This window comes from Drosophila montana, unplaced genomic scaffold (assembly GCF_035044405.1).
Source record: "Drosophila montana isolate Dmon_TW-CO22-7 unplaced genomic scaffold, ASM3504440v1 contig_3319_1, whole genome shotgun sequence".
NCBI classification, from domain to species: Eukaryota; Metazoa; Arthropoda; class Insecta; order Diptera; family Drosophilidae; genus Drosophila; species Drosophila montana.
The window spans coordinates 135,618-251,486 of NW_026998204.1; the positions used below are offsets into that span (position 1 = coordinate 135,618).

The following is a 115,869-nucleotide window of genomic DNA, read 5'->3' on the forward strand; positions in this document are numbered from 1 at the left end:
TATGTGTATATATCCTTAATTCCCCAAACTCCCAAACAGCGTCTTTCGATCTACTTACTCCACAAGCATATTTAATAGCTGCTACTAACCGTTGCACTAAATACCACTGCACGGCATTAACTTCACACGTACATACTAAATAATATTAAAAATACAAATAAAAAATAAAACCCCGCACTCTCTCTCGAGCTCCGTGAGTACAACTAACCCAGCAAAATGCGCTCGTGTCTACCCAATCAACCCGAAAAAATGGCCAAAATCCGAATGGAATTTCTTTATTTTTTTTTTGTGCCCATCCATATTCCTCCTCGCCCGCCCAGCAAGCGTCTTGTGTGTCCTTCGATGTGTGTGGTTTCTGGGTTAAGTGTAGGTACAGCAACAAGAACAGCAGCCGTACAGGTCGTATATCTCAGCATAACTCGTAATCTTTCTCTTCAATATATATATGATAAGTTGTCCAAAACGAGGGTTGCCTTTGCGAAAATTCACGTTAATAATATCTTCTAATTTTATCTATATCTGGGATCTAATGTAATCCGTTTTTGGAATGTAAATATAATCAAGGAATATCACAAAAGAAACTCTTGAGAATCGTCAATTATTTCAAGAGTTATTTAACACCATTCAAACGGAATAGTGCTGGAAAATCTCGAAACGTTCCAATACTGAAGTCAATTCGCAGCTGGTCACATTTAGTACAGCAGCAACAAAGGCAACCCTCGTTGATATTTTGTATTGTCTAGTCGTTTAAACTATATTTAATGCAGGTCTAGTGCTTAAGTTGAGCCTAATGTATGTTTATGTATTTCTAATATGTATCTATACTTTAAATTTCTCCCTCTCTCTCTCTCTTTCTTGCTCTCTCTTAATTTTCTTCTCTATACAACCGACAAACAAATTTCTCCCTGCACTTTAACAGCACCATACAAATCTCGACGGATATCGACTCCACGCTGGAGATCATAACCGAAATGCTGAAATACTTTGAAGAGGTAAGTGGAATGGCAAATGTTATTTGATCTATCTGTAAATGATTTACATTAACTGATTCCTCTCTCTCTCTCTCTCTCTTTCCCTCTCTTTCAACCCGCAGCGCGATGAGGAATTCGATGTGCGCCTTTTAATCCATCAGAGCCTGGCCGGCTGCGTCATTGGCAAGGGTGGCCAGAAGATCAAGGAGATACGCGACGTGAGTAGCTATATCTATCTATCTATCCATATATATATATATCTATCTAAGTGTGGGAAAGATGTAGCTTGTGACCGCTGTCAGGCAGTCAATAGCTGATATGATGCACAAGTCTAATTATAGTCCTGCGAATTGACGCAGGTCCTGGACTGCTTCACTAGACTGCATCATCGGTCACGTTAAGTCGCTGGTAACATGCTGTCAATCGATAGCAGCTACTGTCACATAGTTTACCTCATGTTAGCTTCACTTGTCAACGACAGCAGCAGCACACACACTTACTCACACTCACTTATGTGCAGCATGAATCCTGGCCAGCTCCTGCTGAGAATGTTTCTTTCTTTGCACAGGCTCTCCTTCATAACGCAATTGTCGCCATTACCAACGCAATTCGATTGCAAGCAGAATGTCTGTGAGGGTGTGTTCAGGCTGTTTTCACATGTCAAGCGCTTTTCAATTGCGCAATTGTAAAGCACACCCTTCACACACACACACACACACATACGCACACTCGAGCAAAGTTGTCGATTGGCAGCTCGCAAGTATTTATACGCTGCATCCATTGAAAATGCGTAATAAGTGTTTTTCCAGTTCCGATGCCATACAACATGTACGCATTCCAGAGCTAGCCGTGTTCGTCCGTGTGAAGAGGTCGCCTTTAAATACTTTCTAGAAGGAATAATCGTTCGATTTGAGAAGTATATCATAACCAAGCCTAATGATAACTTTTCCAAGCCCCATTTTATGCATTTCTCGAAGTTTACATAGTTTATTCTAAATACAACATTGGAATATTCCTGATTTCATGCCTCCCTCGTATTTATAGAGATACAGGCTTCAACTTTGGGATGCGCCCACAATTAAATGTCTTCTTTAAGCTCTGAAAGTTTGACAACAATTGGACAGTAAACACCTTAGTTATTTAAGCACACATTCTTCAAGGAGTGCACCCGAAAGCTGCTCAAACTGTGCAGCTAATAGCTGCTCAAACTGTGAGGCTCCTCGCAGCGCGTCTCTATATATATGCATCTACCATAAATTAACACTCATGTGTTTGACTACAGGGCATCTCTTAGTCGATTACACCCGACTGTAGCTCGCCTATTTGTTGACTTTCTTGCTCGTCCTGCTCTACCTTGCGCATTTAAATGTGCGTTTGGCCTGTTTCTTATTAATTAACAATGAGTAGTTGCTGCCAAGTGGCTGCATTTTAATTGGAATGTCTTTGTTTTCGTTACTGCGCACCCCTCCCCCCTCCCCCTCCCCCCTTGGGCTGTGCAATGCTCTGTGCCGCCTGGTGGCCCACCTATAACATTCCCTACCTCCTCCTGCTCGTCTTCCTCCTTCTGCCTTGACTACCGTTGCGCTCAGCTCGAGTCGCACAAAGGCGCGCGTGAATTTATTATTGCATACTTTTGAGCGCACGCAAAAAATGTGTCTGCAAGTCGCATTTGCTTTGTGTGCCGTGACTGCCTGCCTGACTGCTCCTGCTCCTTTCTTGTTCATATTCATATCTGTTGTATACCCTGTAAGCAACTGCTTAACAAGGTTGATATAAGCTTAAAGCTGGCAAGTCTAGATTTAGGTGCTCGCAAGAAAGCCCAATCTTGTCTCTATTTCTAGACCCCTTATGAGTCCTTTATATATATGTATATATATCTATATATATTTAAAAAAAAAGGCACTGGTATGTCCGATTTGCTGACGCTTGCAATTCCCAACTAGTTAACGCCTTGCTGGATAAAAAAGTCATATGCAATCGATAGCAAAGTCTGATGAAGAAAGTCCTAAGAAATATATCAAAATATAAATATATATTTCAGTTATTAAATGAAGCTTTAACATATTTTGCCTTAAAGGGAACTACATTTTCTTGTACTTATGCAAATCAATTACCCAATATCTCCACGGTACAATTACAGGGTATGCTGTAGGCGTTAGATTTCTTGTAGCTCCATGGAGGTCAACAAGTCCAGCACGGCAAAAGGACATAGCTGCGCCTGTGTCCTGTTGCCTTTTGAGCAACTGAAAACGTGGCGTTTACTTTTTTACTTTAGTTTTTTTCTCTCATTTCTTTTATATTTTACTTGGAATTTCTTAGCATGCTGCAATGTGAAAATTGTTTGCCATCATCATCATCATCGTTCGCCCGGCAGCATCCTTCAAGCCGGGGCGCTGCTTTGTAGCATATCCTGGCGGCATCCTTGCAGCTGCCAGCGCCCGCCCATTCAGCTGTTGTCTGATCACCAGTGGAGCAGTTGCCTGTCTTTAGTCCCAGACTCTTGTCTCTGTCTCAGCATGTGTTTTGTGTCTCAGATTGTGTCTTTTGGGTAAGGGGAAGACTTCTCGTCTCAACTCGTCGCGTCCCCGTTTCATTGTCTTGGGCAGCCCAACAACTGGCCAGGCAAGCAGCTGTTTTCATTTCTTGCTCAAAAGGTATTTCGTTTGGCGTGTCCTCGTTCTCCTGATTATCCTGCTATCAGCCTCGCTTTTACCTTGTTTCGTGTTGCGTGTTTTTTTTTCTTCTTTTTCTTTTTTGGTGTCCATTTTGACTTTTTTTGTTTTTGGCCCTCCTCACAGCCGGTTATTTGGTTCTTACTTCTTTTTTATTTTGTGTGTCCTTGATAAAAGGTTATAAGGTTGCCTTGAGGCGTGCGTCCAAGGATATCTGCTATCTTATATAAGGCTAGGATATGGCTGCCACTGAGTGCGAAATATCTATTTTTATTTCTTGTCAGTAAAGTAAAATTGTGGAAAATCAGGAGAGAAGCGCAAATAAATATTCTTTTTCTTACGTTTATTTAAGGTTAAAGTTTTAGAGTATAGAAAAATTAGCCTGAAATAAAGATAGATATATGGGATAGATAGATAGATGAAGATAGTTATATAGATGAACATAGATAGATAGATGTAGATAGATAGGAAGATAGATAGAGATAGATAGATAGATAGATAGAGATAGATAGATAGATAGATGAAGATATATAGACAGATAGATTGATATAGATAGATAGATTGATATAGATGGATAGATGGATATAGATAGAAATAGAAAGATAGATAGATGGATATAGATAGAAATAGAAAGATAGATAGATGGATAGATGTAGATAGATAGATAGGGATAGATAGGTGAAGATAGAAAGATGGAGATAGATAGGTAGATGAAGATAGATCGATAGATAAATATATGAAGATAGATCGATAGATAAATATATGAAAAAATATAGATAAATAGATGAAAGATAGATAGATAGATGAAGATAGATAGATAGATGAAATATAGATAGATAGATGAAGATAGATGACGATAGATAGATAGATGACGATAGATAGATAGATGAAGATAGATAGATGAAGATAGATACATAGATGAAGATAGATACATAGATGAAGATAGATAGATAGATGAAGAAAGATCGATAGATAAATAGATGAACATAGATAGATATATATAATAATCTTGATAGATACATATATGAACTTAGATAGATAGATAGATGAAGATCACCAAAACACATTCCGTATTTATTTGGACCTTGGTTTGATCAATATGTCCCTTTACATTCCGGCCGTATTTCGTTTTAACTCATTTAATATTAAATATAATATAGCACGCGTTTCGAGTTAAATATCCTCTTCATCATATTATATCATATACCGCATTTAAATAAGATCAATTTTTGAAATGAATTGTCGCATTTCTGGGAACCCGCAACACAATTTCCATTGCTTGCGACATTCTCTTTGCTGGGCGCCAAATTTGTCACATTTCTCCAACATGTGTGTGGCTATAAATACTACATATATTCAAAAGGTATATATTCTCTACTCCAAGCTATCAACTTTCCCAACAGGCTGCTCGTCATGTCTCAAGCTGTTGTCCATTAAATGTTGTCCTGTGCCACATCTGATGAGTTGTTCCTTCAAGAGCGGCGGCATCTGCTGTCGCGCAGGCGGCGTCCCTAATAATGAGCAGCAGCAGCTGCTTCTGCCGGTCTCTCTCCCTCTCCCTCCCTCTCTCTCTCTGTCTGTCTGTCTGTCTGATCCATCTACTAAATCCAAATGTCTGCCTATGTGCGGCACAATGGGCATTGAGAATTGAGCAGCGTGCCAATGGCTTTTGTTCGCCCCTTCCCTTCCCTTTCCTCGGCTCAGTTCAGCTCAGTCCGCCCCTGCGGCTTACAATTGTTGCTGCGCTTAGGACTAGGTTGCTTGGTTGCCTGCCTGCCTGTGCGTGTGTGTGTGTGTGTGTCAGCTCTCTTAATGAATGCCTAACAGGTGTTACAAGCACATACGCACACACACACATAAAATACGCGACGAGGCAGCTGAAGACATCCGACTTGAGGCATTGGCATCTGTTCCTTGGCATTTCTTTACAAGCTGTTGTTATACCCTAGACCGATTGTAAATGCATGAGAAGAGGGTATGATTAAGTTGAGCAAAAGTATGCAGGTAGTCATTTCTATAGACATATATATTCCTAAACAGCATTAACAGACTGCATCTATAGATTTCCTTGCTCGTATAATTTTGTTTTCCAAAGCAGCAAAAACGATAAATATCGTTTTCCAGCCTCGATATTTTTTAACCTGCTTTGGATAGAGATTTTAAATAATAGAGAATATTCAAATTAAATTACGTACAAAGCTTAAATGTATTTTATTTGAACGATAACTCGCGCTGTTTCTCCGACATCGATAATTATCGATAACTAGCCCAGTTTCTAATATCACAACTCGGCATATAATTTGCCTTATAGTAAACTCAGCTTAAAACTGTCTAACTATTTGGAGATTGAATTGAAAAACTCAATCGGAGAGGCCCTCAATTTTTGGTATATACGTACTACTAAATTGCGTTTTTAAGATCTGCTAATTTCTATTCTATAAATCATCCGGAAATAAACGAAAGTTATTAATAAACCGGTTTTTATAAAGTCTCCAACCCAGAAGAGTAGCTGCTGAGTCAATGTCTCAAGCGGGCAGTTTGCTGCCTGTTTTTGCAGCTTGTTACAGGGTATCTTCTAGTCAAGCATGCCAAGGCACTCTTCCTGCCTGTGTTTGCTCTCTTTGATCAATTGACGAATAATTCGCTTATGAAACTTTTGCCTGTAACACACGACGCTGTCGCTGACATTGCCTCTGCTCCTGCTCCGCTTCCTTCTTCTCCTCCTGCTGCTGCTCCTGCTGTGCCCCCTCCCCTGCGCTCCAATTCTCCTTCTTTAGTGTGTCGCGCAGTGCAATCTTGTCAATATCCGGTTCAGTTTTGTATGCTTTTGTTGTATGTGGCATCAACTGAAATGTTGTTGAGCTGCTTCCGCTTTGTTTTAAGTGCCGCGCCTGCCTCTTCGGTCTGACAGCTCATTTTGGTGGCAGAGTGTACCCCTCTGCTGGGTGCTCCTCCTCCTACTCCAATTGCTGTTGTTTGGGGCGAAAAAGTTTTCTAATTGCAGCTGCTGTTTGATGATTTTCTCTTTTTTTTTGGATGTCCTTTCGAGAGCAAGTACGCAAAAACTCAATTACAGACAAGCTGCATTATTGGTGGCACACACTCGTGCCACACAGAGGCTGCTGCACAAGTGTTGCAAGCTGTCGCCGCTGCTGCTGCTGCTTTAAGGATATTCGTCAAGGAAGCACTTCAAGAGGCTGCAGCAGCAGCAGCTGCCGCCCGCAAATAGTTTCTTTGCATAAAAAGCCGCTTAGAATTTTTGCGCAACAAAGTCAACAAAAAGAAGAAGAAGCAGCAGAAGTAGAAGCATAAAAATTAATAAGTAGATGGCAGCAATGATTACGTTTCATTTGCCATGGCTACATCTATCAGGATGTGTGCGTAAGTGTGCGCCTATTTTACTGCGCATGCGTCAATACACACGCACACACACACACGGAGAGCCGAAAAAAATGAAGAAAGAGGAAAAAATGCGAGCAAAAGAAGCTGAATAATACACCGGTTCCGACAGCAGCAGCTGCGCCTCGTCGCAGCAGCAGCGCCGCAGCCGTCGCAGCAGCAGCAGCAGCGTCCGCTCTACTGTTATCCTGCCTAACTGACTCGACGGCAGCCTGCCTGCCTGCCTGCCTGCCTGCGTAGCCTTTAAGCCGTCTAACTGACTGCCTATAGCCAGGACACAACAACAAAAACAACAACCACAAGGCAAGGCGCGCACATGCTGCCTGCCTGCTGTGCTCTCTCTCTGCCTGCCTCTGCTCTGCTAAGCGCTCTCTTCGCTGCCTCTCTCTCTCTTCTCTGCCCCGGCTGGCTGCGTCTTCTCCTTACATGGCAACTGGCATTCGTTGAACCCAATTAGTTCGACATTGGCGCTGGTCGCGCACGGTACACACGCGCTGCCTCTTCTGCTGCTGCTGCTGCTGCTACAGGCCATATAAACAGTTATAACAGTGCTACTCAAAAGTATATATACACACAGTTGATAAACAAAATGTGCAAAGGTACAAAAACACAAAAATTAAGAGAAATAACAATTTTTTAAATATGAGTGACCATATTTCATAAGACTAACTTAACTAAAAAGCGTAATTTGTGTGTAGTTTTCGGCTGTGTGTGTGAGTGTGTGTATGTGCAAGCATGCCTGTACACACAACACTCGCAAACACATCCTTTTACATTTTTTCCTTTGCTGCTATTCGCAGTTTCAGTTTTTGTATTTGATTCGTGCGGCCACCAAAAAGTATGCTACACTTTTGAGCCCAGCGCGCTCGTCTCTGTAGATATATATATATATATGTATATCTATAGATTTGTGTGTCATACACTCGCGCGCACACCCTCACACGCACACACACACACTCACACAGCGCGCTGTGTCTCGTTGTTGTGTTTAAATTAAATAATGAATTCAATGAGCGTCCAGTCGCTCGCTCGCTGCCTTTTGATGTTTAATATTGTGACATAAAAGCTTAAAAAAAACCCGACACACACACACACACACACACAGAGAGCTTGTAATAAGTGTGTGTGTGTGAGTCAACATTTGCGCCTGCCATTCATAAGGCTCAACGTGGGGGCACTTGAGCAGTTTTTGATGTGTCGCCATTGTTGTCTGGGGGTCACACGCAACGAGTTGTCGCCAAGGGAGCAGCGGCCAGGGTGCAGGCCAAAAGGCGAGCTGCTTGTGTGTGTGTGCGTGTGTGTGTGTGTGTGTATTAAGCATGACGCAGCCTTTGGTCATTCGAACACAGAGTTAAGCATGGGGTAGCACGCAATTTGCCTGTGGCTGAGAATTTTGGGCTTTAGGAATGATGCAATCATCAGGACACAAAACACGCAGCTGCGCCAGAGGGGCAAACGAGGGGTCGGGGGGGAGGAAACGGAAGCAGGCTCCAATGCACGTAGGCACACAAATCTGTGTTGTGCCCCTATCATCGACACACACACACACACACTCGCACACACTTACAACATGCACTCCTAAGTGGCTATCGAATTTCACATTTACACTTCCGCTGCAGACGACAACGACGAGAGACGCATTTAAAATTTGGTAGCGGGGGCAAAAACAGACGGCAACAACAACTTCCGGTGCAGGAGCTGCTTTATATGCAGCTGTGCCGCCGGCAGGTAACGCAGCTTAACGCCAGCCGTGAAGTGCCTGCACATCCTGCCTGCCGAGAGGATCATGGCTAAAGTGTTTGTTATTGTGCCTCTTGATTAGGGCCATAGTGTCATAAGCCGTGCTACTGCGGATGGGTCACAGTCATGGCCAAAATTGATTTAAACTGTGCAGCTGCCGCGTCGACTTTGACTGCCTGCCTGCCCGCCTGCCAACTCCAGCTCCTGCTCCTGCTCCTGTCAGCCATTTTGAGATGCTTGACTAAACCAGGACGCAGGCACGTTGAGTGTGTGTGCGTGTTTAAGCGAGAAAGTAGTCATATTGTTTACAATAGTTAACATACAGTAAAAGCACGCTATAGTAAACAATTCAAAGAAACAATTCTAAGAGTTCGCTGAATAGATAAAGCTTGGACTTGGACTAATATAATATTTAAAAAAATTAAATAAAAATTAAAATAAATTTAAATAATAATAATATTTTATATATTTATTATTTATAAGTTCCGTTTCATATTAAGAATTCTTCAAAAGGAGCTTTTGATTAGGAAGTATATTATTATATTTTATAATATAACTCTCAAAGGACTTTTAAAACTCAAGAAAATTTAAATTCTTTTGCAACATATTAAAAATACTTTCTACTACTCGATTTTCACTGTATATTAAACTGTACAATCTTTTTAGTTCTTCATAGTCATATTGTTTACAATAGTTACCTACAGTAAAAGCACGCTATAGTAAACAGTTCAAAGAGTTTCTAAGAGTTCGCTGAATGGAAAGAGTTTTGATTTGGGAGATTTCTTCAAATAAGTTTTTGATTATAAATATTTAATATTTGTTATCATATAATTATATTATATTTTATATTATTTGTTTGCCTTGCTCGGTTTTCACTGTATTTTAAACTCTACAATCCTTTTTCGTTCTTCCCTCTAGCGCATTGGCTGTCGCTTCCTGAAGGTCTTCTCCAATGTGGCGCCGCAGAGCACGGATCGTGTCGTGCAAACGGTGGGCAAGCAGAGCCAGGTGATTGATGCCGTGCGCGAGGTCATAACCTTGACGCGTGACACGCCCATCAAGGGGCCCATACATAACTATGATCCGATGAACTTTGACCGCGTCTATGCGGATGAGTATGGCGGCTATGGCACCGGCACCGGCAGCACGCGTCCCAGTCAGCGTGGCGGCAATCGCGGCGGTGGTGGCGGCGGCGGCGGCGGTGCTGGTGGTGGCGGCGGAGGTGGATTCGGTGGTGGTGGTGGTGGCGGCGGCGGCAACGGTGGCCGCGGCAATGATCGCTTTGGTGGCGGCCGCGGCGGCGGCGGTGGCGGCGGTGCTGGTGGTGGCGCCACTGGCCTCGGCGGCATGGGCGGACCACGCGACAATCCCTTCATCAATCCCTGGGCAAATGGCGGCGGCGGCGACGCCGACGGCTTCGGCGTTGGCAACAATGGCGGCGGCTTCGGCGGCAACAACTTTGGCGGTGGCGGTGGCCCCTTCGGCGGCGGCAACTTTGGCAACAATTTCGGCAACGGGCCCAACGACTTTGGCGGCGGCGGCAGTCAGCTCGGCGGCGGTGGCGGCACCAGCAATCTGCCCAGCCTGGGCAACTTTGGCCAGAGCCAGGGCAGCAACAGCGGCGGCGGCGCCGGCTTCGGTGCGGGCAACAACAGTCTGGGCAACGGCCTGGGCGCTGGCTACGGCGCCGGCAACAGCAGTCTGGGCAACGGCCTGGGCGCCGTCAACAATGGCGGCGGCGGCGTCGGCGGACTTGGTGCTAACAACGGCGCTGGCGGCTTCAATGCCGGCGGCGGCGGCAACGGCGGCGGCGGCTCGAACAACAGCGCCAACGCCTCGTCGAATATACCGCAGGGCCATGATCCCAACAACAGCACACAGGTCACCATACCCAAGGATGTGAGTAGCTACCACTCGTTGACCTCAATTTGGATACTAATCTTTTCGCCTTATTCCACAGTTGGCTGGCGCTATAATTGGCAAGGGCGGCGGTCGCATTAGGCGCATTCGCAACGAGTCGAGTGCGTATATAACCATTGATGAGCCGCTGCCCGGCTCGAACGATCGCATCATCACCATCTCGGGCACACCCAAGCAAATACAAATGGCCCAGTATCTGCTGCAACAGAGGTTGGTCTCGCAAACAGACTAAAAGTATGCACAACAACTCCTTTCATATGACTTACTAAAACCCCACACACACACACATCCAATCAATTCCTAACCCAGTGCCTAAATCGAATCGAATCGAATCAATCAATCAGCCAATCAATCATCAACTGCCTCTAACTAACCGTCGTCTCCGAATGGAATGCTTTCCGTATGGAAGACTAGTGATTTTGTTGTTTGGTCTCTGCTAATAACAATAAATCCCTTGTCTTCTTATGGCGCGCATTGTGCTCTTCATTTCAACAATAATAATTTCGGTGGTGCCACAAACAAAAAAATATAACAATAACAAAATCAATTTAACAAAAAAAAATACATTAGTTTAACTTGTACTAAACGTGTCTCGGTCAAACACAGTCCTTTGCCCCTCCCACATTCACATGCATTTACAGTGAAAGCTCGACGAGGACGAACTCTTTTCGTGTCTTACAAAGTAGTAGTAAAAACAAACTCGAAAAGCGTTAAGGAAAATCTTTTAACAAATATTTAAAATCTTTGTAAATATTCGATTTTATTTAAATCTTATGTTTTATCAAAAAAAAATATATAAAAAACAAACTCGAAAAAAAGGAAAATCTCTTAAAAAATTAAATCATTTAATAATAATTCGTTTCAAATATTTTAAAATCTTTGAAAAATATTGCATTTTATTTAAATCGTAAATAATTAGTTAAAACAAACTCGAACAAATTAAAATCTTAACAAATGTATACTTTAAATAATAATAATTTATAATCAAATATTTTAAATTTTTGGAAAAATATTCCATATTATTTAAATCATATGTTTTATAAAGAATATATTAAAAACAAACTCGAAAAGTGTTAAGAAATGAATACATTAAATAATAATTAATTTGTAATATTTTATAATAATTGAAAAATATTTAATTTTATTTAAATCCAGAGATCTGCTGTTCCTTATTAGAGCTTTCACTGTACAACTATGTTATATATTTTTGCTTAACTATCTTAATGCTTCGATGTATCCGCTAATTGGAAAACCTTTTTATTAATGCTTTCGCAACCGTTTGCTTTTCCACCCATCTTTCACTTTCAGTGTGCACGAGAATGGCAGGCGAAACATTTAAGTGGACTCCAACAACAACAATACAGCCGAGGAGGAGGAAGGAGAAGGAGCTGCATCCACGATTAACTTTAAAGTTTACTAAAAAACAAAAAAAAAAAAAAAGAAAGAAAAAAGAAAACATAAGCAACTGATTATAGAGTGTCCCCCCAATATCTAGAAAGTAAATATAATTCTTTTCTAAGTTTAAGTAATTTCTACATACTCCCTACCCCCGGCCCCCAAACCCTCAACCCCCAACCCGCCCGCTACATATATATTACAAATGTGCCCCTAAAACCAACCTAAAATTCTCTATACGAGCATACACATATATATAAATATATACATGATAAGGAGCATGAACAAATAAAGTATAAAATAAAACGAACTCTCCTCCATCTCGTTTCCGGTCTGGCGTTAACCGATTTGTGAGATGGTTGCGCCAGGGGCCTAGCTGGAGGCCGCCGGACGGGTCGCAGGTTGCGGATAGCGAACGGCCTGCCCCGTGTGTTCTACGGGCAGGTTAGCTGTGAATATGCGCGGGTGACTTTTAACCCCGCGCCAATAAGCAGCCCCGGACAGCCAGCGGGTGAGGCGGACCTAAACGCCTTATCGACCAGGCGCTTGTGGGGCCGCCTGTCAAAGCATAGCCCCACACACACGCACACATACACCCCAACTAACACACTAATCCACTAATCCAATCCAATCCAATCCTATTCCACTAATCAATCTCACTCCGGGCCGGACTAAGGTGTCATTCGAACCGTGCCGAGAGTCGGCCAGGCTGGAGGGCCCGGATTACCAAATAGTTCCAGTCGCTAACGGCGGGCTCAGGCATGTGGCGACCGCCTGTTCCAATCAGCCTTACCCGGGCACTGCGGATCTCTGCCCGGGCGGACCGTTTATTTCTCCGCCACTCGTGGGAATCACTAGCAAAATGTATAACAGAAACTTTAATCAAAACAATCCAACAAATCAAAATCAATACCAAAACCGAATGCCGCAGAATTTCAGTGCGCTCGGAGGCGGATATTCCATGCGGAATATGCCGCCAAGACGCGACGATTTTGGCGGGCAGCAGCAGCCCATGCAGCAATTGGGCTTGCAACAGTTCCCGCCGGATCAACAGCGGAACCAAAGCCAACAACTTGGCATGGGACCGGCGCCCATGTTCTTTCAAGATCGCTTCAATAACAACAACAACAACGCTTCCTTTTCGCATTCCATGCAGAGACTGCCGGGCGGACAGCTCAACCTTAACCCTCAAAACCTGGGTTATCTCACCTGGCCAAACAGAGGACCACCAATCTCACAGGGACAGTTCAATCGCGGTCCGATCGCGATCGAGACATCACAGGGCAATGGAGGAAGGCAGTTCAATCGCAGTCCGGATAGGGGGCCGGCACCCCTGCGCGGGCAGCTCAATCGCAGTCCGGAGAGACCTCTAGGAATGCTGCGCGGGCCGATTAACATCAGTCCAGAAAGGGGACCAGGCCCGTTCAACAACAGTCCAGAGGGGGCGGGTAGGCCGGGCGTACTGCGCAGGCAGTTCAACAAAAGTCCGGAGAGAGGACCGGGATTTCTACATGAACCGCAGCCGTCCAATCGCAGTCCGGGCAGAAACCCGGAGCTCTATCGCAGGCAGCACAGTCGCAGTCCAGACTGCGCAAGAGAGTTTAGCGGAGGAGGACGGCGTAGCCGTAGTCCGGTTCGAGGCATGAGGCGACTGATATCTCCGCCGCCCTCACGTAGACACAATAGCCCACATCGCGGCCTGGCTAGAGAGTCGCCGTCGCCGCCGCCGCCCCAACAATTCCGGCGAAATCAGAGCCCGGGGCCAAGACGTAGCCCATTGCCGCCACGTGGCAATGGGAACAATGCCGGGACATGGCGTCCCATGGTGAATCTCAGCAGGCCGCAAAAAAGGGAGCTAAGCCGAAACGAGAATGAATTGAGAAGGCAGCGTCCGAAACGTGAACCGAATATACTGCCGCCGGGTCAGCCCGGTGGCAAGGGTGATCCAAACAGACGAAACCTGAGCGGATCGCGCACCAAGTGGTATGTGCGCTACCTCAAAAAGGGCTTTCCCCCCGACGAAGCCTTGCGCATGGCCAAAGAACCAATTCAGCCAGCGGCCAATTATCTTCGGGGTCCCGGTCCCGGCTTGCCTGTTGACGAACAGTTGCTGTCCTGCGAGAGTTCCCGTGAAGAATTCGTGCACAATTATGAGCGCCAAGCTTCAAGTAGAAGCCCCGAAAGGGACGAAAGAAACGAAAGGAATCCCAACGAAATGACCGTATCGCTAATGCCCGTGGGTTATCCAAATGAGAAGCTCAACCATCAGGAGAAATTGGATCTTGAGGAGGCCATACTGCAGGAGGTGGTCGTGGCTGGGGCCAGTGCGGCAGCTCCCTTGCGTTTCTCCAACATCCATTTCAAGGCGGGATTCCTGAAAGTGGACTGCTCCAATCAGGCAACCGCCGACTGGCTAATGCAAACCGCCGAACACATATACGCGTACAAGGGACGTCCCGTCGTGCCGAAGCTCGGTGATCCCAAGTCCAAGTACTACTACATTACGATTTTCCTGCCACGCAGCGAAGGCAAATCCGATGAGTTTCTGCTGGGTCTGATTAGGTCGCAGAACAAGTACAACACCGATCTCTGGAAGGTAGTCTCACGCAAGAGCCAGGCCGGCGGCACGCTGCTCGTCCTCAGCATAGACAAGGCCAGTGCCACGGATATAGCTGCCAACGATTACTCAGTGTTCTATCGTTACGGCACAGTTCCTGTGCGTGGGCTACGTAAGAGATTTGGCGACAAGTCGCCGCCGCGACCCTCTAATCGTTCCGCTAGACATCCCAAAGCTAAGCCGTCGAAACCTGTTAAGCAAGAAACAAACCCCACCGCCCAGGAGCCCCATCCTGTCGTAAAGGAAGATCCTTTGGAGGAACCAGATGAATCGCCGCTTTGCATTAATCTTGCATCCGATGACGAGGGCGACAACTAAGACCAGTCCTGAAGCTTATTAGCCTTCTATTGGGTGGCTTTAGATCCAGATTGCAGAAATTATTCCAATAAACTTTCCTCTCAAAAGCAATCCTTAAAATCACCCATAGCCCGTTGTCTAATAAATGCATTTCAGTATTCCATTTTAAAATCATCTTTTTTCTCATTTTACCAAAACTAATCACATTTTTCAGATTTGTAAAACTTGCTCCAGGCCAGTTAGTCTTGGAGTAGTAAACCCCACGACGGTGGAGGCTCGGTAATCTTTAACTTTTTTTATTATCTTTTTCGGGTTTTTGAAAAAGGTGCGGTAAGGAATTATATTAAAATTGAAATATCTTGGGTACTATATGTCCGATTTCGGAATGACATACCTCTTTCTACTCGTAAGGATGCCGACTATCGATTGCCATCCAAAAATCCCCATTCTAAGATATGACCCAAATTGACCAAAATGGCAAGGGGTTACATCACGTTTTTTGTGAAAAATGACTTTTTTCTGAAATCAAAAAAACCTTGATGCCAATCTATTCTATGGATCTCCACGAGTTCAACGCGCCCAATATTGCAGGGATCGGGCTTTATTTGGCCGAGATATGGCCATTTGAAGTTTTTCGGAAATTTTCAAATTGAAATATCTCGGGAAAATACAGTCCGATTTCGGAATGACATACCTCTTTCTACTCGTAAGGATGCCGACTATCGATTGCCATCCAAAAATCCCCATTCTAAGAGATGACCCAAATTGACCAAAATGGCAAGGGGTTACATCACGTTTTTTGTGAAAAATGACTTTTTTCTGAAATCAAAAAAACCTTAATGCCAATCTATTCTATGGATCTCCACGAGTTCAACGCGCCCAATCTTGCAGGGATCGGGCTTTATTTGGCCGAGATATGGCCATTTGAAGTTTTTCGAAAATTTTCAAATTGAAATATCTCGGGAAAATACAGTCCGATTTCGGAATGACACACCTCTTTCTACTCGTACGGATGCCGACTATCGATTGCCATCCAAAAATCCGCATTCTAAGAGATAACCCAAATTGACCAAAATGGCAAGGGGTTACATCACGTTTTTTGTGAAAAATGACTTTTTTCTGAAATCAAAAAAAACCTTGATGCCAATCTATTCTATGGATCTCCACGAGTTCAACGCGCCCAATCTTGCAGGGATCGGGCTTTATTTGGCCGAGATATGGCCATTTGAAGTTTTTCGGAAATTTTCCAATTGAAATATCTCGGGAAAATACAGTCCGATTTCGGAATGACACACCTCTTTCTACTCGTAAGGATGCCGACTATCGATTGCCATCCAAAAATCCCCATTCTAAGAGATGACCCAAATTGACCAAAATGGCAAGGGGTTACATCACGTTTTTTGTGAAAAATGACTTTTTTCTGAAATCAAAAAAACCTTGATGCCAATCTATTCTATGGATCTCCACGAGTTCAACGCGCCCAATCTTGCAGGGATCGGGCTTTATTTGGCCGAGATATGGCCATTTGAAGTTTTTCGGAAATTTTCAAATTGAAATATCTCGGGAAAATACAGTCCGATTTCGGAATGACACACCTCTTTCTACTCGTACGGATGCCGACTATCGATTGCCATCCAAAAATCCGCATTCTAAGAGATAACCCAAATTGACCAAAATGGCAAGGGGTTACATCACGTTTTTTGTGAAAAATGACTTTTTTCTGAAATCAAAAAAAACCTTGATGCCAATCTATTCTATGGATCTCCACGAGTTCAACGCGCCCAATCTTGCAGGGATCGGGCTTTATTTGGCCGAGATATGGCCATTTGAAGTTTTTCGGAAATTTTCAAATTGAAATATCTCGGGAAAATACAGTCCGATTTCGGAATGACACACCTCTTTCTACTCGTAAGGATGCCGACTATCGATTGCCATCCAAAAATCCGCATTCTAAGAGATGACCCAAATTGACCAATATGGCAAGGGGTTACATCACGTTTTTTGTGAAAAATGACTTTTTTCTGAAATCAAAAAAACCTTGATGCCAATCTATTCTATGGATCTCCACGAGTTCAACGCGCCCAATCTTGCAGGGATCGGGCTTTATTTGGCCGAGATATGGCCATTTGAAGTTTTTCGGAAATTTTCAAATTGAAATATCTCGGGAAAATACAGTCCGATTTCGGAATGACACACCTCTTTCTACTCGTACGGATGCCGACTATCGATTGCCATCCAAAAATCCGCATTCTAAGAGATAACCCAAATTGACCAAAATGGCAAGGGGTTACATCACGTTTTTTGTGAAAAATGATTTTTTTCTGAAATCAAAAAAAACCTTGATGCCAATCTATTCTATGGATCTCCACGAGTTCAACGCGCCCAATCTTGCAGGGATCGGGCTTTATTTGGCCGAGATATGGCCATTTGAAGTTTTTCGGAAATTTTCCAATTGAAATATCTCGGGAAAATACAGTCCGATTTCGGAATGACACACCTCTTTCTACTCGTAAGGATGCCGACTATCGATTGCCATCCAAAAATCCCCATTCTAAGAGATGACCCAAATTGACCAAAATGGCAAGGGGTTACATCACGTTTTTTGTGAAAAATGACTTTTTTCTGAAATCAAAAAAACCTTGATGCCAATCTATTCTATGGATCTCCACGAGTTCAACGCGCCCAATCTTGCAGGGATCGGGCTTTATTTGGCCGAGATATGGCCATTTGAAGTTTTTCGGAAATTTTCAAATTGAAATATCTCGGGAAAATACAGTCCGATTTCGGAATGACATACCTCTTTCTACTCGTAAGGATGCCGACTATCGATTGCCATCCAAAAATCCGCATTCTAAGAGATGACCCAAATTGACCAAAATGGCAAGGGGTTACATCACGTTTTTTGTGAAAAATGACTTTTTTCTGAAATCAAAAAAACCTTGATGCCAATCTATTCTATGGATCTCCACGAGTTCAACGCGCCCAATCTTGCAGGGATCGGGCTTTATTTGGCCGAGATATGGCCATTTGAAGTTTTTCGGAAATTTTCAAATTGAAATATCTCGGGAAAATACAGTCCGATTTCGGAATGACACACCTCTTTCTACTCGTACGGATGCCGACTATCGATTGCCATCCAAAAATCCGCATTCTAAGAGATAACCCAAATTGACCAAAATGGCAAGGGGTTACATCACGTTTTTTGTGAAAAATGATTTTTTTCTGAAATCAAAAAAAACCTTGATGCCAATCTATTCTATGGATCTCCACGAGTTCAACGCGCCCAATCTTGCAGGGATCGGGCTTTATTTGGCCGAGATATGGCCATTTGAAGTTTTTCGGAAATTTTCCAATTGAAATATCTCGGGAAAATACAGTCCGATTTCGGAATGACACACCTCTTTCTACTCGTAAGGATGCCGACTATCGATTGCCATCCAAAAATCCCCATTCTAAGAGATGACCCAAATTGACCAAAATGGCAAGGGGTTACATCACGTTTTTTGTGAAAAATGACTTTTTTCTGAAATCAAAAAAACCTTGATGCCAATCTATTCTATGGATCTCCACGAGTTCAACGCGCCCAATCTTGCAGGGATCGGGCTTTATTTGGCCGAGATATGGCCATTTGAAGTTTTTCGGAAATTTTCAAATTGAAATATCTCGGGAAAATACAGTCCGATTTCGGAATGACATACCTCTTTCTACTCGTAAGGATGCCGACTATCGATTGCCATCCAAAAATCCGCATTCTAAGAGATGACCCAAATTGACCAAAATGGCAAGGGGTTACATCACGTTTTTTGTGAAAAATGACTTTTTTCTGAAATCAAAAAAACCTTGATGCCAATCTATTCTATGGATCCCCACGAGTTCAACGCGCCCAATCTTGCAGGGATCGGGCTTTATTTGGCCGAGATATGGCCATTTGAAGTTTTTCGGAAATTTTCAAATTGAAATATCTCGGGAAAATACAGTCCGATTTCGGAATGATATACCTCTTTCTACTCGTAAGGATGCCGACTATCGATTGCCATCCAAAAATCCCCATTCTAAGAGATGACCCAAATTGACCAAAATGGCAAGGGGTTACATCACGTTTTTTGTGAAAAATGACTTTTTTCTGAAATCAAAAAAACCTTGATGCCAATCTATTCTATGGATCCCCACGAGTTCAACGCGCCCAATCTTGCAGGGATCGGGCTTTATTTGGCCGAGATATGGCCATTTGAAGTTTTTCGGAAATTTTCAAATTGAAATATCTCGGGAAAATACAGTCCGATTTCGGAATGATATACCTCTTTCAGCTCGTACAGATTCCGACTATCGATTCGGATTTCAAATACCCAAGTTGTAATCATTTAAAATAACATGTATGGAAATTTTGGAACTGGAACCGCAGTAGACAAAGCCAAAATAAGGAGGGTGTTTTTAGTGGGCCGAAAATACATAAGTTTATATATTGGTTCACATTATCAGAGTGTTTAATTACAGGTGATTGTCATACAAAAAAAAAAATCGGAACGCTTAAACGAAACCTAGATCAACACAATATAAGCTGGTGTATTAAGGACAAAACATCGCGACGTTTTTAATTCAATAATAAATTATTAGGCATTAATCATTAAGTACAACACGTATTCAAAAATTGGATTACTCCAGGCATATTGCTAGGTCATTTAAGGTCTAATGATTAGAGTCTAGAGTATTTACATAATTCAATTCGATGCGATTAATATATATGTATATATATATAGCTGCCAATTCGTTAAGATATATAATATGATGTAGCCTGTGTGTGGATTAACAAATGTGTTTGAGCAGGATATATAGATGGGCAGATATTTAAGTGGATGCACTCAGGCATGCATTATCTTTAGCACCTGCACGCACAGTGGTGCATGGTATACATATTTGTATACATATATATATATATAGACTTTTAGTAGCTGCTTATTAACTAGACTATTAATTAATATTGCATTCTGTTTGCGTTTTCAACAAATTCATATAACAAACTTAATTCCGCTTGGAGGAGTTGATTAAATATTTACAGCAGTGCGTCAGCAGATGCTTCTCGCCGGATGAGGAATTATTATTGTTGTTATTGTTATTATTATTGTGATGGTGATGATGCTGCGGCGCGCCCAGCTCACGCGTATATATATCCAGACCATATTGACCCTCCTCCGGAAAGCTGAAAGATTAAAGTTTTCAAATGAATTCGAAGCGTGAAATTTGTTATTCCCATCCAACTGACTTAATGATGAACGTGACAATGTCATCCAGCGTGCTGTGCGTGACATATTTGGCCAGTTTCTTCTCCTCGATGCCGTTCTTGTGCAGCGTGGCCATGAAATCGGTCAGCGGGCGCGACATGCGGAACTGCAGATCCAAGCTGCGGCCGGCAAAGATGAGCGGATCCTGACAAGCAGAACAAGATGAAGTTAGAACCGGCTGCTAGTTCAACGCCAGCTTGTACCCACCTGATGTGTAATGGGTATGAGTCCGAAGAGGCGCGTCGCCTTGGTGGGGCCCCACTCGCCGCTGGCGCAGTCCGGCAGCGGCACCATCACCGTTTGCAGCTCCTCGCAGCAGATCTGGAAGCAGGCCAGGATTTAGAGTGGAGCCAGATAAGATTAATGGGTGTTGCTGCTGCTCACCTTGAACTTGCACACAGACTTGAACTTCATGGGCTCGCCGGTCAGGTATTCCTGCGGCGTCACCGCATTGGCGAATATGTCGAGCAGAAAGGCGCCCGAGCAGGGCGCATGGACGCGGAACGCGACAATGTTGCCAATGACGGACTGCATGACGAAGCGCTTGAGCGAGACGCCATCGTAGGATAGCTCCTCGTCGCTGTCATAGAACTTGAGGTTATAGTGGAATATCAGGCAGCTCTGCATGTCCGTGGGCATGGCGATGCGCACGGTGGCGGCGCCCGTGTCGTCCGTGAAGACAACGGCGCCGTAGCCCTCGTCCGCAAAGTGGAGGCCATAGCGAAAGAACAGCGAACGGACAAAGGGCAGATTCTCGAATTCGCGCAGCGTTATGGGTCGCTTCAGCAGCTGCCACTCCTCCTGCAGCGGATAGAACTCGTAGATGAACTCGCGCGGATCCGTCAGAAAATAATGGTCATCATACTCATAGCTGGAAGGAGGCAGAGAGATTTAGAGAGTGAGTGTGGCGAGTGGGCCAGGACTCACCGCAGGCTGTCGTTCTTGCCGCGTCCCTGTTTGGGCGCCTCCTTGGCATTGACCAGATGGCGTGCGCCCCAATTGCACTGGACAAAACGCCAGGCGCCGGCCACATAGACCGCATTCCAGGAGTTGCGAAAACGTGAATCCTGAAACTTGACGCCCGGCTGATAGCCGGCGCTCTTCGAATAGCCCTTGATGACCACACAGTGGAGGCCCGCATAGCTGCAGAGGCGCTTGAACAGCACATGGTAGCTCTCCGTGCCGTATTTGATGCCGCGCAGCAGGCCCATCGGCGTATCGCCGCGCAGATCGTCATCAAAGTGCATGGCATTCAGATTCTTGACCGTGATCCAGCGGAAGATGGTGCGCGCCTTCTCGATGTCCGTGGTGCAGCGGCCGACGAGCTGCCGCACCAGATCCGTGAACGTCTTCTGATCCTCCTGCGCCACCGAAATGGCAATGCGATCCACATCCTCGAACTCAATGGGATCCGTGTAGATTTGAAATTTGCTAACTGCCGGCGGCGCCGGCACAGGCGCATTCAATGGATACTCAATGGGGACGGCGCCCTCGCTGAACTCATCGTCGAGAAAGATGCTCTCGCTCTGCATGTACTCGGAGCGTCGGGCGCTGATCAGCTCCAGCATTTCGCTGGACTGGCGATCGACCAGGGCGGCCGTCTCGTAGCGCTCGTGCTCGAGCATTTTCCGTGTGATGCTCTCCTTCTTCTTGCTGCGCCGCAGCGTCATGTTCTTCTCGAGGTCCTCCTTTTGCTGTTCGTGGCGCAGCGTCAGGATGTTGGCCTCGTCCCGATTGCGACGCGACGTCGCCAGCTCCTTCTCGAACTTGTGCGTCAGCCGCTGCAGCTCACGTTCCCATTCGTCCTGGAATTCGTTTTGTATCTTGCGATCCTCCTCCTCGCGCTTGCGCGCAAACTTACGATACAGATCGTCCTCCTCCTTGCGATGCTTCATCTCCAGGTGCGCCTGCTCCTCGCGAGCCTGCAAAGAGAGCTGGTGAGAGAAGCTCGAGAGAGAAAGCGCCGCATCTCGTTTCTGGCCATGTTGCAGCAGCAGCAGTTGCATTTGCAATGCTTGGCTTGTTAACTTGGCTAATTATAATGCCACGCTTCAGCTGCGACGCTTGGCTAAATATCTGACATTATCTGCAGTCCACCCCCCCCCCCCCACTCCGCCCCCCCTTCACTCCTTGCCACACAACTGGCGCTGTGGTCACGCATTGCGTGCGCCTTCTCGATAACTAGGCGAATTTTTCTAATGCCCACTCAAAATTTCACCCAACTACAAATTGCGGTAAATTAAATTCTACAAATTACGACGTGAGTGCAAAAAACGGTTTGAGACTGTTTTGCTGATCTTTTTGGACTGAGAGACCAGCTTAAAACAAGGAAGTTTGAAATACAAAAATCCAGAAAATACTAAAAGGATCTTTTAAGTATTTATGAGCATTTTTTTTTTTTATCTAGCTAAGATCTGTAATAATGTGCTGTGGTTATGAGATACTGAAGGAAATTATCCGGCTTCGCCCTGGTCACATTAAGAATGTCAACTTCAGTTAGATGCACATGATATCCAATCAGAGATCAGTACCCAATAAGCTTTAATCATATACACATCGAGTAAAACAAACAAACTTATCGTTTGCCCGAGAGTGTTCCCATGAATTTAACCCTTTTTGAGGCACATAAAATTCAATTAGTTGGCTTTGTCATAATTACAGTCGGCTGCAGGTTGCATGTTGCACTCAATTTCGCATACAACATGTGTGGCAAATAATACGGCATTAAACAAATTAGCCATGGTCCGCATTTAATTAATGCTTCCGCATGGGAATTTCGAAGCATTTAGCGCCACACACACACACGTGCACATTAATAACTACATATAAGCCATAACAATATGCAATTAAAACCAAATTTCAATGTCAAGTTCAAAACAATAACTTTAAAACAAAAACAAACAACAACAACAAAAAATGAGTAATAAGCAGCCGCAGTGGCAACAACAACAACAACAACTAAATGGTTCATAGCCCCGTTGACAATGGACAGTCGAATTGCGTGAGCGTCCAAAAAAATGAAATATAATAAAATTGAGAGCAACAACATTTATGACGCCCACTGTGACAAATCCCAAGCGCAAAAGCAACAACAACAACAACAACGAGAACAATAACAACAGCAGCAGCAGCAGCCGAAATCGAAATGAAAACGAAAGTGCAAAAGCTTCGAAAATTAATTATTGCGCAAGCTACTTATACAAACCAAAAATTCCCCTCGCCACAACAAATTTCCCTCCACAAATAAATATGTATACACGCCTGCATTAACGGTAAATTGGCCAGACTGCGTCTGACAAAAGTGCGCAAAAAGCTTAAAGTTAGGCATGAGGAAGTGTTTGCGGGCCAATAACAATTACATGGCGTGCATTGCATAAGGGCCGCAAATGGACAGAGAGAGAGAGAGAGAGAGAGCGAGGGAGAGCGCAGTGCGTCACGCACACAGTGAGAGAGCGTGCAAGAGAGCGCCAAAGAATGACGCTGCCGACTGCGCTGCTGTTGCTGCTGCCGCCGTGGCTGTCAGCTGAATGATGAAGCAAATGCGGCGACGTTGCCGTTACTTTCACTCTGGTGCGCATAATTTAGATTTTGCAAACGGCGCAGCGTTGACGTCGACGCTGACGTCGCTTTTAGTGCAGCCGGAATAACGAGTGACGGCGACGCACACACAGATATCCGTATATGGTAATCTATGCTGCCAGCACAGCGGCCGCGGCAGAGGCACACTGCTGGCCAAAATGATGTGTACGACTGCGTTAAACCAGCTACAAATGAGCTCGCAGCGTTGTTTTTGCTGTTGGTGGTGGGTGTGTGCGTGTGTATGTGTGTGTCTGTGTGCGTGGCAGTTGTAAAACATGCAAAATTTTTAATGATTGCATGCATGCAATTTTTCACATATTTTCTATTAGACGGCGCTTTTTTGTGGCTTTTGCGGTGTGGCAACAACAAAGCCATCAAACACCTGTTCGAAATTTGTTAAATTGAGCGTTGCAATAATATGCGCCTGCTGCTGTTAAGAGTTGTTGTTGTTGTTGTTGTTGTTGCTGCTGCTGCTGATCACTCGCGTGTGGCATTCTCGAAAGTGAAAGAAAAACTGTTTGTGGTGCCACCAACCAAACGAACAGATCACACACACACACGCACACACAAAAACTTGTGCGATTTTAATTTCGTTTTTTTGAAATCGGTTTTTCTTTTTTTTTACGTAAAATGCGATTATAATGCTTTCACCATCATGCAGATTTGCAGCGTCAAGCGATTACAAGTGCCAAGTCATGCTAAGTCAAAGCTAAAGCTAAAGCAGATCTGCCATAGATATAGATATAGATATAGATATAGATGCATATGCGACTCACTTGCCAATAAATGCTGCAGATAGCCATAAATTGTAATCGAGATGGCAAATGCAAAAGCTTTTGGCCACAATTGCAGCTAGTTGGCAAATGAAATGCATTTTCATATTTGAAAAACGGAAATATACATAAATATAGATATTAACTATGCTGGTCAACTATTTATAGCAATCCTCTTCTTCTTCTTCTTCTTCTTCTTCTTCAGAGAGCAGTCTCTGGTTTAACTGTGTTTCTTTTTGTAGTTAGTCTAATTAATGCAAGTCTTGTTAATTCTTAAGCTGGTTTGGACTGAAGTGGCTCGTGAAAACAAAAGACTTAGGCAACAAACTTGAGCGCACAAGTGCAAATAGCACACTAGCCTACATAATCATGACTCTGCCTGCGATTGCATTAATTAAATACCCCCAACTCAGCTCAACTCAACTAGCTACTCGACTCGGATCAATGCGAGGCGGACATGGCAAAACGTAGACGGAGCTGGAGCTGGAGCTGGAGACGAAGCATTGCACAACCGTTTGTTTACAAGACACAGCTAGGTAGAGTTTAACTGTGTGTGTGTGTGCGTGTGTGTGTGTGTATTGCCAACCCGCTATAAACGACTTTAACAATGATTGCTGGCCAGGCTGGCTGGCTGGCTGGCTGGCTGGCTGGCTGGCAGTTAAATTTCATTAGATGTTCTGCACTAAATAATTTCTTAATTTGCGGCCAGTTAGAATAGATACAAGAGAGGGAGTATATATATATATATAGAGTATACGTACCAGGTAGAAATCAATTGGCTTCTCGCGCGCCTTGTTGTAGGCCTTTTGTACTTCGGTTTGCTTTAGAGCATGCGCAATATGCAAAGCGCTCGCATCGAAGCGTCCATATTTGTAATCGGAATCGTTTTGCGATGGGGAGCTCACCTCCCGCCCGCCGCCTCCAAAGCCATTGGGCGTTGATTGGCGCGAGCCGAGGCCGCCGCCGACGCCAACACCTGCAAGTGTTAAAATTCATAGTATACGGAGCAAGTGCATCCGGCTGCTTGTCGTAGCTCACCATCGATTTCGGTGCGTGTGCCGCGTATTTGCTCGTTCACGAATTTGTTGGTGCGCGGCGCATTCAAGGCCTGCCGAATGCCCACCGCTGTCTGGTCCAGATGGCCGGGTCCGCTCTTTGGTACATGTGAACTGCAATAGACCTGCAATCCAAAACACAAAGAAAAAGCGTTTATCATGATGAAATGCCTCAGCAATTGGCTCGGCCGATTTGTACAAACAGATTAGCCCGAGACAAAATGCTTATTACGCATAAATTGTTGGGCAATCTTGAAGTTGAATCACGGCGCTTCACGCTTTTGTTATGCGTAGATCATATTGACTGAAATCTCTCTATAAAAGGTGTTTGTTTTTTCTATCTTGAAAGATGTGCTGATGCTCTGACCTTATAAAGAACTGCCTGGTAACGCGGCCCAAAATGGACACGGTCTCAGGTGCCAGAATTGGCAGCTTAGTTGACAAATCAAAGACGATTTAAATACAGCTGCAAATAATGAGCATAACTCAAAGATACCCTGTAAACAGGTCTAAAGTGTCGCAATACTTGCTTAAGATATGTGTAAGTGAGCTATAGAAACTTGGCAACCCTGGCTGCAATAGGCTCTGGCAAATGTTTTTAATTTTTATATACTCTTTGAGAATCTGCATACCAAGTTTGGTGTATATAGCGCTTATAATTCTCGAGTTATGCTTAAGAAACCAAAATTGGAGGAGATATCGAGAAAAAAAGTTTGATAAACTCATGAATATATAATTCGAATTTCAAGTCTCATGCTTTTATAGCTTAAGAGATCGTTCAGATAGATTTATACCTATTTAGCCCTTTTTAAAGGGTATACTTTGGATTACAGGGTATATAATTTCAGTTTGATGCTATCTTGACATAGCCTTATATTAAACTAGAATACTTTTGGCTACTTCGAGGCACAACATTTAAATAGAAAATAAGTTGATATCTTGTTGTATTCAATTCAATAAAAAGACAATTGTTATTGCTTTAATCTAAAATCTTGGCAAGTTTCTAGCTAATTGAAAAATAACAACAAGTTATAGGAAAAGGGCAAATAAGTTGAAAACTCAGCGAATATGCATGTTAATTAAATTATATTCTTGTAATTTGTTTAGCGCAGTCATAAATCAAATTTTCAACTGTTTAGTTTCTAAACTGTCAAACAATGTTAGGTGCAAAGCTGCGAGAGACTTTGCGGCAACCGCTTCACCTACTCGCAGCTGGAGGCCGCCTTTAAAGCCATAAATACAGATATGCATATAGATATATATATATAGATATAGATATAGATATATATGTATGTCTGACAGACCGCAGTGACACACATTTGGCTAAGTGCAATAACAAAGTTATTTATTGTTATGCATGCGTCGTCGTAGTATGCAAATATTTCAACTTGTTGCACGTTTGTCGCCTAAGTCTTTCGTTTTTTTTTTCGTTTTTGTTTTTTCAACTTGCCTCTTTGTCGTCCTGCTTGTGCTGATTGTTGAAATATGTCTTGAGCGTCAGCTTGGTGCCGCAATGGACGCACTTGAAGCAACCGGAATGAAAGAATGTGAAATCCTTGAGTGGCCCCACGCGATCCACCTGATAGACGGTCTCGCTGCACCGCAGGCAGGTCGACTCGTAGAAATTTGGCCGATACATAGTTGTTGTTGCTCCTGCTCTTAACTGATTTCCGGTTATCTTCTACGTGTGTGCGTGTTTTGGTTTTTACTTTTATTTTCAAATTTCACTTGCAATTTATATTCTGTTTCGATTGTCTCTCTGTCGATTTGTGGTGCGGCACGTTTATCGGGTTCTACTTGTTGTTGCCGTCGTCGTCGTGACACTTTCGGTTTGGCTTGTTCAGCTCCTCTATGTTAATTTATTGGCCAGCCAATTGGTGCGCCATGTTCCACATCAGCTGCTGCTGCTGCTGTTGCTGCTGCTGCTCAAGCCAGTAGCTGCCCAAAAAAATAAAAAATTAAGAACGAAAAACGCATCAAATAAGTCACAAATGCCAAAAATTCAATAAATTGTGAGTCGACCGACTGGTAAATACCCTGTAACTAGCTGCGAATTGCGGCAATGTACTCGCACACAGTTATATAAAAGCACAGGCAGCTTTATACAAATTATGTTAAACATTTTGCTTAAATAACTTTTCTCTTTATTGTTTAAAGAAGAAGAAGAAGAAGAAGAATGAATATACCGAAGAATTCGAGCTAGGCTAAGAATGAACTGATCTATCTAATCTATCTAACTTTTCTCTTTATTGTTTAATCTTTAATAATTATTTAGGGCTTGAAGAAGGCGCTAAACTACGTGAATATACCAAAAATTTAAGTTATATCTCTTAAAGTCTTCGAGCTATGCTAAGAATGAACTGAACTATCTATCAATCAATCTATCTATCTGTGCATCCATCTAACTATCGTTCTATCTATCTATCTATCAATCTATCTATCTATCCATCTATCAGTCTATCAATCTATCAGTCTATCAATCTATCAATCCAATCTATCAATCTATCAATCTATCTATCTATCTATCTATCTATCCATCTCTCCATCTATCTATCTATCTATCTATCTCTCTATCTATCCATCTATCTATCTATCTATCTATCTATCAGTCTATAAATCTATCAATCTATCAATCTATTAATCTATCTATCTATCTATCTATCTATCTATCTATCTATCTATCCATCTACCTATCTAACTATCCATCTATCTAACTATCCATCTATCTATATATCTTTCTATCTATCTAACTATCCATTTATCTATCTATCTATCTAATTATCTATAAAATCTATCTATAATATCTATCTATCCATCTATCACCTGTCTACAATCGATATTTATCGATTTCGAAAAGACGAACCAAGTTATAAATAAACTAGACTTTAGTTTCTGCTGCCTGTCACAGACAATATGCCCATTTTCAGCTAATAGCTGCAGGGTATATAAATCTGGGTATACAAATCGAAACAACAGATTTCAAGCAGAATCCGCAAGCATCGCTTGTGTGTGGGCATTTGATGATTTCCTTTTAGTAAGCGCTGCCCCTCCCATTTTGGTCATATCAATGGCCAGCCAGCCACGAAAACGGCTACCAAAACTGGCCAAAAGCCGCCGTCGCATGGCTAAAAAGTCAAAGTCAAAGCCAAAGTTGCTTCATTTTTCAGTTTCAGTGTGAAGGCGGCAAAAAAAAACTAAAAAAAAACTTTCATTTTTGTTGGACTGTGGAAAATATAATTAATGAATTTTAATCAAGTGGACGCGATGGACAACGGCCGCAAATAAATATGGTCAGCAGCGGAGCTGGGCCGACTTGACTAATGTGTAGGGTATGAAATGGCATTGCCATTGACCTCGCCGCGGCAAACGTGCAACAGTTGAACTCGTTGCGGCTGTGCAACGTGCAACGTGCAACGCGCAACAACGGAAAAGCCGCGCGCTGCCTGGCACCAGCTGCAATTGTTTTTCTTTTGCTTTTGCCATTTGATTAATTGCAGCGATTGTTGTTGTTGTTGTTGCTGCTGCTTTTCCACAATTAAATCAGAGTTGGTAAACCATAAAACACACACACACACACACACACACACACAAGAGCATGTAATATTAATTGATTGTGTTGCAGTTGCATTTGCACTTGCCTTTGCTTTTGGCCAAAATTAAAACTAATGCGCTTTTATGGCAGGCTTTGCTTTCTTTTCAAGTTTAATGAACGTTAAAACAGAGAGAGAGGGGGAGGGAGGGGGGGAGGCATGCTGTTGTCTTCGTGATTAGCGCATTGAAGGTTGCTGCCCGCTGCTTGTTGCATGCCACTTGCCACTTGCCGCTTGCCGCTTGCCGCTTGCCATGTGGCAATGTAAATGCAGGCAACGTTTTGTAACACCAAATTATTTTGATTGCCTGCAAAACCATTTTTCAAGTTCCGCTTTTGAGGTTTTGCTCTCGATCGAGCGTTACAAATGCTATCAAGTGCAAGAGGGGTGGGCGAGGGTATGGGGGGGGGGGGGGGGCAGTCCCTCTCAAATATGATTAGCATTTAGCTTTTTCTTACATTTCGGACAATGAATGCACACGATTTTAAACAAAATGCTTTAGCTTTTAGTAGGAATAGATACAAAGTTAATTCCAGTTAAATGTGAATTTTAACGATACTTTTCAAACTGTTCCCAAGTATTTATAGATAAATATTCGGTTATTAGTCTATTGGATATGGATATATATAACAAAAACTGTTCTCATTTGTCTTTTACAGATATTTTTGTATTTATTTATATCCACTCTTCCGAGTTATACTTACAAACAAGACATTTCATAAACTGTTCCCATTTATTTACACTTTGCGTTTCTGCATCTGTTCTCACTTTTTCTATTTAATAATTTTTCTACTTACTTATATTTTAGAAGAGCATTTCCCATACAAAAAATTCTCTAGAGTTCTACTTGCAATCAACATATGTCATAAATTTGTTCCCACTTATTTCTCCTTTGGGTTTCTGTACACAATATACTCTGTTCTCACATTTATTTTTTTATATTTTTCATTAACTTATATTTTAGCTTAAACTCTAGACATTTTCCAACTAAAGCCGGGTAATTTAACATATAAAAACTCTCTATACCGAGCTCTAGTTGCCATGAAAATCGGCCACAAACTGTTCCCACTTATTTGGCTTTAAATATCTGCATTCTCCCACACATTTAAAAAGCTCAAGTTTTGTTCAATAATATGTTAAACTGATTTTCTCAATTAATACCAGTTTAAAGTTAACACCAAAATGGTTTTAGATACTTTTTAAGCCGACAGCTCGCAGCATTCCAATCCGCACTCATCACAGCTCAACTAAATAAGTTCCGTGTCAATGGGCTGTCCCATAAGGTGAATGATAGGCCCAGGCTTTGGTTAAATTAATTTGGCGCCGCCGCTGGCAGCCCACAAAGAAATCAATCGACATTTGCGAGCCATGAATGAAACGCCCACACGAAAAGCAGCCGTAACGGAGGGGGCGGGCGGAGGGGGGGCGTATCTGTGATGCGATCACAATCGATGTGATTGAATGGTCTAATTAGACGCTGCTTTTGACATAATTAGCGTGTAATGATAATTGTAATGACAAGCGCACAAAGACTTGGACATGTCTGACAAATCGTCGGCCCCGCCAAGGGGGAGCCGCGCTTACATCACAGTCACAGCCGTAATCACGATTCCCCAGTGCGACCGCGACCGCGACCAGCGAAGTGTGACTAAGAAGCGCTTCTGGCTCTATTTCTATACCCATTCCAATTGCCATCGCATCTCAGGTTGGGGACTTTGTGTGCTTAGTGGGCGTAGAATTTCGCACATGCCAAGCATAAAACTCATCTCATGTATCACTCGACTTAGGATTTGTTTTCCAACTCAATGCATTTTTACAATGCTATGCGGAAAAATGAACAACAAGGCCAGCTGGAAATGCCGAACAAAATAATCAAATCTATATGAAATATTTTAGTTGAAGGATTAAACGAACTTTTGAGAGATAAAATACACAGTAAAAGAATCTAAAAATGAACATATATAAACAAACAAATTTAAGAGAACGTATCCAAGCTCCTAATTAGCATATTTGAACGACGAAGGTCATTTGAAACCTGATTATTACAATATAAATTCTTATTTAGGCGCCACAAATTGTGTTTCGTTTTTAAATATTCAATTTCCTATTACGCAATACCAAAAATTCTCTCAAAAAGTAAGCCAAAGAAATCAGAAATATTCAAATAAACAGTTTGGGAATGATGGCATTATTTCGGAATAGTTTGTACATAAAATCAATTTGGATTCATTCAGAAAATAGACTTAAATCAAGAAAACGAAAGTCGCTCAATCAAAATATTTAAATAGATTAATTTCGAATAAGCTATTTGCATACAGAGAGCGTTGGGTTTTGGTGTGTTTATCAATTTGCTGCGTGACAGTTTTGGTGGCAAGTTTGTGGCTTGAGTCTTTTGTTTGGCGCTGCCAGAGAAACGATAACAATGCCTATCGATATTAATAACAGTAAAAGACGCAATGCAGCCGCAACAACGGCAACAAGGTGAACACTTTAATGAGCTTGTATTGGCATAATTGCCGCTGTCAGGAGGGAGCAACAACAGCAACAATAAACGAAATGAATGTCTATATAAAATACAGCTTGTTTATATCTATAACTGGTTTCCCAGTCATTAGTAATGAAACAATCATAGTTATTTAAACAAAATGCAAATGATTGCGTCACTTTCGACCGCTGCACACGGGCAAAGCAGATAAAGATAAAAACGAAAATGAAAATAGAAAAAATACAAACACAATTTAAAGTGCGCGCTTACGAAACGAAATGAATAGCATTAACGAAAAAAAACGAGAGATAACTGTGGCTGCCGTTATGCCATCTACTTAGTGTGGCAAATGAAATGCGCAAATATTGGAATAATGGAATGTGGAAAGCGGGCGCAAGTCTTGTTAATGGCTTAAGCAAATCGGCTGCTTTTCGTACTTTTGCCTTGTGCTAATTGCAAGTGTGCTAAATTCCGGCTGCTAATTAAAAACGCCGCCCCAACAATGGGCGAGAACTGTCGAAAATAGTTAGAAGCTAAACAACACTAAAACGCAGTGTGCACTAAATTACACAGACGACAGTTATTATTTACGTACGAAACAGACAAAAGGGAAATAACAAACACAAATATGCAGCAGCAACAACAATGAGAGCAGGTGCCTTCTAACTGACGCCTGCTCCTATCCTCTCTCTCTCTCTCTCCCTCTCTCTCGTTAAATGTGCGTGTGTGTGTGTGTAGCTGCGACGTCAGCGGCGCATGCTTGCAATCTTTCACTTTTTTGTGTGGCTGCGCTGGCGCGCTCCACTTTTTGTAAATTATTTCTCGTCTCTTTCCATTATTATTATTATTTTTTGCCTTGATTATACACACGCGATATATACATACATATGTATATGCAAGTGCATGGCTGGAAAGTTCGCTTTAGACGGTATGCACTTTGGAGGCCCTTGGCTCCTCTGTTCTGCCACCAAGCGTTTGACATACTTTGTATTTCAGCATTTCAATTGTTTTCTGTTATTCTTTAGTGTTTCGGTTTTTTTTTTGTTTTTTAGTTTTTGTTTCGTGTGTTGTTTTCTACGCAGCTAAACAACTTTCTTCTCATGCGTTTTGAGGGGCGCGCGTTGTGCAAAAGTATTTATGATAAATTTCACACACACATGCAGACGGCATAAGCATAAGCTGGTATAGCAACAAAACTCGCCACTAAAACACACACACACCTATACAAACACACATACACACTCACGCACACAGTTCAGTGAGCACAGACACAAATGTTTGAGATTCTTTATTATATATTAGATTTTTGGCATTTTTGTAATATTTTCGGTTTGTGTGCGAGTGTGCAAACAACGGCTCAACAATATACCAACACAAGTGCAAACTATAAACGGGAATGTAACAAATTTCATTACCAAACGAACACATACATATAAACACACACAAGTGCAGGGCAAAATAAAACCGACCGCTTCGCACGCTATTTCGTTGACGATCGCTATGGAACTGATCCGAGCTTTGAGACATGTGCAAGCTTTAGGCCGTGCAACGAGCTTTGAGTCAGTGCTGGGCTGTTAACTAACAGAATATGTAAATAAAAAGATGAATAAAAACTTGGCATACCTGTATAAATGGTTTCAAAAAAAATAAGAAATAAACTAGAGCCAATAGTAGGCGATATAAATAAGTGTATTTCAAATTGGATTTATTCACAACAGCTACTACTTTTAGTGTTGTAAAAAGCAATTGCACCTGCTGCGGTTCGCGCTCGAGATAAGGGAAACAGCTGATGACACATTTATCGACGCGCCGCCACTGTCACTTATCGTCCAACGTCCAATCTAACAAACAACTATTGGCAATTGGACTAAATTGCATTTTTGGTTTGGCTTTCACAATAGGATGGGTAATTCTATGGGTATCGTAAGCGAGGACGATGAACCATTTGACATAACCGAGGATGGATTTGGTTACAATGTTATCAATTTCACAGTCAACACCATGGACGTGCATTTTCGTCCCCAAAACAACCACCCGAACAATCTGCCCGTTTGTGAAAAGCCAAATGTAGATAAATTTCGAGTGAGCATGAAATTCAAAACACCTTTGTTTGCACCGATGACTAATACATGGCGCCCATTACAGACCACAGACATGTACAAAGAGGTAAGGGCACGCTGCAGTCTGGCCAGCAAACCCACGGAACAGCGCTGGAATCTGATGCACGCACTGCAACAGCGGGAGAATGGCCTCGCCTCGCCTGGCAGCGACTCTTTCTCACCCAATCAACAGCGCTACTTCTCCAACATGTATATACCCAATCATAGATCGATGCGTCTGATGTCTCTGGACGCCAAAGTGTTTGTGACCAAGTTCAATAAGAGTGGCAGCAAACTCCTGACGGCCTGTCAAAGTTAGAAATGTTCTTAACTGTTTTTGAATGAAGTTAATGCGCAATTATCTTGCAGATGGCTTTGTGCGCATCTATGATGGCTCCAAGGGCACGTATCACTTGTTGAACCGCATCAATGCACGCGATGTACAGTGGAGCATCACGGATGCTGACTTCAGTCCAAATGGACAGCATTTTGCCTACTCCACCTGGTCGCGCTCATGTAAGTGTGATTTGAGGCCTCGAACTTCCATGCTCATTTTTCCCTCTATTTGTAGTCTATATAATGTCACTTAATGGCTCCGACGACGATTGCCAGTGGATCGATGTGAACGAGACATCAAGTAGTCGAGTCGCCATATTCTCGCTTCGCTACTCGCCAACGGGCGACAAGATAATTGGCGGCAGCAACAATGCCACCGTTATAGTTGGCGATGTCCAGACGCGTGCCACACAGATTCTACGCACACATCGCATGCCCCAGACGGACGTGAATGCTGTTTGTTATGTGAACAACAATGATCCGAATGTGATAATCGCTGGTTGTGATGATGGCCTGCTCAAGGTGTACGATTTGCGCACATCGTTTCGCAGCCGCAGTCTGTCCAAGTGTGTGGTATCGTTTATCGGACACTTTGATGGCATTACGTACATTGATTCGCGCAACGATGGCTACCATGTTCTCTCAAATTCCAAGGATCAGAGCATTAAAATCTGGGACATGCGCCAGCCCAGCAATCTGCGTTTTCGCAGCAACGCGCGACAGCATCAGCTGGCGATGACCAATTGGGACTATCGCTGGGACCGCGTGCCGCGCGAATGTAACTAACTACTTAGTTTGGTACTCTATATTTATAATTGCTCTATACATTTCATTTTATATGCACGCAGTTTATAATCCACACAAGGCGCTGGATGGTGATAGCAGCATAATGACATATCGCGGCCATCGTGTGAGCAAAACCCTGCTGCGCGCCAAATTCTCTCCAATGGAGCAAACCGGACAACGTTTCATATACACGGGCTGTGCCACAGGCCGTATTATAGGTAGCTGGTATTTACTTATATATTTTAACACCTGTTAATCTTATCTCATTTTCTGCAGTTTACGACGTGCTGACTGGCAAAATTCAAGAGGCTATTGAGGGACACAAGAATGTAATACGCGACTTGGACTGGCATCCAGTGCGCTCGGAAATTGTCTCCAGTTCGGTAAGGCTGCTAAGGAGTTGCTTTTTGGTTTTGGTTTTGTGCTATGACATTAACCTTTGATTTCTGCAGTGGGACACGCATGTGAATCTGAACAACTACAACCGTAATATGGCCGCACAAAATTTGAAGCGTCGACGCAGCCAAACACAGGACACAAGACCTTTGCGGCGTTCGCGTCGCCTAGCTAACCGTAATAACTTGCCTGACTAGATTAAGCAATTTTTGATTTTAGCGTTGCCTTTTGATATTGCATGTTGTATAGATTACGTTACATATTTAACATTAGTTAATATATATAAGATAATTACGTTCAGATCTTAGGGCTTGCCGAGAATTCATACCACCAACGCTATAAACCAAAACATCACACATAGACATTAAACTCCCTCTTGGTTCTCGCGAACAAGACTGAAGACACAGCGTAGAGCTGCACTAGCAGGCTCTACAATCCCAACATTGCCGTTATCACAAAACTCAGACATACTTTTAATGCATGAGCGTACATTTTCCTGGTACGTATTATAATGTTTATTGCTGTGGCATAGCGTGGAACTGCGCTAGCAGGCTCTGCAATCCGTTATCACAAAACTCAGACATTATTTTAATGTATGAACGTAAACTTTCCTTGTATTTATTATAAAGTATTTTATTGTTACACATTAAAATCGAAACTATGTACAAAATCGAATTATACAAACTAAATGTTTAAGCATTCAGAGTTGAAATAACATTTTGTTTATTGCCTCTGAGCTCTAGATGCCTGAGAAGGCCTTAACTTTAACTATTTTCCTAATATCCGCCTGTTGCAATTTCTTATGTTTTATTTTACTGGCGAGATAGCGTACTTTATTCTTGACACCCATATATTTGTTCTGTTTACCCTCCCATAGGTCTATAATACGCTCCGCATCCATTTTCGCCTCCACAATCTTCAGTTCGATATTGTTGTCGAGCGCGTATCCAGTTATTTCCGCCAGCGTCGCGTTCCTGAACGCATTCATATCTAATATGTGAAATTTTTCTGCACAAAATGAAGAGATTTGGAATACATTGTATGAGTTTTGTTTTTCAATTAATTGCTCCATTGATAAGAGTTCGCCGTTTTCCTCGCTGGAGCATACAATTTCAGATTCTGCTGCACTTACTTCGGATTCGTTCGTCTTGGAAGTTTTCTTCGCTTTGGCAGGTAGAGGCTCTGTGCTGGCTGCTGTCTCTGTGGGAAGTGTATCCACAGCGGCGACTTGTTTTTTTGACTTCTTTTTAGTTTTGGACGTAGTTTCCTCTTCAATGGGCTCTTCCCGGTTTTCGGTTTTACTCTTTTTGCTCTTCTTCTTGGCGGGTTTTTCATTAAGTTCAGTTTCTTCTACAGTGAGTTCTTTGTTTTCTGTTTTACTCTTTTTGCTTTTTTTCTTAGCAGGCTTTTCAGGTTCATTTTCCTCTGTCGTTTCCAACAGCGTTTCTTCAGTTTTCTTTGATTTTTTCTTCTTTTTGTGCTCATCTGTCGCTAGCGATTCCTCTACAACCTCTTGCTTATCCTTCTTTTTCTTTTTGCGCTTTGGAGGGTTGGTTTCCTCTGCGGCCTGGTCTTTTTCTAGCTCAACCGCATCCTCTTCAGCAGCACGCTTTGATTTCTTTTTCTTCTTTTCTTTCTGGACGGTTTCTGGTGGCAGCGCAGTTTCTGGCTGATCCTGCTGATCCTCCTGTTCCTGGCTTTTGTCCTTCTTTTTCTGGACGGTTTCTGCTGGCAGTACAGTTTCTAGCTGATCCTCCTGTTCGTGTCTTTTATCCTTCTTTTTCTTCTTCTTTTTAGGCAATTCATCTTCATTTTTAGTTACCGTCAAAGCAGCTTCTTCGTTGCCCAAGGCATTTGTTTCATCAGTTGAGGCATCATTGGGATTATTATTGGAAGAGAGCCTCTTTTTCATAGCTTCCATTTTCTGCTTAAAGTAATCGTTTACAGAGAGTCCAGTGCTCACCGTCTGCACGCCCGCAAAGTTGGGATTCACGGGCTGCTCTTCTTCCTCCGGCTGTTCCTCAATTTGCACAGGCGTCTCAATATCATCGGTGGCCTTCTTGCCAAATATGTTGGCCAGGTCCTTTTCGCTGTACTGCGACAGATCCTTGCCACGCGTAAATTTCTTGTAATGCACACGAGCTTTGCTGCTCTTCGACTTCTCCTCTAGCGATATGCCGCTGATATTTTCCTTCAGCGTCTTGGGCTTGGACTCTACGGGAGCTGCTGCCTTGAAACCAAAACCCATGGGCCGGGTTTCTTCTTCGGAAGCGGATGCGTTGCCATTTGCTTCATTGTCGACATCTCCATTCAGCGTTTTCAGTAGACCATTAAAACCCTCCTCGTGCGTGGTCCATTGATCGTCGCGCGTCTCGTAGCCCAAGCCCTCGGCATCGTTCTTGAAGCGCACACGCACAAATTCCTGAGAGCCATCCAGCTTCGCACCGAGACCTCTACCCTTCGACCAGCCCATTTTTTCGAGCATTTTCGTGCCAAAACGCGTATCATCTGTTAATTAAATATAAAACATTTTATAACAAACGTAATGCAATGTTAGTTGTAAGCGTTCCATTTTTCTATTCCGCTTCATTCACCTTCGTAGAGCGCCTTTCCGCGCGGACACAAGTTGTACCGTTTGCGGCGACGCGGTTCTGCAAGCATAGCCATTTTTATTGTTAATAGCTCGAATTGTAGCCGTATGCACTTTAATTTTATAGTTTTGTTCACAATTAATATTTATGATAAACTTTTAAATGCAAATTCAAACTCGGCCCATGCTCAACACGTGGAGAATGGCAGTAGAAGAGAATTGAATGAAAACAGCTGTTGAGTCGGGCCGTCATGCATACACAACACTGGTATGACAGCTGTGTAGTGTGTGGGCCACTTCGTTAATGTTAGTAAATGCATAATATATATATTTATTATTGGAATGGCTATTTGCTTTTTTTTATATTTAAATACTACATTTAAGCAATGTTATTGCTTGTCAACTATCAGGGTTTCTTTTAAAAATTAAAATTTCACAAGCACCTTCACTGTTGTCAGTCGTAACGTGTGTGGGTCATATCAAACCTAGTCCCATTGTGCTTGATGGAAAGCGAACACAGCCGCTACTGCGGCAATTTTATTTTTTGTTTGTTTATATACAAAGTATTTATGCAAAAGTAAGGCATTTTTAATATATTTAATATGGATATTAGCGCGGATGTAGCTGCCATTGTCGGGCAGGCGTCGGATTGGAATTTCGCTGGCGATTGTGCGCTGCTGGAGCTAATGAAACGTATCTCTCAGGTGGGCGTGAATTTGCGTGAAAAAAGTTGCCAATTTTTTGTAATCACAAAGTTTTTCAGAATCTTCACGAGCGGGGCGAACAAACTAGTCGTAATTTTAGAGAATTCGAAACGAAAGTAAGACGCGTGGATATTGCGCTGGACAATGCGACGAACAGTTTGCGTTCGCTGCAGTTTGGCCAGCAGTTCGTGGAGTACAGGGTGGAGGAGGTGGACGATGATGACTTTGTCCTGCCCGAGGAGCAGCAAAAGAAGGTGCTGAGGTACATAAACAGTGCTGCCAACTGCCGCTTCAATAAACTAGCTAAATGGCCAAATCAGTGGAAAATTTCACTATTTCCGGCTGATGGGCTCCGAAAATAGCCGGGCTTAGTCTGAAAATGGATTGGCAGCACTGTAAATTGCATTGGAATTGTAGTTGTATTTAAACAACCCCCCAATTACAGCCCGAGTTGCCATTGAAGAGTTCCCAGGAGCTGGCCGCTGAGTTTCTACAGAACAATCTACAAATGTTCAGAAAGAACTTCGAGGCGGTGACCATTGAATTGACCGACTCGGATGAAGAGGACGGCACTGTAAATGCCACGTAAGTACTCCAATTGTAGCATACAGCTTCAATCTTAAGACCTCTTGTTTATTGCAGCACCGTCTATCGCGATAAGAATCCCTACGACAGCATACCACTGCCCTATGTTATAGGCTCCAAGGAGTGGCAGGAGCACAAACACGCCGGACTCTACGACAGCACGGAGAACAGCGAAGATGAACAGCCCGAGCAGTTCTCCTCGAGCTCGTCTGATGAGCTAGAAACAGCTGCGCCAAAGGCCACGCCCGTGCATCAAGCACAGCACTCGGACTCCTCATCGCTGGCATCGCTGCCAAGGGAAATGCCCGCACAAAACCAGGCAACTCCTGTGGCTCAACCTCCGCCTCAGCCTGTGTCCCAGTCTGTGCCTCAGCCTGTTCTGCCACTAGCTCGGCCGCGTCCTATCATAAGCATGCATAGAAATCCACATGAGAGCGACATGTTTGCAGCGCTACGTGCTTCACCGCCCAGCGATGATCCACCTTCCAGCTCAGCTTCCTCGCTCAACTCATCGCCAGCCATTTCGCATGCGAACGCTGCGGCGACGGGCCTCAGTTCGAGCAGCAGCAGCGCCAGCAAGGTGGTCATCCAGGCTGGCAGGCAATCGCCGCCTAAGCTATTCGATGAAGCGATCCCAGTTGCTGCCGCTGCCACGCCCATTGATGTGCCCAGCGCAGTGAGGCCCACGCCAAGTGCTGCCAGTCAAATCAAGCGAAAGCCTGTTAATCTGTTCAACGACGATGAGTTCAATTCCTTTATGTCCGAAATTGTGGACAAGGTGCAGTCCAAGTCGGCCAACGGCCCAACGCCGCCCGCAACTGTGACCAAAGCTAAGAATTCGCCCAAAGAATCGCCGGCGCCTCAGGAAGTTAAGCCTGTTGCTCCCGCACGCAAACCAATTGAGACACCACAGCGTAGCCTAAATCTCTTCGAGGACAGCCCACCGCCGAGTCCCAGTTTGAGGCCAGCGACCAGCACGGCAAATCCTGCCAAGAAGCTGCCAACATCGCTCTTTGATGACAATTTGGATGATGATGTCGATGATTTCCTCAGTTCCTTTACAGCCAAACCAAAGCCACAACAACAAACGCCCAAGACCACATTATTTGATGATGATGATGATCTGGACATTGATGACATCTTTGCCAAGAAAACGCCAACAGTGCAGCCAACTAAATTGGCCAGCAATATAGTAAGCGCAACCTCGCTTTTTGATGATGACGGTGAAGATGTGGAGAATGTGAATGATATATTTGGCACGAGCTCAAGAAAGGCTGCTGAAAAACAACCGCAACAGCAAACCAAGGTTTCACTTGTCCAGCCACCAGCTAGGGAACCGCCAGCTGCACCTCGTAGTCTCTTTGATGATCTGGGTGATGATGATCTGTTTGGCACGCCCAAAGCAAAGAAGCCAAGTCCATATGCTGGCGCCGAAAAGGAGCAGCTGAGCGAAACCAAGAGGCTTGTGGAGGAGGCAACGCCAGCAGACGTGGAGCAGCAGCTGCCTGAGCAGGCAGAACTCTTTGGACAACAAGCCAAAAAGCTCGAGCGGCAGATTCCGCAGGCAAGCCAAGACTCGCCTGATGAGGCGCCGGCAAACTTGAAAGCACAGCTGCCCATTTCCAAAGTGGATCTATTCAGCGATGATTTCAGCGACGAGGAAGTTGTCATAAGTTCCTCATCCCATACGACAAGAGATTCAAAAGAGATTACAACAACTGGGGAACTGCTGCCAGAGCCAACGAACAAAGCAGAAGAGGACCAGGACGAGCCTAAGAACAAGGATGAAGCGGAGCTATCGAGCAATAATGAAGAGCAGCAACAAGTGAAGCCTGCTCTGCTGGGTGATTTATTAAAGAACATCAAAGACAGCTCCGCAAATACAATAGCTGAGGAGGAGGAGGAGGCGGAGGAGGAGCAGCCGCCGCCGGCTGACCAGCAGCAGCTGCAGCAGGATCCCATCATCAGCCTGGTGGCTGGGCAAACCAAAAAGTTAACGCACTCTCAAGCGCCGGCGGATTTGGCAGCTGCTCAGCAGATAATGCAAAACTATTCGAGCCTCTTCTCGGATGAGCCGCCCGACGATAGCGAGTTCTTTCAATCCTTGGGCACCAGCAGCCTGAGCAGCCTGAGTGCCACCAAAATGTTCGACAGCGAACAGGATTTCTTTGAGCCCTCGCTGCCCGATTTGCCGCCCGCAGCTGCAGCGACCGTGGAGCAGGCCAACAATGACTATGGTGGCATGCGTCTGTTCAGCGACGAGCCGCCAGAGGACGATGAGGATGAGGATGAGCAGGAGGAAAAGGAGATAGCTGCAGTATCTGCAAACGCTGCAAAGCAACCGGATGCAGCTGCTCCAAAGCGCATACACACGATCTTCTACGACGACTTCAGCGAAACGGCCCGAGCAGGCTCAGCCGCTCCGCAGGCCAAGTCGGCGATCTTTGCTGAGGAGCCGCCGCCGGCGGATGCGCCCAAACCCAGCTCACCCGTTAAAAAACTGCAAATGCCCAATATAAACATCAATGTGCAGGCGCTGCTGCCCGGCGCCGGCTCCGGCCCCGGCGCCTTGCCTAAGCCGCCCAAGAAGCTGGAGGAGGCAGCGCGCAGTGCTGCTCCAGTTCGCCAAGCGGCGATATCCAGCTCCAGCGAGGCGGACAACATTTTGCAGTGCATCAGCAAGACGCGAGTGCGCGGTCCCGCCCATCGCCGGCCGTCCACGCGCCGAGCACGACAGGCGAACTACGCCAGGAGTTTGCTGGAGGCACCGCCTGAGCCAACTCCTGCCTCGTCTACGTCCCCATCAGCGGCAACATCCACAACTGCTTCGCTCTCCAGCAAATCAGCTGGCCTGCCCAGCTTTGATAGTGATGACAACGAGGCGGCAGCGGATGATGCCTTGTTCAAGGCATTTAGAGCACAGCCAGCCGCTGCTCAAGAATCATCTCAAGCAGCCAAATCGAAGACAGCTTTATTTTTGGACTGCGATCCGGATGATGATGCGCTCTTTGGCAAAACGCTGGATAGAAAAGCTGAAAAGGTGCCCGCAGTTGTTCCTCCAGTCGCTCCGAGAGCAACTTCTCCATTTGCTCCGCCAGCAATTGCTCCCGTTGCTCCCCCAGCAACAACTCCCGTTGCTCCCCTAGCAACAACTCCCGTTGCCATGCTGTCCACACAACCACCCGAGGATGACTTTAAGCCCTTTGCTAAATCGGCTTCCTTTTTGGATAGCGACGAGGATGATGATAGCAACGGTTTCCTCTTTAGCCCATCCACAGCACAAAGACCAGCACAGTATGCCAATATGGGCACATCTAGAGCTCCTACTGGTCCACCCAAATCCTATGTATCCTTCTTGGACAACAACGATGCGGATGAGGATGCCATGTTTGCTGCCGCAGCAACCAGGTCAGCAGCAGCAGCTGCTCCGACTGCCTTGCCCAGCCAGAAACCACCAAAGGATGAGCTCAAATCCACAGCAAAATCTGCTTTCTTGGTTAGCGATGAAGACGACGACGATGATGCACTCTTTCAGACAGGCAAGCTCAAGACTGTGGCTGCAACTAAGAAGCCACAGGTAGTTGAACCTAAATCCAGTAAAGTGCAGGCGCCAGCGCCAGCCTCCGTTGTCTTGGACAAGTCCAAGCCGAAGCCGAAGCCTGTTAAATCCAAACTCTTCGATGACAGCGACGATGATGACGATTTGTTTGGCAGCGCAGCTGCGTCCGTGAGCAAAGCACAGCCAGCTCCCGCTCCCGCTGCAGCCATTAGCCAAGCTCCCCTGTTCGCAAGCAGCAGCGAGGAGGAGCCGGAGCAGAAGCCGCCCAAAGCATTGACCAGCAAAGCAAAGCTGCCCGCCAAGCCCGCCAAGAGTCTGTTCAGTGATGATGATGATGACGACGATCTGTTTGGCGGCGGAGCTGCTGCTGCTGCTCCTGGTGCTAAGCGAGCTGCTCCAAGCAGCCAGGCCAGGCCTGTGCCCAAAAAGGCGGCCAGCAAGACGACGATGGCGACGCCTCTGCAGGCCAGTAAAGTCGATGGAGCCGATAATCCGCTGGCCGATCTGTTGGGCCCATGAGGTACTTTATCTAAAACACATTTTGTTATAATACTACAAGTATGTTTATTTACACTTATCGATTTGTTTATGTTAATTACACAACTCTACAACTGAGCCGTTTTCGTAAATCTCAAGTACAGTGATCGATCGATAGTTACAACTGTCAATAAACTTCAAACTGAAATTCTAAAGGGGTACATAATTTAGAGAACGAGAGACTTTGTTAAGTTTTACAAGAAATCATTTAGGAATTTATTGCAAATTTAAATTATTCACTAGGTTTCATTTCGCGAGTGATCACTGTACAAGCAGTTCAATTTGCAAATTATAATTACTTGAGTAATTAGAACTCTCAGAAGTTAATTACTTGAGTAATAAGAGCTCTCAGATGTTAATTACTTGAGTAATTAGAACTCTCAGATGTTAATTACTTGAGTAATTAGAACTCTTAGAAGTTAACTACTTGAGTAATTAGATCACTCAAGTTACAATTACTTGAGTAATTAGGCGTATTGGCAGGGTAATTAATTTCTAAATGTATCTAAGAGTCTGACTTTAATTGTTGCATTAATTTTAGTAACGGCAATTTAAAGGTAATTACTGAAATTAATAATTATTTTACGGTCCTAATTCGTTGTCGCTGTAAAGTTCGTTTGCAACATGGGGCTCGCTTACATCTAGAATGCTTACAACTGGTTTTTAATCAGATTTAGTGGAACTTTAGAACTAGAACTAACCAGTAGAGGGCGACTATCCGGCTAACTTTACGAACTGTAACGGAAACTGAGTTAGTTTGTGGCTCTTTGGTCGTTATTCCGAGGAATTGCATTTGTGTGGTAGTCGAGCGGGCTACAGCTAATGAGTATGAATACGTATCTATATCTATAAATATATATACATATAAGGGCTCTGCATCGGTGCATATGAACATGAATGAAGCTTACGAGTATCGAGCCAAGCAGTGTTCGATTAAAAGTGTCATCAAACCAAGTTCGACCAGCCTGAGTCAGCAACATGTTCGATCCGACCGACTCGATTTCTAGTATGCAACTCGAACATGTTTGATGCTTGACTCGCTCGAGTGAAATAATTGTTCGAGTATCCAAAGTGCGTTTCGGTTGACTCGATGCGGAGCTCAAATTTAAATATATATTTTTATGTATATATTGTTATGACTGGAGCTTAGTTTTTAGAGAGCCACATCGCGATAACTACCAAAATAGTCGAATTTAAAGCGAGCTCGAACTTATTTGTTCAACTGGACCGAATATTCGTTCGAGTCGACCGATTCAATTATTTGTCTGCAACTCGAACAGCTCGAGCCGAACATATTTGAGGCTTGACTCGCTCGAGTGAAATAATTGTTCGAGTACCCGAAGTGCGATTGACTCGATGCAGAGCTCTAATTTATATATATATATATGTTTAAGTATATATAGTTATGACTGGAGTCTTTAGAGAGCCACATCGCGATACTTGCGATAGTCGTCGGACTCGTTGCCCAGCGACAGCTTGCTATTGGCCGTGATGTACGGATTGGCATAGTTGGCATAGCCGAAGCCGCCGTAGTACTGCATATGCTGCTGCTGCTGATGATGCTGGTGGGAGCCGCGCCGCTGCAGCGGCTGGGCGAGGACCGAGCAGCTGCCCGTCGCGCTGCAGGCGGAGGGACGACGATAGAGGTTGGCAACTGCCGCCGCCGCCGCCTGCTGCTGGAGCGGATTGTTGAGCAGCATGGCCAGATAGTATTGCTGCTGTTGCGTATAGTTCTGCAGCAGATTATTGCCGTAGGCGGCCAGATCGTTCTGCACCTTGTTGATGCCATCCAGATTCTCCAGCGAGATGCAGTTGCGCGCTAGCTTCGTGGGCGGCGACTGCTGCGCCTTGCCGCGCTGCCCCTGCTGCTGCCCCTGCTGATAGTGGCGCAGCTGGGCGGGCGGCGGCGGGGTCAGCTGCTTGGGCTCAATGGAGCAGTAGATGGGATCGTTGTTGGTGGAGCCAATTAGCGACGGCGGCGACGGTCGATGCGAGTCATGCAGATTGTTCTTCAGATCGTCAATGGTTATGTTAAAGTACTTGGCATTTTTGTCCTCCGTGTCCAGCACATGACGCGGATTGTACATGCCCGGCAGCGTGCAGCGCAAATCCATCAGAGATTGGGCACGATGTCCGCCGTTCCCGCCGCTGCTTCGCTGTGCTCCACTGTTGCTGAACTGCTGGGCGAGCGCCGGGGCAAACATGCTCGCATTGAACTCGTTCTGCGAGCCGAACAGCTGGCCGTTATTCGGGTGCAGCTTGGTCTCGTCGCACAGCTGGTAGCCGGCATTCTCGAAGCCGTCGAGCCGCTGGCTGGATCGGCGCGAATCCGCCTTGGTCATGGGCACGCTGGGCGCGGGCGTTTGCAGCGAGAGCCGCGTGGCCAGGCCCTGCAGCTGGCTGAGCACCTGCGTCTCGCGACGCCACTTGATGCCCGTGGGTATCACACAGATGAGCGCCAGACAGTTGATAATCAAGCGTATCAAATAGGACGTCAGCTCCGTCAGCCCATGCACCGACTGCAGGCCCTGCGAATGAAATAGAGCTGGGATTAGCTAAGGTTGAGCAGCTGAGCAAATTTTGGCTACTCACCCAATGCTGCGTGGTCATTAGCATCACCAGCACCAGCTCCGGTATGGACAGCAGACCGATTGCCGCCGACCAGGCGAACAGCGGCCAGCAAAGGCCGCTCACCAGGCCGTGGATCAATATGGTCGTCGCCACGAACATCACAAAGTACAGGGAGCACAGAGCGTAGGCGGCGATGGGCAGCTCGCCGTGCGCCTCCAGCAGCCAAGAGACCTCACACGAAAACGCGCCCAGATAGACAATCTGTGCGAAATGGGTGAAAATTTGTGCGCAGCAAAGAAAAAGCGAAAACAAATAAATCAAAAGCAAAACGGAAATCTCAATAAAGCTGTCGCAGTTGCAGCTGCAACTGGAGCTCGGAGCTGGGAGATGGAGACACATTTGCGCCGCACTCATCCATCAATCAATTAATGAGTCTGTCTTGTCTTGTGTCCGTCCGTCTGTCTGTCCGCCCGTCCGTCCGTCTTTCTGTCACGAATCGTTGCAGCAAAAAAGTTTTAAATTTTTTTCCGTTTTGCGCAAAACGATTTCATTTCATTTTCACTTAATGGCACAAAAAATAAATATATGTTGCCAACTGATAACGGTACCCACAATAGCTTACAAAAATAACAAAGAGTGCTCTGGTCGGGTATGCCCAACTGGCAGATACTCTGCATGCGCTGGCCAGCTGCTGTTACAGGAATTCAAGCTGCCTTCTATGCCTGCTTTTACACCTTCCCACTGCCTGCCTACCTTTGCATTCTTTACTAAGTCGCTTTAAGTCCAAGCTACTTGAAATTAGCTAAGCTTAAATATGGCATGCACACATTTAGCATAAGCTAAAGCGCAAGGCTCTGATATATTTGTATACCCTTGCAGAGGGTATTATAATTTTGTCTCGAAATGTGTAATGTATAAAGGAGACATCTTCGATCTAATAAAGTGTATATATTCTGTCCGTCCGTCCGTTCGTCCGTCTGTTTCTATGCGAACTAGTCTCAGTTTAGAAGCTATCGTCATGAAACTTTACCTTTCTGTTGCATGCAGTACATATGGCGAAACCGGCTGGATCGGACCACAATATCATATAGCTGCCAATGGAACAATCGGTCGAAAAGTAGGTTATTGTATGAAAAACTTGGAAACTACAGAAAACTATGGACCAAACTCGGCATTTTTAAGTTTTACTATGCTCCCTACATGTAAGCAAAATCTTGTATACACCGGACCACTATATCATATAGCTGCCGTAGTAACGATCGTTCGAAAAGCAGGTTCTTGTATGAAAAACTTTTTATTTTTCAAAATACTATAACCATACTCGGCATTAACTATTATATTTTCCCTGAGCTTCTTAAATACGAGCAAAACATTGCGAAAAGGTTCGATCTTCAAGGGTATTAAATCTTTGGCTTGCCGAAGATTGTTATTCGTTCTCGTTACACTTAAGACCTGCGTGGGGGGGGGGGGGGGGGGGTATTCAAAATGTAAAACATGCCTGATCTAAACCTAAGCCTACATAATCAGATTTCTCTAACTAGCTTTTATAATCTTCGGATTATGCTTGAAAAATAATGTCTAGAAAACGTTTTTTATTGATATTATCAAAATCGGATATGATATCGAACTCCATAGATATACTCATGCTGTATATGGGGTATGGGAGAATATATATTTAAAATTTCAATTCTTTCGCTTTTGTAGAGATTCTGAGATTGACATGCTTACTCAGATTGACAAAAAAGACAGACAGACGGACTAGTTAAAATCAGCTCCTGATCAGCTTAATATATATATACCTCTTATGTTAGAAGATGCCCCCTTCTGCCCGTTGGAACACTTGCACAAAGAACATTATACCCATTTGTCGATTCAGGGGCATAAAGAAGGAATATATATAGAGTATACGAGTGTAAATCACGATCGGTTTACTTACCAGCAAGAGGCCCGCCGCCACGCAGCAGATAATGAATAGATTCGCCTTTATGAAGCGCTCCATGATGCGTTCGTTCCAAAAGTTTTGTATGCTGTTCCCGTTCCCGTTGCCGTTGGCTTTGCCGCTGCCGTTGCCCGGCGGCCGTTTCGGCTTCTTGAACGGGGACGGTGAATGCGTTTCACTGGCCTTCTGATAATTCATGATCGTGTTGTTGTTGATGGCCAAAAAAGAAAATAAGCCTTGATTTCGTTGTGTTTTGTGGGCAGTCGGCCTTGGCTTTGGCTTGAACAGCTGCTTTTTGTGTGGGTCAGTGGTGCGAGGCGATGACAGGCTAGTTTTAGTTCTAGTTCTAGTTATGTTCTCGGATGCTTCAAAATGTTTCAATGGGCTATTTCAAGGCGTTCGAATGCGAAAGCGTTAAGCGGCCTAATTGGGGCTTGTCATGGTTTTGGTTGGGTTTGTTAAAGCTGGCGTTGCCCCTGAAATGGAAATGCAGATGAGTGTGAATGCGTGTGTATGTTTATGTGTCTGTGTGTGTGTAGAAGCGAACTTAACAAAAGACTGAGGCAACGAACTTGTTTCGCGGCCAGCTAACGGCATGTGCCGCCGCCATAGAGACTCAGCAATCTGCTGAAGCTATTGACCAATTAAGAAAAGATTTTCACTTTTTTTATATTGTCATGATATCTGTAAGGCCGAGAGGGAGATAAATTATATATATTCTGGAACAGCGGCAACAGGCGAGTCGTCGGTCTGTCTGATTCTCTGTTAGCTAGTCCCTGATCCCAGCTGGATCTGATCACCATATCATATAGCTGCCATAGGCTTGATCAGCCGGAAATAAAGCTTTTTCCCTGTTTTTATATTGTCATGATATCTGTAAGGCATAGAGGTTGACAGGCGAGTCGTTATAGCCAGGTGCGTCTGTCTGTTTGTTTATTAGAAGCCAGAAACAGTCGGATCTGATCACTATATCATATAGCTGCCATAGGATTAATCGGTCGGAAATAAAGTTTATGTATTAAGATCTCATCATTTATTAGCTCTATTATTAGCCTAATCCTATCAAAATCCGACACCTACATCACATACAGTATATCCATATGGAATCCATGGAAATATATTCTTCACCAATCTCAGCAATTTAACGAGCATCACAATTCCTTCTGCCCTCAAGTGTATTTAAGCTTCGACATGTTGTTCCTCTCTTTCTAATTGGTTTGTTGCCTAAGTCTTTTGTTCTAACAACACGAAAATTGTGCGCAAATAATTGACTACTTATGTCATGAAGTTGTGTGCAATACGCAAATAAATTCATCAATTATAGCTAAGCGCTAAATGCTCAGACAGGCAGCCACACACCAAACACACACACACACACACACATACACACATACGCTGACAGTTAATCGTGTAAGCGAACGCCAACGTCAGTTAACGGCTTAGTCAGTCATTTGGTAATCTTTCAATAATAGTCAACAAACTGCGACGTCGTCGTCGTCGTCAGAATTGGAGCCTCAGTCAATGCCGTCAACAGGTGCGCCAGCCGCATAATCATCTTCAGCTTTGCTGTTTGTTGCGTGGGCGTCGCCTCCAGCTGGGCGCGTTTGCCATTGCCATAAGCATAATGCTATTGGCCGGATATGCGCACGCCCAAAAGCGGACGGACGGGTCACCGCCCCTTTGGCCCATTCGGATTGAGACGGACGGTCGGTTTTCCTGTGCCGCTTTCTTTTGGCGCCCGCTCAGAATTGCAAGCGTTTGACCAGCAGCGACTCCTGCTCGTAATTTGTCCGGTTTTTCAATTTTTTTTTCCATTTTTCGGCAGCCATTGAAACGGGTTTAGTTGGCGAGTTGCTCGCCAACAGCCATCCGGCTATTATTAGCAACCGCCACAAATTATTATCTCGCTTTGCGTATTGCTTAAAAATGTGTTAAGTAAAAAAAAGCTAAATGGGAAAACGAACGAGCGCTGCAGCTGTGCCTATCACGCCGCACTCCAACTGCTCTAATCGATCACCTAACGAAATAAACTACTTAAATCTTCTACTTTAATTGAACCCCGAATTTCACTCTATTTAAAACAATTAATCGAACCTTAAAGGGGACTTGCCCCCAGCCGAAGCTAGATCCGCATCAAAATAGTTTTTGAATAAAATTGTGGTTTGCTTTAAAAGAAACAAGTAAGAGGTTCTTGTCGGGAGCTCCCGACTAGGGGATACCCTGAACCCTTTTCTTCCAACAGGCGATAGGTAAAAAATGAAAGATATTTGATAAATATATACTATTCTAGAAACTACGCGTCAAGTTTGGTGACTCTAGCTCATATTATTTTCTGAAATTGCTCAAAAAACATGATTTTTATCGATTACTTGGAAACGGGGCAAGTTATCGAATATCGAAAACAAACTTGATCTGCGCTGGCACTACGAGGACCTACAGCTAAAATTTCAAGTCTCCATACATTTTGACTTTTTGACTTTTTTTTTACCCATTTTCAATGGGTTCAGGGTATAAAAACTTTGGAGAGAGACCCAGTTTTGAAGTGTAGATAATATGGGACCTAAACTTTGTCCATTTTTTTATTTACTTATTTATTATTATTATTATTTTTATAGCTGGTAGCTTTCAGTTTATCTTAAATTAAATAATATTATCTTAAATAACTAACTAACTAAACAGAAAGTGTGGCCTCTATATATACCCTGTCTATAATATACCCTGTAATAAAATAATATGTGACAAATCAATCACGACCTGGATTCTTGGAGGTGCAAAAGCAGGTTTCCAAAACTTGCCTAAGGTCAGGAAATAGATTTCAGCTCCATAAACAGACGATTAGCTGACATAGTATAATATGAAGATTTGTACAATATAGAATATGGCACACACTTCTGAAAAGCATTGGTTCATTGGTTGTCATTGTTAATATATAATATTAATTTATATAATATTATACTTATATATATAATTTTTTATACTTTTTTCCTGTACAAGCCTGTCCATATAAAAGCTCGCCCCCGCCTGCTTACCCCATGATATAACAAATCCAAATTTATAGTTTTTATATTTGTAGAATATTATAAGTATATGGAGTACTAAGTAAGCCTAATGGGCTTCAATTGATTAATTGTTCATATATGACAGCCATATAGGAAATACAAATATGCACCTGGCAAACATTTCATTATTCACCTGTCAATTATTTCAAGATTAGAAAGCTTTTTTCTCTGAATTGCATTCAATTTGTCATAAAGACGCCTGCAAGATTGTGTTTGCCTTTGCGGCTTTAATATGAGCATAAAATTCAGGGCGCCCTTGAGTGCCACGCCTTAAATCTTTTATGTAGTCTGTTGGCAGCTGTAAGACTGTAAAAGGCGTGGATTTGGCATTACAAAATTATGTAGATGCCACACATAATTTGCTGTGAAAAATGCGCCCAACATTTCGAAACGAAAATATAACAACAACAATTTGCATTGTCTCTCCCTCTCTCTCTCTCTCTCTGTCTGTCTGTCTCTTTCGTGTGTTTTGTGAAATTAAATATTAATTTTATTATTATGTATGACGGACTGGAGATTGTTATATATATAAGTGTAAATGGTTGCAGTTGCGTGGCCTGGCGTGTGACTGCGCCGGGTTCAATAGCATCCACAGCAACAACAACAACAACAGCAAAAACAACAACAACAATAATAACAATAACAAATGGCATGATTGGTGCAAATGCATGAATAAACAACAATGCAATGCGGGGTGTTTAACTATTATGCAAATCCTGATTCCAAGCCAAAAGCAAATGGAATTCGAGTTAGTGCGTGAATGCGTTTCAAAATGTTATAAATATATTTTTATTTCTGGCATTTATGTGTTCGATTTGTTAATGTATTTGGTTCGTTTTCGGATGGGCTTACCTTTCACTTTAGTGCAGCATTTAATCCGTCGCAACAGCCACAAAAAGATATATGTATGTCTGTCTGAGGGGAAGAGATAGAAATACGAATTGTAGAAATTATCGCTGAAGCAAGAAATGATTTCACATGCGCCACGGGGCCAGGCCTAAGATACACTCCCAGCGCTGCGGGCAGCACTACGCAAAAAGCACACACACACACACACACAACAACAACAAGATAAAAAAGAATGACAGTTTCAGCACGCCGAAGCTTGAATACCCTTGCAGAGATTTGGCTGTCAGTTATGGGTTTTAGATATGCGAGAAGATTCGTAGATGTTGGACTTGGTGAAGATTCCAATAAAAAAAACTCATTTTTCGACCGACTCCTCCTATATGGTGATAGTTATAATAAGCTATAAGTTTGGTCAACTTACACTTTGTCCATTTGGCTTCTATATTTACCCTACCTGTCCCGTTATAGCCAATATTGTTGGCCGATTCTTGGCAAATGTCAAGATATCTGAAAAAACCATAAGTTTGTCATGCCAGAACAGAATTCTTAATTACTTTTACGATAGATATATGATATAGTGGCCCGATATCTATGTTCTGTCTGCAACAATAAACATATCTATGCCAAGTTCCACTAAAAATAAGAGACTTTTTTATATAGAAACAAAGAGACAAAGCTAGTTATATCTTCCCAGCTCTCAAAGCAGATCAAGTTTATTTATGCCTTTAGCTATCTCCTTCTAGGCTTTACATATTTTATGACAAAATTGTAATACCCGCTGCAAGGGTATAAAAACATCAACGACAAGCGACACAGACAAAAAATTGTTCAGCGTTGAGTCATGCTGCGGGAGAAGTCGTCGTCGTCGTCAACGCGACGTAGTTTTTGTCGTTGTTGTCGCTGCTGTCACATGCAAATGCATGAAGAAGAAAAAAAAAACCGACTTCAATATGTGACATATTTGTGCCAAGAAAATGACAGCGGAAAAGCGCCAGCAGCTTTGAAAGCAAAAAAAAAAAAGCCCGCGCACTTGTTCTAACACTTTTACTCGCTGCGGACCAATTAAAAATGCGTGTGTGTGCGTAAAAAACGTGTTGCTTCTTCTTTTTTATAATTTGTATTTTTAAGCGTTTTTATATTGAGCGCGACACTTGAGCAAAAGCGAAAATGCACTTGAGCAAAATAATAATTTAATTGCGCTTTAATTGTACAACGGTCAAGTCACAACGCAGCGCGGACACAGCTGTGGGTCAAGTCCGTGAGAAGCAGCAGCAGCAGCCGCATGCGTAGTGTGGCCAATGCAGCTAGGCATAAATACGCACACACACACAGACGTACACACACACACAGACGTACACTCGCACACACTTACAGCAAAACCGTAACGGTAACGGTTAAACGCAACGAACGCGCGCGCGCGCGCCTTCGAAAACAGTTAAAAGTGAAAATCAAATGACTTAGGCAACGAACGCGATTCGTCGAACACTTTTTCAACACTCAACGCGTCAGCTGAGCTCAGCGGCTGCCCCACAACTGAATTGTGCGCTAGCCCGTTTGGCTCTGGCTCCAGCTTTGCCTCAGGCAGCGGCGTCGCTGCGGCGGCGACGTCAGCTGTTGATTATTGAAATCATCTTGAGATACCCCTTAGACATGTACAAATGGGGCATGTTAATGTGGAAAGAAAATATATTGTTAAGCTAACAATGTTGATGTCACATATAATTTTTTCAAATTTAGATGCCAAACAGATCAAGAGGCTAAAATAGTTATAACTCGAATTGACTTTGGCCAAATAAATGTGTAAATCTGGAATAAAATGCTTTCCCGTAAATCGCTAAGTTTTGGGAGTTAGCTTAGTTTTCAAATTTAAAGTCCTGTCTAACTTAACCCATTCATGGCTTGAAATTGGGTACACAAATTTAAAAGTCAGCTTTATCTAGTGGCAAAAAGCAGGTAAAAATAGTTCTGGGATTTTGAAAGTATATTAATAGCATTTACAATTGGAGAGGGTATGTTCTAGTCGAGCATGTATGTATGTTCTAGGGCATGCTCTAGTCGAGCATGTATGTATGTATGTATGTTCTAGGGTGTGCTCTAGTCGAGCATGTATGTATGTTCTAGGGTAAGCTCTAGTCGAGCATGTATGTAGGTTCTAGGTTATGCTCTAGTCGAGCATGTATGTATGTTCTAGGGTAAGCTCTAGTCGAGCATGCATGAATGTTCTAGGGTATGCTCTAGCCGAGCATGTATGTATATATGTTCTAGGGTGTGCTCTTGTCGAGCATGTATGTATGTTCTAGGGTGTGCTCTAGTCGAGCATGTATGTAGGTTCTAGGGTATGTGCTAGTCGAGCATGTATGTATGTTCTAGGGTATGTGCTAGTCGAGCATTCTTGCCACGTGTTTTATTTGGCTGCCTCTCTTTGCTCAGCAAGTTCACTCCCATTCGCCCTGCTGCGCTGCCGCCGTCAACGTCATCGTCGACATCGCTGTCGCTGTCGCTGCGAGCCTTAGTTCAAACAATTAAGAAAAAAAAACTTAATTTCTGACTGAGGAGGCCGGCGCGCTGCATTTGCATAATTTGATTGTCAGACAAACCAAAACAATACTCGTTAAGCTTTTTTGTGCCGAATGCGTCGCTCCGCTCCGTCTTTTGGGCTGGCTAACGGGAACGCATTTGTTGTAGTGTCCATTTTTTGACGCCGGACAACAAATGGGCCGAGCTGTCTGTAGGGCCTGAGGTTGTTCTAATTAAAAAAAAAAAGAACAACAACAAACTAATGTAAATCTCTTTTTTAGTATTTATTTAACTTCTTTATATGTAGTTTTGTTGCCTTGGACATTTTGAATTGTAATTCGTATAAATTCATGTTGGGGTTTTCTTTCCAAACGGTTCACAAACGATTGGAAAAACATAATTGATGAAAAATTCTTTTGAGCATAAATCAATTTGTGGGTTAACACAAAAATTACTTTCAGTGATAATTTTCTTTAATGCTTTATAGAAAACTAAAAAAGAAAACTAGTTTTTGTTTTCCATTCAATTTAAAGTGTTTAGTTTTGAACTATTCGAAGAAGCTCATTGGATTTGTGCGTGGCGTGTTTGTGTGTTCTCTAACTAAATCTTATACTAAACTTAAACAGCCTGCTGTGTGTTGGGCTTCAGCCCGCCTCCTCTGCGTCCTGGGCGGCATCTTCGCCAGCATTCTCGTCTCCGACCGGGCAGCCATCATCAAACATGGGTTCCAGCTGACCTATGCGCTTGATCTGCTCCATTAGATCGGCTATTTCCGGGGTACAGTTGCGAAACTTGCGTAGATACAAATAGCCACGGAGCATCTCATTGTCCAGCACACAGCTGTAAGGGATTTGGAGAGTTCGAAATTAAGCCAGAAAAAAAAGAGCGCCAACAAACTCACATAAGTGCCGCCGCTGCATAGCTGCCCGTTTTCTCGAGCTGCTCCAGCCACTTGTTGATAATGGTCTTGATTATGGGATCTGTGGCGGGCAGATGAATGCGCGCATTAACCAATGCCTCCTTGAAGTACTCGTGCTTGAGCAGCAAATCGATGGCCTCGCTCTGCATGTCCACGGCCAACATATAGGTGGCTGCATGCAATATATAGCCCTGCTCTTCCATTTGCGAAGCGTATGCCCTGCAGCACATCTGCCAAAAACTGTCAAGCAGCAAAAATTAATTGAGTTGGTTTAAATGGAGTTGCTTGATGCCAGCTTACACGTAGGACACAGCCGGCGCCACAGACACGTGCCACTCGGTGAGCGTTTTGTTTGCTATGTGCTGCTCCAATTCTTCGCGCACCTTGAACGTGGTTAAGGCCAGGTTGAGAGGCGCAATGTCTTTGTTGTTGGAATGTTTCAGATTGTTAACTAAAAGCAATGTGGAAAGATAAAATTAAAGAGGAGGATCATTTATCCGTCTATCTAACAAATCCAACTTACGCTCGGTGGCAACCAGTTCCTTGGCCATGACTTTGGTGCTAAAGAGCTTGGACATAAGCACGGAATTGTCTATCTTAGCCGGATCCTCAGTGAGAACTATGGCCAGTTTGTCCAGCGCGTACTTGTTCAGCTCCTTTTGGGCCAGGCAGAGGCAGGTGCGGCTATGCTGTAAAGGATTACGAACGTAATTAGGCAAATGGTGGCCATTTCAGGTACATGTCACTTACGGCCAAAAAGCTGTTGGGCAACGGCTGCGTTTCCAATTGCTTGCACTTGCTGCACTCCAACATGGAGCTTGTATTTGTGCTCTTCGTCTCCAGACTAAGAGCGCCCAGCATGGACTCAATAGGCGGCATCTGCTCGACCGGCCCGACAGCAGAGTCCTCAACTGGCTGCTCTGTGGAATTGGAAGGCTGCTCCACAGCAGCGGGCGGCTGAGCTTGAGCTTGGTTGGCCTTGCGCTTGTCGCGGCGCTGGCGCTTCTTTTGTGCGGCGTTCAGCACAGGTCCATGGGGCGGCTGCGTGATTGATTTGCTGGCCCATTTGACCTTGAGCAGCGTATCCATTTTGGAGCATATTTGCTTCTCTTTGCGCTCTAGGGCTTCTTTAATGCTAATCAGCTCCAGCGACAGCGTTTTGCCGCCGCACATGATGATGCTCTCATCGGAGGGCAAAAAGAGGCCGCACCACATGGGACAGTGATAGGTGATGGTCAGTGGCGGCTGCTCCGGCTCCTTGGTGTTCCACATGCACACCTTGCCCTCAATGTGAAAGGTGAGCAGCAAATGTTCATGCAGATTGCTCCACTTGGCCGACGTAATGGATGCCTTCGGATCGCTGGCCTCCAGCTTGTGCAGCTTGGACCAGCTGCGGGTCTGCAGTTGGAACTCCATGACCTGGATCACTCGATCATGGCCAACGACAGCAAAGACTTTGCTATCCAGCGGATTAAATGCAATGTCTGTGACATAACGCGCCAACAAGGACGACTGGCGCAGGCAAGTGTAGCCCAACTCCTGGCCAGGCCTGCGATGATGCAGCTGCAGTAGCCCATCCTCGGTGCCGATAAAGAGAAAAGCGCCGCGCACATACAGATAACTGGGACGCTCCACGTAGCGCAGCAGCAGGGCGTCTGTAAAGAGAGAGAGAGTGGAGGATTAGACTGTCACTCGACTTGTCAGAGCTGTTGCCAGGGGCAACTTGTGATTTGGTTAAAATAACAAAGCACTCGACAACACGCTAGAGAATTTAAATTCCGTTCTATTTATGTTTTATTGTATCCGCAAAAGCAGTGAAAAATTAAACGTTGGAGGACAACATGTCGCATCCGCATCATAAATTACTCGAGGCGATTTGCCAGCGCATTGTGAGCGAGTTGAAAGAGCGCGACATTGAGGTGGATATGGATTTTATGACTTTTGTGGTGCATCTGCTGATGCGGGACATGCGCTACGGCTTGTTGCACACAGATTTAAATAAGCCGAGCTCGTGCCGCATTGACAATTTCATTGAGTATATTGTGCACGGCTATACGAACAATACGGACACCACCATGGCCAATATGCGTCTGTCGTGGATCATGAAAACGGGCCATGGCATCAAGCTGTCCTATGTGCGGGAACAGTACGAGGCGAAGTATCAGCAACAGCTCAAGCTGCTCATCGACGATATTCTGCAGTATCCGGAGACGTGCAGCAAGGTGCAGCTGGATCAGCTGTTTGCCAAAATGCAGGTATTCATTGTGGCCACCTATCATCTGGGCTGTCCCAGCAATCATGTGGTCCTCAAGCTGGCTGCAATGGCGCTCAACAGCGTCATCGGCCGCAGCGATCTGCAGAACTATGTGCTGAAAAAGAAGTACCACAGGCAGGAGTACCTGCAGCGACTGGCGGACACTGTCGCCGGAATTGTCATCTACAACAACGACGGACCCGACGGCGATCACGAAAATGTGCGAAACGGTGAGTCCACTTAGCTACTCCAAAGAACAATATAAATACCGAGTCGTCTCCCTCTCGCACTCAGTGATTGGCGAACTGCAAATGGCGCAGAGCAACACGAGCGCCGCCTTTGATGCCGTGCTGGAGCGGCTCAAGGATCTGAGCGGCAAGTGCCAGGCGACAATCAGCGAACAGCTGCAGTTCAACTGCAAGGAGACGAAATTGTACTATCGCGTGCCACTGGAGCATCTGCAGCGGGTCAATCAATTCACAGTTACGTTCAATTCGCTGATGCGCTGCCTACTCGAACTGCAGCGCAGCTATGAGCATACCGCGTATTTGGTCAGCGTGGAGACGGGTCGCTACGACTGTGTCGTGGCCAAGATCAACGATACGCTCTTCATGCGCACCGCCATTGACTCGGAACTGATCTTTGTAAGTAGTTAGCTGAAAGATCTCGCAACTTCAATCGAGCTAACTCGATTAAACGAGCATCAAACGAGGTTCGACTCGAACATGTTCGATTCGAATGACTCAATTTGTTGTCTGCAACTCGAACACTTCGAGCCGAACATATTTCAGGCTCAATTCGCTCAATCGAAATAATTGTTCGAGTATCCGAAATGCGTTTCCGTTAAGTCGTAGAAGTTACTAAAAATATGCCCCTTGCAGCCGCATTTTGTGTACCTGTCCAAGGTGTGGTGCAATCTGAATCACTACTTCAATCACATTGTGGAGCTGAATCGGCTGCGCGAGCAGCTGGAGAGCCAGGTGCCCAAGGAAATGGAGCAGCGGGCCAAAGACACAATTGTGGAGATACAAGAGCTGGCTAAGCATATCAAGGAAATGCGTGGGTGCAGCTTTAATGAGCGCATGGAACTGCTCAAGGAGTACCAGACCGATGGCAACTTTTGCAGCCTGGCCGAGGCGGACATTAAAGAGTTTTGCGGCCTATCGCTGGCCGTGACGAATGGACTGCTGCTGCCCGCCAAGGTGTTGCGCAAGCTTTGCATGAATCTGGACATTAAGTTTGGATTTCAGGACGAGACATATGCGCGCATAGCCGAACTGTGGTTCGAGCGTTTCATCAGCGCCTTCCGGCAGGCCATCTTCAATAGCGCCAATCTGGCGTTGCTCTTCAATTTGGATCATGCGCTCATCGCCAAGGAACTGCAGCCGGTGCCCGTCGAGCCGCCAAAGACCAAGGATTATGAGGGTCAAACCGAAATGGTGGTCACAAACGATTTGTCTCCCGCCAATTGGATTAATGTCACCTGGAATTCGTGGGACTATCATCGCGAAACCATACACTTGGCTGAGATACGCAAGCGCCAGACGCACGACACACAGACAAAGATCACCTACGGCCAGCGCAATGCTCAGAATCAAACTTACAACACACGCCATAGGAATTGAAGACGCTCACTCACCTTTCTTGGGCTGCGAGACGTCGTAGATGCCCAGCAGACGATTCACTATAAAGTAGATATAGTTCTCCTTCCACATTATCGAATAGATTTCCTTTTTCTGCACCGGGCGAAACGTTGTCTTCACCCTCATGCGCTCCACATCCAGTATGCCCACCTGTAAACAAATTTATATTTATGTAGTTTCGTTTTGGTTTTTGTGCCGCGCCCAACACGAATAAATATCGCCTAAAACAATACCATGCCATCAAAGGTGCCATAGGCCAGCTGCAGACAGTCCGGGCTCCAGGCCAGCGAGTAGACGACGCTGTTCACGTGGACGCTCTCAATGGGTATGCAGCGCGCCGACAGTTTGGATATGTCGAACAGCGCCAGCCGCTTGTCCGAGCAGCCAAGTGCGATTCTAGAAGGGATTAAAGAATATATATAAATATAAGTTAAGCATCAAGAGGATCAAGACTCACTTGTTCATATCATCGGGGCACTCGGCTATGGCGCGCACGCCAAAGGCCAAGCAGCCGTAGACCGCGTCCACTTGTCCGTTAAGGGGATTCAATATGACCACACGGCGATTCCTTAGGCCGAGCCATATTTGTGGGTACGCAGCGCTGACCACGCACGAGATAATGTCCTGCAGTGAGCTCTTGTGCAGCTGATCCTTGTTGATTTTATAGTGACGCGTCTTAGCGTCGTAGGCGACTGCCCAGAAGAACAACTGATGGCGACTCAGGGTGACAATGGTGTGGTCATTGAGCCAGTGCACCTGCTTGGCCTTGGCTGGAATTAGAATATACAGATATATTAAAGAGAGCTCCCTGGTCAGAATTGTTCCTCACGTACCCGCAGAATTGTTTTTGCTGTAGTTCTTTGCGCAATGCTCGCCCGTGAGCGCATTCCAGATCATGATAATATCGTTGTCGTTAATCGATGCCAGCAGTATATCTGGACGTGCCGGCGCTTCCGTTGAGCACAGGCTCCTCGTATCCATGCTGACTTCCTGGGTCAGCTTGGCGCTGGATTCCGGCTGAGCTGGGGCTTTGGCCTGTAGCTGCAGCTGTGGCGATTCGGGTGCATCATGCACCTCGGCCTGGTGGTAAATGTGATGCAATACCTCACGTTTGGGCTTCGGAGCCTCGCCGTCCACGATGACAGCATCATCGCTGGAGGAGCTAAACTGTATGACCTCGAGGCTGCCCTCGCTGGAGCCGCTGACCAGTGTGCCGCTCTGCTGCTTGCCTTGCGAATAGCCGCTGCTGTTTTCGCTGCGCGGACCACATGTGCCCGTTTGCTGGCAGTCTTGTAGGGTAACCTCCACCTGAGGCTGGATATCGGCTGGGCTTTCACGATGGGCTACCAGTTCCGCCTTCATGGCTTCGCAGGCCTCCCTGTAGTCGATGGTCACGCTGTCAGCGTTTGGCTTCTCGAGACCCACAAAATCGCCACACTCATCGGAGGATTTGCTGGTCAGACGCGGTCGCACGATAGTGGGTACACCAAACTCCGACTCCAGATGATCAAAATTGTAAATATCGAAAAGATCGTCGGCCTCAGCTGCCGCTTGGGACTTCAATAGCGGGGCTTTGGCAGCGGCTGCAGGTGGACTACTGCGCCACTGCTCGGGTTTGCTGTCGAGTTCTGCTTTATCGGGTTGCGAATCTTCGTGCCGGATGGACATTTGCCGCCAGGCCAGACCAGAAATGCTGGCATTCTGGCCATGTGCGTTCAGCTTGTGCATAATGCACATTTTGCGCAAATCACACACCAAAATCGCGCCCGCCGATGTGCCAACAGCAAAGAGATGCTCATTGTATGGCGAGCAGCGGAGCACTGTCAAGTTGTGGTTACGCTGCGACAGGAAAGTGGGACGCCGGCAGTAGCTGTTCGATGCGACGCAATAGATGACCAAGTCGCTGGCGTCAATGGATAGTATATTACCATTTGATATATAGCTCATGAGCACGTTTAGCAGTGGATACATGCGTGCATCGCGCGCCTCGTGCTGATGGGCCTTGTGGCCGATAATGGCCTCACCCAGGGCGCAATCCCAAACTTGCACGCTCAAATCCTCTGCGACAATGGCAAAGTGTTTGCCGTGTATTGACAATAGTTCAGTGTGCTGTTGCTTGCCCCACATGGGGCTGACATCGAGTCCGTTTATGGTTATGCGCGTCGACATGGTTTTTACTTCGGCCGCGTCCTTGTCGTTGGCGGCCATTGCCGGTATGTAATTGATGCATTTAAAGCCGGTATACAGTAGGCCGCCGTCTGGTGTGGCGACCGAAAGCGGCGTTTGCATGCAACTTGGTGTGGGTACATTATTGTAAATTACTGCCGAAGACATGGCGCCGTTCAATTAGTCAAGAATTGAAAAAGAAAATGGAGAACTTTGCACTAGAATTGACATCTGCAATTGGATGCTGAGTTCTTCCTCCTTCCTCCGTTTGTCCTTACCAATTTTCCAGCACTTGTTATCAGCGTGACCGAACGCGGTATTTTTAAATCGTGCGAAAGGATTGCACTCAATTAGTATTTTTCTATTCTATTGTGGTTATTTTAGTGTTTACTGCTGTCTGGTCACACTGTTTTTAATACCTGTTTTTACTGCGAATGGTAATACGCAAAAACATATACAAATTGAAAACTATTAAAAAACTACTTATTATAGTAGATTAAAAACGTTGTGCAATTAGCTATGGAAAAGCGTGAGAGAAAGTCTTCTTTGGTAAGTATACATATGAGTTGACAACAGTTGGCAATAGTGTGCTTTCTGGTATAACAAAGTGCTCCATTGTTGGCAGGCTCCACTTTCGCCATGTCCGATACCAGATATCACGGATGATGAGCTCGTAACGATTTCTGTGCGTGATCTGAACCGAACGCTGAAGATGCGTGGACTGAACCGGGAGGAAATTGTGCGCATGAAGCAACGGCGTCGCACACTCAAGAATCGGGGCTATGCGGCCAGTTGTCGAATCAAGCGCATAGAACAAAAGGACGAATTGGAAACGAAAAAATCGTACGAATGGACGGAGCTGGAACAGATGCACGATGACAACGAACAGATACGCTTGGATGTTGGCAACTGGAAAAACAAATACAAAGCATTGCTTCAGTTTGCCATACAAAACGATATACCCATTCCAAGCGAGCTGGAGGGCTGCTGACTGCAACCATTTGCAGTCCTATCACATTCCAGTTTCCGTTTCGAAAATTAAATCAAAAAAACACCTGTAACCATAGTACAATAGCTGGAATTTGATTTGTAATATCACACAAACTCAATTTAAATATTATAATAAACATTGTATACGACGAAGCGAGACACCCTGTTTGAAAATTCAAGCGAACGGCAGCGCATGATTGTGAATGTCAGAAATTGTACGGAAACAGCTGTGTACGTATGTATTATTGTTATGTATTCATTTGCAAAGCGCACCAAAAACTGATCGTATATATGTATGTGCATACATATACATGTGCTAGCGGTGCAATATTTAACTCAATACATACAATCGCAAATCTTCACAAACGGCCAGCGGCATCGGTTGAAGGAACGCCGAAAGTAACGCCTGAACTAGACACTAAGCCATGCCGTCATGGCATTTCGTCGCTTTGGTAAATCGTTACTCTATGGTTTTCCGCTAGGCATTACGTTTCTGGACTGTGTGGGCTATGTGGCCAGAGTTGACGGTAATTGTACTCAAATTTCCCATAAAGAAAAGAGAAATATTCCATTCAGCTTTTCCCCCCGAAATGCAGGCACCTCTATGCAACCCGCTCTCAATCCAGTCGCCGAGGAGCGTGACTATGTGTTCCTGCTGCGCTGGGGCATACACAGCAGTGCCGTAGAGCGGGGCGATATCATCTCATTAATCTCGCCCAAGGATCCAGCGCAAAAGATCATCAAACGTGTGGTGGGCATGCAAGGCGATGTCGTCTCCACGCTGGGCTACAAGCACGAAATAGTCCGTGTACCCGACGGCCACTGTTGGGTCGAGGGCGATCATACTGGTCACTCTCTGGACAGCAACACGTTCGGCCCGGTGGCCCTGGGCCTGATGTCGGCCCGAGCGGTGGCCATTGTTTGGCCGCCGGAACGTTGGAGACTGCTGAAAAACGAAGTACCCCGACGACGGCGACCCGTGCAGGTGGCAAAAGCCAGTTACTACAACTAGACCAAAGAGACTGAGTCCCGTATGCTGTTGGTACCATTTAGTAGTCACACTGTTTGTACATATACATATATATATATATTTTATTATCAGTTTTGTGTTCATAGGTACGTCTGCTGAATCATGTTCAAAATTGTAAAAATGCCGGTAAAAAGAATACAAAGTAGAAGCATTGTTGTATTAAACTATAACTACATTGTGTCCAGATCCTGTTTGACGTATCCAAAGTCGTGCAACACCGCCAGCGTCTGCTTGAGCGCCACACCGGCACGCACAATATTATAGGAGCCCGACTTGGCCAGGTCAATCACTGTCGAGGCCAGGCGCCGCTCCTCCGTCTGTCCAATGCGTCCGGCATCGAACACAGCGCCTAGCTGGGGCCACAACGATTGAAACTCGCTGACCTGCAGGCTGCTGGGCGCACTAGAGCGATTGGCACTGGTCAGAGCCAGCGGCTGCTCATGCCACGTCGCGCACAGATCGCGCATGAACTTGTAGTCGGGTATGCGTATACCAATTTTGGTGGTGCTGGGATTCAGGAAGCGATTGCTCAGCTGCGGCGACCGCTCAACGATGATGGTCAGTGGCCCCGGAAGCAAGCGAGTTAGCAGCTCGTCACTCAAGTGGCTAGCCTGACCATAGCGACGCAACGCAGCAATATTGTTCACACAAATGGCAACTGGCTTGTGTTCGTCCCGTCCCTTGATCTCGTACAGGCGCTGTATGGCCTCCTCGTTGTTGGCATCGCATGCCAAACCATACACTGTATCTGTGGGCAAGGCTATAACCTGGCCAAGATGCAGGCACTGCTCGGCCAGTTTCAGAGCATCCAGCGATGCCACAGCACAGACTGGAGTCGGCTGGTTCTGCTGCTTTGTCTGCATGTTGTTGCTGCTGCTGCAGCTGGACTGTAAATGTGGGCGGGTACCGTGGAGGCGTCTGAGCAGTAGTGTCTGTAGGTAGCGCATGAGTCTAGTCGCGCCAGGTGTGACCGCACTGGTGATTGCAGCACTTGTAGAATGTGGTCATGGGCTCATCCGCTGAGCGTGTTTGTATTTGCATAAAGTATGCGCGCTTATGTGAGCAGGCCGGGCACTCGGCATCCGTGGAGTCCACGTTCTCCCACGCAGCTACACCGCCCAAAACGTGATCCACCTCCTGCGTTTGAAAATGGCAAATGAGAAAAGTGCACACAAATATTGCATCATTCTGTGGTTGGACTTACCTTGAGTCGCGGGTAGGTTTTTGTGGATATCTTGCGCTTGATTTTCGAAATGAATGGGCACGTGTTGCACGTGAATCTGTGGCTGGAGGTGTCCTCTTCAATAATTAATATATTGCCGCAAGACGGGCAGAAAAACAACATCGCGAATTGCGAGCACGTTTGAGAACCAACTGTTAACTTAACAGAGTTTGTGCTCAGCACTTTACAGAGCTCACAATACTGAGAAGCCTAACAGAGTTTGCTCTCTTGCGCTAACAGTGCTATCGATTAGTCTTTGTCCAACGTTAACCAGCACTAGTCGACAGCCGCATACGAAACAAGCAAATTTCTTACATATTTTATTTAATTGTAAAATTAACGCAATATGTCGGCTGATGTGCGTGATATTTTAGACATTGAGCGTGCGAATACGCCTGAAATCACCAGAGACTCTTTTCTTGCCACCAAGAAGCGCAATTTCGAGCGGTAAGTACCATAGCACACCACAATTTAATCCCGTACAACAATTTTTTTTTATGCAGTACCAAACATGCTTCCCGGCGTCCGGAGGGTATGCATCGCGAAGTGTTTGCGCTGTTGTACACAGACAAGAAGGATGCACCGCCTTTGCTGCCCACAGACACTGCACTGGGCATTGGTGCGGGCTACAAACAGAACAAGGCCCGGCTGGGCATGAAGAAGGTGCGCAAATGGGAGTGGGCGCCATTCTCGAATCCGGCGCGCAACGATGCGGCCGTTTTTCATCATTGGAAACGCGTCAGCGACGACTCCACAGACTACCCGTTCGCCAAATTCAATAAGCAACTGGAGATACCCAGCTACACAATGACCGAGTATAATGCACACCTGCGCAACAACATACAAAACTGGAGCAAGGTGCAAACGGATCATCTCTTTGACCTGGCCAGACGGTAAGTCGTGAGATATGTATGCTCCCAACTGATCTAATAATAGTCATACCCAGCTTTGACCTGCGCTTTATTGTGATGGCGGATCGCTGGAATCGCCAGCAGCATGGCGCCAAAACCGTGGAGGAGCTTAAGGAGCGCTATTATGAAGTAATCGCACTGCTGGCCAAGGCTAAGAATCAGTCCGGCGAGAAGAAAACATATGTCTATGATGCCGAGCACGAGCGCCGGCGTAAAGAGCAGCTGGAGAAACTCTTCAAGCGCACCACACAGCAGGTGGAAGAGGAGCAAATGCTTATTAATGAGATGAAGAAAATTGAGGCTCGCAAAAAGGAGCGGGAGCGCAAAACACAAGATCTACAAAAACTGATCTCGCAAGCGGATCAGCAGAACGAGCACGCGGCCAGTACGCCAAGCACACGTAAATACGAAAAGAAGCTGCACAAGAAGAAGGTGCATCATCAGCCGCGACCCTCGAAAGTGGACTCTGTGGTAAATGCCATCGAAATTGGCAGCAGCGGCATCAAGTTTGCCGATCTGCGCGGCTCTGGGGTATCGTTGCGCTCGCAAAAGATGAAACTGCCCGCGAATATAGGACAGCGAAAGGTGAAAGCGCTGGAGCAGGCCATCCAAGAGTTCAAAGTTGGTAAGTTGAATAAAATCTAAGTTTAGTTGTATTGGCTTTAAATGGCTTGACACCTGGCAACAGATCCCGCGCCACCTCCCACCGAAGACATATGCACATCCTTTAATGAGCTGCGTTCGGATATGGTGCTGCTCTGCGAGCTGCGCACGGCACTGTCCACGTGCATTTACGAGATGGAGAGCCTCAAGCATCAATATGAGGCCGCCTGTCCGGGCAAGACGCTCAACATACCGCCCTCGTTGGTGCCCATTAAGAGCGAGACGCTGGACCCTAACGCAAATTAAGGCAGCTTATAGCTTATAGCTGGACGCAAACGCGTCCGTTTCCATGGAAGACAATACGCACGGCGTGTACTAATCAGAGCAGCAAACAACAACAACAACAGTTGCTATCGGCCTGCGTAACCCGTTTGCCGTTTGCCACTCGCTATATTTGTACATGTGCGCTACTCCCAGTCTAGTTAGTTGTTAGAATAAACGGAAAAACGAAGAAAATTGTTTTGCGGCCACCGATCATATGTGAAAATCAAATAGCCAACGGTCAACATGCGATTGCCGCGCGAGTGTGAGAACTTTTTCTATCTGTGATTTATTTATTTTTTTTCCAGCCATGCTCCAGACGATCTTGGCCTTAGTTTTCAAACAGAATTTGGGTTACACGGCTGTGACTGTGTGTGTGTGTGTGTGTATTGGCCAAATATGGCTGGCATGCAATCGCAATCTTTGGCCAGCCGCAGTGCAACTTTTGTGGAATTGTCTGCGTTGAAATGTACAATTCAAAGCCTGCTGCCTGCCGCCTGCTGCTGCTGCTGCCCACACAGCGCTGAAGCGGTCGAGTGGTCATTCGAGCTGCGGCCTGACTCAGCGCCAGTGTTGGCAACTGCTGCTGCAAAAAAGTAGCTGAATGCAATGTTAAAAAAATAGCTAGAATTTAGCAGACTTTGATTGACAAGTTCATTGGATGGAGGCGATAATGCTGGGATCAGTGTGACCAGCTGCCGCTGCAAAAGAGAAGCTGACTGTTATTTGGCAATATGGACCATATGATTAAGTGCTCAAGTTATGACTAGTGTTGACAGCTGTCGCTTCAAAAAGTGAGTATATTCAGTGTGGAAAATAGCCGAAGTAGCTTTCTGAGAAAACATGTGCAATAAACATGGAAATTTTCAAGTTTGTGAAGTAGCCGACCTCTGAAAACAGGCTAATTCAGTCAGAAAACGGCTGAACTGACAGCACTGGGCAGCAGCTGAAGCGGCGACCAGTATTTGTGAATGAAATACTGTACGAATCATCATTGTGTGTCGGGCCGGGCGCGAGCTCGTTTACCTGCGCGTTACTGAGTTGAGTTAGTCGAGTTTTTGTCGTCGGCGCGATCAGTTGCTGGCAGCTGCTTAGCTGTTCTCGAAACGTGCCTCTGTTTTTCTCAATTTCTCAGTGTGTGCCTGCAACAGTTGTGTAAATAATAAATAAAGTGTGCGCAAACTTTGTGCAGTGCAAAGTTCGTTGCTTCAGTCGTTCGTTCGTTTGTTGTGTAGCAAAAACCATAAAACATAAATGTCGAGACGGCAAAAACGTGAAATGCATCTGAGCCGACAAATGCAAATGCAAACGCGCTTGTAAATGTAAATTTGACAATTCTGAATGGCCGTCGGCATTTTTATTGTTTGGTTGTGCTAACGCTTACCTGAAACGCGGACAGCCCTTAACGAGTCCTGCAGCCGGCTAGAGGCAACAGAAAACAAACAGAAAAAAAAGCAAACGTCGTCGCATCCGTTTCCGGTTCTTTGTGTGTCTGATAGTCGTATTTGATTATTGTACTTGTATTCAACGCTCATTCATGAATGAAATTCTGTGTACTGTGTGCTGGTGCGTCATGTCCCTGTCCCTTAGCCTGTCGCTGTCCCTCTCCCGGTCCAACGGTGTCAACTGAGCGGCGCATTGTTATTATTGTTACCTACTAGACCCAGGCCCAGGCCGAGGCCCAGCCAAGTGCACCGTAAAGATCTTTATCGCATTTTCTGGAGCAGCAACCGTTTCTCAGCCCAGCTCAGCTCTGCTCTGCTCTGTCTGGTCTGTCAGTCAGTCAGGTAGACAAAACATTCGGCCAAGTTAATGCGGTTTATTGTCTCAGTGGACACACATTCGCAACGATCTATAAACGTCGCTCGTTGACTGATAAATCGGCCCGGTTATCGTCTCGCAAATACTGCTATTTAAGTTTCGCACGCTGATAAATCGAAGACAGCGAGAGGAAGGCAGAGACTCCAGACAAATACAAATAGCTAGCTGCTTCGACAAAATGTGGCCCAAACTAAGGTGAGTCTTATTTTTGTAACGCCACCGAGTTAATTTTATGGTAAACACACACACATTTATCTGTCGCCCTTTATTTATGGGCCTTTTGATTTTTACTTTTAAAGCAGTTTTTTAAAAATGTGGGCCATTAAATTTGCTACGTTACCAGCAAAATGTTTATTCAATAGCAGCGACATTGTTGTTGATTATACTATTGCCCAAAATTTATAATATACTGTCAGCCAACTGACAACGCCCACCTGATCTGCATGTCAAATGTGCCTGTTAAATGTGCCTGTTAAAGCTCGGTTTGCCTGATCCATATGCGCCATCTATATATAGCTGAATGCCCCGACTATATCAAATTGTGTGTTGACTGGAAATGTTCTTAATTGCAAATTGTTGTCTAATGATGCTTTTATTCGAGCTGGCCTCAGGCTTCGAATTTAGAGCTAATAATATCGCTGATGGTGGGGTAAGCGGGCAGTTAAAAGAGGCCTTTATTATGGGTAAATTAGGCAACACGGATTCGTTTTTCTAATTTCTAGGTTTCATTTTCTATAATGGATTATCTGAATACTCTTCCGCTTTCTTTGGCAGGGAAGGAATTGATATGAAAAGTATTCGGCACAAATATCGAACGATAAGAGAAATTTAAATGAAATGTAAAGTTTTCGAAGATATAATATTGAAATATATATTTGCGCCCAGGCAAGTTTCTCCCCCCCGTAAGATTTTTGCCTAAGAATACACATGACAGCATTTAAGTTGACAAAACAACCAAAAATAGTTTTGTTCTCAGTTATCTATATCCAAACCTATTTAAATGTAAATTCTGTTCCTTTGAATTGTTCTTAAGCGGAATACATTACATTGCGTTGTTTAAAGCGCAGACAGAAAAACTCAAGATGAATTTGAACGTATGAACTTTGCTTTAAAGCCTTATCTATTATATTATTTAGGAACAAATCAAGATCAATTTGAATCGTTGAAATTTGTGTTAAAGCCCACACTATTATATTATTTAGGCTTTTTTCATATCAGTTTCTTAAGTAATATGTAATTATTGCATTATTTATGGCAGCAATATTTTATCACAGCAACATTTGACATAGACAATTGAACTCTTTCAGAGCTTATATATATAATTTTATTATTATTATTATTATTATTAATTTATGTAAAATCTAAATGTGCATTGCGTCATGAGGTTTTGGTTGAGCTGTTTGAGCTCATTAAATGCTGCTAACTTTGTTGGACAGCCGCACTTCCGTTGCGCGGCAATTATTGCGACTCCCTGCTGTCATTTAAAATCCAAAATGCGTTAAAGTTTTCAAAAATTATAAACACACACATACACACACGGACATGTGTTTATGTATGTGTGTGTGTGCATATTGAAGAAAATGAAAACCCAGACGAAAGAGTTAAATGTAATGTGATTGCTGTTGTTGTTGTTGTTGACAGCTTGAATGGCTCCAAGCGGGCCCCGACAAGAAGTTTGTTCAACCTACGCACCTTACACACAGCCACACACACAGCCACGCACAGCCACACACTCGCACACTCACACACACACGCACACACACAGGCAGCTATTCAGTTTAAGCGCAATTAGCGCTTTGTCGTTGTTGTCTTTCGTTTCTCTCTTTCGACTTTTATTCAACAACCTTTTCATGTTTTCTAATTTCCTTTACATAGTTCATAATTTTCACAGCATGCTCCCGCGCTCTCCAGTTGCACATAAACATAGTTTTATTTTCATTTCATTTCGTACGCCCACGACGTTTCCTTTTTCGGGCAACAGCACAAAATAAAACACAAATAAGCGGGAGACAAGGTGTGCGAGGGGGGAGTGGTGGAGGGGAGGGGGGGGGGGTTTCCGAAATAAATGTACATAATTAATGTTTATATAAATTTTTTACTGCTTTACATGTGCTCATTAGCCGCTTGGTTTGCTCAGCCGCAGTTGTTGTTCTTTTGTGTGTGTGTGTAGCAAGTTCGTTGCCTAACTCTTTTGTTTGGCCTGGCTGTGGGCGTCATTTATAAGCCGTCATTTTGCAGCAGGAAAGTCTTCACAAGAAATACAACTGTGCTACTTGCTGTGGCTGTTATTTCATTGTTGTTGCTGCTCCACAACAAGTTGCCAAATTTGGCAACTGGCAGCAGCAGCAGCAACAACAACAACAACAACAACAGCAGCTGCTGCTGTCCACTTGATATCGATAAGTATGTCGCCGCAGCGGCAATCAAATAAATAGCTGCGTTTTGTGCACATATTAAGAACAACTTTTGAACGCGTCGCATTTCGCTGCAGCTGCATTTCAATTTTATTTATGTACTCAAATTCGTGCTCTTGTTTGGATGTGGGCAATTTCTTTGCTAATGAACAAAGCACTAGCACATTTCTCGCAGTGCACAGCTAGAGCCATTCACTTAGCATACTCCTCCGCAGCATCCAATACTCGTACAGCCAACAACAACAGCAACAATAACAACAACAACAACAACAAACAGCATCTACAATTTCTTGACATACAAGTTAAGCGGCTGGCATTTTGTGTGTGGGTTTTTCGGTGCTTTTCACAGACGCTGATGTCGCTACGTGTGGGCTAACATACCACAGTGTGCGTGTGTGTGTGTGTGTGTGTGGCATGTTAGCCGCATTGTCAAGCAGCCTCTTACATTCGTACAATAATATTAATTTGATCCATTTCGAATCTATTTCCGCAACGCAACTTTATATCAACTTTAGACCAACTGCTCGCCGCTTGACCACGCCCACACACACACACACACACACGCACACACACAGGCAGTCGTTCGGCTCATTTAATGCCATTTAGAGGCAAATTGAAAGAAGAAGAAAGAAAAGTCATATCAAGTTGGCTTTCTTCCGTTTTCTTGTTTTTGTTTTTCTTTGATTAGTTTTTGAGCTGTAAAACAGACGCTTTATGGTACGCTCTCTGGCATATGTGATAAGTATATGGCGTGTTTTTTTTTATGCGGGTCTTGACTTTCGAAATGTCGCAATTAACAGTCGATTTAGCATTATGCACGTGCGTTGGCGGCGCCGACGTCGTCGCGGGCGATGCGTGGGCTGTGAACTTGGGTTGGTTTTCAGTCATCAGCTAATACGCTGCCAGCTGCGGAGTCCGCTGAATATGTCATGTTCTTTGAAAATACTTAAAAATTTAATAGGAAGAAATACGCATATATATTTGTCTGTCATTGGGAAAGACTTGCCATGGCATACATATGACAGCTTGCTAGTTGAACAAACTTAATAGAAAAATTTGACTTTATTGTTCACTTTTCATTTCTTTGGGTTTGAACCAGCGACTTGGCGCTTGCCAGTCCGACGCTCAGACAGCTAATGTATGTTTTTCTGTTTATTGATTACATACATTTTCTAACTATAAATATATATTTCTAAATTATATTGATACATATTTCATATGATATACTCATTCATAATACTTTAGTAAAAGAAACTTCTTTGACTTAAATGAAAATTATAGTCCGTTTTTTTATAATTCCACAAACACAGAATCATGTGCATCTATATCTATATCTATATCTATATCTATATCTATATCTATATCTATATCTATATCTATATCTATATCTATATCTATATCTATATCTATATCTATATCTATATCTATATCTATATCTATATCTATATCTATATCTATATCTATATCTATATCTATATCTATATCTATATCTATATCTATATCTATATCTATATCTATATCTATATCTATATCTATATCTCTATCTATATCTATATCTATATCTATATCTATATCTATATCTATATCTATATCTATATCTATATCTATATCTATATCTATATCTATATCTATATCTATATCTATATCTATATCTATATTTGTAGCTGAATCTGTATTTGTATTTGTATTTCCATTAGTTTCTTTGTGTGTCGCTGGCTGTATTTTTTCTAGTTTTAAATGACGGGCAATATTGTCAAGCGGCTGCAAATTAGTTTACAAACTTGTTTTTCATCTGTGTATTAAAATGCGCCAAGCATTGCGGCAACAAAAACAAACAAAAGTACAACAAAAATTGGTTAACATTATTTCGAGAGTGGGCCGAGAGAAACGGAAATGTGTGGGCGTCTGTTGGGTTTTTTTTTTTCAGCTGCTGCGGCTGCTGCTCTTTTATTTGAGCTGAGCTGGTCGCTGCTTTTTGTGAAGTTGTTTGTTTGTTAGGCAAATTACTTTTTAATTGAACACACACACACACACACACACACACACACCTGTAGTGTGCGCAGCGGCACTTGAACAATTAAAAATGCCTAATAAGTGACAGCAATTTTTGTTTTGTTATATTTCTTGGCCGCTTCTTTTGTCAGCCCAATAAACTTGGCCATTCAAATATTTCGAAATCCCAAAATGAAAAAAAACACACACACACAAAATAAATGAAATATAAATGCCAACAGCAGTTGGTTAATCCCGCAAGGTAAACAAACCATTTTTGGAATGACTTTAAGCCGGGATTTGTCTGCAGCAGCGCGACCAAATCGTTCAGTTTATGGACTCTAGAACTTGGCCCGTTTCCGTTCCAGCCACAACACAGGCAGCAGCAGCAGCAGCAGCAACAACAAAAAGTAGCTTGGGTCTGTTACCTGCACAAACTGAATTTCATTTAAATTAAATTGGTTTTTTTATTCATTCACTGCAGCCCGTTGCTGCTGCCGCTGCTGCTGCCGCTGCTGCATTTTTTGGCTTAAACACATTTCATTTGTGTGTGTATTTTGTATGGCATTTGCATATGAATGCGGCCTGCGGCATTGGCAGCTACAACTAAAAGTAATTTGGCGTTTAATTTATTGGCCGGCGCGCGCGCCCGTAGGATGCTCGATTTCAATTGCCTTTGGGCCGCTTTTGGTTGACGTGCACGTTAACGTTAACGTGCACGTTAACTAATTAAAAGTGCCCGGCCCATGCTGGCCACTTGCTAGAGTTTGTTGCCTAAGTCTTTCGTTTTTGCGAAAGCATTTCAAGCGCTGGCCGCAATTTTTCTTCGTTTTTGCTTAATAGGCTTAACTTTTGACACATTTCTGTTGGCCAGAGCTGCGCGTAATTGTTATTTTGATGCTGCCACTGAGCTCATTGCCAACAGAAATAAATACTAGACGTGCTACCGTTTGCTGGCGATATATATATATATATACGATATATATATACATACATATGTGTGCGTGCTTGTGTAATTGAAGCGCTGCTGCATTTAATGCCTGGGAATGGGCTGTGCTTTTGTTTGTTTTGCCGGAGCGCAAGGACAACATCCGTTTCCGTCTTAATACGCAGCCACACAATGCGCACACTCGCAGGAAAGGCCCTTGTAAGGACGGGCACAATCGAATCCCTTGACTGTTTCCTGCCCCGCCAAACGATTTCCATTCACAGCCAAGCAAGTTTGCATTCAAAACAGCAGCAACAGCTGCTGCGGTGGCTTTTGTTTGCCTCACGTCTGTGGTTGCAGCTACTTAAAGGCAGACAATCGGGCCCCCGCCCCTCTCTCTCTCTATCTCTCTCTCTCTGTTTGTCTTGCGTGACATTTTGACCTTTGGCTGGCTTTGGCCTGGCCGCAACTTTTACTATTTTCACGCGCTGAGCATAAATTTCATTTGCCACACATGCTGCGAAAATAACAGAGAAACGCATCAAAGTGCTCGCAACTGAATTATGTGTGTAGTATACTCATTTACAGCACTGGGCATGCAAATAGTTACAGTTGAAATTTAAACAAAATACAAGCTTTAAATTAAAAGTGGATTTAGTTTATCTTCATTACTTTTTACATTGTGAAATATAAGCTTTTAGCTATACAGTTCGATCATTATCAATTTAATATACATTTTTATATATTTATTTTCTAACATTTTATAAAAAATGCTTGCTGTATGTATATTTGTCAAAATTCTAATTCTTTCTCTCCTCTGTCTCCATTTTCTTAATATTATATATTAAATTTTTAAATATTTTGTTCCTGACATTCTATATACATAAGTATATAAATGTTTGCTGTATATAATTACTATATATTTAGCAAAATTCTACTTCTCTCTCTCTCTCTCTCTAATTAGTCTCCATTCTTTCATTATTACATATTAAATTTTTATGTGTTTTTCCTTTATTGTTCTATACACATAAGTACAAAAATGTTTGCTGTATTTCAGTATATTAGTCAAATTCTACTTCTCTCTCTCTCTCTCTCTTTCTCTCTCGCTCCCTCTCTCTCTCTCTCTCCCTCTCTCTCATATCATATATAATGCACTTTTAAATTCAACTGTTTCTATTTAGATGTACATGGCTGTCATTTCGCCTGCGGCAGTTAAATTTCGTTGCGCTTTCGAGCGTATTTTGTTGCTGTTTTTTTTGGCGCACAGCTTTGGCGCTCGGTCGAGCGTTAACAATGCAGCAGCATTCGCATTAGCATTAGCATTAGCAGTAGCAACAGGTTGTTATTGAATTTGGCAAAAGCCAAACTGAAATGTTGCATTCAGCCTTTGGCCTTTGCTACTGGCAGCAACATGTTGCTGTCATTATTGGCAACATGTTGCCTAATTTGACTTTTTCTCTTAACAAATTCGCGTCTGGCTATATTAGCCTGGCCTCGGGTCAGCTGTGCAGCAGCTGCAACGATTTGTTGCAGCATTGCCAGTGACAAGTAAAAAGTAACCACAACTGTCGTTTACTTTTAATAGGCACTGTTTGCCCCCGAGCGCATACCCTAAACAAGTTTTGGCTGCTTAGCTAGCTAATTGAATATAATTGTTTACAATTATTTAAAGCAGAAAGCGCTTTAAATTGTGTAACATATTTTTAAAAATTAAACAAATATATTTTGTATTTTTTGGCAGGGCATTAGCAGTTCGTGGTACCGTCAGCGCGTGCTTCGCTTATTTAATTCGACTTTGGCTTATTGCCACACCAAAGAAGGCGAACTACAGCAACAACAACAAGAAACGCGTTTTTAATTGTTCAGTGGCTTATCGCATGTTTTTGGCCATTTTGGGAGCGCAAATATGTTGAAAAAAAAAGACAATTTTGATGTATTGTTATTGTGTGTGTGTGTGTGTGTGTGTGTGTGTGTATTACTTGCGTGCCAATTTGGCATTAAATGATGTGAAAATCAGTTTTCGCATGCGCTCACTTTTTGGCCTGGCTAAGCAGCTGGAGACAGGCTGCGCGCTTGCAGCGATTATCGCCTCTGTTTTTTCATTATTAATATATATACTTTTTTGTGCCCCATTGCACAGTGGGCGATCAAATGAAGCGCAGCGGGCGGCCAACACCTTTGTTGTTGTTGTTGCTGGCTGCTGCGAACAGGTTGGAGATTTCATAAATCAGCCCAATCGCAGCGAAATGAACTCATCTGGTGGCCGCAGTCTGGGCCCAGCTTCTAAATCAGTTTCGCTAATGATAGTCATCTAAATTTTGACTCGCAAGTCAGCTGCGCGTGGTGTGTGGTGTCGCACACACACACACACAACACATACGCCCAGCTGCCTTTCAGAATTTCAACATCATTATCATATGTATCTGATACCTGTATCTGTATCTGCATCTGTATCTGTATCTGTATCTGCACATCGCCAGCATCAACGGCACCGCAGCAAGAACAGCCGCATCCAGAGCACGTCTGCAAGCAACAAGAGCAACCATTCTGAGTGCTGCAGTCTGGAGTGCCCGACTAGAAGATACCCTCGACACAGCTTTGAGCTTATAGCTTTCCTCTATACACACACAAAAGCATACACATAAGCATGCACCCCTTCTTCTTCCCCTTTTTCCTCGTTATATATAGGGAGAGTGCAGTCCTGATTAACTTGGTTGTTTCTTGTCCGATCTTTATGAAACTTTCAGGGCTTGAATATGGTATACAAATGTATGTCTATGCCAACGCCCAAGGCTTTTTCAGCTTTTGAGGGAAATTTGCAAAGATATGCCACAAAATGAAATATTCTCAAGCTGTATGCAGCATGCAAGAATCTATATCCCAAATCTTGTGAATCTAGCTCTTATAATCTTTGAGTTATGCTTGAAAAAAGCTGTCGCAAAGTTGATATATGGCTATATTACAAAAATTGCAGCATTTACGTAGGAAAAGTGAATATATATTCAAAATTTTCAGTCTCTAGCTGTTGCTGCTTTCGAGATCCCAGCATTCATTCAGACAGACAGACATAAGAATATGACTCGATCTACTCCGTTTCTTCCTTTACAGAATCGCAGCCGCCTCCTTCTGCCTGTTGCATAAATGTGCACAAAATCATCATACCCTTTTTTTTTAGCCCATTTGCACTGAGCTCCACGTATAATAAGAGTTTCGTCTTGTTCCTCAGAAAGCGCTGCAATGCCGTTACCAACAACACATTTTGAGTCATTTGGCTGTGCGAGCACAGAAAACAGAGAAAAAAAGAAGAGGGGAACAAAATGAAAAAGAAGGTTTATTTCCGTTGACGTGCCTTAATTTCAGCCAGTTGTGAATTCATTTTTGGCCCGAGTTGGTTTTGCTTTTGCTTTGAGGCCAAGCACTGTTGCCGGCTTGCTGGATGGGTTTTCGCGGCGCTATGATTGCGCCTACACAAGCAGCTTTGGGTGTGCTCTGAGCTTCGAGTGGATAGCTAGACTTGAGTTAGCAGCTGAATAGATGTGGCTTTGAAAGTATAGAGTTTATTTTTAACTTGAACATTAACATGTGGTTTAACATTTACAAGTGACTTGTAAGAAAATGAATTGATTGCAAAGAAGAGAGGCTTAGCATATTATTTATAAAATATTTTTGACTAAGCACTAAGAAAGGGTTAGCTAGACCAGAGCTAGCAGCTGGATAGTTTTAAGACAAATTTTTGGGGCTTTGAAAGTATAGAGTTTATTTTTAACATGAACATTAACATGTGGTTTAACATTTACAAGTGACTTGTAAGAAAATGAATTGATTGTAAAGAAAAGAGGGCTAACATATTCATAGAATAGTTTTGACTAAGCACTAAGAAAGGGTTAACTAGACTTGAGCTAGCAGCTGGATAGTTTCAAGACAAGTTTATTTTGGCTTTGCCAGCATAGAGTTAAGCTAACATGGAGTTTAACATTTACAAGGTAGTTGTACAAAAAATGAATTGATTGTAAGGAAAAGAGGCCTAACATATTTATAGAATAGTTTTGACTCAGCACTAAGAAAGGGTATTTAAACTTTTCTATTAATTAAATAGTATATATATACGCTTTTAATGTGTGGGAGACGCGACTGCTGAGAAGAATGTTAATGTGAAACTGGCTGCGGATTGTTGGCTTGTTGGCGTCTTTGGTGCGCAGCTCTTGCGTCTCTTGATGTTGGCTTGATTAGCGAGCGAGTGCTAAAAAAGCAGAACCTGAGATCGCAAACTGCTAAGGCTAACAAGTTGGCCTGCCAATGCCGTCTAGACGCCAGGCAAATGGATATGCGATTAGCACATGTCGGTCGCTCGCTGAGTCAGCAGCCAGGATCAAAGAAGGCCAAAGTATCAGGAGATCAGCTCCAGCTCAAGGGCGTGGTCGCCGCAAGTTTGGGCTCTTGATTTTGGCCTAGACCAAATCAAATTTCAGCTGCTGCTGTTGCTGTTGTTGTCAATGCATTTTATGCATAATTAGCAGCGACAGTGACGACCACATGAAGCTGACCAAAACACAAGCAGCAGCAGCGGCAGCAGAAGCCGCAGCAGCGACAACGACAGCGGAAATTAAACGCACTGAAACGTTTCGAACATTACATTTGGCCATTTGTTTCTGTGTTGTTGTTGTTGTTGCTGTTATTGCTGTTGTTGTTGTTGTGGCCAGTTGGCGTGACAAAAAGGGCGTTGCAGGCAGTGCAGCTGGCTTAGCTTGTTTCCCGTCAAAACTGGCTCTCATAACAAAGTTAAGGCAAAGTTTTCAAAGCAGCGGCAATTTTGGCTTTTTTTCTTAAACGTCTTTTGCTTTTTTCCGCTGACTTCAATTTGATCAAAAACGTATGCTAAATGCTTTCTTATTGTCCCAATGAGCCTTTGGCTCAACTGGCCTGCTTTATCTTACCTCATCTCACTCAAAACAAGGCTTAAAGTTTTATTGTAAAGCAATATAAAATATATATATAACAATATAATATATTTTACCAATGGCAGCTGGACAGCTTTTTAACCAAGTTCTTGTGGATTTGCTAACAGATTTTGGCTTAACATGAACATTGCCATGAACGTTAACATTTACAAGGCACATCAAATATAGAAAATATGTGTTTTTTACCCTATAAAATGTGTATTTCACATTTTTGTGTTAACATATTCATCATATAAATATTCATCAAAGTAAAAATAATAAATATGAATAAAAATATAAACAAATATTTATAAAAATATAAATAAATATTTATAAACATATAAATAAATTTTTTAAATATATAAACAAATATTTTAAATGAAATATAAATCAAACACAAAGCAGAAACTTTAGTAAATTCAACAAAAATATTGTAAAGAAAGTAAAATTATAATGAACATAGATTAAACAAAAAAAAAGGGCGCTGCATAGCTTTTTAATGCTGTTCAAATGTTTTGCTAGCTATAATTTAGCTACTTTTCTAGCTTTTTTTTCTGCTTGCTGCTTAAAAGCTGGCTGCACAGGCTGCAGGAGTTGGTCGCTGAGCTGCATTTCAAAATGCTTGAGGTGAGCGTCCGCTTTGCAGAGGATGTTGCTGCCTTTTAAACAACTACGCAGCAAAAGCAACACATTATTGTTGTTTGTTGTTGTTGTTGTTGTTTGTGATTTATTTTGACCACGTACATATGCAAAACGCATTCTAATGGAACAGCAGCAGCAGCAGCAGCAGCAGCAACAACAACAACAGCTCTGGCCATGTTTGGCCATTGCGCATTGTAATTTGTAGTTACGCTCTGATTTTTGAGTTTCATTTGTAGCTTCACCTGCTGCCGCGTATTGTGCTCATTGTTATTGTTATTGTTATTTTTATTATTATTATTATTGTTGATGTTGTTTGCACGCTTGCACGCTTGCCTGCTGCCCTGCGGCGCGTTGTAGAATAAAAAATAAGAGAGATGTTGCATTGTTTCGCTTTCGGTTTGTTGTCTGTTGTGGCATCTACAAAACGGAAATGCCGCTTTTGTTGAACGGAAATGCAAATGATATTGTAGACATTATTGCTGTTGGTTTTGTATTACCCAACTTGCAACAGGCAACAACGACAACTAGCCACAGCCTATCAATTACAAAGTGAACGCTCGCAAATGTATCTGCATCTAAAGTAGTTCAGAGAACCTTGCCAAAGTATCTTCCAAGTCAGAGACAAGCGTTGGCTGCAACAGTTCTCTCTGCACTTACCTACAGCAAACTGCATTTCATTAGGCCATAAAAGCCGTAGGCTGCCCTACGCCCTTGCAGCCAGGCAGACAGGCAACAGCAGGAGGCGTCTAGGAAGTACACAGATGCCCAAGCCCGATGTCGCCAGAGTTGCCGAGGCGTTCAGATCAAGCTGCAGAAAGTCAAGACGCCCACGTCTAGCTGGTCGTTGTTGCTGCTGCTGCTGGGCGTGGGCGTGGGCGTGGTGCCAGAGCTAGCTGAATATATAAAACATGCTGCTGCTATAAATATGTATATCTGTGACAAAACTAGAAATTTAAGCCAACTCGTCGGGCGTTTCCTATCACGAAAGTTATTCGTTTTGCCAGTAACAAATCATATTATGAAAACATTTAAACATGCCGCTGCCTATTATATATTATTACAAACTTTAGCTAAGTCATAGGGCATATGCATGACCGGATCCTGCTCGGATCCACAAAGTTCAAGTAAATTACGTACAATTCTGGGAGTCTCTATCTCTTTTGACTCGTGGAGCAGATTTGGATGGCAATCGATAGTCGGGATTCGTACGAGTTAAAGCAGGTTCATATATCACTTCGAAATCGGAAAGTAGCCATATATCTGACCCAAATCGAAAGTTATTGATCAAAAACCGATTCGTTTGAAAAGTTAACATTTTTTGATGATTTTTTGGAATATCTCGGTTAAATAATGTCCGATTTTGGAATTTTATACCATTTTGGACTCGTAGGGATCAGTACTATCGATTGCCATCAAAAAATTGAAAATCTAAATTTTGACCAAAACCGGCCAAATGGCACGTTTTTTCTCAAAATCGGCATCCGTACGAGTAGAAAGAGGTATGCTTTTCCGATATCGGACTTTATTTACCCGAGATATTTCAACTATGTATTTATTTAAGTTATTTAAATATCAAAGTCGCGTTTCCTAAGAGTAAAATCGTCTGAGCTACAGCGGATTTTGTAGATTTCATCAAAATCCGCCTCGCTTGCGTACGAAACAGAAGACGGTTCCTAGTTGACCCAATATCTATGGTAATATACCAAAGATATAGTCCTGGTGAACCTAAATCCCCAAAGCACTAAGCCTTGCAGAATGCGCAAGGATATGGTTCACAATATGTATGCCCTTTTTTCATGACCCTGGCCCATGACCTGATGCCCCTGAAAGTTCCCTTTTTTTCAGCTTTTTGAAGGACTTTTGTCCTTTTTATTGCATATTCCGAATTAGCAGGACGAGGACTTCCTTTTGGCCAAGGCACATCCCAAAAGTCCTTAAAACGGCCCAGTTAGGCGTAAAATAACGTTGCAATAAACAATTTCATTTGAAAATAACGTTCATTTTCGGCCGACGGTTGAGGGACTCATTTGAAATCAAATTCAAATTCAACGGCTAAATATGCCCCTTAAGGGTATGCAACGAAATTTTTCAGTCGCTGATTTTTATTTTGCGGTTACCTACTTGCTGATTCTGTTCGCCTGGTACTTCAGCTGGGATTTTTATGAAAACTGACCGTCGAACAGCGGCCACGCGGCGCCCCTTTCGGCTATGCTATACATTGTGTCGTGCACTGATTTTTATTTTGCGGCTACCTACTTGCTGATTCTGTTCGCCTGGTACTTCAGCTGGAATTTGTATGAAAACTGACCGGACCAAGAGCGGCCAGAGGGTGCCCCTTTCGGCTATGCTATACATTTTTTCGTGCGCTGATTTTTATTTTGCGGCTACCTACTTGCTGTTTCTGTTCGCCTGGTACTTCAGCTGGGATTTTTATGAAAAATATAGCCCCAGAGCCTGTCGCCAAAAATATTTATGGAAATAAAAACAAACGCTTTTTATTGGATTTGTTTTCTGTTGTTTATTTAAAATGCATATACAATATTTATCTTAAAACTCTTGCATAATATATATACACAATGTATTTTCTTAAACGTGGCTGACAAATTAAAATGCCTAGAACTAATACCTGAAATAAAACTGTGCACAATTGTCATCAGTTGCAATTGTGATTGCAAATTCATTGAATTTGGAATGTGTTTTCTTAAAACAAGGCTTAAGTAGTTCGGCTTGAAGAGATTTGAATCATTCTGCCTCTCTAAAACGAATTGGGACTCCGTATGGGCGATAAAGTACTCAGCTTGCAGGTGACATCCAAATTGGGCAGGTTCTGTGTGTTGCGGCAATAGCGACTCCAGCCCTTCCAATATTTGAAGCCATCGCGTTGCTGTATGGTCTTGGCGCAGGCAATATCATCCGAAATATCGTCATTGGAGAGATCTGAAAGGCATTTGAATATGAATTATACTGGAATATAATCAATAAAGTACTAAGTTCTCGAGCAGGTCAACAGCGAGCCTACCTTCACATTTCATGTTGCACAGTCCACCCCGGCGTCCCTCGGCGCAGTAGTCCCTGCTGTTGATTTGGAACAGTCCATAGTTCTTGCTATTGTTCTCTTTGCTCGTCACCTTGTTCGTATCCAAGGAGCTCTCATGCTCCACCAGGCAGATCCCTAAAGAATTGAGCGTTAGTACATTTTGTTTTTACGGTGCTTTTATAATACTCACAATTGGACATTAGCGTCTTCTGGAATCTGTAGGTCTCCACCAGCACACGCGTCAGCTCGCAGCGCATATACTTCTTGGACTCCACACCCTTTGCCCACATCATCAGGCAGAGGAGCAGCAGCAGTGGAGCCATAATCCGAACTTTTTGGGCTGTCGATTCACGCGACATTTCTGACAGCAATCGAATTGTGTTGACATTGGGTACATGAAAATAAATAAATGTTAGTGTGTGGGTTTGCGTGTATTTAAATGTAGATTATATTCATTAGTTCCAGGAATGGGCGCTTCGTTTCTACCCCGCTAAATGCGCCTAATTAAATATGGGCATTCATTGTGTCTACACACGAATAGGTCAAAGGTTCAAAAGGCTACGCTAAGTGCATCAATATACGGACGGGAGAAATTCAAGCTTGCATTTCTCGTGTATATTGTGTCTGATTTTTGGAAAGACATAACATTTCGGCTTCGTACGGATCTGAAGCATCGATTGGCATTCAAATCAAACATATCTCGAATCAAGTTATCATTCTGTTAAGCATTTTTCTAGACGTTCTTCTCTTTATCATAACATAAAAGGGCATTTAGAGTTCGTAGTGCCTGCAATTATTTGTTCTTCTATTGTCTTAGCTGCAAATATGTGTTAAATTTGATAATCCAGCGGAACGAGTGACTTCTTCAAGCTGCCCGGCAGCCATGGGATTTATGGTGTGCCATTTATTAGCACTTTGTAGCTTATTAATAATAATAATAATATTTTAAGTCATTGTTTGAAGCACAATATCTATTGATTTACCCAGCAAGTTACCGAAGAGCCGCGACTAGCTAAGCAACGCATCAACAAAAGAAAACCTGTCAGCACACGTCTATTTATTGAGAGAGAGAGCTGCTGCTGGCTACGGATAATCCAGCGAGGAGATAAGTTTTCTATGCAAAAGTCTTGTCATTGCGATTAAAACGAAATTTATATAGGCATACAATAAAGATGAGATAGCTAACAAAAGCAATAAAGTTTTCTAGATACATTTGCCTAAACGTTTCGCTGAATATGTCGCATAATTAAGTTGTTAATGATCTATAACTAATTTATTTATTTTATGGCACCGCCTTAAACTATTCCCAAGATTTAGCAAATCTATCTTTTCAATCTCAGAAAGGGGCGTACAAATATCGGAGATGAACAGCTCTTGGAATAAGGTATATAAACTTGTACTAAGACTTTGATGTTGTGGGAGTAAAAACCGGGCCTATTATGGGGAAACAACTCTCAATTTAAAAACTGAGCGGGGGTTCAAAGCTGCTGCCATATACTGCTTTATGATAATAGATATATATATATATCGAAACTCTTGGAATGAAATAGTTCAACCCATTTTAAGACTGTGTTACTGAGGGACTTTAAAGCGAATGGTTTATATTCTTTATCATAGCAAAACAAAACTAATCCTGGCTAAAAAGCTGCTGCTATATGATAATAGATATATATATTTTGGAACTCTTGGAATGAAATATATTTCAACCCATTTTAAGACCGTGATATTGGCGGACTACAACCCAAAAGGCTTAAATTCTTTATTCGAGCAAAACAATAAATAAAAAACTGATCGAGGCTTAACAGCTGCTGATATATAAATATATATACAATTATATATAGAGAGATGTATATAGAACTCTGGGAATATGGCACGACAAGCCGAATTAAAGCAAAACAACTGCCAAATACTTTGTATTCAATAAACGCATAAAAAAGTAACCTTTTTTTTTTTTGGTTTTTTTTGGCTAAAAAGCGCTTCTTGACTTAATTGCGAGGCAATTACAATGTTTACCTTTGTTAATTAACCGAACACTGTGGAGCAGACGCGACGCGGCAATAAAGAAAACTAGTTTCAACACGATTGCGACTGCGGATACGAAATTGCGGACTGCGATCGCGATCGCGACTGCGACTGCGACTGAGCAGCTGTATCTGTATCTTTTGTATTCGAGTTTGCGAGTGCTTTATAGTTGGCTGGCGCTTCGCATGTGCGGCGCTGCGGGCCCCCACACAGATACTAAACAAAAATATAACAAAAAATGCAAATAATTTCAAAAGTATTCTTGCCGAAACAAAAAACTCTCATTGAATGGAAACCTCGCGCTCGCAGTGCCGCCTATTTATGCGGCTGCTGCTGCTGCTCTTCGCTCTCCAAATGAATAAATACAAATACAAAAAATTAGTTACGCTCTCTGTCTCTGTACTCGCCCATACTAAATACTTATTATAATAATGTAGTTGCTGTTGTTGTGATTAAGTGATAAGCCGCGGCTTGTGCATAAGTCAGACTCTGCCCGAGTTAATTGAGTCTGTTGGGGAAAAGCACTTTATTTGGGCTGGGCAATTTATCGGAACACCTTTGATATTTGCTCACACTTATCAGCAGTTGCTCAAAACTTAATCAATTGATCAAATTTGGTTATCAGCGCGTTTCTCAATTTAAGCAAACTAAGCTGTCGGTGGGCAAGACTGCAAGATGCTCTGTATAATGTATAATGTCTCCCACAAACCCGTCGATCACAAGGACTAATAGAACGTATTTAATCGAAAACTTTTGCCCAATACCTCAAAATCGATAAATATCGATATTCAGCTTAAGTGTTTAGGTATAACTGAGACCAAGAGCTGGTCGCACAGCCTATTTGGAATGTGAGTTCTAGTTTAGTTTAATTTAAATTATACTTTGGTATTACCTAATCGGACTACTCCTAAAATAAGGGGTATATATTCTTACTTTTTGGTATGTAGACACAATTAAAATCTTTCTTAAAGTTCTAATAATTTCAACAAAAATTAAAATTATTTAAGAACTCATTTCAAACAAATTAAAGCAGATGGAGTTTACCAAATTCAACTAAAGCTATAACAAATATATAAATATGGCAAAATAGCCTACATCACATAGATGCGAGCGAATATACCCTATGCCTCTACCTTCAATTGAAAACAGGGCATAAAAGGCGGAATCGGTAGAAGAATGTTTAAACAACAAATTGAAAAGTTGCATTTTGTGTGTGTGTTTTTTTGTTTTGCGTCGCACTGATAAGGGGAATTCCTGGAAAAACGTAATCTCGAAGCAATATGAACCGAATATGTCGCATTATATAATTGAATGAACCAATGAATTGAGCGAAACTTAAACCTAACAGCTAGCATATATGTTTAGAACTAAAAAGCTGAATCTGAACTGCTCCTCCAAAGTGCCAGAGGCGTAGCTGGCGACCCAATCGAGGGGGTCTTAGCAGCGGGAGACATCGGGCAGCGTGCGGCCACGACATTTGCTCATCCAGCCGGGCCAGGCCTGGAAGCCGTGACGATTGAAGATCTGCATGGCACAGCGCGAATCATCGGAGATTTCATCGTTCAGGAACTCTGTCGAGGAATGCAGTCAGCCAAAATTATAGGCAAAATATATAAAGGGATTTACCTTCGCATTTGATGTTGCAGATGCCACCGCGACGGCCCTTGCGACACCAGTTCTTGCTGTTAATCTGTTGGAGTAATCAATGGGACTACACGCTGGCTAAATGACGGGGGGCCACCTACCTGAAAGAGTCCGTAGCTGACGCTCTGATTGGGCAGCTGCATGGACTTCGAAGTGCTGCGACCGCTCTCCGACTCGACCAGACAGACCCCTGCGGCAAAGGGATCGGGTTTTGATTGGGATTGGGCTGGGCTGGATGCCGACTGCATCTACTTACAATTGGACAGATAGCTGCGCGGAAAGTCGTGACGCAGCAGCTCCTTGGCCAGCTGGCAGCGTGTCAGCAGCTTGGACTGCGTCGCCGACAGCGACAGCAGCAGGATCAGGCTCAGGCTCAGGACAATGGCTTTCGATTTACTGCACCGCCGAGCCATTTGTTTAACTCTAGGATGGACTGACTGACCGACTGACTGACTGACTGACTGACCGACTGACTGGACTGACTGACTGACTGATTGATTGATCGTTTGGGTGCCTGGACCACTTTAATCGTAAAGCGCTTCCGCAGCAACTGCCAAACTACAACTAAACACGCGTAGCGCCCGAAATCGGACCTTTTAAAGCCTCGCACGCAATTTTCTTGCTAGACAATCGCTCGGATTGCCACAGACAAATTGACACACATACGACACACAACAATAACAAGATCAAACAGCTAGGCTTGCGCCTGGCGAAGATTGAATACCCTTTCGCAAATTCCTAAAGTGACAAATATCAAAAGGAATCTTTTTGGTAATGGACATGGCATTACGATTAGACGAATTTGTAGATAGATAGCATTTCGAAGTCGTGTCTCTCTGGGAACAACGAGACATGCTCGTATTAACGGACATGCTTTATAACTCACTCTTCGAACTGAAAAGGTGGAACACATCTCTTCGCAATTGACAGCGCTTAAATATCAGTATTATTATAGATCCTATACCTATATAATAGTTACAAGTTATTAATCTGACATTCTCTAAATAGATCAGGCTAAGACAAGGCTATATTCACACTCTAATGTGAGCTGCGAGCTCGAAACTTCGTGGTTCAATTGCCTATAGACTGGGTCCCATTTATCTACTCAAGTTTTCTCTGCTAAATATAATTATAAATTAAGCTACTATTAAATTAGTACTGAGTGCTTTCAGCTGGCACTATGCTACATGCAAGCACTAGTCTAGGATTCGAACCGGCGACCTCTCTTTATCGTCTTGACTTAAGAACTAGCTCACCAATAATTATTTTTATTACAAATATACATATTTCATGAGTAAATCATCATACTACATGCAAGCACCAGCCTAGGATTTGAACCAGCGACCTCTTTATTTTCGTTGCCTAATCCACTGGCTTACCAACTGTTTTTTTTTATTACGAAAAGACATATTTTATGACAAAATCATAGTACGACATTAAAACACTACGATAAGATTCGAACCAGCGACCTCTCTCTTCTTTTTTGTTTAAGGATCTAGCTTCCCTTTTGTTGTTCTTATTACTGACGAAATTTAATGAGTAAATCAACATACTACAATCAAGACCTAGCCTAGAATTCGAACCAGCGACCTCTCTTTTTCTTTTATCTAAATAACTAGCCCATTAATTGTTGTTTTAATTACAAATAGACATATTTTATGATTAAATCATCATACTAAATGCAATCAATTGCCTCGGATTCGAACCAGCGACCTCTATTTTTCTTTTGTCCTACCCAATTGTTGTTTTACTGTTACTGATGGACGTATTTGATGACAAAATCAACATACTCTTCACTAGTTTAGCATCAGAACACGTTCAATTAGCATGCGGGGGCAACGTCATCAGCAACAACAACAGCAACAACAAGAAGAACAATAACAACTGCAACAACAATGTCACATGAACAGTTATTGCGTTGCTTTCGCTTTCGAGCTGTGGAAAGAGATGGCGTGAAAATTGGGAAATGTGTGTGTCGGCCTATTTGTCTATTTATGCGAGCGTTACAAAAGTATCTCTCAGACAATAAATCGCACGCCTTTGATTGCGTTAAGCGCTAAATTGGCAAATTGTCTTGCACAGATGCATATCTTGGAATGTATCTCGCCCTGTATCTGTATCTGTATCTGTAGCTCAGCCTGCAGCTGTATCTGCGCTGCTTGACCTAAAAAAGAAAAACGCACAATTCTTCCACTTATGTGCGCTATGCAAATGCAATTTCACAAATACATTTATACACTGAGCTCTTTATTTTTGTCAACAAAAACAAATAAAATTGAAAAAAGTTTCCATGAGCTAACGAAAACTTTTCCATTTCAGCTGCCTGCTGCTGGCTCTTTCGCTGGTCGCAGCCAATCAGCTGAAGGATCTGCTGGAGGATGCCACCACCCCCGCCAGCAACACCACCCCCGCCAGCAGCACCACCCCCACCAGCAGCACCACAGTCAGCGCCTATGTCATATCGGCTGCAGCTGTGTCCGCCTACAATGCGGCCACGCCCAAGTCCAAGTCGAAAATGGCAACGGGCAAATACTTTAACAAGAGCTCGCCCAAAAAGCGCAAGGCCGAGGAGGTCTCCTCGCTGCCGCTGCCCGTGGACACTGATGGTCTGCTCGAGTGGAAGTGCCCCAATATTTCGGGGACACGCAACGCCGAGCTCGAGTGCGGCTGCGATCTGCCCCACACGCTGCGCTGCAACATCGATCTGCATGGACTTTTGGTGAGTAGACCGAGACAGAGATCATTGAGAGCTCAGAGAGTACAGGAGTCATTTCAGAATTGGGTGGAAAAGGGGGAATCAGGACTGGTTTCTCAAGATCAGAGATCATCCAGAGGGGTTTCTATTTAGTAGACCTAACCCAGGGCAGCTTTGTTTGGAATAAAGATCTTCCAGAGCTCAGAGATTCCACGAGACATTTGTAAACTGATTGGAAAAGGGGTCAATAGACCTAATCCCGGACAGGTTCGCTTAGATTGAAGATCATCCACAGCTCAGAGAGTGGTTTGGACATTTCTAAATTGGGTTTCAGATTAAAAATCCTCAACAACACGAAAATTAGTCGAGACCTTTTTGAATTGGGTGAAAAAGGGGGTTAAACGACCTAACCCAAGGAAGATTTGTTTAAAATAAAGATCATCGAGAACTCAGAGACTACACGAGACCTTTTTGAATTGGGTGGAAAAGGGGGCAATAGTCACAACCCAGATCTGGTTTCTTTAGATCAGAGATCATTCAGAACTCAGAGATTACATGAGACATTTTTCAGTTGGGTGGGGTGGAAAAAGGGTTTCTGGTTAGTCGACCTAACCCAGGTAAGGTTTGTTTGGAATAAAGATCATCCAGAGCTCAGAGATGACCCAAGACCTTTTGAATTGGGAGGAAAGGCTTTCTAGTAAGTACCCAGGGCAGGTTTGCTTAAAATACAGATCTTCCAGAGCTTAAAGATTACCCGAGACCTTTGTGGATGGGGTGAGAAATGGTTATGTGCACAGACAACCTGATTTCATTAGTAGCTCTCACGTCTTCAATGTCAGTCCGTGGAGTTAGTTGAATAGGCGATAGGCAGACTAAACGGAGAGGTTAAAAGAAGCATTTTCTGGGTTTGGGGCTAATCCTTCTCAAAAGAACAGAAGAGTTTCAAGGAATAATGCTTCCCTCTCCGCCTAAGCCACATTCTCTAATGCGTCGCCTTTAGGTCTCACCTAGTTTTTAGCCCAACATTTACGTATTTTCATAGTTAAAGTCTTAACAGACCTTAGTCTAGAGCGAAGATTTTTCTTCCGAGAGAAGCGATATGTTGGATTTTCAAGTAAGATTAAGGTCTCCCATCGGTTATCAGTTAAATAATTGAGTTCTTTTCGACATTCCTTTACGCACAGATACTGGCGGACAGGCTGCGTAGTTCGCCGTATTCCATCTCGTTGCTGGACTGCTCGCTGCGCAACGTGACCTTCCTGAGCGACGCCAAGATCTTCGATGGCATCTCGCTGCACGGCCTGGTCATCTCATCCGGCGAGATCAAGCGTGTGCACAAGTCCGCGTTTCTGGGCATCAAGGGACCGCTGCAGGCCTTGGGTCTGCCCGGCAACGCGCTGCTGAGCGTGCCCTGGAATGCGCTGTCCACGCTGAGCACGCTGGAGCGCTTGGATTTGGCGAACAACAAGATCAAGGCGCTGGGCACGGCCGATTTTGTGGGCCTGGGCAATCTGGTGTATCTGGAGCTGAGCAGCAATCAGATCTCGAGCATATCGCAGCGCACCTTCAGCAGCCTGCGCAAGCTGGAGGTGCTCAAGCTGGGCGGCAATCGGCTGGGCGACTATGCGCAGAGCCTCAAGGCGCTCGGCCAGTTGAGCCTGAGCCTGCGGCAGCTGGATCTGACGGCCAACAATCTGAATGGTCCGCTCAGCGAACAGACGTTGCCGGGCCTGCGCAATCTCGAGAATCTGAATCTCAATCGCAACATGATCAAGAGCATCCAGAACAAGGCGCTGGCGAACTTTTCGCGCCTGGTCAGCCTCTCGCTGCGCCACAATCAGATCGATGTGCTGCAGGATCACGCCTTCTATGGTCTGGGCGCGCTCGACAGCCTGGATCTGAGCTACAATGGCATTGTGGCCATCTCTAGCGCTTCGCTGCAGCATCTCACGCGGCTCACGATGCTCGATCTGACACACAACTTTCTGCGCGCACTCACCTCGGATCTGATTGCGCCGCTGCCGTCGCTCCGGGAGCTGCGGCTGGCCGGCAATGACATCTCGATTGTGGCGCGGAATGCCATGGATCGGGCACAGGAGCTGCAGAGCCTGCAGATGCAGGACAATCCGCTGTCCTGCGACTGCAGCATACGTCCCTTCGCCGAATGGCTGCAGGTCTCCAAGCTGTCGTCCAGCTTGAGCGCGTCTTGCGTGACGCCGCCGCGTCTGGAAGGCGCCCCGCTGCTGCAGGTGCCCGTCGAGACGCTCACCTGCGACATGGACAATGTGGAGAAGGACAATGCGAATATAATGGAGCATCTGGAAACGCTGGCCAAGCCCAATCAGACCTCAGCCCACGTCAAGGACTTGTCGGAGGAGGTATGTACACCCAGTAACTCTCTCGAATGGAGATTTAAAGTTAATTCATTTTTTCGCACCATAGATTATTCTGCATGAGCTGCACTACTCGGCGGATTATGGCCTTATATTGACCTGGCTGCTGAATCTCAGCAAGAAGGATTACATGTGCGATGCCATATTCGTGTACAAGGAGGAGAACATCAATGAAATACTCATAGACAATTCACCCGTAAGTAAATGAAACTCGAACAATTATTCCTGACGAGCGAATGAAGACTTGAATTATTGCGGCTCGAGCTGTTCGAGTTGAAAACAAACAATTGAGTCTGTCGACTCGAACAAATATGCTTGAGCAAAACGAGCTCGCTTCGAACATGTTGCTACAACAAGCTGTTCGAACTTCGTTTGTATAAATCGTTCAAACGATGCTCAAAACTTCGAGTCTGTCGTTCAAATCGATTGATGCAAATGAATTAACCGATGCAGGGCTCTAATACGAACTTTGATCTAATCGAAAATCTATTCTCTCTATCCGTAGATCCACTGTGAGAGCAAGGTCGTCAACGGTCAGAACACAGTGAGCGTCATAGTGCCCGATAGCTCATCCCTGGACATAGGCGAAAGGTTTGTGGGATACTTTAGAAAAATACTCCCAAAACGTTTAATTATATTACTGTCCTCTGCAGCTACCGCTTCTGCCTGGTCATGGTGCAGGAGCAGAATCCGAAGGCAGATCTAAATATTGGCTGCTCGAACATAACCCAGCTGCAGCTGAGCAGTCCCGGCGCATTGCCCGTGCTGCGCCAGTATCAGCGTCGTCCGTACTACACGCCGCATGAGCTCGAGTCGGAGCATTTGGCGCCTGGCGAGGATTATCCGCTGAATAAGCGGCAATTCAACAGCATTGCGGGCAGCCAACAGCAAATGCATCCGCAGCCGCCTTCTGCGCCGCCGTCACCAACGCTGCTGCACAGCTACAATGTCATCGATTCGCTGAACAAGAGTTTTCTGCCTGGCCTGGGTCTGGGCATTCTGGTCACCTCGGTGGTCGTCTTGATTTGGGGCGCCACGCGCATACGCCAGGGCGTGGCCGTCAGCGCCGGCGCAAACGATGTCAGTCTCAGCAGCAACAGCAACAGCATGCAGCACCACAACAACAACAACAATAATAACAGCAGCAGACCGAGCACGCCCACAGCAACCACCTGCTATGCCGCCTCGGATCATATAGCACGAATGGCGGATGCCGAGAACGGGACGCGTTACCTCAAGCTGCAGGCAACGACGAGCCTGTAAAAGGCGACCCCCTCGCTCAGCCAATCAACCAATCGCTGGAAACTTGTGATAGTACAAGCACTTGTACCCGATATATCTTAGGACACATATAGAGTAGAGTAGAAGGACGAGCCGTTGTTAGGGCTCCTGCACTAATCCAAATACTTGGCCTAACACTAACCAAATTGTGCCATAAACTAACCCACACACAATCAAGTCTCTCCTCTATTTCCCTCTCTATACTATAAAATCTACTTAATTTGTTGCCCTTGCAGATAGGTTTTATATTCTCGATCTGGAATAAAATGCCTGCAAGGGTATTTAGACTTCGGCACTTCGAAGCGAACTATTCTCGCATCGTAACAAGTTTGTTAGAAGTAGCATTAATTATTTACGTTGTCGCCTCTGTCCCTAATGTTAGCCTTTTAGCCCTAAGAAATTGTAAGTCATGACCCTAGGCATAAGGCTTTAATAATTTATTAACCACATACCAAGCACACACAAAACAAATTGTAAGTAAGCAACAGGATAAATAAATGTTGAAAGTACTATAATATTCATAATAAACACACACACAATGCAGTCCATACAAATTGTATATTTAAATGCTTTTGTGGGCGGAGTTCGACAGCGGTGCATAAAACAAAAAAAATCGAAACCTTTATAAGGTCAGGCCATTTGGTATTGTACTATTTTTGTACATAATGTTAAGTGGGATATTAACATGCATATGACGTCACTGCACGCCCAGCTTTCAGCTGAATTAGACAATTGGACATGCAATGAGCTCATAGCTGGAGGAGCTCCCAAAGGATTTGAGGACACGCCAGCAAAATTAGCGTAAGAAACTAAACATGATAATCGGGATTTAAGGAGGAGCGTTTCGGTCTAGTTCGCACTGTTTATTAGCTGTCGCTCACCAAGAAATCAAAGTTGGCTCAGCGCTGCTCAAACATTGTTATACCCTGTACTCGTTGAAGGTGGCCAAGCATGGGGTATATTGCATGGGTTGCTATGTCTTACTCTATGATATCAGAGACTACTAATTGGAAATATCTGCCTTACTCAGATCAAGTTTATTTCAAATTATAGATCAAATTACCCCAACAAATGTCGATTAACAAATCCGATTACTAAAGCTTAGCTCAGAGAATAGCAAAGTTATAGACATAATCGGCATGCCGATTCTCTCGACAAACTCTTTAAAATATTGAGATTTAAATGAATTTATAGTTGTATGGAATGTCATATGACATCGCCGAAACACAAAAGATTTATAACGCGAAAGAAGGGCTTTCTTCGGCATACCGAAGTTTTAATACCCTTGCAGATCGAACTTTTTCAAAATGTTCATAAGCACAGGGAAAATAGTTAATGCCAGGTATGGTTATGATATCTTGAATAACAAAAAAGTTTTTCATACAAGAACCTCATTTTCGACCGATCGTTCCTATGGCAGCTATATGATATAGTAGTCCGGTGTATATAAGATTTTGTATAAATGTAGAGAGCATGGTAAAACTTTTAAATGCCGAGTTTGGTCAAGACATCTTGAAAAAAAAAAAGTTTTCCATAGAACAACTTAATTATCGATCGTTCCTATGGCAGCTATATGATAAAGTTGTCCGATGTCGATAGGATTTTGCATATATATGAGGAGCATAGTAAAACAAATAAATGTCAAGTTTGGTCAAGATATCTTGATAAACAAAAAAGTTTTTCATACAAGAACCTACTTTTCGACCGATTGTTCCAATGGCAGCTATATGATATAGTGGTCCGATCCAGCCGGCTTCGACATATGTACTGCGAGCAACAGAAAGGGGGACGATAGCTTCTAAACTGAAAGACTAGTTCGCATAGAAACAGACAGACAGACGGACATGGCTATATCGACTCGACTGTTGATACTGATCATAAATATATATACTTTATGGGGTCGGAGAAGTCTCCTTCTAATTATAATACCCTCTGCAATATATATATAATACCCTATGTATAAAAATGCATTTTTGATTATTTGGGACTGAGGGAACAACTCACAGCTGCTTACAGGGTATGCACTAGTCGGTCAGTCGCAACATAATCAGGCTTACCTTCTTGTTTTTGCTGCAGTCTATTTGTGTTGTGGTCATCGCTGATATGGCGACGCGCTGGCCCTCATTTGCCTAACGGCCAAGCGTCCTCGCGCTGGTTGCGCGCGCTGTCAGTTTGGCGACAACAATGAGCACGGCCAGAACGACGACCACGACAACCACGCTGCTGACCACGGGCAGGACGACACGCTAGCTTTTATCGATTTTCAGAGGACACACTCATTGGAGTGCCTTGTGCGTGTTTGCAAATCAAAAATTGGCAGACACACGCACAGTCGGAAGGAAGTTGGGTCCGGTGGCGCATTGATTCGCAGCTGGGAGAGCTGGGCGTCTGCGCCTCCTGCGCGGCCCCTTAAGACGGCCTACACATGAGCATGCTGGGCTTTGTCTACTTGGTGCTCATACTGGGCTGGATATTGATCGTGTTGTTTCTCAAGTGCAAAAAGTCGCTGTCGGCGCCATTTCGCTTTGGCGAGAACTACACGGATGCCATCGCGGAGACGAACGTCGAGCGTCGTCCCTCGGTGCATGTGATCCAGCTGCAGAGCGAGGATATCGAACAGGAGGATCACTATATGAACAATTTTCATAGGCAGTCGGACAATTTGCAGCGCTACTCGCATCGATCTACGCTCGAGGAGCGCGCCATTGAGCGCACATATCCGACAGATGCGGTCATTAATCCCGCCTACCTGCACGACGAGGATTATGTGATTAATGGTATGTGAATGAGTTCTAATTAAATGTAATTAAATATCAATTTACCTATTGCAGCGCCGCCGCCATCCTATGAGGAGGTAATGCGACAGCCGCAGGTCTATCCGCAGGTGCGCCACAATAATCATAAGATTAGCGATCTAAGCATTTGAGCTTGAGCTAAAGCTAGGCTACTTAAGATATCTCTGTACATATGTAGTTTTGTCAACTGTGATTTTTCTGATTTAAATATATATATATATATATATATAAATTCAGTTACTACAAATTACATATTAATGCGTATTTCGTATATTTATTTGTTGAGGGGCCATAGCAACAAAATCAATTCAATTGATTCTACAATTGTCGCCATCGCATTAGCAATAACATTAATTATACACATATAGAAAATGTACAAAATGATTTTACATATGATTACAAACAAACAATCAGTCAAAGTGTGTGTGTGTGTGTGTATGTGTGTGTTAAGTTGTAAATAAATAATAAGATGAAAGTGTGTCGTACAAAATAAACCGAGGGAAAACATAAAAACAAACTAAACTAAATAAGCATAAACATATACATATACATGTATGTATACATGTGTGGTTGTGTGTGTAAGTGTGTGTGTGTTAAAATACATATATATAGATATAGATATTGTTGGCATTTGGCTAAATTAAGTCACTAAATTCGATACACATTTACATAATATGCATAAAGAATTGTGTCTTGGCTCAAAATATACACAGAGTTCTAATGACTTGAGTTGAGTTTCTGTTTCTGTTTTTGTTTTTGGCCCAATTCCTTTTTGTTGGCCCGCTTCTGTTTCTGTTTTGGCTATATGTGTTTTGCGTTTCTTATGCGAGCACCTTGTGCACGCTGTGCATTTGTATGAACGCCTCCAGCTGGGTGGGTATCAGGCCTCTAAAGTTCAGCCTGTTGGTGGCGATGGAGCGTGCCGCCAGGCACTTGAGGCTCGTGTGCGCATTCTGATGTCCATGCAGCAGATTGGCCAAGTTAGCTGCAACAAAACACAAGCACCTATTATTGTATATACTATATAAAAATATTTTATTAAATGAGAGTGTACCCTGCTTGCAGGCCGCAGCTGCCGTTTGACCCGCCGCATTCACTGCGTCCAAGTGCGCGCCCGCCTCCACAAATAGCTGCAAAATGCGCGCCATTTCGCCTTGGCGATCCTGTGAGTTGTTTATCTTGGTCACCAGTATGTGAAGTGGCGTGTTCCTTGCGGCATCCACGGCCACAACCGAGGCGCCACAGTGCACCAAGACCAGGGCGGTTGCATAGCAGGGAAATCTAACGAAATATAAAAACCAGATTTAGACATGATCTCAATGCTATCCAAAACTTGTACCCACTTGCACATTTCGTTGGTATAGAACTCATCGACGGGCGTGACACCGTTCACGGCGAGATGCAGCAGCGTTTGGCCATCCTGGTGGCGCGTATCGTGCTGTATGAATTTGCGCACGACTAGAAATAGCTGCTGTATATGCTGCTCATTGATGTCCTGATCCTTCTTGCGGCGGGCCAGCTGTGTGACTATTTTAATTAAATACAACGCTGTGATGCAATTCTGATTGTTCTGATCCTGCAGCAGACTGACGCACGTGTTGGGCTTATCATTCCGCATTTTAAGCTTGTTGTTCTCAATCTCCTGCTGGCACTTGGTCAGCACGGGCAGGACATTGTCCAATGTCAGGCGATGATTCTCGACACGCAGTATTTGCGCAAAGAGCTGCGCAAAACGCAGCAAATCACGATCCACGCTAACCTGCAAAGGGATTCAATTGATTTAGACTTGGAGTTATTCAAAAGGACACGGCTCTAGCCTCTAGGTCTACTCACATTGTTGCGCATACGCAGATCGATGGCATAGTTCCACAGCACCTGGCACTGCTCGAAGCGGCCCTGATCGGCCATTACGGCGCCGCGATAGACAATGGCTTGAGGCAGCTCGGGATTGTTTTTGCCCAAGATGCGCTCGCGTATGGCCAGCGATTCCATGTGTATGGAGTGATGATTCAGCTTGATGGCATTCAGTTCGGGCAGATTTTCAGTCTCGAACCAGCTGTCGTAGGCGGGCACCGGCTGTTGCACCTTCTTGCGGACCACATGCCGCGGATCGCTGTAGCGCAGCTGCATGGCGCGCATCAGGTAGCTGTAGGCGCGATTCACATCGTATTTGGTCTTGTCGTTGGCATACGTGGCGCCCAGCAGCTCCAGCGCTTCGATTTGCTCCTCCTTGCTCATCAGATCCGGACGCTGAATGAAAGCCTCGACGACATCCTCGTGCAGCCGTTCGGCTGCCTGCAGCGCTGGCGTAATGCCCGCCTCGTTCTTTTGCAGTGTTGCGCCATGATCGAGCAGCGCTACGACCACATCCAGATGACCGCTCTCCGCGGCATAGTGCAGCGCCGTTGCTCCGCACAGAGCCTGATCGTTTGGCCGGGAGCCGTTCTGCAGCAGCGTATTCACGACCAGATGATGTCCCTTGTAGGCGGCAATCATGAGCGTGTTGTTGTTAAACAAATTGGTCGCATTCACATCCGCGCCATGCTCAAGCAGAAACTCCACAATGTCCAGACGGCCTGCAAGAGCGGTAGATATTACAAATGGATGCACATTTCCGCTGGCAACAGACACTTACCCTCATAGCAGGCGGCGCGCAGCGGCGACGACTGCGCCTTGGTATTGTGATTAATGGAGGCGCCTGCCTGCACCAGCATCTTGACGATCTGCAGATGACCCATGCCCGCGGCCACCCACAGAGCTGTTGCTCCATATACCACCAATCCGTCAAATATGACATTGCACTCCCGCTCCAAGTCCACGTCGTAGTGCGAGAGCAGCGTCTTCACGAACGTCACGTTGCCCGACATGGCGGCCATGGTGAGAGGCGTCAGCGATTGGCCATCGGGCTGATCAAAGTTCTGCGGAGAGTATAATATAGTGTATAAATGAATGAGAGAAGCTTTTTAAAGGCATGTACAGTGGTCGCTCGAGAAATAGGAAATATGGTAGAAATGTGCCAGACTTGAGTCTAGCTATATAAGAGCTCGGGCTGGAGTGGATCTGGTTCGGAATATAGACAACGAACTGATTCTCGACTGATGCTGCAGGGCATCTGCTAGTTGGGCACTCCCGGACTAGATTACTCTTTCTAGTTGTTAAATTGGTTGCTCGCCAATTCGTTATGTCTCGTATTCTAAGCTTCACTGCCTTGTTTGTCCGCACCAATTGTCCACCATAGTCTTAGTTCACTGTACATGTATGCTTTGCTTCGTTTTATGATGAGATGCGTGCGCATCTTTTTCACAATTTCACAGTCAAGGCTGAACGTACGAAAATAGTGCGTTTCTGTCGCTAAATCGCTGAGGAAAACGTGCAAAGAAAATTGTCAGACGAGGTGCAACGAGAGTTTTCCTTTGTTTTTCTGCATCTGACTTTTTGGCACGGCAAATGTAAATATTACAAAAACGCGCTCGCTCTTTGTCTTGGACATGTGTATATATGTATGCACCTGGCTGCCATATGGATGCATAGACAAGATCCAGGCATCGCATGACCAACATTTTTCAGGGCCTGACGACCTGACATAAGAAGCGAGGCGGCAATTGCGTTTTGGCTTTGCAGCTTTGGTCTTTCGTTGGCTGCTCTACGAAAATAGCAACTGGGTCAAGAAACTGCACGCCGGACCATTGTCGAGACTCACCGCCGGGTAGGTTATATAGCTGGTCAGCGGCAATTGGTCGCCAGCGCCGCGCCAGAAGCTCGCTCCCGGCCAAGCGGACTCGTACCAGCGCTTGCGTGTGCTATGCCAAAAGTTGAGAGTTAGTTGAAGAGTTTTAGTTAATCCTGCGACAGACTTGTTAATTTACCGATATAACTCCGCGTGCATAGCTTGCGTTTTTTTGTTGGTTTTCAACTGTGGAGCTGTGGCTTAAGGACGCAGCTGCTGGCTCTGCTCCTGACGGCAGTCACGATAAAATTCGATAAAACTTCGTGACGCCGACGGACGAACAGAATTCCTGCGCCCAACCCCATGCTTGCATATCTTCTGGGGGTTGTTCACCAAAAAGGACACACACACTCGCCAGAGGGTAGAACGTGCGTCGGCGCAGAGCAAACCACAGCACAGCTGATGCACGGTGAGAGCGCACAAAGAAGGGGAGGGAGAGAGAGAGAGCGAGAGGGAACAGCTTTCTCTCTTTTAGAGTATGTCGGTTTGTTTACAGTTCTCGCCAGCAGCTGTTTGCCCGCATTCCATTGAAAACTTCGAAATTCCATTTAAACTCAAGTTGGAGTCAGTTAGAGAGACTCCGAAGTACGTGAGAGTTATTAAATTCCAGCGGGCATTATAATAAAGACATCTTCGATTTCATAAAAGAGAATTTTTACGCCAACGCACTTCCATATAATATACGAGCAATTCGAAGTTGTGAGAGACTAATCTAGAGAGGAGGATGCATCTGGGCCAGGAGCCAGTCTCCCCCAGCTCAGATCAGTACTTCTTTAGCAGCAGTAGGGCTCACCTTCATAAGGGAGGTCGAGCAGGGGGGGGGGGGGGGGAAGGTACAAGAGACCGTCTTCCCCTTGTTTACATATTTATATAAAAGATCTATCCTTCAGAGTATTTAATTTTCGTTTGTCCAAAGCTAACCAGTTTTTTCCTGGTTTCCGTAGTACGCCACGCTTTTGAAGGCTTTTCATAAACGGGCAGATGATTAAACAACGCACATTTCAGGAACTGGCACTGGGCCAAGTTCGTGTCGGCCAGATCCAGAATGAGAACGCGCACGAGCACGAGCAGCTAGCCACATATGAATAATTAGTTAAAGATGGTGCCGAGTGAGTCCACAATCTCTAATAGAAGATGACAAGGCACTTATATGCATGTGTATGTGTGTGTACATGCATATATAGTTCATATGCGTATCAAAATTTGTGAACATTAATTGCAAATTTGACAATTACTGCGCTGCAAGCAATCGAATTATAAACACTCACTAAATATGTACACATTGGCTATATTTTAATGGGCCTCAAATAGAGAAGAGCGAGAGAGAAGTAGATGGGCAAGGGGGAGGGGGTGTTGCTCTCTTTGGTTCGCCCAGATGTGGCGATAAACAAAGAAAGCGCCCAAAAGAACGGGCCAGAGATCGCCGAGCAGACGCAGCAACAAATACGTTTGTACATATAAAAATCATACGTATGTATGTATAGTAGGTATATATGTACATATGTATATAGGTGGAAATTTTCATTAATGACGCAGTAGCAAATAGCGCTCATTACGCAAATTAACAGTTATAATTTACTAAAGGGATGCGGCAAGGGGAGAGGGGGGGGGATGCTGCTGCACACTCACCGTATTAACCAAATGCGTTTGAATTTGGACCGAGCTGATCGTATTAAGTGCTTCAACAAATCGCATCATCTGGCTGCTGCGCGCTGCCAAATAGATGGTATTCAATTGGGAGAATTTGATGCGCGGCTCATTGGGAAACTTTTCGCGCAGCTCCTCGGCAATCTCGACGAGCATGCCGTGTGCCATATTGAAGTAGCCAAAATCCAAGGAATCGTCGTAGATCGATGTGTGCGCGTCATCCTGCTCACCGCCGTCGATCTCCATGTTGCTTAGCAGCGACGCTAACTGACGTAGCGTGCAATAACTTAGTAATCCGCTTATATTGCCGAATTTTCTGATCGCATGCAACAGGAAAAAAACACTTTTTGTATTTTCACACACACGAGCACTTGTTCGCAATGAAAATGTTACTGTGAATGCTGCCCACTCATTCAGTTCATTTGAGTCGTTCGATATTTCCAGCTGCTATCGATATATCGTATGTAATGTTAATTAACAGCCGACTGTTGACCCACTGTTATTTATAGTAATAATGTAAAGGAATTTGAAATAAAAATACGTTACGCATTGGTGGTGCTTAATAATTTCATTATTTAGATTGAAAATGAAAGTCAAACTTATGTGCAAACATGAAACAATTGTGTGAAATACAGCTTGAAATAATACATATATATATATATTATGTTTTTGAGTGTGTAATCAGCTATAGTTTCTCCTCTCTCTAAGCATTCATATGCGAAATTAGTTTTGAGCATTTATGTTTGTGTGAATTATAGATTGAAATTATTGTGGTCGTGTATTTTAGCTAGCTATCTTCTCTCCTGCAAAATATGTTGAGCATTTGTGTTTTTTGTATATGTTAAAGCTTCAATACGAGATTTCTAACATTGGGTAACCTATAATATTATATATATATTGTATATATTGATCTTTTGTGTTTCTTCCCTAGGTTTACCCAATGTTGTTCTAATCGAGGCGTTTCTGGGTACATATTTTTCCAATCGTGTTCGCGTAATTCATATATATTTTGGAAAACTATGCCTGAACGCAACGATATTTGATAGCATGATTCAATTATACAGTGTGATATATATATATATGGTTGATCTCTCTCCTTTCCACCATATATTGAGTCCAGATCTTTTTGAAGATTCGGTGCATCCAAATTGCGCAGTTACCGTCGTGTTTGGATTGTGTGTGTGTGTTCAGCAGTAGCCCAAGCACGATTTTCCAGAGTTTGGGTTTACTTGCACCGTAAATATCATAATTATTTCCTGTGTGTTAATCGTTAATCGTTGTGATTTGCCCAATTTGCTTGCAGCCAATCGCAAAATATATTTGTGAGCGATTCGTTTCGGGAACGATAGCTTTTCCTCCGTGTTGTACATTTACCAAGGTGACTTGCATAACGTTTCTCATATATATATATTCATATTCATAATCATATCCATTCACTAACATGTCCTTTCACATATACTCTAGATAGTCACGTGTACATGTTGCAAAAAAAAACCAACTTGAAATTTACGCTTACACTTGAATTTGGACTAATTTGTTTCTAATCTGTGCCGTTCTTCAAAAAGGAAAACAGTTCGCATGTTGTATTTTTTTTCTTCATTCTTTCTTTTTTGATTCCTTTGTGACAATTTTGTGTGGATTTTATCATCTATTTTAGATTTTCTGAATGTGGCTGCAAATGCAAAGGAAGTTTAATTATAAAGCTCTCTTTCGATTCGTTTATATAAAATTCAATAAAGTGAATACAATAAAATTAATTAACATTAACAGAGCCAGAGCGCCGCACTCTCTGCTTACATTTTCAGACAAATTCAGTGGGTTTTTCAGGCGGGCGCCCTGGCTGCAGGAAGCGCTAGTCAAAGCTACATGTATAAATATATATATATATATATAAAGTCTACATACATTTTGGCTACATTAGCTAGGAGATAGCGTTAGGATTAAAAAGCGAATAACAAATGGCAAAATAAAATAAAATTTACTTGGATGCGCCGCGCCCCCTTAGTTGGTGGCCGCAATGGGCACGTAGTTGGGCAAGGAGATGCTGGCCGGAGCCGTATTGTTCAGTGCCGACTCGGTGGTCTTCACCTCCTTTGGGTTAAGGCTTGGACGCGAATTGCGTTTGCGCTGTGGACGGCCGCCGTTCTTAATGGGCGACGGTGTTTTGGTTGTAGAATCTGGCACAGAAGACACACTTTGCGACTTGTCCCCGCCGGCGCCGAATTCATCGCTAGCGGAACGCGAACCGCTGCCGATGCCCGGCTTGTGGTTGGGCGTGTTGCGTTTATTGCGACGACGTATGGTGCTGGGCTTGATGATCGGCTTGATGGTCACCTTGGCTGGATCGAAGAAACTGTCGAGCAGCTCGACCAGCTCGTTTTTATCCTCGGCCTTCAGGCTGGCAATGCCCTGTAGGGCCGCATCCAGTCCCTCGACACGCTTCTCGGTCCAAATATCATTCAATGTGGTCAAATCGAAGCCATTCTCGGCCAGCACAATGCGAAATTTGACGGCACGCACGCGATGGTAGAGCGTGGTCTTGAAATAGTTCAAGAAAACGGGACGGAACGAATTCTGACGTTCCAGGTGTACATTCTGTGTGTCCAGCTCTTTGACATCACCGCTAATGGCCTCGGTGAAGGGCTTGAGGGCATCAAACAGATTGCTCAAGGCCTCCGAGGACTCTGGCTCGGTGCTGTCCAAGTTGCTCAGCTGCAGAGCCACATTAAAGGTCAGCTTGGCGCGGACGCTGGCACTGCCATCGAACTCATCTCGCTCCTTTTGGAGTCCATTCTTTACATGCTTATCAGCGCTGCTACTGTTACTATCTGCTTCATTATCATTACCGACTTTGCCGGCGTTGTCCTCCTTGGCCTTGCTCAAGATCTTCGATAGATTGCGCAGGCTGTAGTGCTTGGTATCGCCAATTGAGGACTTGGCCAGATTGAAGCTATTTACAAAAGACTTCACTGTCTTAGTGAATCTATCGAGCATGCCATACTTGACGAGAGATTGCAAAATCATATAGGGTATAAATTTGCGCTCCTCATGGTAAAGTAGGACAATGCCATCCGAATTCGGATTCTTCGATTTTAACTGATCCAGCCAGTCAAGGAAGTCTTTTAGCGCAGCGACCTCTGATTTAGATTTGATGATCTGCAAGTTTATTCAAGAATATCGCATAATGGAAATACCCTGGAAGTGGCTGGAAGCGTTTAACTAACCTTGTAGGTCTGCATCGACTTCAGCATACGAAAAAATCCAATCGAAATAACGCGAACCTGATGACGCTGACGGGCAGCCGGATTTAGATTCATATACGGCATAATGTATTGCTCGAAATGATCGGTCGGGGTGTAAGCGGCCAGTTGGACAATCTGCAAGGGGGCGGCGCCATTGGAAAGTGTGAGGTTAGATTCGCACTGTCATGGTTCATTAACCCCGTGTGGGTGACCTACCTCGTCGATGAGACGGCGTCCAGTTGTATCGATGTCAACGGCTACCAAAATGTAGTCGCCGTTTGGTAGCTCGTCTTTTATGGCCACACCCGACGCGGCCGTGGACTGATCCGCGGCCGAAATGTCAATGACGGAATCAATGCTAATGGCAACCATTTCGGTATATGATCTGCGCGCAAGAAAAATTCAAATAAATTAAAGAAACTACTCAAAAATAAATTAAAAAATGTTAATTTTATTAGAATAAATCTAATATATTTCTTTGCTAACGCAGAGGTCGCGACGCGCACAGAATGAAGACCTCTAACGAATTGCGGACTGGATGTCCAAAAAGATTCACGAATAAACCACAAAAGAGAGGGAAACACTTTGACAACGGCATATTTCCAGGACAGTTTTTCGTCTGCGCCATTTTTTTTTTTTCTTAATTTCTTTTGCACCCGCGCACACTGATACACAATCGTAGAAATTATTTATCGCCTTACCTTCTTCCACTTACGTTCGGGCTTAATTCGATGGGCTTTTTCGCTTTTTACGAACTTTTTCCTTTATTTTTCAAAAGGGTAAAAAAGCGAGATTTGCTTCCGTTCGACGAGCTTTCACAAATAAGAAACAATTCGTAAGACTAACAAAAACGAAATGAATAGATCTGGAAGTGGAGTCAGGCATGTGCCGAATTTTGATAATCAAAGCCTACTGCAAATTACTTTGTTAGCTAAGTACAATGGGCGCTGCAGCCGAAATAGTGCAACATATTGATGTCTGCCCACAGTGCAGCATTATTGGGCACATTATAAACAATATACATATGTGTATGTATATGTAATTATTATCAGCCTGCTGTATTTGCAAGTGCTACTTACACTGTTCAGGAATAATACTTTAAATAACTGTTTAATCCACTATTTATGATTGTTAATTTGCTACTTGTTGAAACGCGAAACAAGCCGGCGCAGCTATTACATATGCAACTTCTTTAAGCCCAAATCGCATGAACGGCGACGGAGAGCACAAACACTGATAAGATGCAGTGTTGCCAAATATACCACAGTTGTGTATATGGGTTGCAAACGAACAACAAATAAAACTAAAAACGATTATGTTTGCCGTTTGTAATGCTTCACACATTTTTAGTGTTAATTGCGAATAAGCAGTTACAAATGCGAGCGTGATAGCCGTTGCGCAGAGCGCTTTGACGTCACAGCTTAACAGCTGCCAGGGCTGCATACAAAAACTTGCGCGCTTAGCCAATAAAAACGCCAAAATCTGATATGGAAAAATGTATGTATGCTTTTAGCATTTGCTAATTTAAAAAATAACGAACAGCGCGCGTACAAACTGATGAGAGTGTCTCTCTGACGTCACATATTTGCAAATGCTAGGAGCATAACAGACCTGCGCATTGGCTTACCTTGTAGCTTGAGTACTGCTAATGCAGCCCTGCTGATACCAAAACAAAAATCAGCTGTTTATAAAAAATCAGTTCGTTGTGCTGCGTTGTAATATTAATTGATATGCAAAAACATTTTAACGGCACGTACAATTAAAGTACAATACAAACAAATTGCAATAGTAATATTATGTTGCACGGCGCAAGCATACAAACCAGGCAGCACATCAACAACAACAATAACAGCGCACAGACACGAGGAATTCAGTTCGACAAAAGATAAAAACAGTGAAGCGATAAGAGCGCCCCAATCAAACGTGCCAAACAACAGACACACCCACACATACACAGACACACACACGCATAACATTAATTAGAGCAAACGGCAAAAGGCTAAATATGTTGTCTTACATTAAGCGCAAACTCTCTGAATCGGACAGCGTCGCTGGTGGCAGCAACAATAGCAACACAACAACAGCCGCCGCCGCAGAGCTAGTGCGGAAAACAAGTCAAATGTCATTGGACAATGGTACGATTGCCTATGGTGAGGATGCGCTGCTGCACGAGCTGGGCTATCGCAATGCCACAGATCTGCAGGAGACCATCTACGGTAAGTGTGCAATATTGCGATAAATGACAATACTTATGTAATTATCATATGCTCTATGCTTACAGATCTGCTGCGCACTATACGCGATCCGGAAAAGCCGTGTACATTGGAAGACTTGAATGTCATCTATGAGGATGGCATATTCGTAATGCCGCCAACCCGCTCCAATGTCTCGGTGGTAAGTAAGATGTACTCCTTAAAGATATACAACTATACAGTTCGTTCAACTTAGGTGCGCATTGAATTCAATCCCACCGTGCCGCACTGCTCGCTGGCCACGCTGATTGGCCTATGCATACGCGTCAAGGTGGAACGTGGACTGCCCCACAACATAAAGCTGGACATTTATATCAAGAAGGGCGCCCATCAAACTGAGGAAGAAAGTGAGCTTTGCTTTGGCGCATCAACTAAAGCTTGCATTTAAAAAATTAAAAATTAATTCCACTTGCAGTTAACAAGCAAATTAATGACAAGGAACGCATTGCAGCTGCCATGGAAAACCCAAATCTTTGTGAGCTGGTCGAGAATTGCATCAAGGATGAGGAATAGAAAGCTTACACAGCTGCCTGCCTGGGCCTCTAGTGTAGTGTATATAAGAGTTTAAGTCAGTTTAGTTTTAAGTGTACCAAGTGCTTGTCGCCTCTATGCTCTATGATGTGTCCAACATTAAACTTTTAAGATTTGTTAAATGGGATTGAGAATTGTATGCTAAATCTGTGCCCAATTGTTAGAGCAGAGCCAGGCCTGTTCCAAGCAGCTCGAGATTTGTAATTCTTCTACTCTTTTAACTGTCTACTTGCCTTCGATGTCTCATCCATCTCGAATTTGGACTACTTTAGATCTGGTTAGAGCGTAGTTGATAGTCCCGCATTATTGATGGTTTTTTTGTTATTGGTGGACTGATAATGCGGCACATGTAGACCCATTTTCCTAAAGCTCCGCTATCTGCGCTACCTATTCAAAGGTAGCCCCCGAAAAACGTGTTAATCTATTAAGCGGCCGCACGAACCGTGTGCAGGCGGCGGCGGCTGCTTATCTTGGCGAATTTCGTGAATGAAATGGCAGCCATGTTGGCTACACACCTGGCTGGTAGCCATAATGTTCGTAGGTTATCAGTAAATACGATTGGGCCCGTTGTTGTTGTTGTTGACAATCGCAAATTGACAATTAGTTGATGCTTTAAGCAATATCCAAAGACAAGGCTTTGGCAATTTTCAGCGATGACATAAAAGAAAACTGCGCGCGGCTCGTTCAATGTGAAATTTTCATGTCGTTCAATTAAAAGCAGCTGCTGCTGCTTGGAACTTTCCTGCAGCGGCAGCCGTAGATGTGGCCAATATTCTAGTTATTGAGAGAAACGAAAATAACGCTGCCAGGCGACAAGTTGTGAAAATGGAGCAGGGAAGCAAAAAAAATGGGAGAAAAACTGAAATGAAGGAATGATAATAAAAGGCAAACGCTGGCAAAAGCATATTGCGAATATTACGCTAATTGGAGCCGGCAATCAAAGTGGACACCGCGTCTCAGGCACGTTGTCGTCTCCCCAAGGATGCAAGACCTGGCAAAATGTCCTTTCCGATGCTCGGGCCAGAAGCCTGTCTGTGTCTGTGTGTCTCCGTTTGTGTGTGTGTGTGTGTGCGACAAATACTTAAGCTTCCTATCAAATTGACCTTCACCTGTCGCCGGGGCGAATTATTCTTTAAAGCGCACTTCGTACAGCTGAACTGAATTGACTAAATCTATATATAAAAATAAAAATTGGTGATCAACGCACAGACCAGTCGCAAGAGCTAGAAAGCTGAATTTTCCACTGTAGTTACCTTATGTGAGAAAGTTTCACGTTAAGGGAAATTTCACCCGCATCTGTGGAAAAATCGAGGAAAATGTTTGTATGATAATTTTTTGTTTACCATCCGATTGGTTTCAAACTCATTTTCAAAGATCTTTGAGAGAATTTATTTTAAACAACGGGCAAGGCCGGAGCATACCTGGTATTATTCTATATAGACATAGGTCAGAATTTCCCACCCCCATAACTCGGTCAAATTCTATCCGATTTTCACGAGGTTTGGCTTTTTGCTAATGGGTTTCCCTCTAAATCAATTTGGCATTTAAATCTGGCAACATAATTTTTGGTCGAAATTCATGTCTAAATGGTACCCTCAAATATCTCATATAGACGTAGCTAAAAATTTCCCACCCCCATAACTCGGTCAAATCTCCTCCGATTTTCATAAGGCTTTGCTTTTAGTTCATGGTTTAGCCTCTAAATCAATTTGGCATCTAAATCTGGCAACATCATTTTTGGTCGAAATTCATGTGTTAATGGTACTCTCAAATATCCCATATAGACATTGCTAAAAATTTCCCACCTCCAAAACTCGGTCAAATCCTATCCGATTTACACGAGGTTTGGCTTTTTGTTCATGGTTTCGCCTCTAGATCAATTTGGCATCTAAATCTAGCAACATCATTTTTGGTCGAAATTCATGTGTTAATGGTAACCTGAAATATCCTATATAGACATAGGTCCAAATTTCCACCCCCATATCTCGCTCAAAAATCAACCAATATTCATACGGTTTGGCTTTTTGGTCATGGTTTGGCCTCTAGATCAATTCCGCGCTCATACGATTTTTTAACAGATGCTTGTTGAACATATCCAGATTAAAGTTCCGTTTCGCACAATTAGCCAAGTGCCAGAAGAAGGAGGAAACGGAGTTGTAGACGCGGCTGTTCACGGATTGCGGTCACTGAGATTTCCCTCCGTTATGCCGTGCTGCGAAATTGTGGCCCATTATTATGATTGCCGTGGCTGGATGCAGATCCACAGATTGGACAAGCACATGGCAAAATGGCAACACGTAATGCACACATTCGCATTTAATTTAAAATTAACATTGGATTTCAGTCAGTTCTCATATTTCATGTATTTTATTATGGGTCCATCAGCATATGAAGTACTTTTTTTTTAAGGGGCCTCATAACTTTTTCAATCGTGTTGGTCAGTTTTAAAGGGAAGGGACTTTAATAGAAGGTTGCCTTTTTTTAAAATGGTATTTCTGCTATTTGGAATTATTGGAACTTATTTGCATTCAGGCTGCATTGAACCGAACCAGCTCAAATCCGAAATTCCAATTTATATTTAACTATGAACCTAACCAAACTTTCAACAAAACTTTGCCCAACTTGTTTTTCCAATTAATTGGATAGAAATATAATGTAATAAATAAATAAATAAAGAATGGGCAATAATAAATAAGAAACTGAAATAGAGATTCAACCCTAAAACTGTGTTCATGGATATGGAAAACCAGGTACGCGAACTGAACCTAAGCACAGAAGGTTCATTCGTGAACCATGAACCGTGAGCCGTGAACCGTGAACCATGAACCGTGAACCGAATCACCGATAATTTGTTTTGCGTTTTCAGCCCTGATATTTATTTCCTATACAAATATGAACTATTCTTGGTATATTCCTCCCTTTTAGATAATAAAATTTAAATAAATTAATGTTGTTTTAAGGTAATAACAAATTTGAGTGTTTTTTTTTTTTTTTTGTAGAAAGTGTAAGTTATCTATTTGCAACTGCATTCAAGTTTCGGTTTGTTCCACTTTTCCTGGTAATATCTTCTTATGTGTATATGCGCATGTATTTGTATATGTGTGTGTGCATGTATGTGTGCGTGTGTGTCTCGCAATTGTTATTGCTGGTCTTTTGCTGTCGTGTAGCTACTTACATGCAATTGTATTACATAATTGTTGTAGTTGTTGTTGTAGTTGTTGCTGTTGTCGTTGTTGCAGGCGCTCAAGACCGGAAGTAACACTTGATGGCAATGTGTTGCTTACGCTGCGTATGCGCAATATGCAAAGCTGCAGCTGGAGTTGGGGCTGTCGTGGTGACCAGCAACAACAATGACAACAACAATGACAACAACAATGACAACTTATGCATCAGCAGAAGTCGTGACCAGGCCGAAGAAGGGTCTGAGTTTGAGCCTCGGGCTGGGCCTCGGTCTGGGCTTTTATTGTTTGCACTGCACTTAATTTCTGTTGCACTCGGCTTGCCATTTATTTTGCACGTAAAATGTGCCAACGTTATGAAAGCAGCTCCAAGCTGAGATTGGGCGCAAAACGAGGGGAGGGGGGGGGGGGCGTGGCAACGGTGGACCGCTCTGCCATGCGGAAGTGGTCGCGTGCGTCGCATCCTGTCAGCAATTATGCCCCAGTGGCAGGCAGGCAGGCAGGCAACCAGCAGCAGCGGTAAAGGCGGGCGACAACAATTACAGTTACAGCTGTTGCCGTTGTTGTTGTTGCTCTTGTTGTTGTTGTTGTTGTTGTTGTTGCTGTTGTTGTTGTTGCTGTAGTCAGCGCAGCGTTGTAAGCCATTTTAATTGCTTGTCTCTTTTTAATTTTCAGCTCTTTTGTTACTGTCGCCCATTGCAGCACACACACACACACACGCACACAGATGAATGGCGTCTCTGTGTGTGTGTGCAGTCGTGCTTTATTATTCATGCTCGTGTTTCCTGCACACACACATTGCTATGTCTTTATGCATTTATGCATTTATCTGTGTTCTGGCCTGACTTTCTTAACCTGACTTTTTGCCCTGCTGCCGCCGCCGCCGCTGCTGCTGCCATTAAATTGGCGGAGGTCGCCGCTCTTTGGAACCGGGTCGTTTAAGTGTGTTGCATGCTGCAGCTAACGAACTAATGTCGAATGCACATCAAGTGCCATTTGTGCTTCCGCCAAGCCGCCCCACTTGCCACGCCCAGCCGCCCGCACTCATTGACCAGGCCAACAAGAAGACGTTTGTTAGTGCAATTAACACAATGGCCAGCCAATGTTCTGGATCTGTAACTGTAGCCGACCCAGCTGCTAATCGATAATGAAACTGCAAATAATTGAAACAAAGGCCTAAATCGCATTGCATGCAAGGTTTGTGAAATGGAAATGCAACAACGTTTCAAATGTCCTGATCAATTAGACTGAGCTGCCGTTGGCCGTAGCTGCATTCAAGTGGAAATAGGTCAATTTATTTAAAAAAAAAAAAAGAGTGCGCTTTAGGCGGGAGTATTCGACTAGCAGATGCCCTGCACTTGGCGACAAGCTGCCGTTATAGATAGATTCTAGCTTGCTTCTGTACATAGTCTGTCTCCAGGTCTCTATTTCTTGGGCTCTCTCTCTGAACTCTATCAGAAGGTACTGAACGATTACATCATAAAATAAAACAAATTGAAATAAAAACAAAAAAAGCTTGCTTCTTAGCAAACACACTGGATTTTCCTCGGTGCGTATAGTCCGATCTTTTTGTAATCTTTCTGTGCTTAAATGTGGCACATAAAAGTGTGTATATACCATAATAGATCAAGGCTTTTTCTTTAAGAGCTTTTGAGAGAATGACGGCAGACATTTAAAAGTGAAACATTTTCTACCTTTTTATACTATACGAGAACCCACATACGAAGTATAATGCTGGCTAGCTCTTAATATTTTTGAATCTTTTTGTAAAGTGGAAGATTTAGAAAATAAATGGAAGATTTATTTAATAATTTGTAATCTATTTTCGCTATACGAACACCTTCATAGTGAGCTCTTATTATCTTCAAGTTTAAGAAATTATGTCTGAAAATCGATATTTATCTATATTTTAAAAGTGGGCGATTTAGAAAAGGATAAAAGAGAATATATAGTATATTTTCCTGTATTTTCCAAGATTAGTGTAGCTAGCTTTTATTATCTAAGGGTTTTTATTTGAAAAGCCATGCCTCAAATCGATATATATCGATATTTTCTAAAGTTGTGAAAAGGAATTAGGTGAATATATTTTATATTTTTTTTTTTACCTTTTTACGATATTTGAGACTTACGTACCAAAGAAGGTATAACTAACTCTTACTACCATCGAGTTATGCTTAAGAAATTATGTCTCTAAATCGATATTTATCGATATTTTAAAAGTGGAAGATTTAGAAGCAAAATTAGGTGAATATATAAAATCGATTTTGAGCTTCAAGTGCCTAGTTTTCTTCATTCTAATATAGAGTATATCTACTTTATAAAATGGGATTTAACGTTTTTTTATCTGTTCCACAATATTTTAAAATTATTTCAAGCCTTGGTCATTATTTTTAAGGAAAACCAAAAAGGTGCCGCTTCTATAAGTGATATTTGTACAGATATTTTTGACTTAATTAGAGTTTTATAATATTTAAAATTCCGTTGAAAGCGCATTATAAAAATATGGCGACAACTGCGCGGAATGCTATCAAAATTCAAACGAATGCACATAAATAATAAGCTGGAAAATTGATGAATAAACAAATGTTCGCAGTTGAAAATAAAAATATATATATGTACATAAATGCATATCTTGTGGGAAACAGAATTCCGTTTTGGGATAATTTGGAAGCGCTGCTGATATAATTCGCATGTTTGTTGCGCTTAATAACAATAATTAAGCGGAATAATTATTTTGTGGTCGCATTTTTGGGCTATTTCGTCTGTGGCTAAATAAAAGGCAAATCAACGCGAAATTATGCATAAATATTATGAAATTAAATAATGCACAATGCGCATTCGGGCGCTTACTAAATTGTTTAATCTAAATTCATGCATCATACGGCAAGGGGGGGAGGGGGGGGGGGTGCGAGGTGTGCGAGGGGGTGCTGCAGAGATTTGCCAGGCATTTTGTTTAAATAATTGATAGCGCAGAAAGTGCAACCGAATGTGCCACAAGCTGTGTCTGTGTGTGTGTGTGTGTGTGTGTGCTGGCCAAAAATGAAATGATTTAAATATTCAAAACAACACTCAAACACGCATTTTTGCGGCATGCTGCAAATTACTTATGCAACAATTTTGTATTACATAATAAACACGGGGCAACACACAGAAAACTCAGGAACTCAGGAACTCGGGAGCTCGGGAACTCGGCAAACTTATTTACTGCCCGAGCGAGTCGACGGCAGCGCTCAAAGTTACGCGCACAAATTCACTTTGGCACTGAATTTAAGCATACCCTCCTTTATAGCCACAGCCTCGATAGGGTATATGCCTTTTATTTACTCAGTTTGACATAGTCTGAAACCTGCTAAAGCCCTTACATACAATTTTTTTAAGAGTCAACTTTATATTTATTTGTAGGCAGGTCGCTGGTTCAAACTCAGCAGCAAATTTTCCATTTTTTATGTTTGTTTTTCTCATTTGTTATACAAAAAGAAATGGAATATAAATAAGTCGTATGCATAGAGGCGTGGCATTAATTTGATCAGCTTTTTATGTGCCTAAAGTTGGCAAAAAACAAAACAATTTTGGTGACAAGTTTTTTTCAACACAACTCCTTTGAGACGCCTAACGCCGGGTGATTCTAATTAGCTAACATAAAGTTCTCATCAGCTGCATTTGTTAATATTGACCAGGCTCTTCTTCTGGAAGTCTGACTACAGGGTATTTTTGGTTCTATCACAAAAAGCGCTGTTTTCGAGTCTGTCTGGCTACAGGGTATACATTAATCTATCATAGACAGCACTGGTTTCGTGTCTACAGGGTATTTGCTGTTCTATCATAGATAGCACAGCTTTCCTGTCTGTCTGGCTACAGGGTATTTGTTGTTATTATTATCCAGGCTGTTCTTTTTGCTTATATTATTTGAGTTTTCACAAAAGTCTGGTTACAGGGTATTAGTTGCTCTATCATAGACACCGCTGCTTTCGTTTCTGGATACAGGGTATTAGCTCATCTATCAGAGACAGCGCTGCATTCGTGTCTGCCTGGCTATAGGGTATTAACACTTTTATCATAGACAGAGCTGCATTCGCATCTATCTGACTACAGGGTATTTGCTCTTCTATCATTCGTGCTATATGCTTTTTATTAATACACTGACCGCAGTCCAAAATAAATGAAATCATGAAATAATAAACTGAATTAGGTGCAAATTTTGTTGTGCGCGCGGTTTTATTTTATTTCGTTTCCGACTTCCCAACGTGTAGCCCCTCCCCTGACCCCCCCCTTCCCTTCCTACCCCTCCTTCCCCTCCTGCAACACTAAACCAATTTGTCGAGTCCTGAACAGCGAACAATTTAAATGGCAAACTGTCAAAAACATTTAATTGCCGCTTTCCCCAATTGAAAGTAAAATTGTTGCAACCAAAAATTGTTGTAAATGGGCAAAAAACGGCAACTTTTGTTTTCAAGTGCCTGCCTGGCAAATAATTATAAATTAATAATTAACTGCCAAAACTATAGAAAAACGTCGTAAATAACCGCACGCACACACGCACGTAATATGAAATAAAGTTCGTGACAAAAAACAAAAAAAAAAGGGAACTAGGCTGCGGCTTGTAATGTTTTTGTAAATGTATCTTTGTATCTGTTACAGTTTGTATCTGTGTGCGGGTGAAATTATTGCCCCGCAAACACACACAGATAGATGTCTATATATGTATAAGTTTTCGAGCAGGAGGCAAGCATACATATATATATATAGAGTACACGAAAAAAACTTTTATAATAATTTGCGCTACAAATTTGAAATTGTAATGCGGACTCATTAGAAAGTTTTTCATTCGAATTTGTTTCTGCTGCGGTTGCTGTGGCAGCTTCATGTGGATTATTTTCTGATTTCATGACTCTTTATATATTTACATTTTTTTCTCGCTCTCTCTCTCTCTGTTCTACTTGTTTTTTATGCTTATTTCATGTGCAATAAATTGCCTACCAAGTAAAAAGCTATCGTGTGCTCGTTGTTTGCTCTGTGAGGCTTTACCGTAGCCTATCGGCCGGGCCAGCTGCTGGTGTATGCTGCACCAAAAGTTGGCCAAAGTTTCGTCGAATATATATATACTTATATATACTATATATTCAAATGATGCGCTTATATCGTATGCCTGAGCCTGGTTAGCTCAGCGGATGTCTCTTTATGGCCTCACTGCCGGATTATTGTCAAATTATATATGCGGCACTTACTTATGTTATAGTATATGTTATATATGTACATGGGGCGCTATGAATATGTTTTTGGACAAACGACTTTGGCCTTGGCAAAACGTTTTATTTGTTATGCATATAATTCCTCTTTGTTTGCTCAAGTTGCTTTGCTCTCAGCTGCCTGACATGGCGTATACTCAATATTTTTATGCATAAGTATATAGAGTTGGCTACGAGTCAGGCACGAGCTAGAAACAAAACAATATTTGGGTTGAATCGAACTGCTTTGAAGCTTTAAACAATAGGCTAAAACTTATATCGAACTGGGTGTCAAAATATTCAAACTGAGGCATATAAATATTTTTTTTTTAATATTTGACAATGAAGCCAGCGAAGGCATGACTAAACAAGTTTGGTGACTCTAGCTCATATTATTTGCCGAAATTGCCCAAAAAACAAGATTTCGATATAGATTTTTATCGATAACTTGGTAACGGGGCAAGTTATCGAATATCGGAAAAAAACAAACTCGATCTGCGCGGGGACTAGGAGAACCTACAGCTAAAATTGCATGTCTCTAGCTCTAATAGGTTACGAGATCCTTGCGGACAGACGGACATGGCTAGATCGATATTGTTCGCTAATAATAATATTTCTTGCCAACTTCCAGAGGGTTCGAATTCCAAGCCTCGCGCTCAAATTGGCCAATGTTGAAGTCTATAAATATTACCATTAAATTTTAATGCTTTTAAGTGAATTTAAGTGAAACCAAAGCTGGGAATGAAACCTTGTCTTAAGGCTGTGATAAATCTGGAGTGATAGTCCTATAAACACTCGCTCGAAACAGGACTCCACTCGGCAACAGACTCGTATTTGTACTAGTTATACCTGTCAATTTAAGAGAGCTTTCTAGCTATATAGTTACACCTATAAAAGTCGCAGATGTTGCTGCGAATGCAAATTGTCGTGTGAGTTGACAAACTGTTTTAAGCCTGACAGGCACAGACATGTTCATTATCATAGACATTCCCTCTGTCTACATTTTGTATTTTCAGGTAATACACTTTTAATTAGTTGAAATTGCATCAAAAGTTAGCTGCAAACACCTTCAAAATACGCTTTGTATTTTCCTAAGCGAATGCGTGC

General features: G+C 43.5%; 20 protein-coding genes across 32 annotated transcripts in view; 10 read left to right on the top strand and 10 right to left on the bottom strand.

Annotated features, from left to right (window-relative positions):
* Window positions 1–12,407, top strand: part of HnRNP-K (Heterogeneous nuclear ribonucleoprotein K) — a 27,278-nt gene extending 14,871 nt beyond the window's left edge. For 2 of the 3 annotated variants that reach the window (XM_064690932.1, XM_064690930.1), the window contains 5 exons: window positions 920–992; window positions 1,094–1,189; window positions 9,701–10,681; window positions 10,743–10,912; window positions 12,011–12,407. In XM_064690932.1, coding sequence (XP_064547002.1) covers window positions 972–992; window positions 1,094–1,189; window positions 9,701–10,681; window positions 10,743–10,912; window positions 12,011–12,041 — 1,299 coding nt within the window. In that variant the 5' untranslated portion in view covers window positions 920–971 and the 3' untranslated portion in view covers window positions 12,042–12,407. Of the gene's footprint in view, window positions 1–919; window positions 993–1,093; window positions 1,190–9,700; window positions 10,682–10,742; window positions 10,937–12,010 lie in introns of all 3 variants that reach the window. The other variant, XM_064690931.1, reaches the window with a different exon arrangement.
* Window positions 12,408–19,577: 7,170 nt separating this feature from the next.
* Hil (Hillarin) lies at window positions 19,578–33,292 on the bottom strand. 2 transcript variants are annotated; one of them, XM_064690933.1, is made up of 9 exons: window positions 33,203–33,292; window positions 27,148–27,635; window positions 25,681–25,822; window positions 25,404–25,618; window positions 21,218–22,212; window positions 20,675–21,161; window positions 20,498–20,611; window positions 20,272–20,435; window positions 19,578–20,208 (listed from the first exon to the last, which is right to left on the bottom strand). In XM_064690933.1, the coding sequence occupies exons 2-9, from the start codon at window positions 27,334–27,336 to the stop codon at window positions 20,031–20,033; spliced, it is 2,484 nt and encodes an 827-aa protein (XP_064547003.1). In that variant the 5' UTR covers window positions 27,337–27,635; window positions 33,203–33,292; the 3' UTR covers window positions 19,578–20,030. The 2 variants fall into 2 exon arrangements, with proteins under 2 accessions (XP_064547003.1, XP_064547004.1); XM_064690934.1 differs by having other exon boundaries at window positions 33,188–33,260.
* A 220-nt stretch (window positions 33,293–33,512) lies between these two features.
* On the top strand, window positions 33,513–36,104 carry LOC135434368 (DDB1- and CUL4-associated factor 11). 4 transcript variants are annotated; one of them, XM_064690936.1, is made up of 8 exons: window positions 33,513–33,690; window positions 33,766–33,854; window positions 33,918–34,185; window positions 34,241–34,387; window positions 34,443–34,985; window positions 35,056–35,211; window positions 35,270–35,376; window positions 35,446–36,104. In XM_064690936.1, the coding sequence occupies exons 1-8, from the start codon at window positions 33,675–33,677 to the stop codon at window positions 35,584–35,586; spliced, it is 1,467 nt and encodes a 488-aa protein (XP_064547006.1). In that variant the 5' UTR covers window positions 33,513–33,674; the 3' UTR covers window positions 35,587–36,104. The 4 variants fall into 4 exon arrangements, with proteins under 4 accessions (XP_064547006.1, XP_064547007.1, XP_064547005.1 ...); XM_064690937.1 differs by having other exon boundaries at window positions 33,513–33,678; XM_064690938.1 differs by having other exon boundaries at window positions 33,677–33,695.
* Window positions 36,105–36,360: 256 nt separating this feature from the next.
* LOC135434370 (PIN2/TERF1-interacting telomerase inhibitor 1) lies at window positions 36,361–38,185 on the bottom strand. The gene is made up of 3 exons (XM_064690939.1): window positions 37,984–38,185; window positions 36,522–37,897; window positions 36,361–36,397 (listed from the first exon to the last, which is right to left on the bottom strand). Exons 1-3 carry the CDS (start codon window positions 38,054–38,056, stop codon window positions 36,380–36,382), a joined length of 1,467 nt encoding a protein of 488 aa, XP_064547009.1. The 5' UTR covers window positions 38,057–38,185; the 3' UTR covers window positions 36,361–36,379.
* Window positions 38,186–38,478: 293 nt separating this feature from the next.
* FAM21 (Family with sequence similarity 21) lies at window positions 38,479–43,442 on the top strand. The gene is made up of 4 exons (XM_064690953.1): window positions 38,479–38,683; window positions 38,743–38,937; window positions 39,129–39,268; window positions 39,326–43,442. The coding sequence occupies exons 1-4, from the start codon at window positions 38,582–38,584 to the stop codon at window positions 43,344–43,346; spliced, it is 4,458 nt and encodes a 1,485-aa protein (XP_064547023.1). The 5' UTR covers window positions 38,479–38,581; the 3' UTR covers window positions 43,347–43,442.
* A 1,330-nt stretch (window positions 43,443–44,772) lies between these two features.
* Window positions 44,773–53,420, bottom strand: Rcd6 (Reduction in Cnn dots 6). Of its 4 annotated transcripts, none has more exons than XM_064690945.1 (5): window positions 53,155–53,420; window positions 51,786–51,844; window positions 47,872–48,350; window positions 45,957–46,196; window positions 44,773–45,892 (listed from the first exon to the last, which is right to left on the bottom strand). In XM_064690945.1, the coding sequence occupies exons 3-5, from the start codon at window positions 48,070–48,072 to the stop codon at window positions 44,783–44,785; spliced, it is 1,551 nt and encodes a 516-aa protein (XP_064547015.1). In that variant the 5' UTR covers window positions 48,073–48,350; window positions 51,786–51,844; window positions 53,155–53,420; the 3' UTR covers window positions 44,773–44,782. The 4 variants fall into 4 exon arrangements, with proteins under 4 accessions (XP_064547015.1, XP_064547016.1, XP_064547014.1 ...); XM_064690946.1 differs by having other exon boundaries at window positions 47,872–48,162; window positions 51,786–51,848; XM_064690944.1 differs by having other exon boundaries at window positions 51,786–51,848.
* A 1,139-nt stretch (window positions 53,421–54,559) lies between these two features.
* rig (rigor mortis) lies at window positions 54,560–61,581 on the bottom strand. The gene is made up of 9 exons (XM_064691002.1): window positions 59,949–61,581; window positions 59,573–59,885; window positions 59,349–59,511; window positions 59,112–59,265; window positions 55,969–56,873; window positions 55,742–55,907; window positions 55,519–55,669; window positions 55,201–55,458; window positions 54,560–55,139 (listed from the first exon to the last, which is right to left on the bottom strand). Exons 1-9 carry the CDS (start codon window positions 61,447–61,449, stop codon window positions 54,944–54,946), a joined length of 3,807 nt encoding a protein of 1,268 aa, XP_064547072.1. The 5' UTR covers window positions 61,450–61,581; the 3' UTR covers window positions 54,560–54,943.
* On the top strand, window positions 56,949–59,345 carry LOC135434410 (cilia- and flagella-associated protein 206). Its single transcript, XM_064690994.1, has 3 exons — window positions 56,949–57,702; window positions 57,767–58,116; window positions 58,354–59,345. The coding sequence occupies exons 1-3, from the start codon at window positions 57,060–57,062 to the stop codon at window positions 59,095–59,097; spliced, it is 1,737 nt and encodes a 578-aa protein (XP_064547064.1). The 5' UTR covers window positions 56,949–57,059; the 3' UTR covers window positions 59,098–59,345.
* Window positions 61,582–61,687: 106 nt separating the features above from the next.
* maf-S lies at window positions 61,688–62,428 on the top strand. Of its 2 annotated transcripts, XM_064690999.1 has the most exons (3): window positions 61,704–61,718; window positions 61,774–61,830; window positions 61,907–62,428. In XM_064690999.1, the coding sequence occupies exons 2-3, from the start codon at window positions 61,801–61,803 to the stop codon at window positions 62,270–62,272; spliced, it is 396 nt and encodes a 131-aa protein (XP_064547069.1). In that variant the 5' UTR covers window positions 61,704–61,718; window positions 61,774–61,800; the 3' UTR covers window positions 62,273–62,428. The 2 variants fall into 2 exon arrangements, with proteins under 2 accessions (XP_064547068.1, XP_064547069.1); XM_064690998.1 differs by having other exon boundaries at window positions 61,688–61,830.
* A 61-nt stretch (window positions 62,429–62,489) lies between these two features.
* Window positions 62,490–63,471, top strand: LOC135434413 (mitochondrial inner membrane protease subunit 2). Its single transcript, XM_064690997.1, has 2 exons — window positions 62,490–62,798; window positions 62,868–63,471. Exons 1-2 carry the CDS (start codon window positions 62,705–62,707, stop codon window positions 63,281–63,283), a joined length of 510 nt encoding a protein of 169 aa, XP_064547067.1. The 5' UTR covers window positions 62,490–62,704; the 3' UTR covers window positions 63,284–63,471.
* On the bottom strand, window positions 63,336–64,248 carry Tcs1 (Threonyl-carbamoyl synthesis 1). The gene has a single exon (XM_064690996.1). The coding sequence runs from the start codon at window positions 64,246–64,248 to the stop codon at window positions 63,472–63,474; it is 777 nt and encodes a 258-aa protein (XP_064547066.1). The 3' UTR covers window positions 63,336–63,471.
* On the bottom strand, window positions 64,065–64,686 carry Polr3K (RNA polymerase III subunit K). Its single transcript, XM_064691001.1, has 2 exons — window positions 64,506–64,686; window positions 64,065–64,438 (listed from the first exon to the last, which is right to left on the bottom strand). Exons 1-2 carry the CDS (start codon window positions 64,644–64,646, stop codon window positions 64,253–64,255), a joined length of 327 nt encoding a protein of 108 aa, XP_064547071.1. The 5' UTR covers window positions 64,647–64,686; the 3' UTR covers window positions 64,065–64,252.
* A 97-nt stretch (window positions 64,687–64,783) lies between these two features.
* Window positions 64,784–66,553, top strand: DMAP1 (DNA methyltransferase 1 associated protein 1). Its single transcript, XM_064690995.1, has 4 exons — window positions 64,784–64,970; window positions 65,027–65,416; window positions 65,470–66,059; window positions 66,123–66,553. Exons 1-4 carry the CDS (start codon window positions 64,870–64,872, stop codon window positions 66,341–66,343), a joined length of 1,302 nt encoding a protein of 433 aa, XP_064547065.1. The 5' UTR covers window positions 64,784–64,869; the 3' UTR covers window positions 66,344–66,553.
* A 652-nt stretch (window positions 66,554–67,205) lies between these two features.
* Window positions 67,206–92,707, top strand: Lrt (Leucine-rich tendon-specific protein). Its single transcript, XM_064690972.1, has 6 exons — window positions 67,206–68,374; window positions 88,115–88,514; window positions 89,675–90,868; window positions 90,933–91,079; window positions 91,389–91,474; window positions 91,537–92,707. Exons 1-6 carry the CDS (start codon window positions 68,358–68,360, stop codon window positions 92,144–92,146), a joined length of 2,454 nt encoding a protein of 817 aa, XP_064547042.1. The 5' UTR covers window positions 67,206–68,357; the 3' UTR covers window positions 92,147–92,707.
* On the bottom strand, window positions 81,649–84,325 carry LOC135434372 (lysozyme). The gene is made up of 4 exons (XM_064690942.1): window positions 84,143–84,325; window positions 82,320–82,490; window positions 82,112–82,264; window positions 81,649–82,029 (listed from the first exon to the last, which is right to left on the bottom strand). Exons 2-4 carry the CDS (start codon window positions 82,486–82,488, stop codon window positions 81,848–81,850), a joined length of 504 nt encoding a protein of 167 aa, XP_064547012.1. The 5' UTR covers window positions 82,489–82,490; window positions 84,143–84,325; the 3' UTR covers window positions 81,649–81,847.
* On the bottom strand, window positions 85,405–86,240 carry LOC135434377 (lysozyme). The gene is made up of 4 exons (XM_064690948.1): window positions 86,052–86,240; window positions 85,897–85,985; window positions 85,778–85,841; window positions 85,405–85,722 (listed from the first exon to the last, which is right to left on the bottom strand). The coding sequence occupies exons 1-4, from the start codon at window positions 86,206–86,208 to the stop codon at window positions 85,589–85,591; spliced, it is 444 nt and encodes a 147-aa protein (XP_064547018.1). The 5' UTR covers window positions 86,209–86,240; the 3' UTR covers window positions 85,405–85,588.
* A 1,639-nt stretch (window positions 92,708–94,346) lies between the features above and the next one.
* LOC135434421 (uncharacterized) lies at window positions 94,347–95,151 on the top strand. Its single transcript, XM_064691008.1, has 2 exons — window positions 94,347–94,941; window positions 94,996–95,151. The coding sequence occupies exons 1-2, from the start codon at window positions 94,590–94,592 to the stop codon at window positions 95,088–95,090; spliced, it is 447 nt and encodes a 148-aa protein (XP_064547078.1). The 5' UTR covers window positions 94,347–94,589; the 3' UTR covers window positions 95,091–95,151.
* Window positions 95,152–95,213: 62 nt separating this feature from the next.
* Window positions 95,214–100,733, bottom strand: Fem-1. Of its 2 annotated transcripts, XM_064691004.1 has the most exons (7): window positions 98,826–98,860; window positions 98,660–98,759; window positions 97,595–97,877; window positions 96,793–97,535; window positions 96,303–96,718; window positions 96,014–96,240; window positions 95,214–95,944 (listed from the first exon to the last, which is right to left on the bottom strand). In XM_064691004.1, exons 1-7 carry the CDS (start codon window positions 98,843–98,845, stop codon window positions 95,781–95,783), a joined length of 1,953 nt encoding a protein of 650 aa, XP_064547074.1. In that variant the 5' UTR covers window positions 98,846–98,860; the 3' UTR covers window positions 95,214–95,780. The 2 variants fall into 2 exon arrangements, with proteins under 2 accessions (XP_064547074.1, XP_064547073.1); XM_064691003.1 differs by lacking the exons at window positions 98,660–98,759; window positions 98,826–98,860 and adding an exon at window positions 100,316–100,733.
* Window positions 100,734–100,882: 149 nt separating this feature from the next.
* On the bottom strand, window positions 100,883–104,437 carry exu (exuperantia). 2 transcript variants are annotated; one of them, XM_064691005.1, is made up of 5 exons: window positions 104,277–104,437; window positions 103,792–103,960; window positions 103,558–103,710; window positions 102,316–103,489; window positions 100,883–102,005 (listed from the first exon to the last, which is right to left on the bottom strand). In XM_064691005.1, exons 2-4 carry the CDS (start codon window positions 103,945–103,947, stop codon window positions 102,335–102,337), a joined length of 1,464 nt encoding a protein of 487 aa, XP_064547075.1. In that variant the 5' UTR covers window positions 103,948–103,960; window positions 104,277–104,437; the 3' UTR covers window positions 100,883–102,005; window positions 102,316–102,334. The 2 variants fall into 2 exon arrangements, with proteins under 2 accessions (XP_064547075.1, XP_064547076.1); XM_064691006.1 differs by having other exon boundaries at window positions 104,291–104,432.
* Window positions 104,438–105,260: 823 nt separating this feature from the next.
* Window positions 105,261–106,485, top strand: galla-1. Its single transcript, XM_064691007.1, has 4 exons — window positions 105,261–105,791; window positions 105,857–105,969; window positions 106,024–106,174; window positions 106,243–106,485. Exons 1-4 carry the CDS (start codon window positions 105,581–105,583, stop codon window positions 106,338–106,340), a joined length of 573 nt encoding a protein of 190 aa, XP_064547077.1. The 5' UTR covers window positions 105,261–105,580; the 3' UTR covers window positions 106,341–106,485.
* The last annotated feature ends 9,384 nt before the right edge of the window (window positions 106,486–115,869 follow it).

Excerpts from the sequence above, each read along its gene's own strand:
- Hil (XM_064690933.1), bottom strand. The coding sequence starts at position 27,336 with ATGTATCGGCCAAATTTCTACGAGTCGACCTGCCTGCGGTGCAGCGAG. Across the intron at positions 25,619-25,680 it reads CACACGCACCGAAATCGATG|GTGTTGGCGTCGGCGGCGGC; the intron begins GTGAGCTACGAC and ends TAACACTTGCAG. Across the intron at positions 21,162-21,217 it reads GGCAAGAACGACAGCCTGCG|CTATGAGTATGATGACCATT; the intron begins GTGAGTCCTGGC and ends GCCTCCTTCCAG.
- LOC135434368 (XM_064690935.1), top strand. The coding sequence starts at position 33,675 with ATGGGTAATTCTATGGGTATCGTAAGCGAGGACGATGAACCATTTGAC. Across the intron at positions 34,388-34,442 it reads CTCCACCTGGTCGCGCTCAT|TCTATATAATGTCACTTAAT; the intron begins GTAAGTGTGATT and ends CTCTATTTGTAG. Across the intron at positions 35,212-35,269 it reads TGCCACAGGCCGTATTATAG|TTTACGACGTGCTGACTGGC; the intron begins GTAGCTGGTATT and ends CATTTTCTGCAG.
- LOC135434370 (XM_064690939.1), bottom strand. The coding sequence starts at position 38,056 with ATGGCTATGCTTGCAGAACCGCGTCGCCGCAAACGGTACAACTTGTGT. Across the intron at positions 37,898-37,983 it reads CGGAAAGGCGCTCTACGAAG|ATGATACGCGTTTTGGCACG; the intron begins GTGAATGAAGCG and ends TTTAATTAACAG.
- FAM21 (XM_064690953.1), top strand. The coding sequence starts at position 38,582 with ATGGATATTAGCGCGGATGTAGCTGCCATTGTCGGGCAGGCGTCGGAT. Across the intron at positions 38,684-38,742 it reads TAATGAAACGTATCTCTCAG|AATCTTCACGAGCGGGGCGA; the intron begins GTGGGCGTGAAT and ends AAAGTTTTTCAG. Across the intron at positions 39,269-39,325 it reads GACGGCACTGTAAATGCCAC|CACCGTCTATCGCGATAAGA; the intron begins GTAAGTACTCCA and ends TGTTTATTGCAG.
- Rcd6 (XM_064690945.1), bottom strand. The coding sequence starts at position 48,072 with ATGAATTATCAGAAGGCCAGTGAAACGCATTCACCGTCCCCGTTCAAG. Across the intron at positions 46,197-47,871 it reads TGGCGGCGGGCCTCTTGCTG|ATTGTCTATCTGGGCGCGTT; the intron begins GTAAGTAAACCG and ends CATTTCGCACAG. Across the intron at positions 45,893-45,956 it reads TAATGACCACGCAGCATTGG|GGCCTGCAGTCGGTGCATGG; the intron begins GTGAGTAGCCAA and ends TTTCATTCGCAG.
- LOC135434410 (XM_064690994.1), top strand. The coding sequence starts at position 57,060 with ATGTCGCATCCGCATCATAAATTACTCGAGGCGATTTGCCAGCGCATT. Across the intron at positions 57,703-57,766 it reads TCACGAAAATGTGCGAAACG|TGATTGGCGAACTGCAAATG; the intron begins GTGAGTCCACTT and ends TCTCGCACTCAG. Across the intron at positions 58,117-58,353 it reads TTGACTCGGAACTGATCTTT|CCGCATTTTGTGTACCTGTC; the intron begins GTAAGTAGTTAG and ends TGCCCCTTGCAG.
- rig (XM_064691002.1), bottom strand. The coding sequence starts at position 61,449 with ATGTCTTCGGCAGTAATTTACAATAATGTACCCACACCAAGTTGCATG. Across the intron at positions 59,886-59,948 it reads CAGCAAAAACAATTCTGCGG|CCAAGGCCAAGCAGGTGCAC; the intron begins GTACGTGAGGAA and ends TTCTAATTCCAG. Across the intron at positions 59,266-59,348 it reads ATGGCACCTTTGATGGCATG|GTGGGCATACTGGATGTGGA; the intron begins GTATTGTTTTAG and ends ATTTGTTTACAG.
- maf-S (XM_064690998.1), top strand. The coding sequence starts at position 61,801 with ATGGAAAAGCGTGAGAGAAAGTCTTCTTTG. Across the intron at positions 61,831-61,906 it reads GTGAGAGAAAGTCTTCTTTG|GCTCCACTTTCGCCATGTCC; the intron begins GTAAGTATACAT and ends CATTGTTGGCAG.
- LOC135434413 (XM_064690997.1), top strand. The coding sequence starts at position 62,705 with ATGGCATTTCGTCGCTTTGGTAAATCGTTACTCTATGGTTTTCCGCTA. Across the intron at positions 62,799-62,867 it reads CTATGTGGCCAGAGTTGACG|GCACCTCTATGCAACCCGCT; the intron begins GTAATTGTACTC and ends CCCGAAATGCAG.
- Tcs1 (XM_064690996.1), bottom strand. The coding sequence starts at position 64,248 with ATGCGCTACCTACAGACACTACTGCTCAGACGCCTCCACGGTACCCGC.
- Polr3K (XM_064691001.1), bottom strand. The coding sequence starts at position 64,646 with ATGTTGTTTTTCTGCCCGTCTTGCGGCAATATATTAATTATTGAAGAG. Across the intron at positions 64,439-64,505 it reads AAACCTACCCGCGACTCAAG|GAGGTGGATCACGTTTTGGG; the intron begins GTAAGTCCAACC and ends TTTCAAACGCAG.
- DMAP1 (XM_064690995.1), top strand. The coding sequence starts at position 64,870 with ATGTCGGCTGATGTGCGTGATATTTTAGACATTGAGCGTGCGAATACG. Across the intron at positions 64,971-65,026 it reads AAGAAGCGCAATTTCGAGCG|TACCAAACATGCTTCCCGGC; the intron begins GTAAGTACCATA and ends TTTTTTATGCAG. Across the intron at positions 66,060-66,122 it reads CATCCAAGAGTTCAAAGTTG|ATCCCGCGCCACCTCCCACC; the intron begins GTAAGTTGAATA and ends ACCTGGCAACAG.
- Lrt (XM_064690972.1), top strand. Across the intron at positions 88,515-89,674 it reads TCGATCTGCATGGACTTTTG|ATACTGGCGGACAGGCTGCG; the intron begins GTGAGTAGACCG and ends CTTTACGCACAG. Across the intron at positions 91,475-91,536 it reads TCCCTGGACATAGGCGAAAG|CTACCGCTTCTGCCTGGTCA; the intron begins GTTTGTGGGATA and ends TGTCCTCTGCAG.
- LOC135434372 (XM_064690942.1), bottom strand. The coding sequence starts at position 82,488 with ATGTCGCGTGAATCGACAGCCCAAAAAGTTCGGATTATGGCTCCACTG. Across the intron at positions 82,265-82,319 it reads GAAGACGCTAATGTCCAATT|GGATCTGCCTGGTGGAGCAT; the intron begins GTGAGTATTATA and ends TCAATTCTTTAG. Across the intron at positions 82,030-82,111 it reads GTGCAACATGAAATGTGAAG|ATCTCTCCAATGACGATATT; the intron begins GTAGGCTCGCTG and ends AATGCCTTTCAG.
- LOC135434377 (XM_064690948.1), bottom strand. The coding sequence starts at position 86,208 with ATGGCTCGGCGGTGCAGTAAATCGAAAGCCATTGTCCTGAGCCTGAGC. Across the intron at positions 85,842-85,896 it reads TCAGCTACGGACTCTTTCAG|ATTAACAGCAAGAACTGGTG; the intron begins GTAGGTGGCCCC and ends TTACTCCAACAG. Across the intron at positions 85,723-85,777 it reads CTGCAACATCAAATGCGAAG|AGTTCCTGAACGATGAAATC; the intron begins GTAAATCCCTTT and ends ATTCCTCGACAG.
- LOC135434421 (XM_064691008.1), top strand. The coding sequence starts at position 94,590 with ATGAGCATGCTGGGCTTTGTCTACTTGGTGCTCATACTGGGCTGGATA. Across the intron at positions 94,942-94,995 it reads CGAGGATTATGTGATTAATG|CGCCGCCGCCATCCTATGAG; the intron begins GTATGTGAATGA and ends TACCTATTGCAG.
- Fem-1 (XM_064691003.1), bottom strand. The coding sequence starts at position 100,579 with ATGGAGATCGACGGCGGTGAGCAGGATGACGCGCACACATCGATCTAC. Across the intron at positions 97,536-97,594 it reads GCGCGCCGCCTGCTATGAGG|GCCGTCTGGACATTGTGGAG; the intron begins GTAAGTGTCTGT and ends CCGCTCTTGCAG. Across the intron at positions 95,945-96,013 it reads AGCTGCGGCCTGCAAGCAGG|CTAACTTGGCCAATCTGCTG; the intron begins GTACACTCTCAT and ends GTTTTGTTGCAG.
- exu (XM_064691005.1), bottom strand. The coding sequence starts at position 103,947 with ATGGTTGCCATTAGCATTGATTCCGTCATTGACATTTCGGCCGCGGAT. Across the intron at positions 103,711-103,791 it reads GACGCCGTCTCATCGACGAG|ATTGTCCAACTGGCCGCTTA; the intron begins GTAGGTCACCCA and ends GCCCCCTTGCAG. Across the intron at positions 103,490-103,557 it reads AGTCGATGCAGACCTACAAG|ATCATCAAATCTAAATCAGA; the intron begins GTTAGTTAAACG and ends ATAAACTTGCAG.
- galla-1 (XM_064691007.1), top strand. The coding sequence starts at position 105,581 with ATGTTGTCTTACATTAAGCGCAAACTCTCTGAATCGGACAGCGTCGCT. Across the intron at positions 105,970-106,023 it reads CCCGCTCCAATGTCTCGGTG|GTGCGCATTGAATTCAATCC; the intron begins GTAAGTAAGATG and ends CGTTCAACTTAG. Across the intron at positions 106,175-106,242 it reads CCATCAAACTGAGGAAGAAA|TTAACAAGCAAATTAATGAC; the intron begins GTGAGCTTTGCT and ends TTCCACTTGCAG.